This window comes from Hemiscyllium ocellatum, chromosome 44 (genome assembly GCF_020745735.1).
Source record: "Hemiscyllium ocellatum isolate sHemOce1 chromosome 44, sHemOce1.pat.X.cur, whole genome shotgun sequence".
In the NCBI taxonomy this organism is placed as follows: domain Eukaryota; kingdom Metazoa; phylum Chordata; class Chondrichthyes; order Orectolobiformes; family Hemiscylliidae; genus Hemiscyllium; species Hemiscyllium ocellatum.
The window spans coordinates 19,882,464-20,024,935 of record NC_083444.1 but is presented as its reverse complement, the minus strand read 5'-3'; the positions used below and the strand labels follow the sequence as shown (position 1 = coordinate 20,024,935).

Genomic DNA, 142,472 nt, shown 5'->3' with positions numbered 1-142,472 from the left:
GTGTGCTTGTGTGTGTGCATGTCTGTGCTTGTGTGTGGTGTGTGTGTGCATGTCTGTGCGTGTGTGTGGTGTGTGTGCATGTCTCTGTGTGTGTGGTGTGCGTGTGTCTGTGTCTGGTGTGTGTGTGTGGGGGGGTGTTTGTGTGTGCGTGTGTCTGTGTGTGGTGTGTGCGTGTGTCTATATGGGTGTGGTGTGTGTGTGCGTATGTCTGTGAGAGTGTGGTGTGTGTGTGGTGTGTGCGTGTGTCTGTGTGTGTTTGTGGTGTATGTGTGGTGTGTGTGTGCGTGTGTCTGTGTCTGTGTGCGTGTGCATGTGTGTGTGTGAGAGTGTGTGGTGTGTGTGGTATGTATGTGGTGTATGTGTGTCTGTGTGTCCATGCGCATGTGTGTGTGGTGTGTGTGTGTGTGTGCGTGTGTTTGTGTGTGTGTGTCTGTCTGTGTGTGGTGTGTGCGTGTACGTGTGTCTATATGTGTGTGGCGTGTGTGTGTAGTGTGTGTGCGTGTGTCTGTGCGAGTGTGGTGTGTGTGTGCGTGTATCTGTGTGTGTGCGTGTGTCTGTGCGAGTGTGGTCGTGTGTGTGCGTGTATCTGTGTGTGTGTGTCTGTGTGTGTGTGCGTGTGTCTATGTGTGTTCGTGGTGTATGTGGGGTGTGTGTGTCGGTGTGTACGTGTGTGTCTGTGTGTGTATGTGTGCGTGTGTCTGTGGAGTGTCTGGTGTGTGTGTGAGTGTGTGTTGTCTGTGTGTGGTGTGTGTGTGTCTGTGTGTGGTGTGTGTGTGTCTGTGTGTGTGTGCATGTGGTGTGTGTGTGTGTGTGCATGTGGTGTGTGTGGACGTGTGTGGTGTGTGTGTGTGAATGTGTCTGCGTGTGTGGTGTGTATGTGGTGTGTGTGTGTGGTGTATGTGTGCCTGTGTATCCGTGCGCATGTGTGTGTGGTGTGTGCGTGTCTGTGTGTGTGGTGTGTGTGCGTGCCTGTGTCTATGTCTGGTGTGTGCGTGTGCGTGTGTCTATCTGTGTGTGGTGTGTGTGTGGTGTTTGAGTGCGTGTGCCTGTGTGAGTGTGTGTGTGTCTGTGTGTGTTTGTGGTGTATGTATGGTGTGTGTGTCGGTGTGTGTGCGAGTGTGTGTCGGTGTCTGTCGGTGTGTCTGTGTGTGTGTGTGTTGTGTGTGTGTGTGTTGTGTGTGTGTGTGTGCGTGTGTGTGTGTGTGTGCGTGTGTGTGTGTGTGTCGGTGTGTGTATGCGTATGTGTGCGTGTGTGCGTGTGTGCATGCGTATGTGTGCGTGTGTGTGCGCGTGTGTTTGTGGCGTGTGTGGTGTGTGTGTGAGTGTTTGTGGCGTGTGTGGTGTGTGTGGTGTATGTGTGAGTGTGTGTTGTCTGTGTGTGTGGCGTGTGTGGTGTGTGTGTGAGTGTGTGTTGTCTGTGTGTGTGGTGTGTGTGCGTCTGTGTGTGTGGTGTGTGTGCGTCTGTGTGTGTGGTGTGTGTGCGTCTGTGTGTGTGTGTGCATGTGTTGCGTGTGTGGTGTGTGTGTGTGTGCATGTGGTGCGTGTGTGGTGTGTGTGTGTGTGAATGTGTATGTGGTGTGTGTGTGGTGTATGTGTGTCTGTGTGTCCGTGCGCATGTATGTGTGGTGTGTGTGTCTGTGTGTGGTGTGTGTGCGTGTCTGTGTGTCTGTGTGTGTGTGGTGTGTGGTGCGTGCTTGTGTCTGTGTCTGGTGTGTGTGCGGGTGTTTGTGTGTGTGTGTGTGTGTGTGTGGTGATTGCGTGTGTGTGGTGTTTGTGTGCGTGTGTCTGTGTGAGTATGGTGTGTGTGTGTGTGTGTGGTGTTTGTGTGCGTGTGTCTGTGTGAGTATGGTGTGTGTGCGGTGTGTGTGTGTGCTGTGTGTGTGTCTATGTGTGTGGTGTGTCTGTGTGTGTGGTGTGTGTGCGTGTGTCTGTGTGTGTTTGTGGTGTATATGTGGTGTGTGTGTTGGTGTGTGTGTGCGTGCATCTGTGTCGGCGTGTGCGTGTGTCTGTGGCGTGTGTGGTGTGTATGTGTGGTGAGTGTGTGTGGTGTGTGTGTGTGATGTGTGTGTCTGTGTGTGTGCATGTGTCTGTGTGTGGTGTGTGTATGTGTGAATGTGTCTGTGTGTGTGGTGTGTGTGCTTGTGTGTGGTGTGTGTGTGCATGTCTGTGCTTGTCTGTGCTTGTGTGTGGTGTGTGTGTGCATGTCTGTGCTTGTCTGTGCTTGTGTGTGGTGTGTGTGTGCATGTCTGTGCTTGTGTGTGGTGTGTGTGTGCATGTCTGTGCATGTGTGTGGTGTGTGTGTGTGTGCATGTCTGTGCGTGTCTGTGCTGTGTGTGCATGTCTGTGTGTGTGAGTGTGTGGTGTGCGTGCGTGTGTCTGTGTCTGGTGTGTGTGTGTGTGGGGGTGTTTGTGTGTGCGTGTGTCTGTGTGTGGTGTGTGCGTGTGTCTATATGTGTGTGGTGTGTGTGCATATGTCTGTGTGAGTATGGTGTGTGTGGTGTGTGCGTGTGTCTGTGTGTGTTTGTGGTGTATGTGTGGTGTGTGCGTGTGTCTGTGTCTGTGTCTGTATGTGTGTGTGTGAGTGTGTGGTGTGTGTGGTGTGTATGTGGTGTGTGTGTGTGTGTGTGTGAATGTGTCTGTGAGTGTGGTATGTATGTGGTGTGTGTGTGGTGTATGTGTGTCTGTGTGTCCATGCGCATGTGTGTGTGGTGTGTGTGCGTATCTGTGTCTGTGTGTGGTGTGTGTGCGTATCTGTGTCTGTGTGTGGTGTGTGTGCGTGTCTGTGTATGTGGTGTGTGTGTGCGTGCCTGTGTCTGGTGTGTGTGCGTGTGCGTGTGTTTGTGTGTGTGTGTGTGTGTGTCTGTGTGTGGAGGGTGCGTGTACGTGTGTCTATTTGTGTGTGGCGTGTGTGTGTAGTGTGTGTGTGCGTGTGCCTGTGTGAGTGCGTGCGTGTGTCTGTGCGAGTGTGGTGTGTGTGTGGCTGTGTGTGGTGTGTGCGCGTGTATCTGTGTGTGTGATGTGTGTGTGTGTCTATATGTGTGGTGTGTGTCTATGTGTGTGGTGTGTGTGTGGTGTGTGTGTCTGTATGTGTGTGCGTATGTCTATGTGTGTTTGTGGTGTATGTGTGGTGTGTGTGTCGGTGTGTGCGTGTGTGTCTGTGTGTGTGTATGTGTGCATGTGTCTATGTATCTGTGTGTGCGTGTGTCTGTGGCGTGTCTGGTGTGTATGTGTGGTGCGTGTGTGAGTGTGTGTTGTGTGTGTGTGCATGTGGTGTGTGTGTGTGTGTGTGTGCATGTGGTGTGTGTGTGTGAATGTGTCTGCGTGTGTGGTGTGTATGTGGTGTGTGTGTGGTGTATGTGTGCCTGTGTATCCGTGCGCATGTGTGTGTGGTGTGTGCGTGTCTGTGTGTGGTGTGTGTGCGTGCCTGTGTCTATGTCTGGTGTGTGCGTGTGCGTGTGTCTATATGTGTGTGGTGTGTGTGTGGTGTTTGAGTGCGTGTGCCTGTGTGAGTGTGTGTGTGTGTCTGTGTGTGTTTGTGGTGTATGTATGGTGTGTGTGTCGGTGTGTGTGCGCGTGTGTGTCGGTGTCTGTCGGTGTGTCTGTGTGTGTGCGTATGTGTGTGTGTGTGTGTGCGTGTGTGTATGCGTATGTTTGCGTGTGTGTGCGCGCGTGTGTTTGTGGCGTGTGTGATGTGTGTGTGTGTTTGGCTGTGTGTGTGATGTGTGTGGTGTGTGTGTGATGTGTGTGGTGTGTGTGTGTTGTCTGTGTGTGTGGTGTGTGTGTGTTGTCTGTGTGTGTGATGTGTGTGGTGTGTGTGTGTTGTCTGTGTGTGTGATGTGTGTGGTGTGTGTGCGTCTGTGTGTGTGATGTGTGTGGTGTGTGTGCGTCTGTGTGTGTGTGTGCATGTGGTGCGTGTGTGGTGTGTGTGTGTGCATGTGGTGCGTGTGTGGTGTGTGTGTGTGAATGTGTCTGTGTGTGGGGTGTATGTGTGTCTGTGTGTCCGTGCGCATGTATGTGTGATGTGTGTGTCTGTGTGTGGTGTGTGTGCGTGTCTGTGTGTCTGTGTGTGTGTGGTGTGTGTGCGTGTCTGTGTGTCTGTGTGTGTGTGGTGTGTGGTGCGTGCGTGTGTCTGTGTCTGGTGTGTGTGTGTGATGTTTGCGTGTGTGTGGTGTTTGTGTGCGTGTGTCTGTGTGAGTATGGTGTGTGTGCGGTGTGTGTGTGTGCTGTGTGTGTGTCTATGTGTGTGGTGTATCTGTGTGTGTGGTGTGTGTGCGTGTGTTTGTGTGTGTGTGTGTGTCTGTGTGTGGAGTGTGCGTGTACGTGTGTCTATATGTGGGTGGCGTGTGTGTGTAGTGTGTGTGTGCGTGTGCCTGTGTGAGTGCGTGCGTGTGTCTGTGTGTGTGGTGTGTGCGTGCGTATATCTGTGTGTGTTGTGTGTGTGTGTCTATATGTGTGGTGTGTGTCTATGTGTGTTTGTGGTGTATGTGTGGTGTGTGTGTCGGTGTGTGCGTGTGGTCTGTGTGTGTATGTGTGCGTGTGTCTGTGGTGTGTCTGGTGTGTGTGTGAGTGTGTGTTGTCTGTGTGTGGTGTGTGTGTGTCTGTGTGTGTGTGCATGTGGTGTGTGTGTGTGTGAATGTGTCTGTGTGTGTGGTGTGTATGTGGTGTGTGTGTGGTGTATGTGTGTCTGTGTCCGTGCGCATGTGTGTGTGGTGTGTGTCTGTGTGTCCGTGCGCATGTGTGTGTGGTGTGTGTGTGTGTATCTGTGTCTGTGTGTGGTGTGTGTGCGTGTCTGTGTATGTGGTGTGTGTGTGAGTGCCTGTGTCTGGTGTGTGTGTGTGTGTGTGCGTGTGTGTGTCTGTGTGTGGTGTGTGCGTGTGTGTGTCTGTGTGTGGTGTGTGCGTGTGTCTATATGTGTGTGGCGTGTGTGTGTAGTGTGTGTGTGCGTGTGCCTGTGTGAGTGCGTGCGTGTGTCTGTGTGAGTGTGGTGTGTGTGTGGTGTGTGTGCGTGTATCTGTGTGTGTTGTGTGTGTGTGTCTATATGTGTGGTGTGTGGTGTGTGTCTGTATGTGTGTGTGTGTGGTGTGTGTGTGGTGTGTGTGTCTGTATGTGTGCGCGTGTGTCTGTGTGTGTTTGTGGTGTATGTGTGGTGTGTGTGTCGGTGTGTGCGTCTGTGTGTGTGTATGTGTGCGTGTGTCTATGTATCTGTGTGTGCGTGTGTCTGTGGCGTGTCTGGTGTGTATGTGTGGTGCGTGTGTGAGTGTGTGTATTGTCTGTGTGTGTGTGTGTCTGTGTGTGCATGTGGTGTGTGTGTGTGTCTGTGTGTGTGTGTGTCTGTGTGTGGGCGTGTGTGGTGTGTGTGTGGTGTATGTGTGCCTGTGTATCCGTGCGCATGTGTGTGTGGTGTGTGTGTGTCTGTGTCCGTGCGCATGTGTGTGTGGTGTGTGTCTGTGTGTCCGTGCGCATGTGTGTGTGGTGTGTGTGTGTGTATCTGTGTCTGTGTGTGGTGTGTGTGCGTGTCTGTGTGTGTGGTGTGTGTGTGAGTGCCTGTGTCTGGTGTGTGTGTGTGTGTGTGCGTGTGTGTGTCTGTGTGTGGTGTGTGCGTGTGTGTGTCTGTGTGTGGTGTGTGCGTGTGTCTATATGTGTGTGGCGTGTGTGTGTGTGTGTCTGTGTGTGGTGTGTGCGTGTGTCTATATGTGTGTGGCGTGTGTGTGTAGTGTGTGTGTGTGTGTCTGTGTGTGGGCGTGTGTGGTGTGTGTGTGGTGTATGTGTGCCTGTGTATCCGTGCGCATGTGTGTGTGGTGTGTGTGTGTGTGTGTGGTGTGTGTGCGTGTCTGTGTGTGGTGTGTGTGCGTGTCTGTGTGTGTGGTGTGTGTGTGCGTGCCTGTGTCTGGTGTGTGTGTGTGTGTGTGTGTGTGTGTGTTTGTGTGTGTGTGTGTGTGTCTGTGTGTGTTGAGTGTGCGTGTACGTGTGTCTATATGTGTGTGGCGTGTGTGTGTGTAGTGTGTGTGTGTGCGTGTGCCTGTGAGAGTGTGGTGTGTGTGTCTGTGTGTGGTGTGTGTGTCTGTGTGTGTGGTGTGTGTGTCTGTGTGTGTGGTGTGTGTGCGTGTATCTGTGTGTCTATATGTGTGGTGTGTGTCTATGTGGTGTGTGTGCGTGCATCTGTGTCGGTGTGCGTGTGTCTGTGGCATGTGTGGTGTGTGTGTGAGTGTGTGTTCTGTGTGTGTGTGGTGTGTGTGTGTGATGTGTGTGTCTGTGTGTGTGCATGTCTCTGTGTGTGCATGTGTCTGTGTGTGGTGTGTGTGTGGTGTGTGTATGTGTGAATGTGTCTGTGTGTGTGGTGTGTGTGCTTGTGTGTGGTGTGTGTGTGCATGTCTGTGCTTGTGTGTGGTGTGTGTGTGCATGTCTGTGCATGTGTGTGGTGTGTGTGTGCATGTCTGTGCGTGCCTGTGCTGTGTGTGCATGTCTGTGTGTGTGTGGTGTGCGTGCGTGTGTCTGTGTCTGGTGTGTGTGTGTGTGGGGGTGTTTGTGTGTGCGTGTGTCTGTGTGTGGTGTGTGCGTGTGTCTATATGTGTGTGGTGTGTGTGCATATGTCTGTGTGAGTATGGTGTGTGTGTGGTGTGTGCGTGTGTCTGTGTGTTTGTGGTGTATGTGTGGTGTGTGTGTGCGTGTGTCTGTGTCTGTGTGCTTGTGCATGTGTGTGGTGTGTGTGGTGTGTGTGTGGTGTGTGTGGTGTGTATGTGGTGTGTGTGTGGTGTGTGTGGTGCGTATGTGGTGTGTGTGTGTGTGAATGTGTCTGTGTGTGTGGTATGTATGTGGTGTGTGTGTGGTGTATGTGTGTCTGTGTGTCCATGCGCGTGTGTGTGTGGTGTGTGTGTGTATCTGTGTCTGTGTGTGGTGTGTGTGCGTATCTGTGTCTGTGTGTGGTGTGTGTGCGTATCTGTGTCTGTGTGTGGTGTGTGTGCGTGTCTGTGTGTGTGGTGTGTGTGTGCGTGCCTGTGTCTGGTGTGTGTGTGTGTGTGTGCGTGTGTTTGTGTGTGTGTGTGTGTGTGGAGTGTGCGTGTACGTGTGTCTGTATGTGTGTGGCGTGTGTGTGTGTGTAGTGTGTGTGCGTGTGCCTGTGTGAGTGCGTGCGTGTGCCTGTGTGAGTGCGTGCGTGTGTCTGTGTGTGTGGTGTGTGCGTGCGTATATCTGTGTGTGTTGTGTGTGTGTGTGTCTATATGTGTGGTGTGTGTGTGTGGTGTGTGTCTGTGTGTGTGGTGTGTGTGTCTGTGTGTGTGCGTGTGTCTATGTGTGTTTGTGGTGTATGTGTGGTGTGTGTGTCGGTGTGTGCGTGTGTGTCTGTGTGTGTATGTGTGCGTGTGTCTGTGGTGTGTCTGTGTGTGTATGTGAGTGTGTGTTGTCTGTGTGTGGTGTGTGTCTGTGTGTGGTGTGTGTGTGTCTGTGTGTGTGTGCATGTGGTGTGTGTGTGTGTGAATGTGTCTGTGTGTGTGGTGTGTATGTGGTGTGTGTGTGGTGTATGTGTGTCTGTGTGTCCGTGCGCATGTGTGTGTGGTGTGTGTGTGTGTATCTGTGTCTGTGTGTGGTGTGTGTGTGAGTGCCTGTGTCTGGTGTGTGTGTGTGCGCGTGTGTGTGTCTGTGTGTGGTGTGTGCGTGTGCGTGTGTCTATATGTGTGTGGCGTGTGTGCGTGTGTCTGTGTGAGTGTGGTGTGTGTGCGTGTATCTGTGTGTGTTGTGTGTGTGTGTCTATATGTGTGGTGTGTGTCTGTATGTGTGTGCGTGTGTCTATGTGTGTTTGTGGTGTATGTGTGGTGTGTGTGTCGGTGTGTGTGTCTGTGTGTGTATGTGTGCGTGTGTCTATGTATCTGTGTGTGCGTGTGTCTGTGGCGTGTCTGGTGTGTATGTGTGGTGCGTGTGTGAGTGTGTGTTGTGTGTGTGCGTGTGGTGTGTGTGTGTGTCTGTGTGTATGCGTATGTGTGCGTGTGTGTGAGTGTGTGTTGTCTGTGTGTGTGATGTGTGTGGTGTGTGTGTGTGTGCATGTGGTGCGTGTGTGGTGTCTGTGTGTGAATGTGTCTGTGTGTGTGTGGTGTACGTGTGTCTGTGTGTCCGCGCGCATGTGTGTGTGGTGTGTGTGTGCGTGCCTGTGTCTGGTGTGTGTGTGTGCGTGTGTTTGTGTGTGTGTGTGTGTCTGTGTGTGGAGTGTGTGTGTCTGTGTGTGGAGTGTGCGTGTACGTGTGTCTATATGTGTGTGGTGTGTGTGTGGTGTGTGTGTGTGCGTGTGCCTGTGTGAGTGCGTGCGTGTGTCTGTGCGAGTGTGGTGTGTGTGTCTGTGTGTGTGGTGTGTGCGTGCGTATATCTGTGTGTGTGGTGTGTGTGTGTGTCTGTGTGTGTGGTGTGTGTGTCTGTGTGTGTGCGTGTGTCTATGTGTGTTTGTGGTGTATGTGTGGTGTGTGTGTCGGTGTGTGCATGTGTGTCTGTGTGTGTATGTGTGCGTGTGTCTGTGGTGTGTCTGGTGTGTATGTGAGTGTGTGTTGTCTGTGTTTGGTGTGTGTGTGTCTGTGTGTGTGTGCATGTGGTGTGTGTGTGTGTGAATGTGTCTGTGTGTGTGGTGTGTATGTGGTGTGTGTGGTGTATGTGTGTCTGTGTGTCCGTGCGCATGTGTGTGTGGTGTGTGTGTGTGTATCTGTGTCTGTGTGTGTGTGTGTATCTGTGTCTGTGTGTGGTGTGTGTGCGTGTCTGTGTGTGGTGTGTGTGCGTGTCTGTGTGTGTGGTGTGTGCGTGTCTGTGTGTGTGGTGTGTGTGTGAGTGCCTGTGTCTGGTGTGTGTGTGTGCGTGTTTTTGTGTGTGTGTGTGTCTGTGTGTGATGTGTGCGTGTGCGTGTGTCTATATGTGTGTGGCGTGTGTGTGTAGTGTGTGTGTGCGTGTGCCTGTGTGAGTGTGGTGTGTGTCTGTGTGTGTGGTGTGTGTGCGTGTATCTGTGTGTTGTGTGTATGTGTCTATATGTGTGGTGTGTGTGTCTGTATGTGTGTGCGTGTGTCTATGTGTGTTTGTGGTGTATGTGTGGTGTGTGTGTCGGTGTGTGCGTGTGTGTCTGTGTGTGTGTATGTGTACGTGTGTCTATGTATCTGTGTGTGCGTGTGTCTGTGGCGTGTCTGGTGTGTATGTGTGGTGCGTGTGTGAGTGTGTGTTGTCTGTGTGTGGTGTGTGTGTCTGTGTGTGTGCATGTGGTGTGTGTGGGCGTGTGTGTGTGTGTGCATGTGGTGTGTGTGGGCGTGTGTGTGTGTGTGGTGTGTGTGGGCATGTGTGGTGTGTGTGTGGTGTATGTGTGCCTGTGTATCCGTGCGCATGTGTGTGTGGTGTGTGTGTGTGTGTGTGTGTGTGTCTGTGGTGTGTGTGCGTATCCGTGTCTGTGTGTGGTGTGTGTGCGTGTCTGTGTGTGTGGTGTGTGTGCGTGCCTGTGTTTATGTCTGGTGTGTGCGTGTGCGTGTGTCTATATGTGTGTGGTGTGTGTGTGGTGTTTGAGTGCATGTGCCTGTGTGAGTGTGTGTGTGTCTGTGTGTGTTTGTGGTGTATGTATGGTGTGTGTGTCGGTGTCTGTGGGTGTGTATGTGTGCGTGTGTCTGTGTGTGCGTGTGTGTGGTGTGTATGTGTGGTGTGTGTGTGCGTGTGTGTCGGTGTGTTTATGCGTATGTGTGCGTGTGTCTGTGGCGTGTGCGTGTGTCTGTGGCGTGTGTGTGTGAGTGATGTGTGTGGTGTGTGTGTGTCTGTGTGTGTGTGTGCATGTGGTGCGTGTGGTGTGTGTGTGTGTGAATGTGTCTGTGTATGTGGTGTGTGTGTGGTGTATGTGTGTCTGTGTCCGTGCGCATGTGTGTGTCTGTGTGTGGTGTCTGTGCGTGTCTGTGTGTGTGTGGTGTGTGTGCGTGCGTGTGTCTGTGTCTGGTGTGTGTGCAGGTGTTTGTGTGTGTGTGGTGTGTGCGTGTGTCTATATGTGTCTGGCGTGTGTGTGTGGTGTTTGTGTGCGTGTGTCTGTGTGAGTATGGTGTGTGTGTGGTTTGTGTGCGTGTGTCTGTGTGAGTATGGTGTGTGTGTGGTTTGTGTGAGTATGGTGTGTGTGTGGTGTGTGAGTATGGTGTGTGTGTGGTGTGTGTGCGGTGTGTGTGTGTATCTGTGTGTGTGGTGTGTGTGTCTATGTGTGTGGTGTGTCTGTGTGTGGTGTGCGTGCGTGTGTGTTTGTGGTGTATATGTGGTGTGTGTGTGTGTGCGCGTATCTGTGTCAGTGTGTGGTGTGTGTGCGTGTCAGTGTCTGGTGTGTGTGTGTGCGTGTCTGTGTCTGGTGTGTGTGTGTGTCTGTGTCTATATGTTTGTGTGGTGTGTGTGCGTGTATCTGTGTGTGTGGTGTGTGAGTGTGTGCGTGTGTCTATGTGTGTTTGTGGTGTATGTGTGATGTGTGTGTCGGGGTGTGTGTGTGCGTGTGTCTATGTGTGTTTGTGGTGTATGTGTGACGTGTGTGTCGGGGTGTGTGTGTGTGTGTTTGTGTGTCTATGTGTCTGTGTGTGCGTGTGTCTGTGGCGTGTCTGGTGTGTGTGTGTGTGTTGCCTGTGTGTGTCTGTGTGTGTGTCTGCGTGTGTGGTGTGTATGTGGTGTGTGTGTGGTGTATGTGTGCCTGTGTAACCGTGCGCGTGTGTGTGTGTGTGTGTGTGTGTGTGTTTGTGTGTGCATGTCTGTGTGTGTGTGGTGTGTGTGCATGCGTGTGTCTGTGTGGGGTGTGTACGTGTGTCTATATGTGTATGGCGTGTGTGTGGTGTTTGTGTGCGTGTGTCTGTGTGAGTGTGGGGTGTGTGTGTGTGAGTGTGGGGTGTGTGTGTCTGTGTGTGTGGTGTGTGTGTCTGTGTGTGTGGTGTGTGTGTCTGTGTGTGTGCGTGTGTAGGTGTGTGTGGTGTTTGTGTGTCTGTGTGTGTGCGTGTGTCTGTGTGTATGTGTGGTGTGTGTGCGTCTGTGTCGGTGTGTGTGTGCGCGCGCGTGTGTGTGCGTGTGTCTGTGGCGTGTGTGGTGTGTGTGTGAGTGTGTGTTGTCTGTGTGTGTGAGATGTGTGTGGCGTGTGTGTGCAAGCGGTGTGTGTGTGCGTGTCTGTGTGTGCATGTGTCTGGCTGTCAGCGTGTGGTGTGTGTGGTGTATGTGTCTGTGTGTGTGGTGTGTGTGTGCATGTCTGTGTGTGTGTGTGGTGTGTGTGTGCGTGTGTGTATGGCGTGTGTGCGTGCGTGTGTCTGTGTCTGGTGTGTGTATGGGGGGTGTTTGTGTGTGCGTGTGTCTATATGTGTGTGGTGTGTGTGTGGTGTTTGTGTGCGTGTGTCTGTGTGGTGTGTGCATGTGTCTATCTGTGTGGTGTTTGTGTGCGCGTGCCTGTGTGAGTGTGTTTGTGTGTGTGTGTCTGTGTGCGCGCGCGTGTGTCTGTGTGTTTTTGGTGTATGTGTGGTGTGTGCGTGCGTGTGCATGTGTGCGTGTATCTGTGTGTGTGAGTGTGTGTGCGTACCTGTGTCTGTGTGTGGTGTGTGTGCGTGCCTGTGTCTGGTGTGTGTGTGTGTGTGTGCGTGTGTGTGTGGCGTGTGTGTGTGTGGTGTGTGTGTGCGTGTGCCTGTATGAGTGCGTGCGTGTGTCTGTGTGTGTGGTGTGTGTGCGGGTATCTGTGTGTGTGGTGTGTGTGTGTCTATATGTGTGGTGTGTGTGTGGTGTGTGTCTGTGTGTGTGGTGTGTGTCTGTGTGTGTGGTGTGTGTCTGTGTGTGCGTGTGTCTATGTGTGTTTGTGGTGTAAGTGTGGTGTGTGTGTCGGTGTGTGCATGTGTGTCTGTGTGTGTGTATGTGTGCGTGTGTCTATGCGTCTGTGTGTGCGTGTGTCTGTGGCGTGTCTGGTGTATATGTGTGGTGTGTTTGTGAGTGTGTGTTGTCTGTGTGTGGTGTGTGTGTGTCTGTGTGTGTGTGAATGTGGTGTGTGTGTGTGTGAATGTGTCTGTGTGTGTATTGTGTATGTGGTGTGTGTGTGGTGTATGTGTGTCTGTGTCCGTGCGCATGTGTGTGTGGTGTGTGTCTGTGTGTCCGTGCGCATGTGTGTGTGGTGTGTGTGTGTGTATCTGTGTCTGTGTGTGGTGTGTGTGCGTGTCTGTGTGTGGTGTGTGTGCGTGTCTGTGTGTGTGTCTGTGTGTGTGGTGTGTGTGTGAGTGCCTGTGTCTGGTGTGTGTGTGTGTGTGCGTGTGTGTGTGCGTGTGTGTGTCTGTGTGTGGTGTGTGCGTGTGTCTGTATGTGTGTGGCGTGTGTGTGTAGTGTGTGTGTGCGTGTGCCTGTGTGAGTGCGTGCGTGTGTCTGTGTGAGTGTGGTGTGTGTGTGGTGTGTGCGCGTGTATCTGTGTGTGTTGTGTGTGTGTCTATATGTGTGGTGTGTGGTGTATGTGTGGTGTGTGGTGTGTGTGTGGTGTGTGTCTGTATGTGTGTGTGTGTGTCTATATGTGTGGTGTGTGGTGTGTGTGTGGTGTGTGTGTCTGTATGTGTGCGCGTGTGTCTATGTGTGTTTGTGGTGTATGTGTGGTGTGTGTGTCGGTGTGTGCGTCTGTGTGTGTGTATGTGTGCGTGTGTCTATGTATCTGTGTGTGCGTGTGTCTGTGGCGTGTCTGGTGTGTATGTGTGGTGCGTGTGTGAGTGTGTGTTGTCTCTGTGTGTCCGTGCGCATGTGTGTGTGGTGTGTGTGTGTGTGTGTGTGTGGTGTGTGTGCGTATCTGTGTGTGTGTGTGGTGTGTGTGCGTATCTGTGTCTGTGTGTGGTGTGTGTGCGTGTCTGTGTGTGTGCGTGTCTGTGTGTGTGGTGTGTGTGTGCGTGCCTGTGTCTGGTGTGTGTGTGTGTGCGTGTGTTTGTGTGTGTGTGTGTGTGTGTGTGTGTCTGTGTGTGTTGAGTGTGCGTGTACGTGTGTCTATATGTGTGTGGCGTGTGTGTGTAGTGTGTGTGTGCGTGTGCCTGTGAGAGTGCGTGCGTGTGTCTGTGCGAGTGTGGTGTGTGTGTCTGTGTGTGTGGTGTGTGTGTCTGTGTGTGTGGTGTGTGTGCGTGTATCTGTGTGTCTATATGTGTGGTGTGTGTCTATGTGTGTGGTGTGTGTGTGGTGTGTGTGTCTGTATGTGTGTGCGTATGTCTATGTATGTTTGTGGTGTATGTGTGGTGTGTGTGTCGGTGTGTGCGTGTGTGTCTGTGTGTGTGTATGTGTGCATGTGTCTATGTATCTGTGTGTGCGTGTGTCTGTGGCGTGTCTGGTGTGTATGTGTGGTGCGTGTGTGAGTGTGTGTTGTGTGTGTGCGTGTGGTGTGTGTGTGTGTGTTGTGTGTGTGCGTGTGGTGTGTGTGTGTCTGTGTGTGTGTGCGTGTGGTGTGTGTGTGTGCGCGCGTGTGGTGTGTGTGTGTGTGTGTGCATGTGGTGTGTGTGGGCGTGTGTGGTGTGTGTGTGTGAATGTGTCTGCGTGTGTGGTGTGTATGTGGTGTGTGTGTGGTGTGTGCGTGTGTGTGTGTGGTGTGTGTGTGTCTGTGTGTGTGGTGTGTGCGTGTCTGTGTGTGTGGTGTGTGCGTGTCTGTGTGTGTGGTGTGTGTGCGTGCCTGTGTCTATGTCTGGTGTGTGCGTGTGCGTGTGTCTATATGTGTGTGGTGTGTGTGTGGTGTTTGAGTGCGTGTGCCTGTGTGAGTGTGTGTGTGTCTGTGTGTGTTTGTGGTGTATGTATGGTGTGTGTGTCGGTGTGTGTGCGCGTGTGTGTCGGTGTCTGTCGGTGTGTGTGTGTGTTTGTGTGTGTGTGTGTGTCGGTGTGTGTATGCGTATGTGTGTGTGTGTGTGCGCGTGTGTTTGTGGCGTGTGTGGTGTGTGTGTGAGTGTGTGTTGTCTGTGTGTGTGATGTGTGTGGTGTGTGTGCGTCTGTGTGTGTGATGTGTGTGGTGTGTGTGCGTCTGTGTGTGTGATGTGCATGTGGTGCGTGTGTGCTGTGTGTGTGTGCATGTGGTGCGTGTGTGGTGTGTGTGTGTGCATGTGGTGCGTGTGTGGTGTGTGTGTGTGTGAATGTGTCTGCGTGTGTGGTGTGTATGTGGTGTGTGTGTGGTGTATGTGTGTCTGTGTGTCCGTGCGCATGTATGTGTGGTGTGTGTGTCTGTGTGTGGTGTGTGTGCGTGTCTGTGTGTCTGTGTGTGTGTGGTGTGTGGTGCGTGCGTGTGTCTGTGTCTGGTGTGTGTGCGGGTGTTTGTGTGTGTGTGTGTGTGTGGTGTTTGCCTGTGTGTGGTGTTTGTGTGCGTGTGTGTGTGTGGTGTGTCTGTGTGTGTGGTGTGTGTGCGTGTGTCTGTGTGTGTTTGTGGTGTATATGTGGTGTGTGTGTCGGTGTGTGTGTGCGTGCATCTGTGTCGGTGTGCGTGTGTCTGTGGCGTGTGTGGTGTGTGTGTGTGTGTGTTCTGTGTGTGTGTGTGATGTGTGTGGTGTGTGTGTGTCTGTGTGTGTGCATGTCTCTGTGTGTGCATGTGTCTGTGTGTGGTGTGTGTGTGGTGTGTGTATGTGTGAATGTGTGTGTGTGTGTGGTGTGTGTGCTTGTGTGCGGTGTGTGTGTGCATGTCTGTGCTTGTGTGTGGTGTGTGTGTGCATGTCTGTGCATGTGTGTGGTGTGTGTGTGTGCATGTCTGTGCGTGCCTGTGCTGTGTGTGCATGTCTGTGTGTGTGTGGTGTGCGTGCGTGTGTCTGTGTCTGGTGTGTGTGTGTGTGGGGGTGTTTGTGTGTGCGTGTGTCTGTGTGTAGTGTGTGCGTGTGTCTATATGTGTGTGGTGTGTGTGCATATGTCTGTGTGAGTATGGTGGGTGTGTGCGTGTGTCTGTGTGTTTGTGGTGTATGTGTGGTGTGTGTGTGCGTGTGTCTGTGTCTGTGTGCTTGTGCATGTGTGTGGTGTGTGTGTGGTGTGTGTGGTGTGTGTGTGGTGTGTGTGTGATGTGTATGTGGTGTGTGTGTGTGTGTGAATGTGTCTGTGTGTGTGGTATGTATGTGGTGTGTGTGTGGTGTATGTGTGTCTGTGTGTCCATGCGCGTGTGTGTGTGGTGTGTGTGTGGTGTGTGTGCGTATCTGTGTCTGTGTGTGGTGTGTGTGCGTATCTGTGTCTGTGTGTGGTATGTGTGCGTGTCTGTGTGTGTGGTGTGTGTGTGCGTGCCTGTGTCTGGTGTGTGTGTGTGTGTGCGTGTGTTTGTGTGTGTGTGTGTGTGTGTGTGTGGAGTGTGCGTGTACGTGTGTCTATATGTGTGTGGCGTGTGTGTGGCGTGTGTGTGTAGTGTGTGTGCGTGTGCCTGTGTGAGTGTGTGCGTGTGCCTGTGTGAGTGCGTGCGTGTGTCTGTGTGTGTGGTGTGTGCGTGCGTATATCTGTGTGTGTTGTGTGTGTGTGTCTATATGTGTGGTGTGTGTGTGTGGTGTGTGTCTGTGTGTGTGGTGTGTGTGTCTGTGTGTGTGCGTGTGTCTATGTGTGTTTGTGGTGTATGTGTGGTGTGTGTGTCGGTGTGTGCGTGTGTGTCTGTGTGTGTATGTGTGCGTGTGTCTGTGGTGTGTCTGGTGTGTGTTGTCTGTGTGTGGTGTGTGTGTGTCTGTGTGTGTGTGCATGTGGTGTGTGGTGTGTGTGTGTCTGTGTGTGTGTGCATGTGGTGTGTGTGTGTGTGAATGTGTCTGTGTGTGTGGTGTGTATGTGGTGTGTGTGTGGTGTATGTGTGTCTGTGTGTCCGTGCGCATGTGTGTGTGGTGTGTGTGTGTATCTGTGTCTGTGTGTGGTGTGTGTGTGAGTGCCTGTGTCTGGTGTGTGTGTGTGCGCGTGTGTGTGTCTGTGTGTGTCTGTGTGTGGTGTGTGCGTGTGTCTATATGTGTGTGACGTGTGTGCGTGTGTCTGTGTGAGTGTGGTGTGTGTGTCTGTGTGTGTGGTGTGTGTGCGTGTATCTGTGTGTTGTGTGTGTGTGTCTATATGTGTGGTGTGTGTCTGTATGTGTGTGCGTGTGTCTATGTGTGTTTGTGGTGTATGTGTGGTGTGTGTGTCGGTGTGTGTGTCTGTGTGTGTGTATGTGTGCGTGTGTCTATGTATCTGTGTGTGCGTGTGTCTGTGGCGTGTCTGGTGTGTATGTGTGGTGCGTGTGTGAGTGTGTGTTGTCTGTGTGTGGTGTGTGTGTGTCTGTATGTGTGCGTGTGGTGTGTGTGTGTCTGTGTGTGAGCGTGTGGTGTGTGTGTGTCTGTGTGTGTGCATGTGGTGTGTGTGTGTCTGTGTGTGTGCATGTGGTGTGTGTGTGTGTCTGTGTGTGGTGTGTGTGAGCATGTGTGGTGTATGTGTGCCTGTGTATCCGTGCGCATGTGTGTGTGGTGTGTGTGTGTGTGTGGTGTGTGTGCGTATCCGTGTCTGTGTGTGGTGTGTGTGCGTGTCTGTGTGTGTGGTGTGTGTGCGTGCCTGTGTTTATGTCTGGTGTGTGCGTGTGTCTATGTGTGTGTGGTGTGTGTGTGGTGTTTGAGTGCATGTGCCTGTGTGAGTGTGTGTGTGTCTGTGTGTGTTTGTGGTGTATGTATGGTGTGTATGTCGGTGTCTGTGGGTGTGTGTGTGTGTGCATGTGTGCGTGTGTCTGTGTGTGCGTGTGTGTGGTGTGTATGTGTGGTGTGTGTGCGTGTGTGTCAGTGTGTGTATGCGTATGTCTGGTGTGTGCGTGTGTCTATATGTGTGTGGTGTGTGTGTGGTGTTTGAGTGCATGTGCCTGTGTGAGTGTATGTGTGTGTCTGTGTGTTTGTGATGTATGTATGGTGTGTGTGTCGGTGTGTGTGCGTGTCTGTGTGTGTCGGTGTCGGTGCGTGTGTCTGTGTGTGGTGTGTATGTGGGGTGTGTGTGCGTGTGTGTCGGTGTGTGTGTGCGTGTGTGTATGCGTATATGTGCGTGTGAGTGTGTGTTGTCTGTGTGTGTGATGTGTGTGGTGTGTGTGTGCATGTGGTGCGTGTGTGGTGTCTGTGTGTGAATGTGTCTGTGCGTGTGTGGTGTACGTGTGTCTGTGTGTCCGCGCGCATGTGTGTGTGGTGTGTGTGTGCGTGCCTGTGTCTGGTGTGTGTGTGTGTGCGTGTGTTTGTGTGTGTGTGTGTGTCTGTGTGTGGAGTGTGCGTGTACGTGTGTCTATATGTGTGTGGTGTGTGTGTGTGCATGTGCCTGTGTGAGTGCGTGCGTGTGTCTGTGCGAGTGTGGTGTGTGTGTCTGTGTGTGTGGTGTGTGCGTGCGTATATCTGTGTGTGTGGTGTGTGTGTGTGTCTATGTGTGTGGTGTGTGTGTCTGTGTGTGTGCGTGTGTCTATGTGTGTTTGTGGTGTATGTGTGGTGTGTGTGTCGGTGTGTGCATGTGTGTCTGTGTGTGTATGTGTGCGTGTGTCTGTGGTGTGTCTGGTGTGTGTGTGAGTGTGTGTTGTCTGTGTTTGGTGTGTGTGTGTCTGTGTGTGGTGTGTATGTGGTGTGTGTGTGGTGTATGTGTGTCTGTGTGTCCGTGCGCATGTGTGTGTGGTGTGTGTGTGTGTATCTGTGTCTGTGTGTGGTGTGTGTGCGTGTCTGTGTGTGGTGTGTGTGCGTGTCTGTGTGTGGTGTGTGTGCGTGTCTGTGTGTGTGGTGTGTGCGTGTCTGTGTGTGTGGTGTGTGTGTGTGTGTGTGTGGTGTGTGTGTGTGTGTGTGTGGTGTGTGTGTGAGTGCCTGTGTCTGGTGTGTGTGTGTGTGCGTGTGTTTGTGTGTGCGTGTGTCTGTATGTGTGTGGCGTGTGTGTGTAGTGTGTGTGTGCGTGTGCCTGTGTGAGTGTGGTGTGTGTGTCTGTGTGTGGTGTGTGTGCGTGTATCTGTGTGTGTTGTGTGTATGTGTCTATATGTGTGGTGTGTGTGTCTGTATGTGTGTGCGTGTGTCTATGTGTGTTTGTGGTGTATGTGTGGTGTGTGTGTCGGTGTGTGCGTGTGTGTCTGTGTGTGTGTATGTGTACGTGTGTCTATGTATCTGTGTGTGCGTGTGTCTGTGGCGTGTCTGGTGTGTATGTGTGGTGCGTGTGTGAGTGTGTGTTGTCTGTGTGTGGTGTGTGTGTGTCTGTGTGTGCATGTGGTGTGTGTGGGCGTGTGTGTGTGTGCATGTGGTGTGTGTGGGCGTGTGTGTGTGTGTGGTGTGTGTGGGCGTGTGTGGTGTGTGTGTGGTGTATGTGTGCCTGTGTATCCGTGCGCATGTGTGTGTGGTGTGTGTGTGTGTGTGTGTCTGTGGTGTGTGTGCGTATCCGTGTCTGTGTGTGGTGTGTGTGCGTGCCTGTGTTTATGTCTGGTGTGTGCGTGTGCGTGTGTCTATATGTGTGTGGTGTGTGTGTGGTGTTTGAGTGCATGTGCCTGTGTGAGTGTGTGTGTGTCTGTGTGTGTCTGTGGTGTATGTATGGTGTGTGTGTCGGTGTCTGTGGGTGTGTGTGTGTGCATGTGTGCGTGTGTCTGTGTGTGCGTGTGTGTGGTGTGTATGTGTGTTGTGTGTGTGCGTGTGTGTCGGTGTGTTTATGCGTATGTGTGCGTGTGTCTGTGGCGTGTGCGTGTGTCTGTGGCGTGTGTGTGTGAGTGATGTGTGTGGTGTGTGTGTGTCTGTGTGTGTGTGCATGTGGTGCGTGTGGTGTGTGTGTGTGTGAATGTGTCTGTGTGTGTGGTGTGTATGTGGTGTGTGTGTGGTGTATGTGTGTCTGTGTCCGTGCGCATGTGTGTGTCTGTGTGTGGTGTGTGTGCGTGTCTGTGTGTGTGTGGTGTGTGTGCGTGCGTGTGTCTGTGTCTGGTGTGTGTGCGGGTGTTTGTGTGTGTGTGGTGTGTGCGTGTGTCTATATGTGTCTGGCGTGTGTGTGGTGTTTGTGTGCGTGTGTCTGTGTGAGTATGGTGTGTGTGTGGTTTGTGTGAGTATGGTGTGTGTGTGGTGTGTGAGTATGGTGTGTGTGTGGTGTGTGTGCGGTGTGTGTGTGTATCTGTGTGTGTGGTGTGTGTGTCTATGTGTGTGGTGTGTCTGTGTGTGGTGTGCGTGCGTGTGTGTGTTTGTGGTGTATATGTGGTGTGTGTGTGTGTGCGCGTATCTGTGTCAGTGTGTGGTGTGTGTGCGTGTCTGTGTCTGGTGTGTGTGTGTGCGTGTCTGTGTCTGGTGTGTGTGTGTGTCTGTGTCTATATGTTTGTGTAGTGTGTGTGCGTGTGCCTGTGTGAGTGCGTGCGTGTGTCTGTGTGAGTGTGGTGTGTGTGTCTGTGTGTGTGGTGTGTGTGCGTGTATCTGTGTGTGTGGTGTGTGTGTGGTGTGTGAGTGTGTGCGTGTGTCTATGTGTGTTTGTGGTGTATGTGTGATGTGTGTGTCGGGGTGTGTGTGTGCGTGTGTCTATGTGTGTTTGTGGTGTATGTGTGATGTGTGTGTCGGGGTGTGTGTGTGTGTGTTTGTGTGTCTATGTGTCTGTGTGTGCGTGTGTCTGTGGCGTGTCTGGTGTATGTGTGGTGTGTGCGTGCATGTGCATGTGTGCGTGTATCTGTGTGTGTGTGAGTGTGTGTGCGTGTCTGTGTGTGGTGTGTGTGTGTGTGTGCGTGTGCGTGTCTGTGTGTGGTGTGTGTGTGCGTGCCTGTGTCTGGTGTGTGTGTGCGTGCCTGTGTCTGGTGTGTGTGTGTGTGCGTGTCTGTGTGTGGTGTGTGTGTGTGTGTGTGTCTTTGTGTGGTGGTAGCGTGTGCGTGTGTCTATATCTGTGTGTAGTGTGTGTGTGCGTGTGCCTGTGTGAGTGCGTGCGTGTGTCTGTGTGTGGTGTGTGTGTCTGTGTGTGGTGTGTGTGTCTATGCGTGTGCGTGTGTAGGTGTGTGTGGTGTTTGTGTGTCTGTGTGTGTGCGTGTGTCTGTGTGTATGTGTGGTGTGTGTGCGTCTGTGTCGGTGTGTGTGTGTGCGCGCGTGTGTGTGTGCGTGTGTCTGTGGCGTGTGTGCTGTGTGTGTGTGTGTGTTGTCTGTGTGTGTGAGATGTGTGTGGCGTGTGTGTGTCTGTGTGTGTGCAAGCGGTGTGTGTGTGCGTGTCTGTGTGTGTGCATGTGTCTGGCTGTCAGCGTGTGGTGTGTGTGGTGTATGTGTCTGTGTGTGTGGTGTGTGTGTGCATGTCTGTGTGTGTGTGGTGTGTGTGTGCGTGTGTGTATGGTGTGTGTGCGTGCGTGTGTCTGTGTCTGGTGTGTGTATGGGGGGTGTTTGTGTGTGCGTGTGTCTATGTGTGTGTGGTGTTTGTGTGCGTGTGTCTGTGTGGTGTGTGCATGTGTCTATCTGTGTGGTGTTTGTGTGCGCTTGCCTGTGTGAGTGTGTTTGTGTGTGTGTGTGTCTGTGTGCGCGCGCGTGTGTCTGTGTGTTTTTGGTGTATGTGTGGTGTGTGCGTGCGTGTGCATGTGTGCGTGTATCTGTGTGTGTGAGTGTGTGTGCGTATCTGTGTCTGTGTGTGGTGTGTGTGCGTGCCTGTGTCTGGTGTGCGTGTGTGTGTGGCGTGTGTGTGTGTAGTGTGTGTGTGCATGTGCCTGTATGAGTGCGTGCGTGTGTCTGTGTGTGTGGTGTGTGTGCGGGTATCTGTGTGTGTGGTGTGTGTGTGTCTATATGTGTGGTGTGTGTCTGTGTGTGTGGTGTGTGTGTGGTGTGTGTCTGTGTGTGTTTGTGGTGTAAGTGTGGTGTGTGTGTCGGTGTGTGCATGTGTGTCTGTGTGTGTGTATGTGTGCGTGTGTCTATGCGTCTGTGTGTGCGTGTGTCTGTGGCGTGTCTGGTGTATATGTGTGGTGTGTTTGTGAGTGTGTGTTGTCTGTGTGTGTGGTGTGTGTGTGTCTGTGTGTGTGTGGGCGTGTGTGGTGTGTGTGTGTGAATGTGTCTGCATGTGTGGTGTGTATGTGGTGTGTGTGGTGTATGTGTGCCTGTGTAACCGTGCGCATGTGTGTGTGGTGTGTGTTTGTGTGGTGTGTGTGCGTGTCTGTGTGTGTGTTGTGCGTGTGGTGTTTGAATGCGTGTGCCTGTGTGAGTGTGTGTGTGTCTGTGTGTGTTTGTGGTGTATGTATGGTGTGTGTGTCGTCGTGTGTGTCGGTGTCTGTGTGCGTGTGGCTGTGTGTGCGTGTGTATGTGTGGTGTGTGCGTGTGTGTCGGTGTGTGGATGCGTATGTGTGCGTGTGTCTGTGGCGTGTGTGGTGTGTGTTGTCTGTGTGTGTGATGTGTGTGGTGTGTGTTGTCTGTGTGTGTGGTGTGTGTGCGTCTGTGTGTGTGATGTGTGTGGTGTGTGTGCGTCTGTGTGTGTGATGTGTGTGTGCGTCTGTGTGTGTGATGTGTGTGGTGTGTGTTGTCTGTGTGTGTGATGTGTGTGGTGTGTGTTGTCTGTGTGTGTGATGTGTGTGCGTCTGTGTGTGTGATGTGTGTGGTGTGTGTGCTTCTGTGTGTGTGATGTGTGTGGTGTGTGTTGTCTGTGTGTGTGATGTGTGTGGTGTGTGTGCGTCTGTGTGTGTGATGTGTGTGGTGTGTGTGCGTCTGTGTGTGTGATGTGTGTGTGCGTCTGTGTGTGTGATGTGTGTGTGTGCGTCTGTGTGTGTGATGTGTGTGTGTGCGTCTGTGTGTGATGTGTGTGGTGTGTGTGCGTCTGTGTGTGTGATGTGCATGTGGTGCGTGTGTGCTGTGTGTGTGTGTCTATATGTGTGTGTGCGTGTGCCTGTGTGAGTGCGTGGGTGTGTGTGTTGTGTGTGCGTGTATCTGTGTGTGTTGTGTGTGTGTGTCTATGTGTGTGGTGTGTGTGTGGTGTGTGTGTCTGTATGTGTGTGCGTGTGTCTATGTGTGTGTGTGGTGTGTGTGTGGTGTGTGTGTCGGTGTGTGCGTGTGTGTCTGTGTGTGTATGTGGGCGTGTGTCTATGTATCTGTGTGTGCGTGTGTCTGTGGCGTGTCTGGTGTGTATGTGTGGCGCGTGTGTGAGTGTGTGTTGTCTGTGTGTGGTGTGTGTGTGTTTGTCTGTGTGTGTGGTGTGTGTGGGCGTGTGTGGTGTGTGTGTCTGTGTGTGGTGTGTGTGTCTGTGTGTGTGTGTGTGTGTTTGTGTGTGGTGTGTGCGTGTGTCTATATGTGTGTGTAGTGTGTGTGCGTGTGTCTGTGTGTGTGGTGTGTGTGGTGTGTGTCTGTGTGTGTTTGTGGTGTATGTGTGATGTGTGTGTCGGGGTGTGTGTGTGTGCGTGTGTCTATATGTGTGTGTAGTGTGTGTGTGCCTGTGTGAGTGTGGTGTGTGTGTCTGTGTGTGTGGTGTGTGTGTGTGCGTGTGTCTGTGTGTGTTTGTGGTGTATGTGTGATGTGTGTGTCGGGGTGTGTGTGTGTGTGCGTGTGTCTATGTGTCTGTGTGTGCGTGTGTCTGTGGCATGTCTGGTGTATGTGTGGTGTGTGCGTGCGTGTGCATGTGTGCGTGTATCTGTGTGTGTGTGTGTGTGCGTATCTGTGTCTGTGTGTGGTGTGTGTGCGTGTCTGTGTGTGGTGTGTGTGTGCGTGCCTGTGTCTGGTGTGTGTGTGTGTGTCTGTGTGTGGTGTGTGCATGTGCGTGTGTCTATATGTGTGTGTAATGTGTGTGTGCGTGTGCCTGTGTGAGTGTGTGCGTGTGTCTGTGTGAGTGTGGTGTGTGTGTCTGTGTGTGTGGTGTGTGTGCGTGTATCTGTGTGTGGTGTGTGTGTGTCTATATGTGTGGTGTGTGTGTGTGTGTGGTGTGTGTGTGGTGTGTGTCTATGTGTGTCTGTGGTGTATGTGTGGTGTGTGTGTCTGTGTGTGTGTATGTGTGCGTGTGTCTGTGTGTGCGTGTGTCTGTGGCGTGTCTGGTGTGAGTGTGTGTTGTCTGTGTGTGGTGTGTGTGTGTCTGTGTGTGTGTCTGCGTGTGTGGTGTGTATGTGGTGTGTGTGTGGTGTATGTGTGCCTGTGTAACCGTGCGCGTGTGTGTGTGTGTGTGTGTGTGTGTGGTGTGTGTGCGTATCTGTGTCTGTGTGTGGTGTGTGTGCGTGTCTGTGTGTGTGCGTGCCTGTGTCTATGTCTGGTGTGTGCGTGTGTCTATATGTGTGGGGTGTGTGTGTGGTGTTTGAGTGCATGTGCCTGTGTGAGTGTATGTGTGTGTCTGTGTGTGTTTGTGATGTATGTATGGTGTGTGTGTCGGTGTGTGTGCGCGTGTGTGTCGGTGTGTGTGTCTTTGTGTGCGTGTGTCTGTGTGTGGTGTGCGTGTGTGTCGGTGTGTGTGTGCGTGTGTCTGTGGTGTGTGTGAGTGTGTGTTGTCTGTGTGTGTGATGTGTGTGGTGTGTGTGTGTGCATGTGGTGCGTGTGTGGTGTCTGTGTGTGAATGTGTCTGTGTGTGGAGTGTGTATGTGGTGTGTGTGTGGTGTATGTGTGTCTGTGTGTCCGTGCGCATGTGTGTGTGGTGTGTGTGTCTGTGTGTGGTGTGTGTGCGTGTCTGTGTGTCTGTGTGTGTGTGGTGTGTGTGCGTGCGTGCATCTGTGTCTGGTGTGTGTGCGGGTGTTTGTGTGTGTGTGTGTGGTGTGTGCGTGTGTCTATATATGTATGGCGTGTGTGTGGTGTTTGTGTGCGTGTGCCTGTGTGAGTATAGTGTGTGTGCGGTGTGTGTGTATGTGTGTCTGTGTCTGGTGTGTGCGCGGGTGTTTGTGTGTGTGTGGTGTGTGCGTGTGTCTATATGTGTATGGCGTGTGTGTGGTGTTTGTGTGCGTGTGTCTGTGTGAGTATGGTGTGTGTGCGGTGTGTGTGTGTATCTGTGTGTATGTGGTGTGTGTGGTGTGTCTGTGTGTGTGGTGTGCGTGTGTGTGTTTGTGGTATATATGTGGTGTGTGTGTTGTGTGTGTGCATCTGTGTCGGTGTGTGTGTGTGCGTGTGTCTGTGAGTGCGTGTATCTGTGTCTGTGTGTGCGTGTGTCTGTGGCATGTGTGGTGTGTGTGTGAGTGTGTGTTCTCTGTGTGTGTGGTGCGTGTGTGAGTGTGTGTTGTCTGTGTGTGTGGTGCGTGTGTGAGTGTGTGTTGTCTGTGTGTGTGGTGTGTGTGTGAAGTGTGTGGTGTGTGTGTGTCTGTGTGTGCATGTGGTGTGTGTGTGCATGTCTGTGTGTGTGCATGTGTCTGTGTGTCTGTGTGTGTGTGTGGTGTGTGTATGTGTGAATGTGTCTGTGTGTGTGATGTGTATGTGCGTGTGTATGCATGTCTGTGTATGTGCGTGTGTATGCATGTCTGTGTGTGTGGTGTGTGCGCATGTCTGTGTGTATGTGTGGTGTGTGTGCGTGCGTGTGTCTGTGTGTGGGGTGTGTGTGTATGTGTGTATGTGTGTGGGGTGTGTGTGTATGTGTGTTTGTGTGTGGTGTGTGTATGTGTGTCTGTGTTTGATGGGTGTGTGGGTGTGGTGTGTGTCTGGGGTGTGTATGTGTGTCTGTGTGTGATGGGTGTGTGGGTGTGGTGTGTGTCTGGGTGTGTGGGTGTGGTGTGTGTCTGGCTGTGTGGGTGTGGTGTGTGGGGGTAGGTGTGTGTGTCTGTGTGTGCGCGTGTGTATGTGTGTGTCTGTGTGATGTGTCTGTGTGTGTGTTTGTGGTGTATGTGGTGTGTGTGTCGGTGTGTGTTGTGCGTGTGTGTCGGTGTGTGTGTGCGTGTGAATGTGTGTATGTGTGGTGTGTGTGTGTGAGTGTGTGTTGTCTGTGTGTGATGTGTGTGGGCGTGTCTGTGTGTGTGATGTGTGGGTGCATGTGTCTGTGTGTGGGCGTGTGTGGTGTGTGTGTGAATGTGTCCGTGTGTGTGGTGTGTATGTGGTGTGTGTGTGGTGTATGTGTGTCTGTGCGTCCGTGCGCATGTGTGTGTGTGTTTGTGTGTGCATGTCTGTGTGTGTGTGGTGTGTGTGCATGCGTGTGTCTGTGTGGGGTGTGTGCGTGTGTCTATATGTGTATGGCGTGTGTGTGGTGTTTGTGTGCGTGTGCCTGTGAGAGTGTGTGCGTGTGTCTGTGTGAGTGTGGGGTGTGTGTGTGTGTATCTGTGTGTGTGTGGTGTGTGTGTGTCTGTGTGTGTGGTGTGTGTGTGGTGTGTGTGCGTATCTGTGTCTGTGTGTGGTGTGTGTGCGTGTCTGTGTGTGGTGTGTGTGCATGTCTGTGTGTGGTGTGTGTGCGGTGTTTGAGTGTGTGTGAGTGTGTGTGTCTGTGTGTGTTTGTGGTGTATGTATGGTGTGTGTGTCGGTGTGTGTGCGCATGTGTGTCAGTGTCTGTGTGCGTGTGTGTCGGTGTGTGTGTGCATGTGTGCGTGTGGCTGTGTGTGCGTGTGTGTGTGGTGTGTATGTGTGGTGTGTGTGTGCGTGTGTGTCAGTGTATGTATGCGTATGTGTGCGTGTGTCTGTGGCGTGTGTGGTGTGTGTTGTCTGTGTGTGTGTGATGTGTGTGGTGTGTGTGCGCGTCTGTGTGTGTGTGTGCATGTGGTGTGTATGTGGTGTGTGTGTGGTGTATGTGTGTCTGTGTGTCCGTGCGCATGTATGTGTGGTGTGTGCGTGTCTGTGTGTGTGTGTGGTGTGTGTGCGTGCGTGCGTGTGTCTGTGTCAAGTGTGTGTGCAGGTGTTTGTGTGTGTGGTGTTTGCGTGTGTCTATATATGTATGGCATGTGTGTGGTGTTTGTGTGCGTGTGTCTGTGTGAGTATGGTGTGTGCGGTGTGTGTCTGTGTGTGTATCTGTGTGTGTGGTGTGTGTGTCTGTGTGTGTGGTGTGTCTGTGTGTGTTTGTGGTGTATATGTGGTGTGTGTGTTGGTGTGTGTGCATCTGTGTCGGTGTGTGTGTGTGCGTGTGTCTGTGGCGTGTGTGGTGTGTGTGTGAGTGTGTGTTCTCTGTGTGTGTGGTGTGTGTGTGAGTGTGTGTTCTCTGTGTGTGTGGTGTGTGTGTGAGTGTGTGTTGTCTGTGTGTGTGAGTGTGTTGTCTGTGTGTGTGGTGTGTGTGTGTGAGTGTGTGTTGTCTGTGTGTGTGGTGTGTGTGTGAGTGTGTGTTGTCTGTGTGTGTGGTGTGTGTGTGAGTGTGTGTTGTCTGTGTGTGTGATGTGTGTGGTGTGTGTGTCTGTGTGTGTGATGTGTGTGGTGTGTGTGTCTGTGTGTGTGAAGTGTGTGGTGTGTGTGTGTCTGTGTGTGATGTGTATGTGCATGTGTGTGTGCATGTCTGTGTGTGTGTGCATGTGTCTGTGTGTCTGTGTGTGGTGTGTGTATGTGTGAATGTGTCTGTGTGTGTGATGTGTATGTGCGTGTGTGTGTGCATGTGTATGTGCGTGTGTGTGTGCATGTCTGTGTGTGTGGTGTGTGTGCATGTCTGTGTGTGTGGTGTGTGTGCATGTCTGTGTGTGTGGGGGGGGTGTGTGTGTGGGGTGTGTGTGTGTATGTGTGTTTGTGTGTGGTGTGTGTGTGTGTGTGTCTGTGTGTTTGTGTGTGGTGTGTGTGTGTGTCTGTGTGTGATAGGTGTGTGGGTGTGGTGTGTGTCTGGGTGTGTGGGTGTGGTGTGTGTGGGTGGGTGTCTGTGTGTCTGTGTGTGCGCGTGTGTATGTGTGTGTCTGTGTGGTGTGTGTGTCGGTGTGTGCATGTTTCTGTGTGTGCGTGTGTCTGTGTGTTTGTGGTGTATGTGGTGTGTGTGTGCGTGTGAATGTGTGTATGTGTGGTGTGTGTGTGAGTGTGTGTTGTCTGTGTGTGGGCGTGTCTGTGTGTGTGCATGTGTCTGTGTGTGGTGTGTGTGGGCGTGTGTGGTGTGTGTGTGTGAATGTGTCGGTGTGTGTGGGCGTGTGTGGTGTGTGTGTGTGAATGTGTCGGTGTGTGTGGGCGTGTGTGGTGTGTGTGTGTGAATGTGTCCGTGTGTGTGGTGTGTATGTGGTGTGTGTGTGGTGTATGGGTGTCTGTGTGTCCGTGCGCGTGTGTGTGTGTGTTTGTGTGTGCGTGTCTGTGTGTGTGTGGTGTGTGTGCATGTGTGTGTCTGTGTCTGGTGTGTGTGCATGTGGCTGTGTGGGGTGTGTGCGTGTGTCCATATGTGTATGGCGTGTGTGTGGTGTTTGTGTGCGTGTGCCTGTGAGAGTGTGTGCGTGTGTCTGTGTGAGTGTGGGGTGTGTGTGTGGTGTGTGTGTCTATGTGTGTGCGTGTGTCTGTGTGTGTGGTGTGTGCGCGTATCTGTGTCTGTGTGTGGTGTGTGTGCGTGTCTGTGTGTGTGTGGTGTGTGTGTGGTGTTTGAGTGTGTGTGAGTGTGTGTGTCTGTGTGTGTTTGTGGTGTATGTATGGTGTGTGTGTCGGTGTGTGTGCGCATGTGTGTCAGTGTCTGTGTGCGTGTGTGTCGGTGTGTGTGTGTGCATGTGTGCGTGTGGCTGTGTGTGTGTGTGTGGTGTGCGTGTGTGTCGGTGTGTGTATGCGTATGTGTGCGTGTGTCTGCGGCGTGTGTGGTGTGTGTTGTCTGTGTGTGTGATGTGTGTGGTGTGTGTGCGTCTGTGTGTGTGCGCATGTGGTGTGTGTGTGGTGTATGTGTGTCTGTGTGTCCGTGCGCATGTATGTGTGGTGTGTGCGTGTCTGTGTGTGTGTGTAGTGTGTGTGCGTGCTTGTGTCTGTGTCAAGTGTGTGTGCGGGTGTTTGTGTGTGTGGTGTTTGCGTGTGTCTATATATGTATGGCGTGTGTGTGGTGTTTGTGTGCGTGTGTCTGTGTGAGTATGGTGTGTGTGCGATGTGTGTGTCTGTGTGTGTTTGTGGTGTATATGTGGTGTGTGTGTTGGTGTGTGTGTGCATCTGTGTCGGTGTGTGCGTGTCTGTGGCGTGTGTGGTGTGTGTGTGAGTGTGTGTTGTCTGTGTGTGTGATGTGTGTGGTGTGTGTGTCTGTGTGTGCATGTGGTGTGTGTGTGCATGTCTGTGTGTGTGTGCATGTGTCTGTGTGTCTGTGTGTGGTGTGTGTATGTGTGAATGTGTCTGTGTGTGTGATGTGTATGTGCGTGTGTGTGTGCATGTATGTGCGTGTGTGTGTGCATGTATGTGCGTGTGTGTGTGCATGTCTGTGTATGTGCGTGTGTGTGTGCATGTCTGTGTGTGTGGTGTGTGTGCATGTCTGTGTGTGTGTGTGGGGTGTGTGTGTATGTGTGTTTGTGTGTGGTGTGTGTGTGTGTCTGTGTGTGATAGGTGTGTGGGTGTGGTGTGTGTCTGGGTGTGTGGGTGTGGTGTGTGTGGGTGGGTGTCTGTGTGTCTGTGTGTGCGCGTGTGTATGTGTGTGTCTGTGTGGTGTGTGTGTCGGTGTGTGCATGTTTCTGTGTGTGCGTGTGTCTGTGTGTTTGTGGTGTATGTGGTGTGTGTGTGCGTGTGAATGTGTGTATGTGTGGTGTGTGTGTGAGTGTGTGTTGTCTGTGTGGTGTCTGTGTGTGTGATGTGTGTGTGCATGTGTCTGTGTGTGGTGTGTGTGGGCGTGTGTGGTGTGTGTGTGTGAATGTGTCGGTGTGTGTGGGCGTGTGTGGTGTGTGTGTGTGAATGTGTCCGTGTGTGTGGTGTGTATGTGGTGTGTGTGTGGTGTATGGGTGTCTGTGTGTCCGTGCCCGTGTGTGTTTGTGTGTGCGTGTCTGTGTGTGTGTGGTGTGTGTGCATGCGTGTGTCTGTGTCTGGTGTGTGTGCATGTGTCTGTGTGGGGTGTGTGCGTGTGTCTATATGTGTATGGCGTGTGTGTGGTGTTTCTGTGCGTGTGCCTGTGAGAGTGTGTGCGTGTGTCTGTGAGTGTGTGGTGTGTGTGTGTGGTGTGTGTGTCTATGTGTGTGCGTGTGTCTGTGTGTGTGGTGTTTGTGTGTCTGTGTGTATGTGTGGTGTGTGTGTGCGTGTGTCTGTGTGTATGTGTGGTGTGTGTGTCGGTGTGTGTGTGCGTCTGTGTCGGTGTGTGTGCGTCTGTCTGTGTGTGTGTGCATGTGTCTGTGGCGTGTGTGGTGTGTATGTGTGGTGTGTGTGTGTGTTGTCTGTGTGTGTGAGATGTGTGTGGTGTGTGTGTGTCTGTGTGTGTGCAAGCGGTGTGTGTGTGTGTGCATGTGTCTGGGTGTCAGTGTGTGGTGTGTGTGTGAATGTGCCTGTGTGTGTGGTGTATGTGTGTGTGTGGTGTGTGTGTGCATGTGTGTGTGTGTGTGTGTGGTGTGCGTGTGTGTGTGTGTGGTGTGTGTGTGGGTGTGTGTGTGTGTGTGTTGTGTGTGTGCATGTGTGTGTGTGTGTGTGGTGTGTGTGTGCATGTGTGTGTGCGTGCGTGTGTCTGTGTGTGGGGGGGTGTTTGTGTGTGCGTGTTTCTGTGTGTGCTGCATGCGTGTGTCTATATGTGTGTGGTGTGTGTGTGGTGTTTGTGTGCGTGTGTCTGTGTGTGGTGTGTGCATGTGTCTATCTGGGTGGTGTTTGTGTGCGCGTGCCTGTGTGAGTGTGTCTGTGTGTGTGTCTGTGGGTGTGCGCGTGTGTCTGTGTGTGTTTTTGGTGTATGTGTGGTGTGTGCGTGCGTGTGCATGTGTGCGTGTATCTGTGTGTGTGTGCGTATCTGTGTCTGTGTGGTGTGTTCGTGTCTGTGTGTGTGGTATGTGTGTGCGTGCCTGTGTCTGGTGTGTGTGTGTGTGTGTCTGTGTGTGGTGTGTGCGTGTGCGTGTGTCTATATGTGTGTGTAGTGTGTGCGTGCGTGTGTCTGTGTGAGTGTGGTGTGTGTGTCTGTGTGAGTGTGGTGTGTATGTGTGGTGTGTGTGTGTCTATATGTGTGGTGTGTGTGGTGTGTGTCTGTGTGTGTGTGTCTATGTGTGTTTGTGGTGTATGTGTGGTGTGTGTGTCGGTGTGTGCGTGTGTGTCTGTGCGTGTGTGTGTGGTGTGTGTGTGTGAATGTGTCTGTGTGTGGTGTATGTGTGTGTGTCGTGCATGTATGTGTGTGTGGTGTGTGTGTGCATGTCTTTGTGTGTGTGTGGTGTGTGCATGTCTGAGAGTGTGGTGTGTGTGTGTGTGGGGGGGTGTTTGTGTGTGGTGTGTGCGTGTGTCTATATATGTGTGGTGTGTGTGTTGTTTGTGTGTTTGTGGTGTATGTGTGGTGTGTGTGTCTGTATGTGTGCGTGTGTGTGTGTGTGTGTGCGTGTGTGTGAGTGTGTGTTGTCTGTGCATGTGGTGTGTGTGTGCGTGTCTGTGCATGTGGTATGTGTCTGTGTGTGGTGTGTGTGTGGTGAGTGTGGGCGTGTGTGGTGTGTGTGTGTGAATATGTCTGTGTGGGGTGTATGTTTGTGTGTGTGGTGTATGTATGTGTGTGTGGTGTGTGTGTGCATGTCTGTGTGGTGTGTGCGTGTCTGTGAGTGTGGTGTGTGTGTGTGGGGGGTGTTTGTGTGTGCGTGTGTCTGTGTGTGGTGTGAATGTGTGCGTGTGTCTCTGTGTGTGTTTGTGGTGTGTGAGTGTGTGCGTGTGTCTGTGTGTGTGTGTGCGTGTGTCTGTGTGCGTGTGTGTGTGCGTGTGTCTGTGCGTATGTGTCTGTGTGTGTGGTGTTTGTGTCTGTCCATGTGTGGTGTGTATATGTGTGTCTGTGTCTGTGTCTGTGTGTGTGTGTGTCTGTGTCTGTGCATGTGCATGTGTGTGGTGCGTGTGTATGTGTGCGCGTGTGTCTGTGTGTGTTTGTGGTGTCTGTGTGTGCGTGTGTCTGTGCGTGTGCGTGTATGTGTTTGGTGAGTGGGTGTGTGTGTATGTGGTGTATGTGTGTCTGTGAGTGTGTGCGTCTGTATGTGTGCATGTGTGTGTGCGTGCGTGTGTCTGCGTGTCAGTATGTGTATGGTGTGTGTGTGGTGTGTGTGTGCATGTGTCACTGCATGTGTCTATGTGTGGTGTGTGTGTATGTGTGTGTCTGTGTGTGTGTGCGTGTGTCTGTGTGTGTTTGTGGTGTGTGTCTATGTGTGTGGTGTGTGTGTGGGTGCGGGAGTGTCTGTGTGTGGGGGTTGTGTGTTTGTGGTTCGTATGTCTGTCCGTGTGTCTGTGCGTGGTGTGTGTGTGTGTGTGTGTGTCTGTGTGTGGTATGTGTGTGTGTTTGTGGTGTGAGAGTGTGTGTGTGTATGTGTGGTGCATGTGTCTGTGTGTGTGTGTGCGTGTGTCTGTGCGTATGTGTCTGTGTGTGTGGTGTTTGTGTCTATCCATGTGTGGTGTGTATATGTGTGTCTGTGTGTGTGTGTGTGTCTGTGTCTGTGCATGTGCATGTGTGTGGTGCGTGTGTATGTGTGCGCGTGTGTCTGTGTGTGTGCATGTGTCTGTGTGTGCGTGTGTCTGTGCGTGTGCGTGTATGTGTTTGGTGAGTGGGTGTGTGTGTATGTGGTGTATGTGTGTCTGTGAGTGTGTGCGTCTGTATGTGTGCATGTGTGTGTGCGTGCGTGTGTCTGCGTGTCAGTATGTGTATGGTGTGTGTGTGGTGTGTGTCGGTGTGTGTGGTGTGTGTGCATGTGTCACTGCGTGTGTCTATGTGTGGTGTGTGTGTATATGTGTGTCTGTGTGTGTGTGCGTGTGTCTGTGTGTGTTTGTGGTGTGTGTCTATGTGTGTGGTGTGTGTGTGTCTGTGTGTGTGGGTGCGGGAGTGTCTGTGTGTGGGGGTTGTGTGTTTGTGGTTCGTATGTCTGTCCGTGTGTCTGTGCGTGGTGTGTGTGTGTATGTGTGTGGTATGTGTGTGTGTTTGTGGTGTGAGAGTGTGTGTGTGTATGTGTGGTGCATGTGTCTGTGTGTGTGTGAATGTGTCTGTGTGTGAGTATGTCTGTTTGTGTGTGTGTGTACATGTGTCTGTGTGTGGTGTTTGTGTATGTGTGGTGTGTCTGTGTGCGTGTGGTGTGTGCATGAGTCTATGGTGTGTGTGAGAGTGTGGTGTGTGTGTGCCTGTGTATGTATGGTGTGAGCGTGTGCATGTGTATGTGTGGTGTGTGTGCGTGTGTCTGTGTGTGTGTGTCTATGGTGTCTCTGTGCTATGTGTGTGTCTGTGTGTGTGTCTGTGGTGTGTGTGTGAGCATGTCTGTGCATGTGTGTGTGTGTCTGTGTGTGTGAGTGTGTCTGTGCATGTGTGTGTCTGTGTGTATGTGTCTGTGCGTGATGTGTGTGTGTCTGTGTGTGTGAGTGTGTGCGCGTGTCTGTGTGTATGTTTCTGTGTGTGGTGTGTGAGTCTGCGTGTATGTGTGATGTGTGTGTGTGCACGTGTCTGAGTGTGAGTGTGTGTGTGTGTCTGTGTATGTGGTTGTGTGTCTGTGTGTGCGTGCGTGTGTCTGTGTGTATGTGAATGTATGCGCGTGTCTCTGGGTGTATGTGTGATGTGTATGTGCACGGGTCTGTGAGTGTGAGTGTGTGTGTGTCTATGTATGTGGAGTGTGTCTGTGTGTGTGTATGTGCATGTGTCTGTGTGTATGTGAATGTGTGTGTGTGTCTCTGTGTTTGGTGTGTGTGGTGTGTGTGTGTGGGCGTGTGTGGTGTGGGTGTGTGTGTGCGTGGTGTGTGTGTGCATGTGTCTGTGTGTGGTGTGTGTGGTGTGTGTGGTGTGTGTGGGCGTGTGTGGTGTGTGTGTGTGTGAATGTGTCTGTGTGGGGTGTATGTTTGTGTGTGTGGTGTATGTATGTGTGTGTGGTGTGTGTGTGCATGTCTGTGTGTGTGTGTGTATGTGTGTGTGGTGTGTGCGTGTCTGTGAGTGTGGTGTGTGTGTGTGGGGGGTGTTTGTGTGTGCGTGTGTCTGTGTGTGGTGTGAATGTGTGCGTGTGTCTCTGTGTGTGTTTGTGGTGTGTGAGTGTGTGCGTGTGTCTGTGTGTGTGTGTCTGTGCGTATGTGTCTGTGTGTGTGGTGTTTGTGTCTGTCCATGTGTGGTGTGTATATGTGTGTCTGTCTGTGTGTGTGTGTCTGTGTCTGTGCATGTGCATGTGTGTGGTGCGTGTGTGTGTGTGTGCGTGTGTCTGTGTGTGTTTGTGGTGTATGTGTGGTGTGTGTGTCGGTGTGTGCGTGTGTGTCTGTGTGTGTGTGGTGTGTGTGTGTGAATGTGTCTGTGTGTGGTGTATGTGTGTGTGTGGTGCATGTATGTGTGTGTGGTGTGTGTGTGCATGTCTGTGTGTGTGTGGTGTGTGCATGTCTGTGAGTGTGGTGTGTGTGTGTGGGGGGTGTTTGTGTGTGGTGTGTGCGTGTGTCTATCTATGTGTGGTGTGTGTGTTGTTTGTGTGAGTGTGGTGTGTGTGTGTTTGTGGTGTATGTGTGGTGCGTGTGTCTGTATGTGTGCGTGTGTCTGTGTGTCTGTGTGTGTGTGTGTGTGAGTGTGTGTTGTCTGTGCATGTGGTGTGTGTGTGCGTGTCTGTGCATGTGGTGTGTGTGTGCGTGTCTGTGCAGGTGGTATGTGTGGTGCGTGTGTGTGTGTGCATGTATCTGTGTGTGCGTGTGTCTGTGCGTGTGCGTGTATGTGTTTGGTGAGTGGGTGTGTGTGTGTATGTGGTGTATGTGGTGTATGTGTGCCTGTGAGTGTGTGCGTCTGTATGTGTGCATGTGTGTGTGCGCGTGTGTCTGTGTGTCGGTATGTGTGTGGTGTGTGTCGGTGTGTGTGTGCATGTGTCTCTGCGTGTGTCTATGTGTGGTGTGTGTGTATATGTGTGTCTGTGTGTGGGGAGTGCGTATGTGTGTCTGTGTGTGATGGGTGTGCGTGTGTGGTGTGTGTCTGGGTGGGTGGGTGTGTGTGTGATGGGTGTGTGTGTGTGTGGGTGGGTGTGTATGTGTGTGTGTGTGAGTGTGTCTGTGTGTGTGGTGTGTGTGCGTCTGTGTGTGCGTGGTGTGTGTGTGCGTGTCTGTGTGCGTGGTGTGTGTGTGCGTGTCTGTGTGTGTGGTGTGTGTGCATGTCTGTGAGTGTGGTGTGTGTGTGGGGGGGTTGTTTGTGTGTGCGTGTGTCTGTGTGTGGTGTGTGCGTGTGTCTATATATGTGTGGTGTGTGTGTGGTGTTCGTGTGCGCGTGCCTGTGTGAGTGTGTTTGTGGTGTATGTGTGGTGTGTGTGTCAGTGTGTGTGTGCGTGTATGTGTGCGTGTGTCTGTGTGTGTGTGCATGTGTGTGAGTGTGTGTTGTCTGTGTGTGTGGTGTGTGTGTGCATGTGGTGTGTGTGGGCGTGTGTGGTGTGTGTTTGTGGTGTGTATGTGGTGTGTGTGTGTGGTGTATGTGTGTTTGGGTGTCCGTGCGCATGTGTGTGTGGTGTGTGTGTCTGTGTGTGCGTGTGGTGTGTGTGTGTGTGTGTGTGTGTCTGTGTCTGGTGTGTGTGTGTGTGTTTGTGTGTGTGTGCCTGTATGAGTGTGCGCATGTGTCTGTGTGAGTGTGGTGTGTCTGTGTGAGCAGTGTGTGTGTGTGTGTGTGTGGTGTGTGTGTCTGTGTGTGCGGTGTGTGTGTGCGCGTGTCTGTGTGTGTGTTTGTGGTGTGTGTCTATGTATGGTGTGAGTGTGTGTGTGTGTGTGTCTGTGTGTGTATGTGCGTGCGTGCGTGTGTCTGTGTCTGTGTGTGTGTGTCTGTGTGTGGTGTGTGTGTGAGTATGTCTGTGCCTGTGTGTGTGTATGTGCACCTGTGTGTGTTTCTGTGTGTGGTGTGTGTGTGAGTGTGTCTGTGTGTGTGGTGTGTCTGTGCATGTGTGTGCGCGTGTGTGTGGTGTGTGGTGTATGTGTGGTGTGTGTGTGGTGTGTGTGTGTGGTGTGTGTGAGTGTGTCTGTGTGTGGTGTGTGTGTGTCTGTGTGTGTGAGTGAGTCTGTGTGTGTGTATGTGTATGAGTGTATCTGTGTATGGTGTGTGTGGTGTGTGTGGCTGTGTGTGTGTATGTGTATGTGTGTGTGAGTGTATCTGTGTGTGGTGTGTGTTTGTGTCTGTGTGTGTCGGTGTGTGTGTGTATGTGTGTGTGAGTGTGTCTGTGTGTTTCGGTGTGTCTGTGTGTGAGTGTGTCTGTGTGTGTATGTGTGTGCGTCTGTGTCTGTGTATGGTGTGTGTTGTGTGTGTGTCTGTGTGTGCATGTGTATGTGTGTGTGAGTGTGTCTGTGTATGTCGGTGTGTCTGTGTGTGTGTCTGTGTGTTGGTGTGCGAGTGTGTCTGTGTATGGTGTGTGTTGGTGTGTCTGTGTGTATGTGAATGTGTGCGTGTGTCTCTGTGTGTGTTTGTGGTGTGTGAGTGTGTGCGTGTATCTGTGTGTGTGTGTCTGTGCGTATGTGTCTGTGTGTGTGGTGTTTGTGTCTGTCCATGTGTGGTGTGTATATGTGTGTCTGTCTGTGTGTGTGTGTCTGTGTCTGTGCATGTGCATGTGTGTGGTGCGTGTGTATGTGTGTGCGTGTGTCTGTGTGTGTTTGTGGTGTATGTGTGGTGTGTGTGTCTGTGTGTGTGTGTGTGGTGTGTGTGTGAATGTGTCTGTGTGTGGTGTATGTGTATGTGTGTGGTGCATGTATGTGTGTGTGGTGTGTGTGTGCATGTCTGTGTGTGTGTGGTGTGTGCATGTCTGTGAGTGTGGTGTGTGTGTGTGGGGGGTGTTGGTGTGTGCGTGTGTCTATCTATGTGTGGTGTGTGTGTTGTTTGTGTGAGTGTGGTGTGTGTGTGTGTTTGTGGTGTATGTGTGGTGTGTGTGTCTGTATGTGTGCGTGTGTCTGTGTGTCAGTGTGTGTGTGTGTGCGTGTGTGTGAGTGTGTGTTGTCTGTGCATGTGGTGTGAGTGTGCGTGTCTGTGCATGTGTTGTGTGTGTGCGTGTCTGTGCAGGTGGTATGTGTGGTGCGTGTGTGTGTGTGCATGTGTCTGTGTGTGCGTGTGTCTGTGCGTGTGCGTGTATGTGTTTGGTGAGTGGGTGTGTGTGTGTATGTGGTGTATGTGTGCCTGTGAGTGTGTGCGTCTGTATGTGTGCATGTGTGTGTGCGCGTGTGTCTGCGTGTCGGTATGTGTGTGGTGTGTGTCGGTGTGTGTGTGGTGTGTGTGTGCATGTGTCTCTGCGTGTGTCTATGTGTGGTGTGTGTGTATATGTGTGTCTGTGTGTGGGGAGTGCGTATGTGTGTCTGTGTGTGATGGGTGTGCGTGTGTGGTGTGTGTCTGGGTGGGTGGGTGTGTGTGTGATGGGTGTGTGTGTGTGGTGTGTGTGGGTGTGTGTGAGTGTGTCTGTGTGTGTGGTGTGTGTGTGTCTGTGTGTGGTATGTGTGCGTCTGTGTGTGTGCGCGTGGTGTGTGTGTGCGTGTCTGTGTGCGTGGTGTGTGTGTGCGTGTCTGTGTGTGTGGTGTGTGTGCATGTCTGTGAGTGTGGTGTGTGTGTGTGGGGGGTGTTTGTGTGTGCGTGTGTCTGTGTGTGGTGTGTGCGTGTGTCTATATATGTGTGGTGTGTGTGTGGTGTTCGTGTGCGCGTGCCTGTGTGAGTGTGTTTGTGGTGTATGTGTGGTGTGTGTGTCAGTGTGTGTGTGTGCGTGTATGTGTGCGTGTGTCTGTGTGTGTGTGCATGTGTGTGAGTGTGTGTTTGTGTGTGTGGTGTGTGTGTGCATGTGGTGTGTGTGGGCGTGTGTGGTGTGTGTGTGTGGTGTGTATGTGGTGTGTGTGTGTGGTGTATGTGTGTTTGGGTGTCCGTGCGCATGTGTGTGTGGTGTGTGTGTCTGTGTGTGCGTGTGGTGTGTGTGTGTGTGTGTCTGTGTGTCTGTGTCTGGTGTGTGTGTGTGTGTCTGTGTGTGGTGTGTGTGTGTTTGAGTGTGCGTGTGTCTGTGTGTGGTGTGTGCGTGTGCGTGTGTCTATCTGTATGTGGTGTGTGTGTGGTGTTTGTGTGTGTGTGCCTGTGTGAGTGTGCGCATGTGTCTGTGTGAGTGTGGTGTGTCTGTGTGTGGTGTGTGTGTGTGTGTGTGTGTGTGTCTGTGTGTGCGGTGTGTGTGTGCGCGTGTCTGTGTGTGTGTTTGTGGTGTGTGTCTATGTATGGTGTGAGTGTGTGTGTGTGTCTGTGTGTGTATGTGCGTGCGTGTGTCTGTGTCTGTGTGTGTGAGTATGTCTGTGCCTGTGTGTGTGTATGTGCACCTGTGTGTGTGTCTGTGTGTGTTTCTGTGTGTGGTGTGTGTGTGTCTGTGCGTGTGTGAGTGTGTCTGTGTGTGTGGTGTGTCTGTGCATGTGTGTGCGCGTGTGTATGGTGTGTGGTGTATGTGTGTGCATGTGTGTCTGTGTGTGGTGTGTGTGTGTCTGTGTGTGTGAGTGAGTCTGTGTGTGTGTATGTGTATGTGTATGAGTGTATCTGTGTATGGTGTGTGTGGTGTGTGTGGCTGTGTGTGTATGTGTATGTGTGTGTGAGTGTATCTGTGTATGGTGTGTGTGGTGTGTGTTTGTGTCTGTGTGTGTCGGTGTGTGTGTGTATGTGTGTGTGAGTGTGTCTGTGTGTTTCGGTGTGTCTGTGTGTGAGTGTGTCTGTGTGTGTATGTGTATGTGTGTGCGTCTGTGTCTGTGTATGGTGTGTGTTGTGTGTGTCTGTGTGTGCATGTGTATGTGTGTGTGAGTGTGTCTGTGTATAGTGTGTGTGTGTCTGTGTATGTCGGTGTGTCTGTGTGTTGGTGTGCGAGTGTGTCTGTGTATGGTGTGTGTCGGTGTGTCTGTGTGTATGTGAATGTGTGCGTGTGTCTCTGTGTTTGGTGTGTGTGTGGGGGCGTGTGTGGTGTGTGTGGGTGTGTGTGTGCATGTCTGTGTGTGTGGTGTGTGTGTGCATGTGTCTGTGTGTGGTGTGTGTGTGAGTGTGTCTGTGTGTGTGTACAGTTTTCCAAATTCTGTGTACTGTGACCAGTGACTAACTCGTCGGTAAATGAAGTGGCAGACCCATCAATGGTTAGCTGTGGTCAAGAGCAGGAAGTGCGTCCATCTGTTATTTCCTTTAACTGTGCCTTAAGTTGAATTATTCCTTCCATGTGCCACATGTTATGATTAGATTAGATTCCCTACCGTGTAGAAACAGGCCCTTCGGCCCAACCAGTCCACACCAACCCTCTGAAGAACAACCCACCCAGACCCATTTCCCTCTGACTAGTGCACCTAACACTCTGGGCAATTTACCATGGCCAAGTCACCCTGACCCGCACATCTTTGGATCGTGGGAGGAAACCGGAGCACCCGGAGGAAACCCACACAGACACAGGGAGAATGTGCAAACTCCACACAGACAGTCGCCCGAGGCTGGAATCGAACCTGGTACCCTGGTGCTGTGAGGCAGCAGTGCCAACCACTGAGCCACCCCATGTTAAACGGGCTTGCATTGGATTTGCTCCACATCTCTGACACTGGATTGTTGAACACCTACATGAGGACAGGATAGTCGAGTCATTTCCCTGTCGCGAGGATACATCACTGTTTTGCCTCCTTTAACAGTAGCAAGCCCCTATGTGCTATCCCACACCTGGTCAATACCAGCTTCTCAGTTCCTCTGTCGTTGCTTTCTGGAACTTCGATAGGTCACTCAGAGGCTGTAACCACAAACAGAAGCAGAGCCAAATTCGTAGAAACTGCAATCGAATAAAAGCAACGGTCTGTTTATCTTGCTGTGCCAAAGGATCTTTCCGTGAACCCGAGGGAGGGGAATCAGTGCAGTTACACTCTGCAAAGCCCCTCCATTTTCCAGCAGGTTTTCCTAACTTGCTGGGCCCAGCTCACTGATGGAGCAGTACCGCTCCCAAAGCTAGTGCTTTCCAATAAACTAGCTGGGCTGGGACCTGGTGTGGTGTCAATTTTAACTTTATCTGCTCTAATGAACATAGCCTTCCCAATACTATCCCCCTCCCCACCCAATAGTACCATCTCAGACTGGTGCGCTGAGGATTTGCTGATGCTTAATCCATTTTTCCAAGTCCAATTATTCCCAGGTTTGTTCAAGGCCGGATACACAATTCCTGCTTCTTGCATGTGAAGGGGCCAATGAGGAGACCATTCGGCCCTCCTCTCACTGTAAACTCAAACCCTCGTTCTCACTTACCCCTGGTTTACCTCCCCCCACCCCCCCATTCCTCACGCCCCACCCCCCCCACCCCACTTGTTCAATAGAACAATACACCGGCCCTCAATGTCGCGCCGACCTGTGAACTAATCTCATCTCAAACCCCCTACACTATCCCATCATCATCCATGTGCCTATCTAAGGATTGTTTAAATCTCCCTGATGTGGCTGAGTTGACTACATTAGCAGGCAGGGCATTCCACACCCTTACCACTCTCTGGGTAAAGAACCTGCCTCTGACATCTGTCTTAAATCTATCACCCCTCAATTTGTAGTTGTGCCCTCTCGTACACGCTAACGTCATCATCCTAGGAGTGAAAAGTGAGGTCTGCAGATGCTGGAGATCAGAGCTGAAAATGTGTTGCTGGTTAAAGCACAGCAGGTCAGGCAGCATCCAAGGAGCAGGAGAGTCGATGTTTTGGGAGGGCTCTGGCCTGAATCTCCTGTTCCTTGGATGCTGCCTGACCTGCTGTGCTTTAACCAGCAACACATTTTCAGCAGCATCATCATCCTAGGAAAAAAGACTCTCACTGTCTACCCTATCTAATCCTCTGATCATCTTGTATGTCTCTATCAAATCCCCTCTTAGCCTTCTTCTCTCCAGTGAGAACAGCCCCAAGTCCCTCAGCCTTTCCTCATAAGACCTTCCCTCCAGACCAGGCAACATCCTGGAAAATCTCCCCGACACCTTTTTCCAATGCTTCCACATCCTTCCTGTAATACGGGGACCAGAACTAGTGTGGCCGCACCAGCGTTTTGTATAGTTACAGCATGATATTGCGGTTCCAGGACTCAATCCCTCTCCCAATGAAACCTGACACACCGAATGCCTTCTTCACAGCACTATCCACCTGGGATCAATGAGAATTGACCAATCAGTCCATAACAGTCAAAACTCTCTAACTCTGTTAAAAATCACGCAACACCAGGTTATAGTCCAACAGGTTGAATTGGAAGCACACTAGCTTTCGGAGCGACGCTCCTTCATCAGGTGATTGTGGAGGGCTCAATCGTAACACAGAATTTATAGCAAACATTTAGTGTGATGTAACTGAAATTATACATTGAAAAATCGATTGTCTGTTAAGCCTTTCATCTGTTAGAATACAGTGATAGTTTCACTTCTTTCATGTGTAAATCACAAAACCCTTTCTTTTAAATTTGCCATCTCGGGTTAGCTGCTAACAATGGTGATAGTTATGAAAGGCTTTACAGACAATCAATTTTTCAATGTATAATTTCAGTTACATCACACTAAATGTTTGCTATAAATTCGGTGTTACGATCGAGCCCTCTATAATCGCCTGATGAAGGAGCGTCGCTCCGAAAGCTAGTGTGCTTCCAATTAAACCTGTTGGACTATAACCTGGTGTGGTGTGAATTTTTAACTGTGTACACCCCAGTCCAACACCAGCATCTCCAAATCCATAACTCTAACTCTGTATTCCTCTCTACAGACACTGCCAAACCTGCTGGCTTTCTCCAACACCCTGCTTTTGTTTCGGAATCTATTGACCTCCGCCTCCAAACCGTTTTAAGAGCCCTGCTCCTACCACCTTTACAGGAAGGACCCACAAACTCTCTGTGAAGTTATATTTTTGCCTCGTTTTACAAGTGGCTGCTGAAAAACTGGCACCTAATTTTAGGGTCTCCTACAACCTCGCTTCCACATGCACCCTGTCAGATCCCCTCAGGGTCACCGCTAACTCTGACCTCCAGCGGGTTCAAGCCAAACCTGTCCAAATCTTCTCACTTATCCCAGGTATTAAGCTGGTAAACCTTGTCTGAATGGTTTCCCATATATTGGTGTGACCGATACTGTATGCTATACCCCAGCTGTGACCTCAGCTGATAGCCTGAAACATAACCTCCCTGATTTTGCATTGAATTCCCTTCCTCCTTTGTTGCCATCAACTCTTGTAAAATTCCTCGGCATTCCTCCGGAATTCCAGCGAAACGATCGCTCAGAAAGGAGGTGCGTGTGGGAGCAGGGATGTAGTGAGTGGACAGCAGGGGTTTAACGGCAGGCACGGGATGGGCTGAAGAGCCTTCCTCTGGTGCTGCAGGTTCATAACCAAGTGCAGACTCACCTCAAAACCCAGAAGGACTGTGGGGCGCTGTAAATCCGAAACACAAAACAGAAGTTGCTGGAAACTGCAGAGAGAAGTCAGAGTGAATGCTACGGGTGCAATGAACCTTCCTCATAACTGGGAGTTCGGAGGGAAGGTCAGTTCACCCAAAAGTGTGATCTTATCTAACTTATAGAAAAGCAAATTAGATTCCCTACAGTGTGGAAACAGGCCCTTCGGCCCAACAAGTCCACACCGACCCTCCAAAGAGTAACCCACCCAGACCCATTCCCCTACCCTATTACTCTACATTTACCCTGACTAATGCACCTGGCCTACACATCCATGAACACTCTGGGCAGTCTAGCATGGCCAATTCACCCTAACCTGCACATCTCTGGACTGTGAGAGGAAACCAGAGCACTCAGAGGAAACCCACACAGACACGGGGGAGAATGTGCAAACTCCACACACACAGTCACCCCGAGGCTGGAATCGAACCAGGGTCGCTGGCGCTGGGAGGCAGCAGTGTTAACCACTGATTCTCCCAGCCGTGTAAGACCCACAGCTTTCTCAGCCCTGAAAGATGTGCGACAGTTGCTCCAGCGCTTTCAATGTATGTCCCGTTCTTAAAGAGAAAGGAGCAGTTGGAGGCCATTCGTGCCTGCCTGGCCATGCTAGCGGGCGGACTGCCCCAGTCTTCCATTTGCCGTTCAAGACAGCTCCTATCAGTCCTTCAGCTCCCGGATATTTCAAACATCAATCTACCAGCTCTCAATTACTTCACTGATGTAGCCTCCGTAACCCACTAAGGTACGGAATCACAATCATTCACTCCCCTCTCTCTCTCTCTCTCTCTCTCTCTCTAGAAGAAATCTCTCCGCAGCTCAGTTTCAAAGCTTAGACAATGCCCACAGGCCATTCAGCCCATCAAGTACCGCACCCCCCCCCACCCTTTTGCTTCCCATGGCTAATCCAGCCAGCGTCCTCATCCCTGAAAACTCCGGGGCAATTTAGTATCCACCCTAACCCGCACATCTTTGGATGTGTGGGAGGAAACCGGAGCACCTGGAGCAAAACCCCACACAGACACGGGGAGAATGTCCACACAGAGAGCTGCCCGAGGCGGGAATCGAACCCGGGTCTGCGGCGCTGTGAGGCAGCAGTGCTAACCACTGAGCCACCCCAAGTTGAGAGATGAACTTAATAGATGTTTATACAAAGAATGAGGGGCATAGATAGAGTTCATGGTCACTGTTTTCTGTCCCTGAGGATGGGGGATTTCAAGACAAAGGGAGCACGTTTTTGTAAAAAGATATGGAGAACAATTATTTAACGCAGAATATGGTTTTTGTGTGGTCTGCACTTCCTGAGGAAGTGGTGGGTGCGGGTACAGTTACAGCATTCAAAAGCCCTTTGGGTGTGTACTTGACTGAGAAATGCCTGGAGGATGAAGGGCCTGGAGCAACGAGATGGGACCAGGCCAGTTTGGGATAATGGTCATCATGTGGAAAGCACAGCCCGCCAATCAGACATCATCCAGGGAGTAGGAGAGTCAATGTATCCGGCACAAGCTACTCAACAGGAATCTTACGCCCAGAACGCCGACTCTCCTGCTCCTCAGATGCTGCCAGACCTGCTGTGCTTTTCCAGCAGCACACACTTGACGCTGACCTCCAGCAGCAGTAGTCCTCACTTTCTCTCTATGATGGTCGGTAGGAATGGGATGGGCCGAACGTTCTGTTTCTGCGCTGTCCGAATCTTTAAAAGAGAGTCATAGAGATGGGGTCAGCACGGACAGGATGGGCCGAAGGGTCTGCTTCCGTCCTGTGTGACTCTATAAGGTAGAGTCATAGAGATGGGGTCAGCATGGACGTGTTTGGTCCGAAGGGTCTGTTTCCGTGCTGTGTCACTCTATTCGATAAAGTCATAGAGATGGGGTCAGTATGGACGCAGAGGGCCGAACGGTCTGTTTCTGTCCTGTACCACTGTATAAGGTAGAGTTATAGAGATGGGGTCAGTTTGGACGGGATGGACTGAAGGGTCTGTTTCTGTGCTGAACAACTCTATATGATGAAGTCATAGAGGTAGGGTCAGCATGGACAGGATGGACCGAAGGGTCTGTTTCCGACTGAACAAGATAGAGTCATAGATATGGGGTCAGCATGGACGGGATGGACCGAAGGGTCTGTTCCTGTGCTGTGTGACGCTCTCAGATAGAGTAATAGAGATGGGGTCAGCACGGACGGTATGGGACGAAGGGTCTGTTTCCGTGCTGTGCAACTCTATAAGATAGAGTCATACAGATGGGGTCAATTTGGACGGGATGGGCCGAAGGGTCTGTTTCCGTGCTATACAACTCTATAAGGTAGAGTCATAGAGATGGGGTCAGCGTGGACGTTATGGGCCGAAGGGTCTGGTTCTGTGCTGTATGAATGAATAAGACAAGGTAGTAGAGATGGGGTCAGTTTGGACGGATGGACCGAAGGGTCAGTTTCCGTGCAGTGTGACTCTATAAGATGGAGTCATAGAGATAGGGTCAGCATGGACGGCATGGACTGAAGGGTCCGTTCCTGTGCTGTGTGACACTCTCAGATAGAGTTATAAAGATGGGGTCAGCACGGACGGATGGGCCGAAGGGTCTGTCTCCGTGCTGTACGACTGTATAAGATAGTCATACAGATGGGGTCAGCATGGAGGGATGGGCCGAAGGGTCTTTTTCCGTGCTGTACAACTCTATAAGATGGAATCATAGAGATGGGGTCAGCATGGACGAGATGGACCGAAGGGTCTGTTTCCGTGCTGTGTGACTCTATTCGATAAAGTCATAGAGATGGGGTCAGTATGAAAGTGGTGGACCGAAGGGTCTGTTTCTGCCCTGTACCACTGTATAAGATAGAGTCATAGAGATGGTGTCAGCATGGACGGGACGGGCCGAAGGGTCTGTTTCCGTGCAGTGAAGCTGAATAAGACAGAGTCATAGAAATGGGGTCAGATTGGACGGGGTGGACTGAAGGGTCTGTTCCCGTGCTGTACAACTATATAAGATAGAGTCATAGAGATGGGGTCAGCACACACAGGATGGGCCTAAGGGTCTGTTTCCGACCTGTGTGAATCTATAAGATAGAGTCATGGAGATGATGTCAGCATGGACGGGATGGGCTGAAAGGTCTGTTTCCGTGCTGTACAACTCGATAAGATAGAGTCATAGAGATGGGGACAGCATGGACGGGATGGGCCGAAGGGTCTGTTTCCGTGCTGTGTCACTCTATTTTATAAAGTCATAGAGATGGGGTCAGTATGGACACGGTGGGCCGAAGCGTCGGTTTCTGTCCAGTACGAATGTATAAGATAGAGTCATAGAGATGGGGTCAGTTTGGACGGATGGACCGAAGGGTCAGTTTCCGTGCAGTGTGACTGAATAAGATGGAGTCATAGAGGTTGGGTCAGCATGGACCGGATGGGCCGAATGGACTGTTTCCGTGCTGTGTGATTCTATAAGACAGAGTCTTGGAATTGGGGTCAGCACGCACAGGATGGGCCTAAGGGTCTGTTTCTGTGCTGTGTGAATCTATAAGGCAGAGTCATGGAGATGATGTCAGCATGGACGGGATGGGCCGAAGGGTCTGTTTCCGTGCTGTACAACTCGATAAGATAGAGTCATAGAGATGGGCACAGCATGGACGGGATGGGCCGAAGGGTCTGTTTCCGTGCTGTGTCACTCTATTTTATAACGTCATAGAGATGGGCACAGCATGGACGCGGTGGGCCAAGGGTCTGTTTCTGTCCCGTACGAATGTATAAGATAGAATCATAGAGATGGGGTCAGTTTGGACGGATGGGCCGAAGGGTCCATTTACGTGCTGTACGACTTTATAAGATAGAGACATAGATATGGGGTTAGCATGGACGGGATGGGCTGAAGGGTCTGTTTCCGTGCTGTGTGACTCTATAAGGTAGAGTCATAGAGATGGGATCAGTATGGACGGGATGGGCTGAAGGGACTGTTTCCGTGATGTATGAAACTATAAGATAGTCATAGTGATGGGGTCAGCATGGACAGGATAGGCCGAAGGGTCTGTTTCCGTGCTGTGTGACTCAAGAAGGTAGAGTTATTGAGTTGGGGTCAGCATGGACGGGATTGGCCGAAGGGTCTGTTTCCGTGCTGTGTGATTCTGTCAGGAAGAGTCATAGAGATAAGGTCAACATGGAAAGGATGGACCGAAGGGACTGTTTCCATGCAGTGTCACTCTATTCAATAAAGTCATAGAAATGGGGTCAGCATGGACGGGATGGGCCGAAGGGTCTGCTACCGTGCTGTACAAGGCTGTCAGATAATCATAGAAATGGGGTCAGCATGGTCGGGATGGGCCGAAGGGTCAGTTTCAGTGCTCTGTGACTCTCTCAGGAAGAGTCATAAAGATGGGGTCAGCATGGACAGGATGGACCGAAGGGTCTGTTTCCGTCTTGTGTGACTCAAGAACGTAGAGTCATATAGATGGGGTCAGCATGGACGGAATGGGCTGAAGAGTCTGTTTCCGTGCTGTGTGATTCTGTCAGGGAGAGTCATAGAGATAGAGTCAACATGGAAAGGATGGACCGAAGGCACTGTTTCCATTCTGTACGACTCTACAAGATGGAGTCATAGAGATGTGGTCAGCATGGACGGGATGGGCCGAAGGGTCTCTTTCTTTGCTGTATGAATGAAAAAGACAGAGTCGTAGAGATAGGGTCAGTTTGGACGGGATTGGCTGAAGGGACTGTTTCCGTGCTGTGTGACTTTCTCAGGGAAAGTCATAGAGATGGGGTCAGCCTGGAAAGGATGGACCGAAGGGTCTGTTTCTGTGTTGTGTGACTCTGTCAGGGTGAGTCATAGAGATGAGGTCAGCATGGACGGGATGGGCTGAAGGGTCTGTTTCCGTGCTGTGTGACACTTTAGGATAGTGTCATAGAGATGGGGTCCGCATTATCGGGATGGATCTAAGGGACTGTTTCTGTGCTGTGTGACTCTCTCAGATAGAGGCTTAGAAATGGGGTCAGCATGGATGGGATGGGCCGAAGTGTCTGTTTCCGACTGAACAAGATAGAGTCATAGAGGTTGGGTCAGCATGGACCGGACGGGCCGAAGGGACTGTTTCCGTGTTGTGTGACTCTGCCAGGGAACGTCATAGAAATGGGGTCAGCATGGACGGGATGGGCCGAAGGGTCTGTTTCTGTGCTGTGTGACTCTCTCAGGGAGAGTCATAGAGATAGGGTCAACATGGAAAGGATGGACCGAAGGGTCTGTTTCCATGCGGTGTCACTCTATTCAATAAAGTCACAGAGATGGGGTCAGCATGGACGGGATGGACCGAAGGGTCTGTTTCCGTGCAGTGTCACTCTATTCAATAAAGTCATAAAGTCAGCCTGGACGGGATGGGCCGAAGGGTCTGTTTTTGTCAGATAGAGTCATAAAGATGGGGTCAGCATGGACGGGATGGGCTGAAGGGTCTGTCTCCGTGCTGTGTGACACTTTAGGATAGGGTCATATAGATGGGGTCAGCATGGTCTGGATGGATCGAAGGATCAGTTTCCGTGGTGTATGACTCTATAAGATAGAGTCATAAAGATGGGGTCAGCACGGACAGGATGGACTGAAGGATCTGTTTCCATTCTGTACAATTCTATAAGATGGAGTCACAGAGGTGAGGTCAGCATGGACGGGATGGGCCGAAGGGTCTGTTTCCGTGCTGTGTGACTCTCTCAGGGAGAGTCATAGAGATGGGGTCAGCATGGACGGGATGGGCCGAAGGGTCTGTTTCCATGCTGTGTGACTCTGTCAGGGTGCGTCATACAGATGGGGTCAGCCTGGACGGGATGGGCCGAAGGGTCTGTTTCCGTGCTGTGTGACTCTCTCAGGGAGAGTCATAGAGATGGGGTCAGCCTGGACGAGATGGGCTGAAGGGTCTGTTTCCATTCTGTACGACTCTATAAGATGGAGTCATAGAGATGGGGTCAGCATGGACGGGATGGATCGAAGGGTGTGTTTCCGTGCTGTACAACGCTATAAGATAGTCATAGAGATCGGGTTAGCACGGGGGTGAGCGGCCAAAAGGTCTGTTTCCGTGCTGTGTGACTCAATATGAGAGAGACATAGAGAAGACAGCAGCGTTGACGGGATGGGCTGAACGGTCTGTTTCCGTGCGGTACGACTGTATAAGATAGAGTCATAGAGATGGGGTCAGTATGGATAGGATGGGCTGAAGGGTCTGTTTCTGCGCTGAACAACTCTATAAGATAGAGTCGTAAAGATGAGGTCATCATGGACGGGATGGGCCGAAGGGTCTGTTTCCATGCTGAACGACTGCATATGATAGCGTCATAAAGATGGGGTCATCATGGACAGGATGGACCGAAGGGTCTGTTTCAGTGTTGTGTGACTCTATAAGATAGAGTCAGAGAGAGGGGTCAGCATGGACGGGTTGGGCCGAAGGGTCTGTTTCCGTGCTGTACGACTGAATAAGAGAGAGTCATAAAGATGGGGTCAGGATGGACGGGATGGGCCGAAGGGTCTGTTTCCGTGTTGTGTGACTCTGTCAGGGTGAGTCAGAGAGAGAGGTCAGCATGGACGGGATGGGCCGAAGGGTCTGTTTCCGTGCTGTGTGACTCTATAAGATAGAGTCATAGAAATGGGGTCAGCATGGACGGGATGGACTGAAGGGTCCTATCCCGTGCTGTGTGACTCTATAAGATAGAGTCATAGAGATAGGGAGAGCATGGATGGGATGGGCCGAAGGGTCTGTTTCCATTTTGTGCGACTCTATAAGATAGAGTCACAAAGATGGGGTCAGCACGGACGGGATGGGCCGAAGCGTCTGCTTCCGTGCTGTGCGACTCTATAAGATAGAGTCATAAAGATGGGGTCAGCATGGACGGGATGGGCCGAAGGGTCTGTTTCCATGCTGTGTGACTCTCTCAGGTTAAGTCATCGAGATGGGGTCAGCACGGATGGGATGGGCCGAAGGGTCTGTTTCCGCGCTGTGTGACTCTATAAGATATAGTCATAAAGATGGGGACAGCCTGGACGGGATGGGCCGAAGGGTCTGTTTCCATTCTGTACGACTCTATAAGATGGAGTCACAGAGATGAGGTCAGCATGGACGGCATGGGCCGAAGGGTCTGTTTCCATGCTTTACGACTGTATAAGATAGGGTCAGAGAGATGGGGTCAGCATGGACGGGATGGGCCGAACGGTCTGTTTCGGTGCTGAATGACTGCATAAGATATAGTCATAAAGATGGGGGCAGCCTGGACAGGATGGACCAAAAGGTCTGTTTCCATTCTGTACAACTCTATAAGATAGAGTCATAGAGATGGGGTCAGCATGGACGGGATGGGCAGAAGGGTCCGTTTCTGCGCTGTGTGACTCTGTCAAAGATAGTCTTAGAAATGGGGTCAGCATGGACAGATAGACCGAAGGGTCTGTTTCCATGCTGTACGACTCTATAAAATAGAGTCACAGAGATGGGGTCAGCAGGGACGCAGTGGGCCCAAGGGACTGCTTCCTTTCTATATAAGTGTATTAGGTAGAGTCATAGAGATCGGGTCAGTTTGGACGGGATGGGCCGAAGGGTCTGTTTCTGTGCTGTGTGACTCTGTCAAAGATAGTCTTAGAAATGGGGTCAGCATGGTCGGGATGGCCGAAGGGTCTGTTTCCGTGCAGTGTAACTCTATTAGGGTGAGTCATAGAGATGGGGTCAGCATGGACGGGATGGACCGAAGGGTCTGTTTCCATTCTGCATGACTCTATAAGATAGAATCATAGAGATAGGATCAGCATGGACGAGATGGACCGAAGGGTCTGTTTTTGTGCTGTGTGACTCTCTCAGATAGAGGCATAGAAATGGGGTCAGCATGGACGGTATGGGCCGAAGGGTCTGTTTCCGTGCTGTGTGACTCAATAAGATAGAGTCATAGAGATGGGGTCAGCATGGACGGGATGGGCTGAAGGGTCTGTTTCTGTGGTGTGTGACTCTGTCAAGGAGAGTCATAGAGATGGGGTCAGCATGGACAGGATGGACCAAAGGGTCTGTTTCCGTTCTGTACAACTCCATAATATAGAGTCATAAAGATGGGGTCAGCACAGACGGGATGGGCCGAAGGGTCTGTTTCCGTGCTGTACAACTGTATAAGATAGAGTCATAGAGATGTGGTCAGCATGGACGGTATGGGCCGAAGGGTCTATTTCTGTGCTGTGTGACTCTATAAGATAGCGTAATAGAGATGGGGTCAGTATGGTAAGGATCGGCCGAAGTCTCTGTTTCCGTGCTATGTGACTCTGTCAAGGAGAGTCATAGAGATGGGGTCAGCATGAATGGGATGGGCCGAAGGGTCTGTTTCCGTGCTGTGTGACTCTATTCGATAAAGTTATAGAGATGGGGTCAGCATGGACGTGATGGGCTGAAGGGTCTGTTTCCGTGCTGTGTGACTCTGTCAGGAAGCATCATAGAGATGGGGTCAGCCTGGATGGGATGGGCAGAAGGGTCTGTTTCCGTGCTATACAACACTATAAGATCGAGTCGTAGAGATTGGGTCAGCATGGACGGGATGGACCAAAGGGTCTGTTTCCCTGTTGGATGACTCTATAAGACAGAGTCATAGAGATGGGGTCAGCAAGGACAGGATGGGCCGAAGGGTCTGTTTCCCTGCTGTGTGGCTCTCTCAGATAGAGTCATTGAGATGTGGTCAGCATGGACGGGATGGGCAGGAGGGTCTGTTTCCGTGCTCTGCGACCCTACAAAATAGAGTCAGAGAGATGGGATCAGCATGGACCGGATGGACCGAAGGGTCTGTTTCCGTTCTGTATGACTCTATAAGATAGACTCATAAAGATGGGGTCAGGACGGACGTGATGGGCCGAAGGGTCTGTTTCCGTACTGTGTGACTCTGTCAAGGAGAGTCATAGAAATGGGGTCAGCATGGACGGAATGGGCTGAAGGGTCTGTTTCCGTGCTGTACGACTGAATAATATAGAGTCATAAAGATGGGGTCAGCACTGACGGGATGGGCTGAAGGGTCTGTTTCCGTTCTGTATGACTGAATAAGATAGTCATAAAGATGGGGTCAGCATGGACGAATGGGCCGAACGGTCTGTTTCTGTGCTGTGTGACTCTCTCAGATAGGGACATAGAAATATGGGTCAGCATGGACATGATGGGCCGAAGGGTCTGTTTCCATGCTATACAACACTATAAGATAGAGCCGTAGAGATAGGGTCAGCATGGATGGGATGGGCCGAAGGGTCTATTTCCGTGCTGTACGACTCTATAAGATAGCATCATAGAGATGGGGAGAGCATGGGCGGGACGGGCCGAAGGGTCTATTTCCGTGCTGTACGAATGTGTAAGATAGTGTCATAGAGATGGGGTCAGCATGGATGTGATGGGCCGAAGGGTCTGTTTCCGTGATGTACAACTCTATAAGATAGAGTCATACAGATGGGGAGAGCATGGACGGGACGGGCCGAAGGGTCTGTTTCCGTGCTGTACAACTGTATAAGATAGCGTCATGGAGATGGGGACAGTATGGCTGGGATGGGCCGAAGGGTCTGGTTCCGTGCTGTACGACTGTATAAGATAGAGTCATAGAGATGGGGTCAGCATGGATGGGATGGGCCGAAGGGTCTGTTTCCGTGCTGTGTGATTCTGTAAGCGTGAGTCATAGAGATGGGGCCAGCACGGACGGGATGGGCCGAAGGGTCTGTTTCCATGCTGTGTGACTCTCTCAGATCGAGACAAAGAATTGTGGTCAGCATGGATGTAATGGGCCGAAGGGTTTGTTTCCGTGCTATACGACACGAGAAGTGAAAGGCAGAGCGATGGGGAGAGCATGGACGGGGATGGTCCGAAGGGTCAGTTTCCGTGCTGTACGACTCTATAAGATAGAGTCATAGAGATGGGGTCAGCATAAGCGGGATGGGCCGAAGGGTCTGTTTCCGTGCTGTACGACGCTGTAAGATAGTCATACAAATGGGGTCAGCATGGAGAGGATGGGCCGAAGGGTTGTTTCCGTGCTGTGTGACTCTATAAGATAGAGTCATAGAGATGGGGTCAGCATGGGCGTGATGGGCCGAAGGGTCTGTTTCCGTGCTGTGTGACTCTATAAGATAGAGTCATAGAGATGGGGTCAGCATGGACGTGATGGGCCGAAGGGTCTGTTTCCGTGCTGTGTGACTCTATAAGATAGAGTCATAGAGATGGGGTCAGCATGGACGGGATGGGCCGAAGGATCTCGTTCCGTGCTGTACGAATCTATAAGATAGAGTCATAGAGATGGGGTCAGCATGGACGGGATGGGCCGAAGGATCTCGTTCCGTGCTGTACGAATCTATAAGATAGAGTCATAGAGATGGGGTACAGCATGGACGGGATGGACCGAAGGGTCTGTTTCCGTGCTGTGTATCTCTATAAGAGCAAGTCAAACAGATGGGGACAGCATGGACTGGATGGGCCGAAGCGTCTGTTTCCGTGCTGTACAACTCTATAAGATAGAGTCATAGAGATAGGATCAGCATGGATGGGATGGGCCGAAGCGTCTGTTTCCGTGCTGTATGACTGTATAAGATAGCGTCATGGAGATGGGGACATTATGGCTGGGATGGGCCGAAGGGTCTGTTTCCGTGCTGTGTGACTCAGTCAGGGAGCGTCATAGAGATGGGGTCAGCATGGACTTGATGGGCCGAAGGTTCTGTTTCCGCGCTGTACGACTGTATAAGATCGAGTCAAAGAGATGGGGCTCACTATGGACGGGATGGGCCGAAGGGTCTGTTGCCGTTCTGTACAACACGAGCAGAGAGAGTCAGAGCGATGGGGAAGCATGGACGGGATGGGCCAAAGGGTCTGTTTCCGTGCTGTGTGACGCTGTAAGATAGTCATAGAGATAGGGACAGCATGGAAGGGATGGGCCGAAGGGTCTGTTTCCGTGCTGTGTGACGCTGTAAGATAGTCATAGAGATAGGGACAGCATGGATGGGATGGGCCAAAGGGTCTGTTTCCGTGCTGTGTGACGCTGTAACATAGTCATAGAGATAGGGACAGCATAGACGGGATGGGCCGATGGGTCTGTTTCCGTGCTGTGTGACTCAGTCAGGGAGCGTCATAGAGATGGGGTCAGCATGGACTTGATGGGCCGAAGGTTCTGTTTCCGCGCTGTACGACTGTATAAGATCGAGTCAAAGAGATGGGGCTCACTATGGACGGGATGGGCCGAAGGGTCTGTTGCCGTTCTGTACAACACGAGCAGAGAGAGGCAGAGCGATGGGGAAGCATGGACGGGATGGGCCGAAGGGTCAGTTTCCGTGCTGTGTGACTCTATAAGATAGAGTCGTAGAGATGGGGTCAGCATGGATGGGATGGGCCGAAGGGTCAGTTTCCGTGATGTACAACTCTATAAGATAGAGTCATAGAGATGGGGAGAGCATGGACGGGATGGGCCGAAGGATCTGTTTCTGTGCTCTGTGACTTTATTAGATTAGATTAGATTACTTACAGTGTGGAAACAGGCCCTTCGGCCCAACAAGTCCACACCGACCCGCCGAAGCGAAACCCACCCCTACCCCTACATTTACCCCTTACCTAACACTATGGGCAATTTAGCTTGGCCAATTCACCTGACCCGCACATCTTTGGACTGTGGGAGGAAACCGGAGCACCCGGAGGAAACCCACGCAGACACAGGGAGAACGTGCAAACTCCACACAGTCAGTCGCCTGAGTCGGGAATTGAACCCAGGTCTCAGGCGCTGTGAGGCAGCAGTGCTAACCACTGTGCCACCGCGCCGCCCACTCAGGGTGAGTCAGAGAGAATGGGTCGGCATGGACGAGATGGACCGAAGGGTCTATTTCCGAGCTGTGTGACTCTATAAGATAGAGTCATAGAGATGGGGTCAGCATGGGTGGGATGGGCCGAAGGGTCAGTTTCCGTGCTGTATGACTCTATAAGATAGAGTCATAGAGATGGGGTCAGCATGGACGGGATGGGCCAAACGGTCAGTTTCCGTGCTGTACGACTCTATAAGATAGAGTCATAGAGATGGGGTCAGCATGGATGGGATGGGCCGAAGGGTCAGTTTCCGTGATGTACAACTCTATAAGATAGAGTCATAGAGATGGGGTCAGCATGGACGGGATGGGCCGAAGCCTCTGTTTCCGTGCTGTGAAACTGTATAACACAGAGTCATAGAGATGGGATCAGCATGGACGGGTTGGACCGAAGGGTCTGTTTCCGTGCTTGTGTCTCTACAGGATAGAGTCAAAGAGATGGGGTCAGCATGGACGGGATGGGCCGAAGGATCTCGTTCCGTGCTGTACGAATCTATAAGATAGAGTCATAGAGATGGAGTACAGCATGGACGGGATGGGCCGAAGGGTCTGTTTCCGTGCTGTGTGACTCGATATGATAGAGTCATAGAGATGGGGACAGTATGGACGTATTGGGCTGAAGCGTCTGTTTCCGTGCTGTACGAATCTATAAGATCGAGTCATAAAGATGGGGTCAGGATGGATGGGATGTGCTGAAGGGTCTGTATTGGTGCTGTACGACTGTATAAGATAGAGTCATGGAGTTGGGGTCAGGATGGATGGGATGTGCTGAAGGGTCTGTTTCCATGCTATATGACTCTGTAAGATCGAGTCATAGAGATGTGGTCAGCATGGACGGGATGGACCGAAGGGTCTGTTTCCGTGCTGTGTCACTCTATTCAATAAAGTCATAGGGATGGGGTCAGCATGGACGGGATGGACCAAAGGGTCTGTTTCTGTGCTGCATGACTCTACTAGAGCGAGTCATAGAGATGATGTCAGCCTGGACGGGATGGGCCGAAGGGTCTGTTTCCGTGTAGTACGACTCTATAAGATAGAGTCTAGAGATGGGGACAGCATGGATGGGATGGTCCAAAGGGTCTATTTCCTTGCTCTGTTACTCAATAAGATAGTGTCAAAGAGATGGAGTCAACATGGACTGGATGGGCCGAAGGGTCTGTTTCCGTGCTGTGTCACTCTCTCAGATAGAGACATAGAAATGGGATGAGCACGGACGGGATGGGCCAAAGGGTGTGTTTCTTGCTGTGTGACTCGATAAGATAGAGTCATAGAGATTGGGTCAGCATGGACAGGATTGGCCGAAGCGTCTGTTTCCTTGCTGTGTGACTGTATAAGAGAGAGTCATAGAGATCGGGTCAGCATGGAAGACATAGGCCGAAGGGTCAGTTTCCGAGCTGTATGACTCTACAAGATAGAGTCATAGAGATGGGGTCAGCACGGACGGGATGGACCGAAGGGTCTGTTCCTGTGCTGTACGACTCTATAGGATAGAGTCATGGAGATGCGGTCAGCATGGACGGGATGGATCGAAGGGTCTGTTTCCGTGCTGTGTCACTCTATTCAATAAAGTCATAGAGATGGAGTCAGCATGGACGGGATGGGCCGAAGGGTCTGGTTCCGTGCTGTACGAATCCATAAGATAGAGTCATAGAGATGGGGTACAGCATGGACTGGATGGGCCAAAGGGTCCGGTTCCGTGCTGTACAACTGTATAAGACAGAGTCATAAAGATGGGGTCAGCATGGACGGGATGGACCGAAGAGTCTGTTTCCGTGCTGTGTGACTCTATTCGGTAAAGTCATAAAGATGGGGTCAGCATGGACGGGATGGGCCAAAGGGTTTGTTTCTGTGCTGTACGACTCTTTAAGGGACAGTCATAGAGATAGGGTCAGCATGGACAGGATGGACCGAAGGGTCAGTTTCTGAGCTGTGTGTCTCTATAAGATCGAGTCAAACAGATGGGGTCAGCATGAATGAGATGGGCCGAAGGGTCTGTTTCCGTGCTGTGTGACTCGATGTGGTCGAGTCATAGAGATGGGGTCAGCAATGGACAGGATGGACCGAAGGGTCTGTTTCCGTGCTGTGCGTCTCTATAAGATCGAGTCAAAGAGATGGGGTCAGCATAGATGGGTTGGACCAAAGGGTCTGTTTCTGTTCTGTGTAACTCGATAAGATAGAGTCATAGAGATGGGGTCAGCATGAACCGTATGGGCTGAAGGGTCTGTTTCCGTGCTGTGTGACTCTATAAGATAGAGACATAAAGATGGGGTCGGCATGGAAGAGATGGGCCGAAGGGTCAGTTTCCGAGCTGTATGACTCTACAAGATAGAGTCATAGAGATGGAGTCAGCATGGACGGGTTGGACTGAAGGGTCTGTTTCCGTGCTGTGTGACTCGATATGATCGAGTCATAGCGATGGGGTCAGCATGAACGGGATGGGCCGAAGGGTCTGTTTCCGAGCTGTGTGACTCGATATGATCGAGTCATAGAGATGGGGTCAGCATGAACGGGATGGGCCGAAGGGTCTGTTTCCGTGCTGTGTCACTCTATTCAATAAAGTCATAGAGATGGGGTCAGCATGGACGGGTTGGACTGAAGGGTCTGTTTCTGTGCTATGTGACTCCATAAGATAGAGTCATAGAGATGGGGTACAGCATGGACGGGATGGGCCGAAGGGTCTGTTTCCGTGCTGTGTGACTCGATATGATCGAGTTATAGAGATGGGGACAGTATGAAGGGGATGGGCGGAAGGGTCTGTGTTGGTGAAGGAGTGTTGTGTTTTTGTTGTATTGAGGTGGATTGTTGTGTGCTCCCAGCCCAGACGGGTTTTCATTCTTTCCCTGTTTGTGTCTCTCAGATGCTGCCCATCTGAATGAATTTGGAGCACCGGAGTAGGAGGAGGCCATTCGGCCCTTTGGGCCTGTTCCGCCATTTATCACCATCATCCGAATCAAGAGCCTCATGCTGCTCTCTCCCCATGACCTTTGACCCCATCCACCCCAAGTGCTATATCCAGTCGTCTCTTGAACACATTCCAGGTTTTGGGCACCAACTGCTTCCTGTGGTAATGAATCCCACAGGCTTCCCACACTTTGGGTGAAGAACTGTCTCCTCATCTCTGTCTGAAACACTCCACCCTGAATCCTCAGAGGGTGACCCCTGGTCCTGGACACACCCACCATCGGGAACATCCTCCCTGTTAGTATTTTATACGTCTCTATGAGATCCCTCCCTCACTCATCTGAACTCCGGTGAAAACAATCCTAACTGAGTCCATCTCTCCTCATCCACCATTCCTGCCATCCCCCGGGAATCAGCCTGGGACACCTTCACTGCCCTCCCTCGAGAGAGAGCATCCTTCCTCAGAAAAGGAGACCAAACCTGCACACCCACTATTCTCGGGGTGGTCTCACCAAGGCCCTGTATGACTACAGCAACACACCCCTCTGCTCCTGTACCCTCCCGCAGTGAGGGCCAACATCCCATTTGCCTTCCTGCTGCCCCTGTTTCTCCAACACTTTCGTGAGGAAAGGCTGAGGGACTTGAGGCTGTTTTCATTAGAGAGAAGGTTGAGAGGTGACGTATTAGACAATCAGAGGGTTAGAGCAGGTGGACGACGCGAGATGGTGATGGCTAGCATGAGGGGACAGTGTTAAACCGAGAGGTGATAGATATAGGATGGATGTAAGAGGTAGTTTCTTTACTCAGAGAGTCGTAACAGTAGGAGACCCGCCAACTTTCAGGGCATTTAAATGTTTATAGGATAAACATATGGATGAGAATGGAATAGTGTAGGATAGATGGGCTTCAGATTGGTTTCACAGGTCGGGGCAACATCGAGGGCCGAAGGGCCTGCACTGCGCTGTAATGTTCTCTGTTCTAGCCCCTTCTGATTTTGTTTTATTACATGAAAGCAATTTCTCAGTCTGTATCGGGCAAATATCTGGGCGCTTTTGGTCCTGGGAGAGCACGGCCGCACTGGGACTCTGCCTCAGTGCGTGCCGGGGGTGACACTCTGTAACCATCACAAGGCAGAGATAAAGGCTGCCTTGGAGAGCCACTTCCCCCTCCCAATGCAACACCCACAACAAAAGCTGAGTCTCACATTACTGTACACATAATTACCGCGCTTTCATCATGCCTCGAAGCCGTTAGAGGTGCCAACTGTGGTTTCTTGCCAGTTCCCACAGGCAGCTGCAGCTCACACTGACGTGACTGAGATTCCCAGGCTCCATCCTCAAGCTGCCTTTGACTAACTCCTGACCCTCCAAGTCTCCCACCCCCATCATGCAGCGATCTGTACGAAACGGGCCATGCAGCGATTTGCAAATTGCAAAAGGGTCTGCTTTCACCTTTTGTTTTGGGGTCAGCCCCACGCACTGGCAAATCAACAATCCTGCACTTTTGTCCGTCAAGCAGTCACTCATAGAATGCATAGTGCACAAGGGGGCCACTTGACCCATCGTGTCTGGGCTAGATATCCTGAAAGAGCTCGTTTTTCAAGATAATGCATGGCTTGGGCAGGGTGGACGCTGGGAAGTTGCTTCTGTCAGGCAGAGAGACTAGGACCCATGGGCACAGCCTTAGAATTAGAGGGGGTCAGTTTAGAACGGAAATGAGGAGCCATTTCTTCAGCCAGAGAGTGGTGGGCCTGTGGAATTCACTGCCACGGAGCACAGTGGAGGCCGGGACGTTAAATGTCTTCAAGGCAGAGATTGATAAGTTCTTGACCTTGTAAGGAATTATGGGACACAGGGAGTGTGCGGGTAAGTGGAGTTGAAATGTCCATCAGCCGTGATTGAATGGCGGAGTGGACTCGATGGGCCGAATGGCCTTACTTCCACTCCCTTGTCTTGCGGTCCAATTCTCCAGCCTTATCTCTGTAACCCTCTAAACCCATCGCTTTCAAATATGTCACCAGCTCCCTTGTACCTGCCTCCAATAGGCATTCTCGGCAGCACTTCCCAAATCCTAATGAGTGAAGAAGTTTCTCATCATCTCACTCCTCACCCTCTGGCTGACAATCTGGAGATTGTGACCCTTAGTTACTGACATGCTGACCAGTGGAAACAGAAGATTGTTCTTTACCCTGTCATACATTTTGAACATCTCAATCAGGTCACCCCTTAGAGAATAAGGATCAATCACTCTTCTCCTGCCCCTCGGATGCTATGCTTTTCCCCTCTGATCTCCAGTGTCTGCAGCCCTTACTTTCTCTGAGGAGAAATAGGTCAATCTCCTCTCTAATTATTCCTTGTTCTGTAAAATCCGTCATTCCTGTTTTGGAGATGCTGGTGTTGGACTGGGATGTACAAAGTTACATGGCATGGTACATTGGGGAAACCGAGCAAAGGCTACGGCAATGGATGGGCACCACACAACAATCAACAGACAGGAGGGTTCCCTCCCAGTTGGGGAACACTTCAGCGGTCTGGGACATTCGACCTCGGACCTTCGGGTGACCATCCTCCAAGGTGGACTTTGGGACAGGCAGCAGCGAAAAGTGGCTGAACAGAGGCTGATAGCTAAGTTCGGTACCCATAGGGAGGGCCTCAACCGGGACCTTGGGTTCATGTCACATTACAGATGACCACCATTGCACTATATACACACACAGATACTCTCACACACACACACTCTCACATACACACACACTCTCATATACACACAGGCACGCACACACACAGACACACATATAGACAGACACGCACACAGACACACTCTCGCATACACAGGCACACACACACACACACACACACAGGCACGCACACACACAGACGCACATAAACACAGACACACACAGACACACACACACACTCACACATGCATCCTCTCAGAGACTTAGACCACTCTACACTCACGCACACACACATATTCTCTCTCTCACCCTCACAACCCACACCCCAGACAGACACACACACACACCCAAAGACCCACATACACACATATACATATATTTTGTGGGGTGAATTTGTACTTGCAGGATTACATTGTACTTTGTTCAGAAACTGCATGAATTTATGTAAAACTCTTGTTATCTCACTTTTTAGATAAGAATCAATCTAAACATAATGGCATAGGCAGAGAATACAGGGGGCTAACACCTTCAACATATTCCTGAAGAAGGGCTTATGCCCAAAATGTCGATTCTCCTGCTTTTTGGATGCTGCCTGACCTGCTGCGCATTTCCAGCAACACATTTTCAGCTCTGATCTCCAGCATCTGCAGTCCTCACTTTCTCCTACCTTCAACATATTATCTAGCTCACACCAATTGTTACAGCTAACCCAAGAATGCAACTTTTAAACAAAGGTTTGTGATTTACACATGAAAGAGGTGAAACTATTATGGTATTCCGACAGATTAAAGACTCAACAAACAATCAGGGTATTATTCAATGTATAATTTCAGTTACATCACACTGTAAACTTTTGCTGTAAATTCTGTGCCTTACAATTGAGCCCTCCACAACCACCTGATGAAGGAGCGACGCTCCGAAAGCTAGTGCTTCCAATTAAACCGGTTGGACTATAACCTGGTGTTGTGTGATTTTTAACCTCATTCCTGTTGTCATTCCAGTAAATCTCCTTTGGGCACTTTGACCACGTTAGCGAGAGAGCCGATTCCAGTCTGGAATGAGCACATGAGAAAGCAGGTCTTAAACACTGCGTTACAGACTTGTATTGGAGACCATCCAACACGCAAGTATAACGAAATGTCCCTCTGGAGTGACAGAGGTTGAGAGGAGACTTGATAGAAGTTCATATAATTAGGAGATACACAGCTGCTGGTCAGAATCGTTTCCCGCAGAGTTGAAAATGTCTAAAACAAGGGGCATGCATTTGAGGTGTGAGGGTAGAGGTCAAAGGAGATGTGAGGGTCACGTTTTTGACACAGAGTGGTAGGAATCTGTATTGCACTACCAAGGGTGGTGGTAAATATGATACGGGCATTTAAGATGCATTTGGAGGATTTGAGATACATGGAGAGGTTGAACAGGCTGGGGCTGTTTTCCCTGGAGCATCAGAGGCTGAGGGGTGACCTTATAGAGGTTTACAAAATCATGAGGGGCATGGATAGGATAAATAGACAAAGTCTTTTCCCTGGGGTAGGGGAGTCCAGAACTAGAGGGCATAGGTTTAGGGTGAGAGGGGAAAGGTTTAAAAGGGAACTCAGGGGCAACTTTTTCACACAGAGGGTGGTACGGGTATGGAATGAGCTGCCAGAGGATGTGGTGGAGGCTGGTACAATTGCAACATTTAAGAGGGATCAGGATGGGTATATGAATAGGAAGGGTTTGGAGGGATATGGGCCGGGTGCTGGCATGGACGGGAAATCTTTTAAAAAACCCGATCAATCAGGAGGAGAACATTTCGGCGTGGGTCTCTGACCACACGGCTGTTTGTATGAGTTTGCTGCTTCCTGTGATAAATAATGCAGGGACGCCAACCAGCCTCCGCTGCCTCTGAGAAACACATCCTCGGTCTCGTTGTGCTTGTGAAACGTGCTGATCGAATGCAGGTTGTGGGATGATCCCGTGTGCAGATTGCATTGCCACTCTGAGCAAAGGCTGCAGAACTGCTTGCACATCACAAGTGCAAAATGATCAGCGCAGGTCTCTCTCTGACCTCAGCTTCGAGCAACGAGAGAGGCGACAAATAAGCAGCACATTTGGGGGTTTTAGGTCTTCGGTTTTGCGTCTGCAGTTCAATGCCGAGAAACTGCAGCCCACGCCCACGGTTTTGGTGCCGATACCGTTCAGACCTTCGCCTCCCATCGGCGGGCGCTTTCCCGTGTTAGAAACAGGGCTTCCCAGCTGACCCACCGTATGGGACGATGGCATTCCTCGCAGGGCTGTTCGCCCATCCCCCACCCTGGGGGGAGGGCAGTCGCTGCACCCTTCCTCCCTCCCTCCCTCTGGGCCGCCCATCGCCCAGCAATCCCAAGCCACTCCCTGGCAATGACCTGACTAGGGTTTAAAGCGTGTGGGGCAGGAGGGTACTGTGAGGGGATGGCCAGCCATGTTGTAGCGAGTGGCGGAACACGCTGGAAGGGCTGAACGGCCAATTTCTGTTCCTATTTTGGATGTCCCTCCATTTGTCTGAATGGAGGAGCGAAGCTCAAAGGGCCGAATGGCATACTTCTAGATGGAGGAGACCTGAAGACCCAGTTGGCTTTGACCTGTCCCTATTTTATATGTACCTACGTTCCATGAATGGCTGGTTTGGGGCCGAATGGCCTACATTTGCTCTCATTTTCTATGTTTCTAATGAATGACCGAACAAGATCCAAAGGGACGAATGGCCTATGTTTGCCGTCATTGTCTATGTTTCTAATGAATGGCCAAACAACATCCAAAGGGCTGAATGGCCTACTCTACCTCCTATAGTCTATGTTTCTAATGTTAGAAATCACGCCACAGGGAAGGTTAGTTGCTCCTGAAGGGGATGCAATGCGGGTTCGTTAAAAAGCTCTCACAGAACGGGAACCCGAGGGCAAACTGGGTGAAGTCAATGTGGAGGTCGCTAAGATATTTTAAGAATGGTTAAAGGAGCCGAGGGAATTGGAGGATTTGCAGAAAGAATAACCAATAAATCCCAGGAAGCCAGCAAATGGGACGAGATGAATTTCGCAAATCTGGTCAGAGTTGGACCGAAGGGTCTGTTGGTGTGCTGTACATCTCTGTGTCTTGAAGCCACTCAGCCCTGATTTCAGTTCCGAGGAGCTAAGGGCAGTAAGAGTATACCCAAGAGCACAAAGAGGGGACATGCTTTGGCAAATCAGGTTAAGGAGAACCCCTTGCGACTCTACAAATACATCAACGACAAAGAGCGTAACAAGGGAGAGAATAGGGCCCCGTAAAAGTCAATATGTGTGCAACCAGAGGAGATGGGTGAGACACTAAATTAGTATTTTGCGTCAGTACTGACTGTGGCGAAGGACATGGTAACTAGAGAACATGGGGAAGTAGGCAGGGATTCTTGAAAAGTGTCCGTATTACAGATCAGAGAGTGTCTCAAAATGGATGAAGGTGGATAAATCCGCGGGACTTGGTCAGAATTCTGTGGGAAGCTAAGGAAGAGATTGTTGGGCTATTTGCTGAGATATTTGTATCATCAACAGCCACCACTGAGGGACTGAAAGGGTGGCATTATTTAAGGAAGGTGGAAAGGAAAAGCCAGGGAATTATAGACTGACATTGGTAGTGGGCAAGTTAGATTAGATTATATTACAGTGTGGAAACAGGCCCTTCGGCCCAACAAGTCCGCACCGACCCGCCGAAGCATAACCCATCCATACCCCTACATTTACCTCTTACCTAACACTAGGGGCAATTTAGCATGGCCAATTCACCTGACCCGCACATCTTTGGACTGTGGGAGGAAACCGGAATACCCGGAGGAAACCCACGCAGACACGGGGAGAACGTGCAAACTCCACACAGTCAGTCGCCTGAGGCAGGAATTGAACCCGGGTCTCTGGCACTATGCGGCAGCAATGCTAACCACTGTGCCACCGTGCCGCCCACAAGTTGTCAGAGGGGATTCTGATGGACAGGGTTTACATGTATTTGGAAAGGCAAGGACTGATGAGAGATAGTCAACATGGATGGGAAATTATATCTCACAAACTTGATTTAGTTTTTTTGAAAGAGTGACCAACAGGATTGATGAACTCAGAGCAGTAGAGGTGATCTACCCAGTAAGGGGTACAACAAGGGTCTACATTTGTAGCCTGGTTAGCAAGGTTAGCTCACAGAGAATCCAGGCAGAGCTAGCCAATTGGATCTAAAACTGACTCGAAGCTATGTGACAGAGAATGGTGGTGGAGGGTTGTTTTTCAGACTGGAGGCCTGTGACTCGTGAAGTGCCACAAGGATCGGTGCTGGGTCCTCTGCTTTTCATCATTTATATAAATGGTTTGGATGTGAACCTAGCAGGTACGTTTGCATATGACACCAAAATTGGAGATGCAGTGGACAATGAGGAAGGTTACCTCAGAGTATAACAGGGCTGAAAGTGTGTTGCTGGAAAAGCGCAGCAGGTCAGGAGCATCTAAGGAACAGGAAATTCGACGTTTCGGGCATAAGCCCTTCATCAGGGCTTAAGCCCGAAACGTCGAATTTCCTGTTCCTTGGATGCTGCCTGACCTGCTGCGCTTTTCCAGCAACACATTTTCAGCTCTGATCTCCAGCATCTGCAGATCTCACTTTCTCCTCAGAGTATAACAGGGCCTTGATCAGATGGGCCAATGAGTGACAGATGGAGTTTAATTTTAATTTAGATAAATGTGAGGTGCTGCATTTTTGGAAAGACAAATTGGGGCAGGACTTATCCACATAATGGGAAGATCCTGGGGAGTGTTGGCTAACAAAGTGACTTTGGGTTCAGACTTCCTTGAAAGTGGAGTCACAGGTAGATAGGACAGTGAAGAAGGCGTTTGGTATGCTTTCCTTTATCGGTCAGAGTATTGAGTACAGGAGTTGGGAGGTCATGTTGCAGCTGCACAGGACATTGGTTGGGCAACTGTTAGAATGCAACATTCATTTCTGGTCTCTCTGCTATAGGAAGGATGTTTTGAAACTTTGAAAAGTTTACAGTATTGTGGCCAGAGGTAGAGGTTTTCAGCTATGGCGAGGGGCTGAACAGGCTGGGGCTGTTTTCCCTGGAGCGTCGGAGGCTGAGGTGTGACCTTATAGAGGTTTACAAAATTATGAGGGGCATGGATAGGATAAATAGATAAGGACTTTTTTCCTGGAGTTGGGGAGCCTAGAACTAGAGGGCATAGGGTTAGGGTGAGAGGGGAAAGTTATAAAAGAGACTTAAGGGACAACTTTTTCACGCAGAGGGTGGTACGTGTATGGAATGAGCTGCCAGAGGATGTGGTGGAGGCTGGTACAGTTGCAACATTTAAAAGGCGTTTGGATGGGTATATGAATAGGAAGGGTTTGGAGGGATATGGGCCGGGTGCTGGCAGGTGGGACTAGATTGGGTTAGGATATCTGGTCGGCATGGACGGGTTGGACTGAAGGGTCTGTTTCCGTGCCGTACATCTCTATGACTCTACAACTAGAAAAGTTCAAGTGTCGGCTATCTTTTCGAAATGTTTGAGGCAGTCTGGCCTGATCCATAACAACATCCACCCAGCTTTGCATTGCCTGTAAACTTCACAACATTACATTTAATTCCCTCATTGCTACTTCTAGTTGATGTTCCAGCACGGATCCCTGCAGTACCCACTCATCACTGGTTGCCACTCAGAAAAGGACCCCTTCATTCCAATTCCGACCTTGGCAAAATTGTGAAATTTGTATTCAATTTTGTTTTTAAAAATGCGTGGATTAAAAGCTGATCTAGTGGCCAGCATGTAACCACCCTCATGAAGGTCAACATTTGGAATACTGCGGGTGAAGGTGAGGACTGCAGATGCTGGAGACCCGAGTCTGGATTAGAGCGGTGCTGGAAAAGCACAGCAGGTCAGGCAGCATCTGAGGAGCAGGAGAATCGACGTTTCGGGCAAAAGCCCTTCATCAGGATTACTGCATTAATTTCTAGTCTCTGTACTATTGTTAAACTCAAAAGGGCTCAGAAAATATTTACAAGGACATTGCCCAGGTTTGAGTTATCAGGAGGGGCTGCTTAGGCTGGGGTTTCTCATCTGGTTCATCAATGTCCTTTAGGAAAGGAAACCTTCCCAGCAAAGGTCATCAACTCCCTTCCCTCGAAAGCTCCAAGCCTACAGCAATCTGTTTGACGACCCTCTGCATCCATTAGAGATCAGCGATAAATCCAACCTTAGTGATGCCCACATCCCATGAACTCCTGAAGCAAGGAACATTTGGGAGGCAAGAAATAATCCAGTCGGTCAAATCAACTCAGTCCCATTTGAATGTTGCTGGAACAGGTTGCAAATCCCTTGAAGGGTGTGGAATGAGAAGGAACTAACAGTGACATCACAGTTCTATCAGTGATAAGTGCAGCAAGTGTTGTTCGAAATGGCACATTGTGAACCTGATAAGCCAATATGGCAACGTTGTTATGTCCCAGTTATAATTTATTTGTTAACGTACTGGTTATTCAATTGAACAGCCACACAAAATATCAAAGGTTTCCAGCCGGTTTCTCCTGAGGTACGATTGGTTATCCTGACGTCCGAGTAGTCAGCTGAGGGTGTGACTGAGAAGGCTCTGTGCTGTTAGGGTTAATTCAAGGCAAAGTTGTAATGTGATTGAAGTGGTTTATGTTGTGTTAACCTTCCTTGTCACTCAGTATGTGTTTTCGCTTTGGTTATGTGAACCTCTTGCTGAACTGGAATACCCTGACCAGCCAGCGCATTTCTGGTCCCATCAATGAGAGTTAGTTTGCTGCAGAAACGGCTAACATTTGGGGTGGCCCGGTGGCTCAGTGGTTGGCACTGATGCTTCACAGCACCAGGGTCCCAGGTTCGATTCCAGCCTCGGGCAACTGAGTGTGTGGAGTTTGCACCTTCTGCGTGGGTATCCTCCCACAGTCCAAAGATATGCAGGTCAGGGTGAATTGGCTGTGCTAAATTGCCCAGCGTATTAGATGCATTAGTCAGAGGGGGGTGGGTTATTCTTCAGAGGGTCACTGTTGGGAATTAAAACTCATCAAAATGATTGCAGTTGCAATTATGTATAGTGCAATCATTTCACACTTTGCAAAATTCAAGTACGTTGAATTCAAAAAATAAAAATGGAAGCCTTTTACATCCGATTTATGGGGCTTTGTGTTGTAAGGTGGAGATCTTATCTGCTTCTGAATTCAATATTTTTTTTTGTGGGGATGTTGCAACAAATGGTGGCGATTGGAGGTGGGAATTTAAATGTTTTGGGGCAAGCTGTATCCCTTTAAAGTCCTCCGTGCTGATACCAAGATGCTTGGGTAGAAGGCCTGGGAATATGGCTCAGAACTGGGACTACACATAAATGGCACCACAAAGCCCATCAAATGCTGCTTAAGATGGATCCTCCCCATCAGTTGGGAGGAGAGGCATGTGACTGTCAGTGTTCTTAAAGCAGCCAATGCCACCAGCACTGAGACCTTGATTATCGGACACCACCACCGTCGGGCAGGCTACATCGTTAGGATGACTGAGTTCCAACAGCCAAAGGAAGTCATCTTCTCTCAGCTCAAGGAATGCACCGTGGGTGTCCAAGTGTGCGTTCAGCTTTGGAGGAACCTCCTGTTACACAGACCATAAGATAAGATATAGGAGTGGAAGTAAGGCCATTCGTCCCATCGAGTCCACTCTGCCATTCAATCATGGCTGATGGGCATTTCAACTCCACTTACCCGCATTCTCTCCGTAGCCCTTAATTCCTCATGGCTGAGGAAATAGCGGGGGCATTAGTTGAGATCTTTCAAAAGTCACTGGAGTCAGGGAAAGTCCCGCATGATTGGAAGATTGAATGTATCAATCTCTGCCTTGAAGACATTTAGCGTCCCAGCCTCCACTGTACTCTGTGGCAATGAATTCCACAGGCCCACCACTCTCTGGCTGAAGAAATGTCTCCGCATTTCTGTTCTGAATTGACCCCCTCTCATTCTAATGCTGTGTCCACAGGTCCTAGTCTCCTCGCCTAACGGAAACAATTTCCTAGCGTCCACCCTTTCCAAGCCATGTACTATCTTGTAGAGGGACCCAATTCTTTGTGAACACCCCGTTGGTAAGAGGAAGGCCCAGCGAAGGAGATGCTGACGGTCTCAAGGACCGATCCCACCACCTGGAAACAGTGGTTGGTCAGAGATGTGGCTGTGGAATCAATCTCATCAGTTGCACAAAGATCCACAGAACCTATTGACATGGAGTTTAAGGAGGGGTGGGGGTGCCGGGGGTGGGGGGGGGGGGAGGGGTGGTGTTCACATTTACTCGCTGAGTGATTGTCAAGGATGGGCGATGATGAGCAGATAAGGGAGGTTGGAATTTAAGCGTTTTCCGGCAGCTTTTTCCTGCCTCTCATCGCACACGCTTGATCCTGTCGGAGTTGTTTTGACTGGGATCTTTACAGAGATCCCAGTTTACACAGTAAGTATTCCGGACCGACTCTGCAAACCCAAGAGTGGGTCTCAGCTTTCAGGGGACTGGATGGTTTAGGGAGCGTGTTATTACACTGGAAAGAGGGCAGAAGAAACTTACAAAGATATTGCCTGGACTTGGGGGTCTGAGTTACAGTCAAGCTTTTAGCTTTAGAGCGTTGGAGACTGAGGGGTGACCTGAGGACTGAGAGGTGTATAAGATCATAAGAGGCATGGATCGGGTGAACGCACTCAGCCTTTCCCCCAGGGTTGGGGAATCGAGGACTAGAGGGCATCTGTTTAAGGTGACAGGGGAAAGAATAAAAGGGAACCCGAGGGGCAACATTTTTACCCAGAGGGTGGTACGCAGATGGAATGAGCTGCCAGGGGAAGTGGTTGGGGTGGGTACATCAACAGCATTTAAAAGGCATTTGGACAAATACATGGAGAGGGAAGCAGTAGAAGGGTATGGGCCAAGTGCAGGGAAGTGGGATGCAGCATGGATGGACATTTTGTTCAGCATGGACCAGTTGGGCCGAAGGGCCTGTCTCTATGCTGTAGGCCTCTGTGACTCAATGAGGAACAGGCCACTCAACCCTTCATGTCAATGCTGGCTCCCAATAAGATCAGCTCAGCTGTAGATACCCTAGTTTTTCCTCTCCTACACGTTTTCCGTTTCTCATTCAATAATGACCATAAGACATAGGAGTGGAAGCAAGGCCATTCGGCCCATCGAGTCCTCTCCACTGTTTAATCACGGCTGATGGACAATTCAACGCCACTTACCCGCACTCTCCCCTTGGCCCTTAATTCTTTGTGAGGTCAAGAATTTATCAATCTCTGCCTTGAAGACATTTAATGTCCCGGCCTCCACTGCACTCTGCGGCAATGAATTCCACAGGCCCACCACTCTCTGGCTGAAGAAATGGCTCCTCATTTCTGTTCTAAACTGACCCCCTCTAATTCCAAGGCTGTACCCATGGGTCCTAGTCTCTCCACCTAACGGAAACAATTTCCCAGCGTCCACCCTTTCTAATCCTTGTATTTCCTTTCAGAAACCATGATCAAATCCGCCCCTCATCTCAAACTCTCACCAGGATGTGCTTTTCCAATGCTAACCACGCTCTGAGTAAATAAGGGACGCTCTATTGACTTTGGTCCCTTAGCCAATCAGGTAGCAGCAGTGATTCCAGCCAACCTTAGACCTGTGCCCAGTCGTTCATAGTCCATGCTACAACTGGGAATGGTTTCTCTCTGGCCGGACGTCCTCAGGATTAGGAACTCGCCTCCCAGCCTCAACTCTCTCCTCCCAGGAAACCAGCCCTCAGCTTTTTGCAAAACGCCTGCGGAGGACAGAAACCCGAGGCAAACATGGAGATCGCTGGAAAAGCGCAGCAGGTCTGTGGTGGGGGTGTGTGGGATTGGTGGGGAGACAGAGTCAGCGTCCCAACAGTGGCTGGACTGAAACGCTGTGGGGAAGAGTCGGCGCAATTTCTCTCTTTCTGCACACGCGGAGTTTCTCCAGCACTCTGCCTCAGCGTCTCCCAATCTATCCGAGAGCTGGGCGTGTGCATCTTGTCGCTAGGGGAGGCCATCCTCCCAACCCAGAAACCAAAGAGACAGCTCCTGGGATTGATGTCCAACTGGCCGCTTGTGGGCCAATGGGTTACCTTCTCAGCGAATCAGGAGCCTCGATACTGAGGCCTGGCATCATCCGGTGCTGCCAGCCAATCAGAGGCCCAGAAGCCTCTAGGTGCTGGAGGCCCAGGTTTCAGAGGTAAGGGGGTAAACGGTTTTATTAAAGTCCTGGTGAGGTGGGAGATGGGCACCAACAGCCCTTTCGCCTGTGGACTGAGGCCAGCAGAGCCTCAGGTAATTCGGTTGGTGGTTAATTCTAGGCCCGTCAAAGGGGGACTTGGCTTGACCCCTTGAAGGATGTTAATTGATGTGGGGTTGATGTGGTCAGCCTGGACTTTCTCGCCCAGCGCTCGAGGTGGCCAGTCAGACCCCCTCCCGTGTCTGAGGACGCTACCGTCCCTTTTGATCTGTGAACCTCCATATTGCCGATGCGCCATGCCATCGAAACCCCTTGAGAAAGTCAGTCACCTTGTCGCCTTCATCGATCCTTTCCGAAGACGGAGCGATAAACTGAGAAGTTAACCACCGTGTGAATTTCCCTCGACAAATCCTTGACAGATTTCCCCAATTTGTAATCCCCCGCTCCCCACCATAAACCAGGTTACTTTTCCCACATTTTTGCAGAGTGGATTGTTAGCTTATCCTGATTATTATTTCCGAGATTCTCAAAGGCGACCTGCACCGGACTCAAAGTGCGAGCTCAGTCCTTCTCTCTCAACAGCTGTGACTGGACTTGTTGAATTTTTCCAGCAGTCACAGAGATGTACAGCATGGAAGCAGTCCCTTCGGTCCAACCCGTCCATGCCGATCAGATATCCCAACCCAATCTAGGGTCTCACCTGCCAGCACCCGGCCCATATCCCTCCAAACCCTTCATATTCATATACCCATCCAGATGCCTTTTAAATGTTGCAATTGTACCAGCCTCCACCACTTCCTCTGGCAGCTCATTCCATACACGTACCACCCTCTGTGTGAAAAAGTTGCCCTTTAGGTCCCTTTATATCTTTCCCCTCTCACCCTAAACTCATGCCCTCTAGTTCTGGACTCCCCCACCCCAGGGAAGAGATTTTATCCATTTACCCTATCCATGCCCCTCATGAATTTATAAAAGGTCACCCCTCAGCTTCTAACACTCCAGGGAAAACAGCCCCAGCCTGTTCAGCCTCTCCCTATAGTTCAAATCCTCCAACCTTGGTAACATCCGTGTAAATCTTTTCTGTTTCACAACATCCTTCCTATCAGAAGGAGACCAGAATTACACACAATATTCCAACAGTGGCCTAACCAATGTCCTGTACAGCCGCAACATGACCTCCCCTACCTGTACTCAATACTCTGACCCATAAAGGAAAGCATACCAAACGCCTTCTTCACTATCCTATCTATCTGTGATTCCACTTTCAAGGAGCTATGAACCTGCACTCCAAGGTCTCTTTGTTCACCAACACTCCCCAGGACCTTATCATTATACCAAGGATTTATACACTTAATGTACGGTATACTTATGCACTTAATGTAAACAGAATAGAAAAGAAGTGTTTGGTATGCTTTCCTTTAGTCAGAGTATTGAGTACAGGAGTTGGGAGGTCATGTTGCGGCTGTACAGGACATTGGTTAGGCCACTGTTGGAATATTGCGTGCAATTCTGGTCTCCTTCCTATCGCAAAGATGTTGTGTGCGCCGGAGGCTGAGGGGTGACCTTATAGAGGTTTATATAATCATGAGGGGCATGGATAGGGTAACTAGGCAAAGTCTTTTCCCTGGGGTGGGGGAATCCAGAACTAGAGGACATAGGTTTTGGGTGAGAGGGGAAAGATATAAAAGAGACCTAAGGGGCAACTTTTTCACACAGAGGATGGTACGGGTATGGAATGAGTTGCCAGAGGAAGTGGTAGAGGCTAGTACAATTGCAACATTTAAGAGGCATTTGGATGGGTATATGAATAGGAAGGGTTTGGAGGGATATGGGCCGGGTGCTGGCAGGTGGGACTAGATTGGGTTGGGGTATCTGGTCGGCATGGACGGGTTGGACCGAAGAGTGTACAGCTCTATGAACTGTATCAGTCCTGCTGTGAATTGCCGTTCCAAAATGCAGCGGCTGGCGTTTATCTAATTCAAACTCCAACTGCCACTCCTCGGGCCTAGTTTGTATTTCATTTGGGACGCTGGTGTTGGGCAAGGTCAGAAGTCACGTGACACCACATCATAGTGGGAAATGTTTATTTACAATCACGCGGGTCAGAGTTGAGGCAGTCACACATCCCTAGTGCCTCCTCCAACCTTCGCCCCAGAAGTTGGGTACCTCAACGCCTGCCTTGCTTTCGCTTGTCGGTGACCTTTGCTGAACCCCAGGCCACCCTGCCCAACTGCCCTTCCTTTTGGCAGGTTTAGCATTGGAAATGAAAGTGCTTCAGGAGGAGTATCACAAGCAAGGGAATTTCACAGCTCCCTGCCAAACCCATTTCTGGCAGTTCATGAGACATTGATGTCCACAGCCCAGTCAAAACCATAATGCCCTTCAAGACAGCGAATACCACGTTAAATAAAAGGCTTGAATCTTTCCAACAGCTCGACTTAAGATGTTTGGATGCTTGGCTACTTCAGAAATGTTCTCAACTCATCCAGGGTAGGGCTGGGGTTTGGGGTGGGGTGGGCGGGGGGGGGAGCATGATGGTTAAAATCAACTCGGCGAAAGTGAGGGCTGCAGATCAGAGGCGGGAGTGTGGTGCTGGAAAAGCACAGCAGGTCAGGCAGCATCCGAGGAGCAGGAGCATCGACGTTTCAGGGGAACGAGCCCTTCATCAGGAATGAGGGCCGAGCGGTGATGCCGCCGGCCGTTAATGCAGAGACGTTCTGGGGACCGGGGTTCAAATCTGACCACGGCAGGTGGTGGAGTTTGAATCTATTACAAATTAAGAGTCCAGGGACCGTAAATCCATTGCCAACTGTTGGGGGAAATCCCGATGTGGTGCACTAATAAGGAACGAGTGAAAAATCACACAATGCCAGGTTATAGTCCAACAGGAGAAAGTGAGGACTGCAGATGCTGGTTCATTAATAGTCCTTATAACCTGGATTTGGGTGATTTTTAACATGGTCCACCTCAGTTCAACATTGGCTCTACCACATCATGTCCGAAGGAAAGGAAGCAGCCATCCGTACCTGGTCTGGGCCTACAGGTGACTCCAGACCCACAGCCATGTGGTTGACTCTTAACTGCCCTCTGGGATGGGCAGTAAACACTGGCTCAGCCAGCGATACCCACAGTGGACAGAAAAATGTATCTCAGGGAAGGGGTTTCTCTGTTAGTATGACACACCAAGCAGGGACAATGAGGCCACTCGTTTCCCTGCGCTGAAAACGCGCCGGGGGTGGGGGGGGGGGGGGGTGCGGTTTGTTCACCGGACCCTCCGTCCTCACAATCAATGCCGAGTCCCTCACCGGCAACCCCTCCTTAATCGACGCCAGAGTTACCTTGTCCTGATGTAACCGTAAACCGTCCCTCCCTCCCCTTCCCTTTGGGAGGCACGCCAGGCTCGGTCCCCAGCCGTTCCCCTCCCCCACCCATACCTCCCCCCCATCCCCCCCCCCACCGCGTCCCCCGCCCTTTCCCAGGTTATCTCCTGTCTCTCAAGTCCTTCCTTTCCGGGTGCCAGCGACCGGCTTCGCCCGCGGGGGCGACAGTGAGCGGTTGTTGCAGTCGGCGCTGTCCGTGTTGGACGTCAGCGCGTTCCTCAAGGCCTTCATGCCCACGCTCTTCTGGAAGGTTTCCGTGGCGAAGTAATAGGCCAGGGGGTCGAAGATGGCGTTGAGGCAGGCCACGGAAATGGTGGCGCGGTAGGAGGCCCCCAGTGCCCTCTCCTGGCCGGGCGCGGCCACGTAGAGCAGGAGCACCGTGTGGTACGGCAGGAAGCAGATCACAAAGATGATAACGTTGGCTGCCACCATGTTGCGGATCTTGCGCCAGTCCACGTACTCCATGCGGGCGGCAGAGCTGCGGCGGACCCCTCTCAGGAGGGCCAGAGAGCAGACCAAGATGGTGGACAGCGGGATGCCGTAGCCGACCAGGAGGGTGGGCACCACTGTGGCTGGGTTGGTGACGTAGCTGGGCTTCTGGTGGAAGCAGAGCTGGCACTCGTCAGTGGCGTTGCTGGGCTTTCGGATCAGCAGGTAGGGTGGGATGCTGGCACCCACCACCAAGAGCCAGACCCCGGCGCTGATCCACTTGGCCTGGCCGCGCAACGAGTTCACCCGTGACTTCATGGGGAAGCAGATGGCCACGCAGCGGTCCAGGCTGATGCAGGTGAGGAAGAAGATGCTGCCGTACATGTTCACCAGAAAGACCAGCCCGGTCAGCTCACACAGGAGTGGGGGCAGGGTCCGCCGGTCCACGTAGTACAGGATGCGCACGGGCAGCGACGCCACCAGCAGCAGGTCAGCGCACGCCAGGTTCTTCATGTAGACGGTGGTCTGCGAGCGGATCTTCGTGAAATGGAAGAAGAAGACCAGAGCCAGGCTGTTGAACAGCAGGCCGAGCAGGAAGATGAAGCTGAACACGGCCACATAGAGATGGTCCGTCCACTGCTTGGGATTCGGGCAGCTCCCGTTCACGTCCCCCATTACCGCTGCTCGTCTTTAGGCTTGGGAAGCACCTGCAGGGAGGGAACAGATACAGGCATGGAGTCAGACCACACAGAGACAGGCCCTCTGACTCAAACTGGTCCATGCTGAGTAAAATGTCCAAGCACGCTAACCCCATTAAGACATAGGAGTGGAAGTAAGGCCATTCAGCCCATTGGCTCCACTCCATCACACAATGATGGGCCCTGCAATGCCACTTCCCTGTGTCCCCGAATTCCTTGCGAGATTGAGAACTTGATTTCCCTGCACTTGGTCCGTATCTTTCTAATCCTTTCCTATCCATGTATCTAAGTAATATTAGATTAGATTAGATTACTTACAGTGTGGAAACAGGCCCTTCGGCCCAACAAGTCCACACCGACCCGCCGAAGCGCAACCCTCCCATACCCCTACATTTACCCCATACCTAACACTACGGACAATTTAGCTTGGCCAATTCACCTGACCCGCACATCTTTGGACTGTGGGAAGGAAACCGGAGCACCCGGAGGAAACCCACGCAGACACGGGCAGAACGTGCAAACTCCACACAGTCAGTCGCCTGAGTCAGGAATTGAACCCAGGTCTCAGGCGCTGTGAGGCAGCAGTGCTAACCACTGTGCCACCGTGCCGCCCACTAAAAAACAATCTGTCCAACTGCCTTTTAAATGTAATTAATGTACCCGTGCCAACCACTTCTCCTGGCAGCTAATTCCATATCAGCCACGGCCCCTGCAATTTCTTCTCTCGCCTCTTAGATATATCTGGTCAGGACCAGGAGATTTATCCACTTTCATACATTCTAATACATCCAACACGTGCTCTACTGAGATATGGACCTTCCCCAAGGCATCACCACTAACTCCCCCAAATTCCCAAGTCTTCAGGTCTTTCTCCATGGTCAACACAGAGGAGAAATCTTCATTGAGGAGCTCACCCACCTCCTGCAGTTCTACACAGACATGAACGCTTTGATACTTGAGGGGCCCTATTCTCTCTGGAGTTAGTCTTTCCCCTTTAAACATTGAAGTACCTCTTTCAATTCATCCTAATCATCACAGCCCAGGCTATCTCGTGCTCTTTTTCGGCCCTCCTGATTTCCCTCTCCAGTAAACTCCTGTATCCCGCTTGTACCTCCAGGGGTTCTCGAGATCCCAGCTGCCTGTATCTGAGCCATGCCAACATTTTTCCAGGTCAAAGCCTCAATATCTCTTATCATCCAGGGTTACCTATTCCTGCCCACCCAATCCTTTCACCCTCCCAGGAACATACACACATTGTACTCCAGCAATCTCTCTTTTAAAAGCCTCCCACTTGCCGGAGTTTCCTGAACCTGCAAACAAACTGCTCCAATCAGCCCCTGTCAGCTCTTGTCTAATTCCATCAAACTTCACCTTTCCCTCAATTTCCCTCTTGAAGTTGTGGACCAGTTTAAAGTTGAAGTTTGCGAAACTGCCTGAGGGGAAAAAGTATGGATTGTGGGTGAAAAGACTTTGGAAAATGTTCCGTAGCTCTCTTTCATAGCACCCAGCTGTGCAACCTTTTCCAGTTTTGTGTTCTCCACACCCAGCTTTATTCACAACATTATTGATCAATCTGATATTTAACAGTAATTGCTGTCTCAGTCCCAGGGGAACTGGTCTTTCCTCACAGAGTGACACTACAGGAACAGGTTGCATGGGCTGGGGTTGTTTTCCCTGGAGTGTTGGGGTGACCTTATAGAGGTTTATAAAATTGTGAAAAGCATGGATAGGATAAACAGACAAAGTCTTTTCCCTGGCGTGCGGGAGTCCAGAACTAGAGGGCATAGGTTTAGGGTGAGAGGGGAAAGATATAAAAGAGACCTAAGGGGCAACTTGTTCACACAGAGGGTGGTACGTGTATGGAATGAGCTGCCAGAGAATGTGGTAGGGGCTGGTACAATTGCAACATTTAAAAGGCATTTGGATGGGTATGTGAATAGGAAGGGTTTGCAGGGATATGGGTCGGGTGCTGCCAGGTGGGACTAGATTGGATTGGGATATCTGGTCAGCATGGATTGGTTGGGCCAAAAGGTCTGTTTCCGTGATGTATATCTCTAGGACTCGATGACTGGACATGAAGATGGTTTTCGTACGGAAGGGCAAAATGTGTCAGCACAGGCTTGGACGGGCCGAAGGGCCTGTTGCTGCGTTGCGATGTTCTGTGTCCCCTTTCCCATGGTGCTTTAAGCTGAGACTCTCACCTGAGGGGAAGGGATAGGTTGAGGGAGGGAATCCTTCCCTCTGCGGGAATTGAACCCGACCCAAACTGGCCAATCAGCCGACCGAGCAAACCCCAACTCCCCCCTAACCCGGCCGTGATGGGCTGAAGGCCCTCATTGCGCGCTGTTAAAAAACCCTCCTGACTCTTCCCCATGACTTAACAATTGAATCTCCCAACCTTTCACCTCCCAGAGATTTCTAACTTCAGAAACACAGCTCTCTGCTTTGTAGAAAACTGCCTGGGCACAGCCAGTTCCCCTTTGCCGGCCACCAGCAGCTCACTCATTTTTTTACCCGAATTCTTCTTTCAGATCCTGATTGGAACCTCGCACAAATAGGCGGTCGTCCGTTGGAGTGGATTCACACCTGATCTTGCCATGTCTTGTTCGATCACTGTGCTACTGACTGAAGTGCTGCAGTGGAGATTGTGTACCGAGAAATGATCTCCTCCCACTCCCCTCCCACTTGATGTCTACCCTGTGTGTCCAATCTCATCTTCAGAACCAGGCACGGCGCTATTTCCTTCCTCAATGTGCTGCAAACATAGACAGCTCTTGCACACATTTCAGGAGCCACTTATCCTCTAAGCCCTTGTTCCCATCCTCCCCCGCTCCAGTCGGTGATGAACCCCCTCCTGTACAATCCAAGAAAACACAAGTGGAGGCCATTTGACCCATAATGTCTATGCTGACCCCTCCAGAAAGGCATAGAGTCCCTACAGTGTGGGAACAGGCTGTTTAGCCCAATACCAGCTTTCCGAAGAGCACCCCCTACCCCATCCCTGCATTTCCCATGGCTCACCCACCGAGCCTGCACAGTTTAGCACGGCCAATCCACCCTGACCAGCACATCGTTTGGACTGCGGGAGGAAACCGGAAGCACCCGGAGGAAACCCACGCAGATGCGGCAGGGGGAGCGTGCAAACTCCGCTTAGAGAGTCGCCCAAGGCTGGGATTGAACCTGGGTCCCTGGCGCTGGGAGGCAGCCGTGCTAACCACTGAGCCATCAGCGTCTTCCCACCAGTGCTCCCCCCACCCCCCCCCCAACCCCCAGAGCATTGCTTTTTGAAAGGCCCGATTGCCCATCATTGCATCTTTCACCAACCATCCAAGATTGGTGTTCCCCTGGCTCGTGATGCTTTTTGTTAACTCCGTCATGGAGGAGTGAAGTAGGCCATTCAGCCCATCAAGTCTGCTGTGCCAGTCAATGGCCGGTCTGATAACCCTCAATTCTGCTTTCCTGCCTTTTCCCCATGACCCTTGCTTTCCCTTCCTGATTAAGGATCGATCTCAGCCTTGAACGCACCGATTGACCCAGCCTCGAGAGCCCTCTGCGGTGAAGAATTCCACAGATCCGTTCCTCTCTGAGAGGAGAAATTGTTCCTCATCTCTGACCTAAATGCGTGACCCCTTATTCTGAGCTATACTGATGCTGGACTCTGCACCCAAGGAGAAACAGCCTTTCCAATTCACCCCGCCTGGGCCTCTAAGGATCTTGTCGAATCCCCACAGTGTGGAAGCCATTTGGCCCATCGGTCTATACCCACCATTCGAAGAGCACCCCATTTCCCCTACCCTGCCTTTCCCGTGGCCACCCGACATCATCCACCTAGCCTGTGCATCCCTGGACACCGTGGGCGATTTAGCACGCCCAATCTCCCCGAGCCTGCACATCTTTAGACAGTGGGAGGAAACCCGTGCACACAGAGAGGGGAGAACGTGCCAAAACCCACACAGACAGTTGTCCGTGAGCGGTGGTGGGGTGGGGGGAATCGAACCCGGCTCCCTGGCACTGTGACTTTCCCTGGATCATCAAAGGGCGAGGAGAGTTTTATAAAATCGCGAGGGTCGTGGACAGGGTAAATAGCCAAGTCCTTTTCCTTGGGGAGTGGGCGAATCCAAAACCTGAGAGCCCCCTGAGGAGTAACGTTTTCACTCAGAGGGTGGTGCTCGTGTGGAACGAGCTGCCAGAAGAAGTGGTGGAGGCTGGTACAATGACAGCATCAAAAATGCATCTGGATGGGTACATGTTTAGGAAGGGTTTAGAGGGATAGGTGCTGACAAATGGGAACTAGATGAGTTTCGGATATCTGGTCAGCATGGGCTAGTTGGACCGAAGGGTCTGTTTCCATGCCATACAGCTCTATGACTCTATGCTAACCACTGTGCCGTAGTGTATAAGGTCACCCCTGATTCTCCTCAAATCCCATGAGTGCAGGCTCAGTCGACTCAACCTTTCCTCATCCATCCATAACCAAAAGCAACATTCCCTCGAACCTACCGAATTAGCCGTACAGTCTTTCCGAGGTTTATTCGAGGTCATTTAGGGTATTTAAACTGTCAACGGATAGACATATGGATGGGAATGGAATAGTGTAGGTGAGATGGGCTTCAGGTTGGCTCCACAGGTCGGCACAACATCGAGGGCCGAAGGGCCTGTACTGTGCCGAAATGTTTCATGGTGTTTGTACTGAAAAAAATAAAACCAGAGGGAGGATTGCGTGGGCCTGGCCTGATGAACGGTAGGTTCCCTGGAATGGTAGGTCTAACATACGAGGAACGGCTGAGGATCTTGGGATTGTATTCATTGGAGTTTAGAAGATTAAGGGGAGACTTAATAGAGACGTACAAGATAATACATGGCTTGGAAAGGGTGGACGCTAGGAAATTGTTTCCATTAGGCGAGGAGACGCGGACCCGTGGACACAGCCTTAGAATTAGAGGGGGTCAATTCAGAACAGAAATGCGGAGACATTTCTTCAGCCAGAGGGTGGTGGGCCTGTGGAATTCATTGCCACGGAGTTCAGTGGAGGCCGGGACGCTAAATGTCTTCAAGGCAGAGATTGATAGATTCTTGTTGTCTCGAGGAATTAAGGGCTACAGGGAGAACGCTGGTAAGTGGAGTTAAAATGCCCATCAGCCATGATTGAATGGCGGAGTGGACTCGATGGGCCGAATGGCCTTACTTCCACTCCTATGTCTTATGGTCTTATGAACCTTCTCTGTATTGGCTCCAATATATCTCCGAAGATAGCAGGCTGAAGCCTGTTCACAGTATTCTTGTTGTGCTAAACTTCTACCGTTTATAGGTTCAGCAAAACCTCCCTATTTTAATATTCCATTCCATTTGAAATAAAGGCCAACATTTGCCTTCCCTATGGTCGTTATTCATGCAGTAAGACCCCCGAATTCCTTTGTTCTGCGGCTTTCCAGAATTTCGCTCTCCAGTTAAGGAACACTCCGCTCCTCTATCCTTCCTGCCAAAGCGCGCAGCCTCCCACTTCCCCCTCTGTCTGGTGCTTGCCCACCTGGCGATATCGCTCTTCCTTCCCGCTTATTTTAGTCGTGATGTGGAGGTCTGGGTCTTGGGCTGGGGTGGACAAAGGCAGAAGTCACATGACACTGGGGTGGACTTGGACAGGTTTTCGGAAGCGATGGTCTCTTGTCAGCTGGAGTGCGGTGTCACATGCCTGCTGACTTATTGTTGTGAAATTCATAGACTCGACATCAGCTTACTCACTTCCCTCACCATGTCAATAGATACTAATCAGGAGAAAATGAGGACTGAAGATGCTGGAGAAGTAAATAGGGTTGCAGGTAGATAGGAAAGTGAAGAAGGTGTTTGGTATGCTTTCCTTTATTGGTCAGAGTATTGAGTACAGGAGTTGGGAGGTCATTTTGCGGCTGTACAGGACATTGGTTAGGCCACATTGGAATATTGCGTACGATTCTTGCCTCCTTCCTGTCGGAAAGATGTTGTGAAACTTGAAAGGGTTCAGAGAAGGTTCACAATGATGTTGCCAGGGTTGGAGGATCAGAGCTACAGGGAGAGGCTGAACAGGCTGGGGCTGTTTTCCCTGGAGCATCAGAGGCTGAGGGGTGACCTTATAGAGATTTATAAAATTATGAGGGGCATGGATAGGGTAAATAGACAAAGTCTTTTCCCTGGGGTGGGGGAGTCCAGAACTAGAGGGCATAGGTTTAGGGTGAGAGGGGAAAGATATAAAAGGGAGTAAGGGGCAACTTTTTCATGCAGACGGTGGTGTGTGTATGGAATGAGCTGCCAGAGGAAGTGGTGGAGGCTGGTACAATTACAACATTTAAGAGGCATTTGGATGGGTATATGAATAGGAATGGTTTGGAGGGATATGGGCCGTGTGCTGGCAGGTGGGACTAGAATCTGGTCGGCATGGACGGGTTGGACTGAAGGGTCTGTTTCCGTGCTGTACATCTCTATGATTCTAAGTCAATGTTGAGAAAGTGTGGTGCTGGAAAAGCACAGCTGGTCAGGCAGCATCCGGAGAGCAGGAGAATCAACGTTTCGGGGCATGCGCCCTTCGTCAGGAATGTAGGAGGTGGATGAGAAATAAATAGCGAGGTGGGGTGGGGGGCTGGGGGGAAGGTAGCTGGGGATGTGATGGAGGTAGCTGGGGATGCGATGGAGGTAGCTGGGGATGTGATGGAGGTTGGAGATGATGGTCTTAGGTCGGAAGGGAGGGTGGAGGACAGGTCAAGGGGGCGGTGCTGAGTCAGAGGGTTGGATCTGGGATTGGATGCAGCCCTAACCACCCCACCCCCACTATTTAGCATTCGCTATTTTCCAAATCCCCCTCCCCCTCAGATACAACCCTCCAACTCTTTTTCATACGTTAAGATTGAGTATTGCTCTTTGGGACAATGTGTCCGGGAATTAATAACTGGGAATTTGTAACAGGAAGTAAGGGGGTGGCTGAAGAATTGGACAAACATTTCCCATTCACTGCAGAGGATCCTTGTCGCTGCCAAGAAATATCTATCTAATGGAAAGGAGTGAGAAACGAGCGAAATTCACAATCTTTAGGAGATTGGAGACTGAGTAACGTGTTGGAGATGAGGACTGACGAATCCCTGAATCCTATTGGTTTCCGACCTCAAAGAGGAACCTGGTGCTGGAGGTGATTTGAAATTCGGTAACACTCCTGGCAGATTGTATGAGGTGGAAAATTAGCCAATCACCTTTACGTTAAAAAAAAAGGGAGAGAGAGAGAGACAAACTGTAGGCCATTTAGGCTGAACTTCTGTCAGAGGGAAATGTTCGAAGCTTTTCTTAAAAACATCACAACAGGGGCACTAAGGGAAAAAAACACTTTGAGGTAGAGTTGACATGATTTTGTGAAAGGGTAGTTGTCCTGAAGTTGGATTGGGAGTTCTCTCGCGAAGTAAAACACTACCTCAAAAGTTAATGTCGAAAGCAAATACTCACGGGCTCGACGTGAAATATTGGCATCCATAAGACAATGAGTATAGGAGCAGAATTAGGCCATTCGGTCCATCAGGTCTGCTGTGCCATTCGATTATGGCTGATCGGTTTCTCAACCCCATTCTCCCCGTAATCCTTGATCCCTTTACCAGTTAAGGGCCTACCTTTCTCTCTCTTAAAGACACTCAAAGACTTGACCTCCCCAGCCGTCTGCAGCAATGAGTTCCACAGAGTCACCACCCTCTGGCTGATGGACTCCCTCTTCATCCCAGATCTAAAGGGTCATCCCTTCGCTGTGAGGGTGTGCCCTCGGGTCCTAGTTTCTTCTACTTTTGGAAATATCTTCTCTGTGCCCTCTCTATCATGTCCAGTCAGATCCCTGCCTCCATCCTTTAATACTCTATCACAGACCCAGAGTCCTCATAGGACAAGCCCTTCACCCCTGGAATCAGTCTTGGAACCCTCCTTTGGACCCCCTCCAATGCCAGAACATCTCTTCTTAGATGCAGAGTCCTAAAATGCTCATTCTATTCGAAATCCAGTCTGCTCAGAGCCTCATACAGCCTCAGCAGTATGTCTCTGCTCTTGTATTCTAACCCTCTTGTAATGAATGCTAGCATTGCCTTCCCAGCTACAACTGAACCTGCATGCTAACCCGAAAAGAATCCTGACAAGAACTCCCAAATTGCTTTCTGCTTCAGATTTTTCCCACTTAGAAAGTAGTCTTCACCTCTACTCTTCCGATCAAAGTGCATAACCTCACAACTTCCTCCGTTGTGTTCCATCTGTCATTTCTTTGCCCACTCTCCCAGTCTGTCCAAGTCCTTCTGCAGCCTCCCTGCTCCCTCAATGCTATCTGTCCCTTCACATATCGCTGCGTCATCTGCAAAATGAGTAACAATGTCTTCAGTCCCTTCGTCCACAGTGTTAATGTAGAGTGTGAGTAGTGGTCCCAGCAATGACCCCTGAGGAACTCTACTAATCACCGGCTGCCATCTTGAAAAACACTTCCTTGTCCTCAGTGGTCAGCACTGCTGCCTCACAGCGCCAGAAACCCGAGTTCAATTCCCGCCTCAGGCAACTGTCTGTGTGGAGTTTGCCAATTCTCCCTGTGTCTGCGTGGGTTTCCTCTGGGTGCTCTGGTTTCCTCCCACAGTCCAAAGATGTGCAGGTTAAGGTGAATTGGCCATGCTAAATTACCCATAGTGTTAGGTGAAGGGGTAAATGTAAGGGAATGGATGTGGGTGGGTTGCTCTTCGGAGGGTCGGTGTGGACTTGTTGGGCCGAAGGGCCTGTTTCCACACTGAAAGTAATCTAATCTAATTTAATCTAATCTAGTCCCCATTCTCTGCCTTCCTCCAGTCAGCCAATCCTCTATCCATGTCAGGCCCTTGCCCTTAACACCATGGGGCTCTGACCTTATGTAGCAGCTTCCTATGCAACCCCTTGTTGTAGGCCTTCTGGATATCCACATACATCATGTCCAATGGGTCTCCTTTGTCCAACTTGCTCGTTAGCTCCTCAAAGAATTCTAACAGATCTATCAGGCATGACCTCCCCTTGACAAAGCCATGCTGACTCAAATCTTCTTTACTATACACTTCCAAAATTAAATATTGGACTCAAACATTGCACTAGCAGCTAAGAGAGGCTAACCAGCCTCTAGTTTCCTGTCTTCTGCCTCCCGCCCTTCTTAATCAGGGGTACTACATTAGCCATATTCCTGTCCTCTGGGATCCTCCCCAACTCCTGTGATTCCTGAACAATGCTCCACAATCTCTCTGTCAGAACTCTGGAGTGTAGGCATGGGAGAAAGTGAGGACTGCAGATGCTGGAGATCAGGAGTGTGTGTGCCTGAAACCTCGACTCTCCTGCTCCTCAGATGCTGCCTGACCTGCTGTGCTTTTCCAGCGCCGCGCTCTCGACCCTGGGATGTAGTCCGTCTGGTCCTGGTGATTTATCCACCTTCAGACCTTTTAGCTGCCCCAGCACCTTATCCTTACACTGTACTCATCTCTTCCCCTGACATTGCTTGAAGTTGCTGGTGCCCTCTACTTGTGTAAGTGATGCCAAGTACCGTTCCAGTTTCTCCATCGTTCCTTTGTTCCCCATTACCCCCTCTGCGGCCTCAGATTCCAGCAGTCCAATGCCCACTCTTACCTTTTAGCTATCTAAAAGAATCTCATGCAATCTTCTTCTACGTTACTAGCTAAGTGTAGACTTATATTTCATCATCACACACCTCCTCTCATTGCTTTTTTTAGATGCCCTCTGCCACTTTTGTGTGTAGTTTTAGGCCTCATATCTCAGACGTGTTGCACTGACCCTGTTCAGCGGAGGTTCACGAGAATGCTCTCAGGAATGAAAAGCTGAACGTATGAGGAATGTTTGAGGACTCTGGGTCTATACTGGAAGGATCAGGGAGGATCTAATTGAAACATCCAGAATAGTGAATGGCCTGGACAGAGAGGATGTTGGGAAGATGTTTCCCATTGGGAGGTGGGACTAGGACCTGAGGGCACAGCCTTAGAGTAAAGGGAAGAGCTTTTAGAACAGAAATGAGGAGAAACGCCTTCAGCCAGAGAGTGAGGAATTGATGGGATTGACTGCCACAGAAGGCTGTGGGGGCCAGGTCGTTGACTATATTTAAGACGGAGATGGATAGGGTCTTGAATATCAAGGGGATCCAGGGTTACGGGGAGAAAGCGGGAGAATGGGGTTGAGAAACCTATCAGCCATGATTGACTGACGGAGCAGAATCGATGGGCTGAATGGCCTAGTTTCTGCTCCTATGGCCTTATGATTTGTTTTTAAGTCTTCCCTATCCCACAATAACTAACGAATGGAAAATGGAGCTTGGACCAACATTGGCTTTTCCAAGTTGGCAAGGTGGAATGAGTGAACTCAGTTGGCTGAAAGGCTGCTTTGCAACGCAGGGTGATGCCAACTGAGTGGGCTCATTGCTGCACGGGGTGGGTTTACCATGAGGACCCTGCCTCCTCAGGCTTACCACGGGCCTGAGGACCGGCGACCCTCAGGTTCGGTTCACCAACAGCTGGTTCTCTCAAACAAGAGCACGAGACAGCGGTTTGGGAGTGACCCCACCACCCACAGGGGTGGGGTGCAGTGAAAATGGAGGGTGGTATTCATGCTCTGACTCTGTTCAACTCAATATTGAGTCTTCCCGACTGGGCAGAAATGGAGATGTTGTTCCTCCAGCTTATGTCAAGACTTCATTGGAACCTTGCTACAGTCCCTGGACAAGGCATCCTGCTCTATTGGTATTGTTTAGCAACTGTCCAGTTACCCAATCCCCTGTTGCCTGTTTGGTAGGCAGGGGCTGGTCTATTTTCTACGACTTGCATTCTTAACCTATTTTACACTTCTGTCACTCCTCTCTCACCTTTTGCACTCTCCCACTCGCTCGGGGCGTTCTCACCATCTGTTGTACGTGCCCCTCCTCCCCTTCAGTCCGTACCATAAAGAGCATCGTCTCCCCAGTCCTTTTCCCAGTCTGGCAGGAGCAAGGAGGTAATGTTGGAGCTGTATCAGAGCGTTGGTCAGGCCACAGCTGGAGTGCACTGTGCAGTTCTGGTCACCTCACTACAGGAAGGACATGACAGCACGGGAGGGCGTACAGGGGAGTTTCACCAGGGTGTTGCCTGGGATGGAGAAATTGAGCTACAAGGAGAGACGAGACGGACTTGGATGGTTTTCTTTCAAGCTGAGGAGACCGAGAGGGGACATGCTTGAGGTGTGTCAACTTGAGGGGATGGGACAGGCTGAATAGACTTGGTTGAGGGGCCAATCACCATAGGGTAAGGGGCAGGAGATTCAGAGGGGATTTGGCGGGGGAGAAAAAGACACTTTCACTCAGCAGGAAGCGGGAATGCGCTGCCTGGAGGCTTCCAAACTTTCAAAAGATATTTGGATGAGCACTTCAAATATCCGAACACTCCAGGATATGGGACAAGTGCAAGAAATTGGGGATTGGCGCGCCTTTAGCTGGAGTTCTGTTGGAACTGATGGGCCGAAGGGACTTTTCAGCTCCAAAGAAGAGGTGCAGAACATTAAACCCCTCTCTTTCTCTCTCCGTAAATACTGAGTCATTCCTGATTACTTTATCTGCTGCTTCGTGCTGCGATTCCACACGGACTGCAGCTCAACAAATCCTTTCGGCAGGGGGGCAGTTATAGGGTTAGGCGATACAGCAGGAGAAAGCAAGATGTTGACTTTGGTGCCCCCTACACTCCGAGGAACTGCAGATGACCCGAAGCGGGCTGGAGGGAAAGCTTAGGACTCAATGAATGAAGAGGCTGGAATTGGTGGAGTGCCAGTGTCAGTGAGGGTTGTGGGAGCTGGAGGAGACCGTAGAGTCAGGGAGCAGGAGCCTCGATGATACATCAGCGAGAACATCAACACTCAAATCTGTTCTTAAGGAACAATATACTTGGAAAAGCATTCAAGCAGAAAGTGAGGACTGCAGATGCTGGAGATCAGAGCTGAAAATGTGCTGCTGGAAAAGCACAGCAGGTCAGGCAGCATCTAAGGGGCAGGAAAATCGGGCAAAAGCACTTCATCAGGAACCATTTTCCTGCTCCTCGGGTGTTGCCTGACCTGCTGCGCTTTTCCAGCATCACTCTCTAATCTAGACTCAATTGCCCATAGTGTTCAGGGATGTACAAACTAGGTGGATTAGCCTTAGGAAATGCAGAGTTGTGGCAGTTGGGTCGGTGAATGGGACGCCCTTTGGAGGGTTGTAGTGGACTCAATGGGCTGGCTCCACTGTGTGGCCTCTATGAAGGTTTAGTCTTGAAACTGAGAATCCCGTGTTCCTAACCTGCAACCTCAATTTAGCATGGCCTGGGTACTAGGGAATGGCGGTTATCCCCAGTGAACGGTGAAAGACCACTGTTTACCATCCATTGGATGGCAACAGTCTTCTGTCCCTGTGCTGACAAAGGTTTTGTTGCTGTGAGAGATTGTGAGTTGGGTTTCATTGGGAATCGAATGTCGATCAAAATTAAATCCGTTGTGACAAAACCTAAACCAATGTCAAACTTCAGAGGAAAGAATGTGTCCGCCAGCCCTTTCAAGCACTGGGATCGCTCAGTTCTTTTAAATGTGCGTGCGCGCATACAAATTAGGGACAGTTGAAGGCCATTCTGCCTATCGAGCCTGAACCAGCCCACCCCAGGATCCCCAGAGACAATGATATTTTCTGCCTCATTTCTGTTTTAAATGGGTGAGCTTAGAATTTTAAAGTGTTACCAGATTCTAGATGCTTCCAAACGCCCTCCCCATCAACATCACTCCAGGTCATACATGTTTCTATAAGTAGTCTCTTACGCCTTCCCAACTCCAGCAGATACTAGCCCAGCCTGCCCAATCTACCCTCATAAAGCAACATCCCCATTACAGTTATTAGTTTATGAAACTTTGTCTGAATTGTCCTCCAATGTGTTTTTGTCCTTTTTTTTATCTGATTAGATTCCCTACAGTGTGGAAACAGGCCCTTCGGCCCAACCAGTCCACACCGACCCAGCCAGACCCATCTCCCTCTGACCTAACACTATGGGCAGTTTAGCATGGCCAATTCACATCTTTGGATTGTGGGAGGAAACCAGAGCACCGGGAAATAACCCACGCAGACACGGGGAGAATATCCAAACTCCACACTGACATGTCGCCCAAGCCTGGAATTGAACCCGGGTCCCTGGCGCTGTAAGACAACAATGCTAACCACTGAGCCTATGGAATGGAAGATTGGATTTTGATCAAAGGATTGATTGATTCCTCCTTAAGTACGATCCATCGAATCTCTACAGTGTGGAAGCCAGGCCCATACTGACCCTCCGAAGAGCATCACACCTCATCCCTGTAAACCCTGTCTTTCCCATGGCGAGTCCTAGCCCGTGTACCCCTGGAGCAACTTCGCATAGCCAATCTGTCTAGTGTGCACATCTTTGGGAGGACTGTGGGAGGGAAACACACACAGAAGGTGTGAACGGCGCACAGGCAGTCAGCCAAGGCTGGGATTGAACCTGGGGCCCGTGCTAACCACTGAGCCACCATTACTGATACTGGGCATGGTGCTCCAAACATGTTCTATCAATGCCCTGTCTAACTGAGTATAATTTCCATACTTTTGCATTCAATGAACAATAAGATTCTATGATTCGGTGATTTTTCCTGACTGTCTGACTGAGCTGCGTGCTCACCTTCTGTGATTCACACGCTGGAACACCCTTTGAATCTTCGAGTTGTGCAAACAATCAGATAATAGGCTTCGCTTTCATGCTTCCCGCCAAAAATGGCAATCTCTCCCCACGTTTTCCACACTCAAGAAGTTCCCAATCAGTTGTGCACATCTGATTGACAGAAACGCACAAATTGTCAGAGTGTGGAGGGAGGACATTCATCCCACTGTGTCTGTACTAGCCCTGGGAGCCTCTTCATTCCCTTTGTAGCTCTCTTATGTCCTCTTCACAACTCACTTCCTACCTATGGGCCTTTTGTCTGAGTCATATCTAAAGGTTGGTGAACAGTTGCAGTCTTAGAATTGACCCTCCCCGTGCATGCACCACTTGTTACAGCTCACCAGGGAGATAGGAGACTCTTATACACACCGTCTGATTCCAGTTAACCAGCCAATCTTTTATCTCTGCTGAAATACTATTCCCTGCTCCGTGAGCTTTGATATTCGGCATTAGCCTTTGATATGCCACTTTGCCAGAAAGGAAATCAGAGACGCTCAAGCGCCGTCGGAATTTATAATTGGATTGTCGAGTTTGGAGAAGGGAATCCACTCAGGTTTCACACAGAAGGGGAGATACTTCAAGACATTATTAAGCTGCAGAGAATTCAGGAGAGATCTGTCGGGATGTTGCCAACTGCGGAAGGCTTGGGTTATAAGGAAAGGCAGGATAAGCTGCGACTTTTCTCATAGGAGGTCAGGGGCATGGATCGGATAAATCAACAAGGTCTTTTCCCTGGGGTGGGGGAGTCCAGAACTAGAGGGCATGGGTTTAGGGTGAGAGGGGAAAGGCACCTCAGGGGTGACCTTTTTCACACAGAGGGTGGTATGGAATGATCTGCCAGAGGATCTGGTGGGGGCTGGTACAATTGCAACATTTAAAAGGCATTTGGATGGGTATATGAATAGGAAGGGTTTGGAGGGATATGGGCTGGGCGCTGGCAGGTGGGACTAGATTGGGTTGGGATATCTGGTCAGCATGGAAGGGTTGGACCGAAGGGTCTGTTTCCGTGATGTACATCCCTATGACTCTATGACTCTATGAGGGACGATCTTAAGGAAGTTTATAAAATCAAGAGGGGTATAGATAGGGTTAATGGAGGTGACTTTTCCCTAGGATGGGGGGATTGCAAGACTAGGGGTCACATTTTTAAGATGACAGGTGAAGGATTTAAAAAAGACACGAGGGGTAAATGTTTTATGCAGAAGTCTGGAATGAACTTCCTGAGGCAACGATGGGTGACACTATGGTTACAACATTTAAAAGACATTGGATGGATATATAAACAGGAAAGGTTTGGAGCGCTATGGGTCAGGAGCAAGCAGGGTAGGAGCAGTTTAGTTTGGGATTATGTTAGGCACGGACTGGTTGGACCGAAGGGTCTATTTCCGTGCTGGGTGACTCTGCAAGAGAAGGTGGTGGAGGCTAGCATGGCTTAAAGTGTGTGAAACAATGCAATAAACAGGTCAGGAGACAATTCTGAAAGAAAATTACTGACCTAGGTCGGGGTTTTGTTTTTTGGATTGCCTGCACTTTGCCCTGATGCTGTGTCGCAATGACTCATCTTGCAACCAAAACAGTTCTGCGGCTTGATCGAGCTAGAGAATACAATACAGCAGCCCTCAAAATTATTTAACTTGTGAAGAACCACAGTGATAATTCACCCACGAGCTGTGCTCTCTCTGAAGCAACAGCCGCAGAATGTTTATATTAAGCCAGTGGGAAATGGTCCAAAACATCCCTCAATCATTGGAAAGGACAATGTGTGTTTGTGTGTGTGTGTGTGTGTGTGTGTGTGTGTGTGTGTGTGTGTATATGTGTCTGTTTGTCTGTGTGTGTCTGTGTGTCCGTGTCTGTGTGTGGGTGTCTGCATCTGTATGTGTGTAAGTGTGTGAGTGTGGTCTGTGTGTGTATGTCTGTGTGTGTTTGTGTGTGTGTCTCTGTGTGTCTGTGTATAAGTATGTTTGTTTGTCTGTGTGTGTGTGTAAGTGTGTGTGTGTCTCTGTGTGTGTGTTTGTGTGTGTGTGTGTCTGTGTGTATTTGTGTGTGTCTCTGTGTGTCTGTGTATGTGTGTCTGTGTGTGTAAGTGTGTGTGTGTGTCTGTGTGTGTGTTTGTGTGTGTGTCTCTGTGTGTGCGTTTGTGTGTGTCTGTGTGTGTTTGTGGGTGTCTGTGTGTGTCTGTGTAAGTGTGTGTGTGTGTGTGTCTGTGTCTGTGTCTGTGCCTGTGTGTGATGATAAAGGTATCAAATGCTCTGCGATTGTCCCAACTTTCTAGTGGCGTCTCTAACTGATGGTGAAACCCCTGAGAGCTAGAAACAGGGAAGGACATTGTGCTGACTCCACCGTTTGGCATTCACCTTATCCATTCATCGTATTCACCTCATTCTCCAAGATGTCCCAGTTACCACCTGAGCTTATCCAGTCTCTCTGCATCGCCGCCATGCTCCACTCCTGGCCCCATCCCGGTGAATCCCCTCTGCACCTTCTCCAGTGCCATCACATCCTTCTATTAGTGAGAGGACCAGAAGACCATTCAGCACTAACCAACATTTCACACTCTGGATCGTAGCTATGCTGGTTGTACACATCAGATTGACAGAAACACACAAGTTGTCAGTGTGCGGAGGGAGGCCATTCATCCCACTGTTTCTGTACTGGCTCTGGGAGCCTCTTCATTCCCTGCCAACACCACGTCTTTCACCCTGTGACCCTGCACGCTCTTTCTGTGTGAGAAACCATCGAGGGGCCCCGAGTGAATGCCTCAGCTGAACCTGCCTTCACCACATTTCCAGGCAACACGTTCCAGACCCCGGTGTCAGAGACTTGAAATTTGACATTAAAAAACAAAACTGCAGAAAGTTGGAGATGTGAAACAAGCGGAAACTGAAATCTACTTGGAGAAACTCAGCAACTCTGATAGTGTGGGTGGAGAGACAAACAGTGTTAATGTTTCGAGTCCTGAGACTCTCCTCAATCTGGATGTGTTTCTGTGTTTTGGGTGTGTGTAAACTCAGTGGGAACTGTTTTGTCACAAAGTGACCCGCTGAAGGTGTATATAAAACAGTTACAGTGAATTTGATGTGATAAAGCGAATTATTTATCAGTTAACAGAGCTGAACAGGATTTGTGCTGTGTAACTATCTGGTGGTTGATTAAACGATATTAAAGGGATAAGAGCAGATGAGAAGCCTGACAATCTGACCTGAAGATAACATTTATTGAAGACCAAGAGATAACACATTTTACGAGTGGGAACAGTTTCGCCCGAACCACTCCTTTCAGGTCCCTCTAGACTTTGATAAACACCGATCAAATCTCCCTTCTCCTTTTCGAAACACACAGTTCTTACATCTCCCAACATCTTCATGGCTGACGGTTTTTATCGCTGGAACCACTCTCCTGCACCCTCTCCAATGTGACACCCACAATACTTCAGCTGAGACCTAACCAGGTTCATCTCAACCCCCCCCCATTGTTGTGTCCAATATCCTTGTTAATAAAGCCATTGCTTGCCTTATTAGCATCTCTTTCGGTCCTGGAATCTTGAACAAATGAAGTACATGTGCATTCAGGTCTCTCACCCTATACATCTTTTAATACAGTGCATATTATCCTTATACCATGTTCTTTTTCATCAAAATGTATTCTTTCATACTTCTGTGTAAGAGTGTGTCTGTGTGTGTGTATGTGTGGTGTTTGTGTGTCTCTCTGTGTGTGCATGTGCTGTTTGTGTGTCTATGTAAGTGTGTGTGTGTTTGTGTGTGTGTGTGTGTGAGTGTGTCTGTGTGTGTGTCGATATGTGTGTGTGTGTGTGTCTGTATGGTTGTGTGTGCGGTCTGTGTGTGTGAGTATGTGTCTGTCTGTGTGTGTCTGTGTAAGTGTGTGTGTGAGTATGTGTGTGTGTGTGTGTGTGTGGTCTGTGTGTGTGTGTCTGTGTAAGTGTGTGTGTGTCTGTGTAAGTGTGTGTGTGTGTGTGGTTGTGTGTGTCTGTGTGTATTTGTATGTGTGTCTGTGTATATCTATGTGTGTGTATCTGTGTGTATCTATGTGTCTGTGTGTATGCGTGTGCCTGTGTGTATCTGTGTGTCTATGTGTATCTGTGTGTATGTGTGTGTCTATGTGTGTGTATTTGTGTGTGCCTGTGTGTGATGATAAAGGTATCAAATGCTCTGCGATTGTCCCAACTTTCTAGTGGCGTCTCTAACTGATGGTGAAACCCCTGAGAGCTAGAAGCAGGGAAGGACATTGTGCTGACTCCACCGTTTGGCATTCACCTTATCCATTCATCGTATTCACCTCATTCTCCAAGATGTCCCAGTTACCACCTGAGCTTATCCAGTCTCTCTGCATCGCCGCCATGCTCCACTCCTGGCCCCATCCCGGTGAATCCCCTCTGCACCTTCTCCAGTGCCATCACATCCTTCTATTAGTGAGAGGACCAGAAGACCATTCAGCACTAACCAACATTTCACACTCTGGATCGTAGCTATGCTGGTTGTACACATCAGATTGACAGAAACACACAAGTTGTCAGTGTGCGGAGGGAGGCCATTCATCCCACTGTTTCTGTACTGGCTCTGGGAGCCTCTTCATTCCCTGCCAACACCACGTCTTTCACCCTGTGACCCTGCACGCTCTTTCTGTGTGAGAAACCATCGAGGGGCCCCGAGTGAATGCCTCAGCTGAACCTGCCTTCACCACATTTCCAGGCAACACGTTCCAGACCCCGGTGTCAGAGACTTGAAATTTGACATTAAAAAACAAAACTGCAGAAAGTTGGAGATGTGAAACAAGCGGAAACTGAAATCTACTTGGAGAAACTCAGCAACTCTGATAGTGTGGGTGGAGAGACAAACAGTGTTAATGTTTCGAGTCCTGAGACTCTCCTCAATCTGGATGTGTTTCTGTGTTTTGGGTGTGTGTAAACTCAGTGGGAACTGTTTTGTCACAAAGTGACCCGCTGAAGGTGTATATAAAACAGTTACAGTGAATTTGATGTGATAAAGCGAATTATTTATCAGTTAACAGAGCTGAACAGGATTTGTGCTGTGTAACTATCTGGTGGTTGATTAAACGATATTAAAGGGATAAGAGCAGATGAGAAGCCTGACAATCTGACCTGAAGATAACATTTATTGAAGACCAAGAGATAACACATTTTACGAGTGGGAACAGTTTCGCCCGAACCACTCCTTTCAGGTCCCTCTAGACTTTGATAAACACCGATCAAATCTCCCTTCTCCTTTTCGAAACACACAGTTCTTACATCTCCCAACATCTTCATGGCTGACAGTTTTTATCGCTGGAACCACTCTCCTGCACCCTCTCCAATGTGACACCCACAATACTTCAGCTGAGACCTAACCAGGTTCATCTCAACCCCCCCCCATTGTTGTGTCCAATATCCTTGTTAATAAAGCCATTGCTTGCCTTATTAGCATCTCTTTCGGTCCTGGAATCTTGAACAAATGAAGTACATGTGCATTCAGGTCTCTCACCCTATACATCTTTTAATACAGTGCATATTATCCTTATACCATGTTCTTTTTCATCAAAATGTATTCTTTCATACTTCTGTGTAAGAGTGTGTCTGTGTGTGTGTATGTGTGGTGTTTGTGTGTCTCTCTGTGTGTGCATGTGCTGTTTGTGTGTCTATGTAAGTGTGTGTGTGTTTGTGTGTGTGTGTGTGTGAGTGTGTCTGTGTGTGTGTCGATATGTGTGTGTGTGTGTGTGTGTCTGTATGGTTGTGTGTGCGGTCTGTGTGTGTATGTGTCTGTCTGTGTGTGTCTGTGTAAGTGTGTGTGTGAGTATGTGTGTGTGTGTGTGTGTGTCGTCTGTGTGTGTGTGTCTGTGTAAGTGTGTGTGTGTCTGTGTGTGTGTGTGTGTGGTTGTGTGTGTCTGTGTGTATTTGTATGTGTGTCTGTGTATATCTATGTGTGTGTATCTGTGTGTATCTATGTGTCTGTGTGTATGCGTGTGCCTGTGTGTATCTGTGTGTCTATGTGTATCTGTGTGTATGTGTGTGTCTATGTGTGTGTATCTGTGTGTGCCTGTGTGTGATGATAAAGGTATCAAATGCTCTGCGATTGTCCCAACTTTCTAGTGGCGTCTCTAACTGATGGTGAAACCCCTGAGAGCTAGAAACAGGGAAGGACATTGTGCTGACTCCACCGTTTGGCATTCACCTTATCCATTCATCGTATTCACCTCATTCTCCAAGATGTCCCAGTTACCACCTGAGCTTATCCAGTCTCTCTGCATCGCCGCCATGCTCCACTCCTGGCCCCATCCCGGTGAATCCCCTCTGCACCTTCTCCAGTGCCATCACATCCTTCTATTAGTGAGAGGACCAGAAGACCATTCAGCACTAACCAACATTTCACACTCTGGATCGTAGCTATGCTGGTTGTACACATCAGATTGACAGAAACACGCAAGTTGTCAGTGTGCGGAGGGAGGCTATTCATCCCACTGTTTCTGTACTGGCTCTGGGAGCCTCTTCATTCCCTGCCAACACCACGTCTTTCACCCTGTGACCCTGCACGCTCTTTCTGTGTGAGAAACCATCGAGGGGCCCCGAGTGAATGCCTCAGCTGAACCTGCCTTCACCACATTTCCAGGCAACACGTTCCAGACCCCGGTGTCAGAGACTTGAAATTTGACATTAAAAAACAAAACTGCAGAAAGTTGGAGATGTGAAACAAGCGGAAACTGAAATCTGCTCGGAGAAACTGAGCAGCTGTGTGTCTGTGTGTGTGTGTCTGTGTGGGTGTGCGTGTCTGTATAAGTGTGTCTGGTCTGTGTGTGTCTGTGTGTGTCTGTGTGTGTCTGTATAAGTGTGTGTGGTCTGTGTGTGTCTGTGTGTGTGTGTCTGTGTGTGTCTGTATAAGTGTGTGTGGTCTGTGTGTGTCTGTGTGTGTGGTCTGTGTGTGTGTGTGTGTGTCTGTGTAAGCGTGTGTGGTCTGTGTGTGTGTGGTTGTGTGTGTGTGTCTGCGTATGTGTCTGTGTAAATGTGTGTGTGTGTCTGTCTGTGTGTCTGTGTAAGCGTGTGTGTCTGTGTTTGAGTGTCTGTGAAAGTGTGTGTGTGTGTGTGTGTGTGTGTGTGTGTGTGTGTGTCTATGTGCGTGTCTTCATCGACTACCTTTCAGCTCAGTTTGCCAACCTGTCAATGTTTGGGAGATCCACACAGCCTGAATTTTCAGTTTCTAATTCTCCCAAGTTTTGTATCATCTGAAAACTTTGTCTTGACCCTTGCTCACCAAGATAACAAAGGTCCCAGCATCTCCAGCTACAAATCTTACTCCAACCTGAAACATATCTAGCAGCCACGAGGGATATAGGTCAATTGCAGCTATGGGCGCAGATGGAGTTTAATCCAATGTTGCACTTTGGGAGATCACATGTGAAGGAAAGCTGTACTGTTTGTGGTGAAGCATCATTGATGTACAGAGGGGTCTTGGGGGCTCAAGTCCTGAAGAAGGGCTTATGCCCGAAACATCGAATCTCCTGCTCCTTGGATGCTGCCTGACCTGCTGGGCTTTTCCAGCAACACATTTTCGGCTCAAGTCCATAGCTCTGTGAAAGTGGCCGCACAACTGAATAGAATAGTAAAGAAGGGTTCTTGCCTCTATTGGTCAGGGAACTGAGTAAAACGGTCAGGATGTCATGTTGCAAGAATTTGATTAGGCCACACTTGTGTACAATTCTAGTCACCACATTACAGGAAGGATGTGGAAGCTTCGAAGAGGGTGCAGAACAGGTTTACCAGGACGCTGCCTGGATTAGAGGGGATGAGCTGTAAGAAGAGGCTCGGAAAACTGGGATTGTTTTCTCTGGAGCAGTGAGGAGGGGCTGAGAAGGAGACTTGATAGAGGTCTACAAAATTATGAGAAGCGTGGATAAGGCTCCCTTTTGCGCAGAGATGAAATATCTAAGACAAGGGGGTTTGCATTTAAGGGGGGGGGGAAGTTCAAAGGAGATGTGAGGGTCAGGTTTATTGACACAGAGAGTCTTGAACAAACTGCCAAGGGGTAGTAATGGAGACAGATACATTCGTGACTTTTAGAATATGCAACGGACAGAGGGATATGGAGCAAGGCCAGGCAGGAGGGATTACTTTAATTTGGCTTGTAGACTGAAGGGCCTGTTCCTGTGCTGTACAGTTCCACGCTCTGTGTACTCTCTGTTTCCAATCCCTTGGTCCATTTTGAATCCATGTTGCTGATTTTATTCCATATCTCTGCAGAAGTCTATTGCGTGGCACTGTATCAAACCTGTTCTGGAGGTCCACGTGCATCACATCAGCAACCTTACCCTCATCCACCCTCCCTCCATTAACCCCACCCAACCCCCACCAACAAAAGTCTCTGGCAATTTAGTTGGACGTAATTTTCCCTGAACAAATCCATGCCCAACTCTTCTGAATTAATCTGCATTTTTCTAACTGGTTATGAATTCGATCCTGAATGGACATTTCTTGTCAGGAAGACGAGGGTGAGGAAGTCCAATTGAGATTCAATTGTTACCTCTGGATGATCCAGTGAACACCATTTCCAGACCTACCTGCTCTGCTGGAAAACCAGTGGAGAGATTGTGTTTCCGAAAGGGATCAGCAGATTAAATTCCCTACTGTGTGGAAACAGGCCCTCAGGCCCAACTGGTCCACACCGACCCGCCGAAGAATAACCCACCCAGTCCCATTTCCCTCTGGGTAATGCACCTAACACGGTGGGCAATTTGGCATGGCCAATTCACCTTGACCTGCACGTCCTTGGACTGTGGGAGGAAACCAGAGCAAACCCACACAGACACGGGGAGAATGTGCAAACTCCAAACAGTCGCCCGAAGCTGGAATCGAACCTGGGACCATGGTGCTGTGAGGCAACATGAGGAAAGGGTGGACACTAGGAAGTTGTTTCCATTAGGCGAGGAGACTAGGACCTGTGGACACAGCCTTAGAATGAGAGGGGGTCAATTCAGAACAGAAATGCGGAGACATTTCTTCAGCCAGAGAGTGGTGGGCCTGAGGAATTCATTGCCGCAGAGTGCAGTGGAGGCTGGGATGCTAAATGTCTTCAAGGCAGATATTGATAAATTCTTGATGTCACAAGGAATAAAAGGCGACGGGGAGATTGCTGGTAAGTGGAGTTGAAATGCCCATCAGCCATGATTGAATGGCGGAGTGGACTCAATGGGCCGAATGGCCTTACTTCCACTCCTATGTCTTATGGTCTAACCACTGAGCCACCGTGCCGTCCATAAGCTCTCGAGAGGACGGGTCCTACATGATGTGGTCCACTGTTAATGCCAGACAGTGGTCCCTCAGTTGTACATAATCTACATTGGAAGCAGTCCCACAGCTATGTTATTAGGGCTGCTGGCAATGTGGACTTGTTTTTTAAAATATCAACGTTAGCAAGTTCCACAGCACCTGGTAAGGCAAGACCACAAAAGCAGAATCGAGTGGTTACTGGAAACTGGAACGGAAATGCTTCAAAGACAAGCAATATTGACATTATCCAGGGTGATGCCCACCAGTTTCCATCAGCTCTACGTGTTCCTTCTCAATTAAAACTAACAATGTCTCGTGTTGTGCCTATACCAGACACACCACGTGAGGTTTGGTTCGAAGTCCAACCCCTCAAAAAAATCAAACTCCCGAGAAGTTGAAACATCGCCGTTGAAGGAATACTGAAGGGGAGGGTGAGCATGGAATCACAGGAATATACAAGCAGGAGTAAGCCGTTCAGCCCTTCGAGCCTGTTCTGCTATCCATCACGGCTAACCATCCAACTCCTGTATCCACTTTCTCCCTGCACCCTTCGGTACCTCTTGCCCAAGTGCTATATCTAACACCTCCAATGTTTTGATCTTGGCTGCTCCCTGTAGCCCACAGATCCACCACTCTCAGGGTGGAAAAAATCTCGACTGATCTCACTGAAAAATGGCCCACCCCACATCTTTAGACTGCATCCCCTGGTTCCTAACTCAACTGGTCACCAGGAACGGCCTTCTGACTGAATTCCGTAGCTTTCTGTGGGATGTCCCCCTCATTCTTATGAACTCCAGTGAATATAGACCTAATCGATTCAATCTCTCCTCATACATCAGTCCTGAAATCCCAGGAGTCGGGCTGGAAAACTTTCATTCCCGTCTCTGAACAGCCAGAGCATCCTTCCTTAGATACGGAGAATGCAACTGCACACAATACCCCAGGAGTGACCTCAGCAAGACCCTGGTACAACTGCAGCAAGGCATTCCTGCCTCTGTCCTCGAATCCTCTCGTTATGAAGGCCAAAGTACCGCCCACCTTCCTCACTGCCTGTTAGGGTCACCCGTGACTGAGCAACATAAAATGGCCGACGACATTCCCTGACAAGCTTCGCAGAACATGGCTGATGGAAGTTAGCGAGTGTGGAAAAACCCTGCTGAATGTCATCTCAGCAAGTAAAACAACAGCGTCTCTGTCCTAAATACATTCAGTTCTGCTGGAAGACGCAAATTGGCTGAAACACAAATGAAGAATTTAGACTGCTATTTGTGAACTCTCCTTACCTGTATTGGCTAGAATGCGGTTCTCACCCTATTAGTTTAAATGGGGCGGTTATTGTGCAATTTACTTATAATGCAAGATCACACGACAACAGAATTATCACGTTATATCAGAACTGACTGAATTATTGAATCATAGAACCCTGACAGTGTGGATACAGGCCATTTGGCCCAACAGGTTCTCACTGACCATCTGAAGGGTATCCCAGCCAGACCCATTCCCCTATCCATTGCTCTATATTTACCCCTGACTAATGCACAACTCTACAGGAGAATGAACAGGGGGCAGTTGCCAACTTAGGTCCAAACATTTTACTCTGATTAATTGTTTCTATTCGGCCTTTTAGACAATCTGTTATCATATTACCAGGAGTTTTGAGGTAAGTTTAAAAGTCCGTGTCTCTCTTACATCCTGGTATGAGATCACAGATGAAGTGAATGCCAGCCACCATGACTAGAATGTAAGAGTTGCTTGGTATAGAGTCATAGAGATGTCCAGCACAGAAACAGACCCTTCGGTCCAACCATGCTGAGCAGATATCCTAACTTAATCTCCCTATGAAGACCAATGCACCAGCACCTGGTACATATCCCTCTAAACCCTCCCTATTCATATACCCATCCAGATACCTTTTTCATGTTGTCCATCATTTCCTCTGGCAGCTCATTCCATACATGCACCACCGTCTGTGTGAAAAAGTTGTCCTGTTCATATCTTTCCCCTCTCACCATAAACCTATGCCCTCTAGTTCTGGACTCACCCACCCCTTGTCTATTTACCCTATCCACGCTCCTCATCGATCAGGTCACCCCTACCACACTCCAGGGAAAACAGTCCCAGCCCACTCAGCCTCTCCCTATAGCTCAAATCCTCCAACCCTGGCAACATCCTTGCGAATCTCTGGGAGGAGCAGAATATCCACTTAAAGTAAAACCTCTGAGGTACCCAAACAGCCCAATCAGAGCAGAGCAGCAAACAACGAGTTAATACAGAGTGATGGATCAAGGACCCAATCACAGTTGGACAACCCAGCATTATTGACCAATGGTATACACTTGGAGCTGGGGAGTGGGGGAATGGGGACTGGGGGAGAAGGACAGGCTGTCCTAGAGGTGATCACAAGGTGTGTCAGGGTAGATGGAGAGCCAGCAGGGGCAGGGGGACGGGCAGCCTTAGAGTGAGCAGAAGGTGGGATAGATGGGGGGCTAGCTGGGAGGGTCTGTGTTCCTTTATGTAAAAGGACTGTCCTCTATGTACTGACTGGTTTGTAACAATGGAAACTGGGATCTGAGGTTCCTGATTTCCCTGAAAACTGGTTGAATGGTCAGGCTTGGGGCCTGGCTTTGCTGCTCCTCACCCTCGTAAAATTGCTGTTTCTCTGTGTCCAGCAGTTACTGTAAATTGTTTAATCAAATGTAAAAAGAAAGAGAATCTGTTTACATTGAGTTGGAGTGCAATCTGCCAACTTTAAGGGCATTTAACTGGTCATTAGATAGACACATGGATGAGAATGGAATAGGGTAGGATAGATGGGCTTCCCATTGCTCCCACAGGTCGGGGAAACATCATGGACCGAAGGGGCTGCACTGTGCTGGAATGTTCTCTGTTCTAGAATACAGCCCTGAATGGATTGTCTTGAATCAGATAACAAGGTTAAGGTGAACACTTGGATAAACTACCACGTTCCTGACCTCTGCTCCCTCCGGATAAACTACCACGTTCCAGACCTCTGCTCCCTCCGGATAAACTACCACGTTCCAGACCTCTGCTCTCTCTCGAGATAAACTACCACGTTCCTGACCTCTGCTCCCTCTAGATAAACTACCACGTTCCTGACATCTGCTCTCTCCGGATAAACTTCCACGTTCCTGAACTCTGCTCCCTCTGGAAAAACTACCACATTCCTGACCTCGGCTCTTTCTGGATAAACTACAACATTCCTGACCTCTGCTCCCTCCGGATACACTACGACGTTCCTACCCTCTGCTCCCTCCGGCTAAATTACCACATTCCTGACCTCTGCTCGCTCCGGATGAACGACCACATTCCTGACCTCTGCTCACTCCAGATAAACTACAATTTTCTTGACCTCTGCTCCCTCTGGATAAACTTCCACGTTCTTGATCTCTGCTCCCTCTGGCTAAATTACCACGTTCCTGACCTCTGCTCCCTCTGGATTAACTACCACGTTCCTGACCTCTGCTCTCTCTAGACAAACTACCACGTTCTTGACCTCTGCTCACTTCGGATAAACTACCACATTCCTGACCTCTGCTCTCTCCGGATAAACTACCACGTTCCTGACCTCTGCTCATTCCGGATAAACTACCATGTTCCTGACATCTGCTCCCCCCAGATAAACTACCACGTTCCTGACCTCTGCTCTCTCCGGATAAACTATCACATTCCAGAACTCTGCTTCCTCAGGATAAACTACCACGTTCCTGACATCTGCTCCCTCTGGATATACTACCTCGTGCCTGAACTCTGCTCCCTCAGGATAAACTACCACGTTCCAGAACTCTGCTCCCTCAGGATAAACTACCACGTTCCTGACCTCTGTTTGGTCCGGATAAACTAACACGTTCCTGAACCATGCTCTCTTCGGATAAACTACCACATTCCTGACCTCTGCTCTCTCCGGATAAACTACCACGTTCCAGAACTCTGCTCCCTCAGGATAAACTACCACGTTCCTGACCTCTATTTCCTCCGGATAAACTACCACGTTCCTGAACCCTGCTCCCTTCGGATAAACTATCACGTTCCAGACCTCTGCTCCCTCCGGATAAGCTAACACGTTCCTGCACCCTGCTCCCTTCAGATAAACTATCACGTTCCTGACCTCTGCTCCCTCTGGATAAACTACCATATTCCTGACATCTGCTCCCTCAGGATAAACTACCACATTCCTGTCCACTGCTCCCTCCGGATAAACTATCACGTTCCTGACCACTGCTCTCTCCAGATAATATACCACATTCCTAACCTCTGCTCTCTTCGGATAAACTACCAGATTCCTGACTTCTGCTCCCCCCGGATAAACTCCCACATTCTTGACCTCTGATCACTCCGGAGTAACTACCACGTTCCTGATCTCTGATCTTTTCGGACAAACTACCACATTCCTAACCTCTGCTCACTCCAGATAAACTACCGTGTTCATGATCTCTGCTTCCTCCAGATAAACTACCCCATTCCTGACCTCTGCTCACTGCGAATAAACTACCACGTTCCCGACCACTGCTCTCTCCGGATAAACTACCACGTTCCTGACCTCTGCTCTCTCCGGATAAACTACCGTGTTCATGATCTCTGCTTCCTCCAGATAAACTACCCCATTCCTGACCTCTGCTCACTGCGAATAAACTACCACGTTCCCGACCACTGCTCTCTCCGGATAAACTACCACGTTCCTGACCTCTGCTCTCTCCGGATAAACTACCATGTTCCTGACCTCTGCTCCTTTTGGATATACTACCAGGTTCCAGACTTCTGCTCAGTTCGGATCAAGTACCACGTTCCTGACCTCTGCTCCCTCCAGATAAACTACCACGTTCCTGACCTCTGTTCCCTCAGGATAAACTACCATGTTCCTGACATCTGCTCCCCCCCAGACAAACTACCTCGTGCCTGAACTCTGCTCCCTCTGGATAAACTACCACGTTCCAGAACCCTGCTCCCTCCGGATAAACTACCATATTCCTGACATCTGCTCCCTCTGGATAAACTACCACATTCCTGTCCACTGCTCCCTCCGGATAAACTATCACGTTCCTGACCACTGCTCTCTCCAGATAATATACCACATTCCTAACCTCTGCTCTCTTCGGATAAACTACCAGATTCCTGACTTCTGCTCCCCCCGGATAAACTCCCACATTCTTGACCTCTGATCACTCCGGAGTAACTACCACGTTCCTGATCTCTGATCTTTTCGGACAAACTACCACATTCCTAACCTCTGCTCACTCCAGATAAACTACCGTGTTCATGATCTCTGCTTCCTCCAGATAAACTACCCCATTCCTGACCTCTGCTCACTGCGAATAAACTACCACGTTCCCGACCACTGCTCTCTCCGGATAAACTACCACGTTCCTGACCTCTGCTCTCTCCGGATAAACTACCATGTTCCTGACCTCTGCTCCTTTTGGATATACTACCAGGTTCCAGACTTCTGCTCAGTTCGGATCAAGTACCACGTTCCTGACCTCTGCTCCCTCCAGATAAACTACCACGTTCCTGACCTCTGTTCCCTCAGGATAAACTACCATGTTCCTGACATCTGCTCCCCCCCAGACAAACTACCTCGTGCCTGAACTCTGCTCCCTCTGGATAAACTACCACGTTCCAGAACCCTGCTCCCTCCGGATAAACTACCATGTTCCTCACCTCTGCTCCCTCTGGATAAACTACTGCGTTCCTGACCTGTGCTCTCTCCGGATAAACTACTACTTTCCTGACCACTGCTCACTTCGGATAAACTACCACGTTCCTGACCTCTGATCCCTCTGGATAAACTACCACATTCCTGAACTCCGCTCCCTCTGGATAAACTACCACATTCCTGACCTCGGCCCTCTCTGGATAATGTACTATTTTCCTGACCTCTGCTCTCTCCGGATAAACTACCACGTTCCTGCCCTCTGTTCCCTCTGGATAAACTACCACGTTCCTGCCCTCTGATCCCTCCGGATAAACTACCACATTCCTGACCTCGGCTCACTCGAGATAAACTACCTCATTCCTGACTTCTGCTCTCAGGATAAACTACCACATTCCTGACCTCTGCTCTCTCCAGATAAACTACCACGTTACAGACCTCTGCTCCCTTCGGATAAACTACCTCGTTCCTGAACTCTGCTCCCTCTGGATAAACTACCATGTTCCTCACCTCTGCTCCCTCTGGATAAACTACTGCGTTCCTGACCTGTGCTCTCTCCGGATAAACTACTACTTTCCTGACCACTGCTCTCTTCGGATAAACTACCACATTCCTGAACTCCGCTCCCTCTGGATAAACTACCACATTCCTGACCTCAGCCCTCTCTGGATAATGTACTATTTTCCTGACCTCTGCTCTCTCCGGATAAACTACCACGTTATTCACCTCTGCTCCCTCTGGATATACTACCACGTGCCTGAACTCTGCTCCCTCATGATAAACTACCACCTTCCTGACAACTGCTCCCTCCAGATAAACTACCACGTTCTTGACCTCTGCTCTCTCCGGATAAACTACCACGTTCCAGAACTCGGCTCCCTCAGGATAAACTACCACGTTCCTGACCTCTGTTCCCTCCAGATAAACTACCATGTTCCTGAACCCTGCTCCCTTCGGATAAACTATCACGTTCCTGACCTCTGTTCCCTCCAGATAAACTAACACGTTCCTGAACCCTGCTCCCTCCGGATAAACTACCATGTTCCTCACCTCTGCTCTCTCCGGATAAACTACTGCGTTCCTGACCTCTGCTCCCTCCGGATAAACTATCACATTCCTGACCTCTGATCCCTCCAGATAAACTTCCACGTTCCTGACCTCTGCTCTCTCCGGATAAACTACTACTTTCCTGACCACTACTCTCTTCGGATAAACTACCACGTTCCTGACCTCTGATCCCTCCGGATAAACTACCACATTCCTGACCTCTGCTCCCTCTGGTGTAAACTACCACATTCCTGACCTCTGCTCTCTCCAGATAAACTACCACGTTCCTGACCTCTGCTCCCTTCGGATAAACTACCATGTTCCAGATCTCTGCTCCCTTCTGTTAAACTACCACGTTCTTGACCTCTGCTACCTCCAGATAAACTACCTCGTTCCTGACATCTGCTCCTTTCGGATAAATTACCACGTTCTTGACCTCTGCTCTCTCTGGATAAACTACCACGTTCCTGAACTCTGCTCTCTTTGGATAAACTACTACTTTCCTGACCTCTGCTCTCTCCGGATAATCTACCACATTCCTGCCCACTGTGCCTCCGGATAAACTAACACTTTCCAGACCTCAGATCTCTCTGGATAAACGACCACTCTCCTGCCCTCTGTTCCCTCCGGATAAACTACCACGTTCCAGAACTCTGCTCTCTCAGGATAAACTACCACGTTCCAGAACTCTGTTCCCTCCAGATAAACTACCACGTTCCTGAACCCTGCTCCCTTCGGATAAACTATCACATTCCTGACCTCTGCTCCGTCCGGAGAAACTACCACGTTCCTAACCTCTGCTCCCTCCGGATAAACTATCACATTCCTGACCTCTGCTCCCTCCGGATAAACTACCACGTTCCTGGCATCTGCTCCCTTCGGATAAACTACCACGTTCCTGACCTCTGCTCTCTCCGGATAAACTACCACGTTCCTGCCCTCTGTTCCCTCCGGATAAACTACCACATTCCTGACCTCTGCTCTCTCCAGATAAACTACCACGTTCCTGCCCTCTGTGCCCTCTGGATAAACTACCACGTTCCTGACCTCTGCTCTCTCCGGATAAACTACCACGTTCCTGCCCTCTGTTCCCTCCGGATAAATGACCACGTTCCTGACATCTGCTCCTTCTGGATAAACTATCGTGTTCCTGATCACTGATCTCTCCAGATAAACTACCGCGTTCCTGACCTCTGCCCCCTCCGTATAAACTACCACATTCCTGACCTCTCTCCCTCTGGATAAACTAACATGTTCCTAACCTCTGCTCTCTCTGGATAAACTACCTCGTTCCTGACCTCTGCTCTCAGGATAAATTACCACGTTCCTGACCTCTGCTCCCTCCAGATAAACCACCTCGCTCCTGACCTCTGCTCCCTCCTGATAAACTACCACGTTCCTGACCTCTGCTGTCTCCGGATAAACTACCACGTTCTTGCCCTCTGCTCACTCCGGATAAACTAACACATTCTTGATCTCTGCTCCCTCCGTATAAATGACCACGTTCCTGACCTCTGCTCCTTCTGGATAAACTATCGTGTTCCTGATCACTGATCTCTCCAGATAAACTATCACGTTCCTAACCTCTGCCCCCTCCGTATAAACTACCAAGGTCCTGTCCTCTGCTCTCTCCGGATACATTACCATGTTCCTGCTCTCTGCTCCCTTTGGAATAAACTACCACTTTCCTGAGCTCTGCTCTCTCCGGATAAACTACCACGTTCCTGCCCTCTGTTCCTCTGGATAAACTACCACGTTCTTGATCTCTGCTCCCTCCAGATAAACGACCACGTTCCTGACCTCTGCTCCTTCTGGATAAACTACCACCTTCCTGATCACTGCTCTCTCCGGATAAACTGCCACGTTCCTGACCTCTGCCCCCTCCGTATAAACTACCACGTTCCTGACCTCTGCTCTCTTTGGATAAACTACTACTTTCCTGACCTCTGCTCTCTCCGGATAATCTACCACATTCCTGCCCACTGTGCCTCCGGATAAACTAACACTTTCCAGACCTCAGATCTCTCTGGATAAACGACCACTCTCCTGCCCTCTGTTCCCTCCAGATAAACTACCACGTTCCTGACCTCTGCTCTCTCCGGATAAACTACCACATTCCAGAACTCTGCTCCCTCATGATAAATTACCACGTTCCTGACCTCTGCTCTCTCCGGATAAACTACCACGTTCCAGAAATCTGCTCTCTCAGGATAAACTACCACGTTCCAGAACTCTGTTCCCTCCAGATAAACTACCACGTTCCTGAACCCTGCTCCCTTCGGATAAACTATCACGTTCCTGACCTCTGTTCCCTCCGGATAAACTAACACGTTCCTGAACCCTGCTCCCTTCAGATAAACTACCACGTTCCTCACCTCTGCTCTCACCGGAGAAACTACCACGTTCCTAACCTCTGCTCCCTCCGGATAAACTATCACATTCCTGACCTCTGCTCCCTCTGGATATACTACCACGTGCCTGACCTCTGCTCTCTCCGGATAAACTACCACGTTCCAGAACTCGGCTCCCTCAGGATAAACTACCACATTCCAGACCTCTGTTCCCTCCAGATAAACCACCATGTTCCTGAACCCTGCTCCCTTTGGATAAACTATCACGTTCCTGACCTCTGTTCCCTCCAGATAAACTAACACGTTCCTGAACCCTGCTCCCTCCAGATAAACTACCACGTTCCTGACCTCTGCTCTCTCCGGATAAACTACCACGTTCCTGACCTCTGCTCTCTCCGGATAAACTACTACTTTCCTGACCACTGCTCTCTCCGGATAAACTACCACGTTCCTGACCTCTGATCCCTCCAGATAAACTGCCACATTCCTGAACTTCCCTCCCTCTGGATATCCTACCACATTCATGACCTCTGATCCCTCCAGATAAACTACCACATTCTTGACCTCCGCTCCCTCTGGATAAACTACCACGTTCCTGACCTCTGCCCTCTCCGGCTAAAGTACTATTTTCCTGACCTCTGCTCTCTTCGGATAAACTACCACGTTCCTGACCTCTGCTCCTTTTGGATAAGCTACCACGTTCCTGCCCTCTGATCCCTCCGGATAAACTATCACGTTCCTAACCTCTGCTCCCTCAGGATAAACTACCATGTTCCTGATATCTGCTCCCCCCAGATAAACTACCACGTTCCTGACCTCTGTTCTCTCCGGATAAACTATCACATTCCAGAACTCTGCTCCCTCAGGATAAACTACCACGTTCCTCACATCTGCTCCCTCTGGATATACTACCACGTGCCTGAACCCTGCTCCCTCCAGATAAACTACCACGTTCCTGACCTCTGCTCTCTCCGGATAAACTACCACGTTCCTGACCTCTGCTCCGTCCGGAGAAACTACCACGTTCCTAACCTCTGCTCCCTCCGGATAAACTATCACATTCCTGACCTCTGCTCCCTCTGGATAAACTACCACGTTCCTGGCATCTGCTCCCTTCGGATAAACTACCACGTTCCTGACCACTGCTCTCTTTGGATAAAGTACTATTTTCCTGACCTCTGCTCTCTCCGGATAAACTACCACGTTCCTGCCCTCTGTTCCCTCCGGATAAACTACCACATTCCTGACCTCTGCTCTCTCCAGATAAACTACCACGTTCCTGCCCTCTGTGCCCTCTGGATAAACTACCACGTTCCTGACCTCTGCTCTCTCCGGATAAACTACCACGTTCCTGCCCTCTGTTCCCTCCGGATAAATGACCACGTTCCTGACCTCTGCTCCTTCTGGATAAACTATCGTGTTCCTGATCACTGATCTCTCCAGATAAACTATCACGTTCCTAACCTCTGCCCCCTCCGTATAAACTACCACGTTCCTGACCTCTCTCTCTCTGGATAAACTACCAAGGTCCTGTCCTCTGCTCTCTCCGGATACATTACCATGTTCCTGCTCTCTGCTCCCTTCGGATAAACTACCACTTTCCTGAGCTCTGTTCCTCTGGATAAACTACTACGTTCCTGATCTCTGCTCCCTCCAGATAAACGACCATGTTCCTGACCTCTGCTCCTTCTGGATAAACTACCACCTTCCTGATCACTGCTCTCTCCGGATAAACTACCACGTTCCTGACCTCTGCTCCTTCTGGATAAACTATCGTGTTCCTGATCACTGATCTCTCCAGATAAACTATCACGTTCCTAACCTCTGCTCTCTCTGGATAAACTACCTCGTTCCTGACCTCTGCTCCCTCTGGATAAACTACCACATTCCTGACCACTGCTTTCTCTGGATAAACTACCACGTTCCTGACCTCTGCTCCCTCTGGATAAACTACCACGTTCCTGACCTCTGCTCCCTCCAGATAAACCACCTCGCTCCTGACCTCTGCTCCCTCCTGATAAACTACCACGTTCCTGACCTCTGCTGTCTCCGGATAAACTACCACGTTCTTGCCCTCTGCTCACTCCGGATAAACTAAAACATTCTTGATCTCTGCTCCCTCTGTATAAATGACCACGTTCCTGACCTCTGCTCCTTCTGGATAAACTATCGTGTTCCTGATCACTGATCTCTCCAGATAAACTATCACGTTCCTAACCTCTGCCCCCTCCGTATAAACTACCACGTTCCTGACCTCTCTCTCTCTGGATAAACTACCAAGGTCCTGTCCTCTGCTCTCTCCAGATACATTACCATGTTCCTGCTCTCTGCTCCCTTCGGATAAACTACCACTTTCCTGCCCTCTGTTCCTCTGGATAAACTACCACGTTCTTGATCTCTGCTCCCTCCAGATAAACGACCACGTTCCTGACCTCTGCTCCTTCTGGATAAACTACCACCTTCCTGATCACTGCTCTCTCCGGATAAACTACCACGTTCCTGACCTCTGCCCCCTCCGTATAAACTACCACGTTCCTGACCTCTCTCTCTCTGGATAAACTAACATGTTCCTAACCTCTGCTCTCTCCGGATAAACTACCTCGTTCCTGACCTCTGCTCTCAGGATAAATTACCACATTCCTGACCTCTGCTCCCTCTGGATAAACTACCACATTCCTGACCACTGCTTTCTCTGGATAAACTACCACGTTCCTGACCTCTGCTCCCTCTGGATAAACTACCACGTTCTTGACCTCTGCTCCCTCCGGATAAACCACCTCGCTCCTGACCTCTGCTCCCTCCTGATAAACTACCACGTTCCTGACCTCTGCTGTCTCCGGATATACTACCACGTTCCTGACCTCTGCTCACCACGGATAAACGACCATGTTCCTGACTTGTGCTCTCTCTGGATAAACTACCGTGTTCCTGATCACTGCTCTCTCCGGATAAACTACCACGTTCCTCACCTCTTTTCCCTCCGGATGAACGACCACGTTCCTGACCTCTGCTCCCTCTGGCTAAACTACCACGTTCCTGACCTCTCCTCCCTCCGAATAAACTACCATGTTCCTGACCTCTGCTCCATCTGGATAAACTACCACGTTCTTGACCTCTCCTCCCTCTGAATAAACTACCACGTTCCTGACTTCTGCACTGTCTGGAAAAACTACCATGTTGCTGGTCTCTGCTCCCTCCGGATAAACTAGCACGTTCCTGACCTCTGCTCTGTCCAAATAAACTACCACATTCTTGATCTCTGCTCCCTCCGGATAAACGACCACGTTCCTGACGTCTGCTCCTTCTGGATAAACCACCGTGTTCCTGATCACTGCTAGCCTGATAAACTACCACGTTCCTCACCTCTGCTCTCTTCTGATAATCTACCACGTTCTTGACCTCTGCCCCCTCCGTATAAACTACCATGTTCCTGACCTCTGCTCTCTCCGGATAAAGTACCTTGTTCCTGACCTCTGCTCTCAGGATAAATTACCACGTTCCTGACCTCTCTCTCTCTGGATAAATTACCACGTTCCTGACCTCTGCTCCCTCTGGATAAACTACCAAGTTCCTGACCACTGCTCTCTCAGGATAAACTACCTCGTTCCTGACCTCTGCTCCCTCTGGATAGACTAACACGGTCCTGACCTCTGCTCCATCCGGAGAAACTACAACATTCCTGACCTCTGCTCTCTTCTGATAAACTGCCACGTTCCTGACCTCTGCTCTCTCCAGATAAACTACCAAGTTCCTGACCTCTGTTCCCTCCGGTTAAACTAACACGTTCCTGACATCTGCTCCCTATGGATAGACTACCACGTTCCTGCCCTCTGTTCCTCTGGATAAACTAACACGTTCCTGACCTCTGCTCTCTCCGATAACGTATCTCGTTCCTGAACTCTGCTCCCTCTGGATAAACTACCACATTCCTGACCTCTGCTCTCTCCAGATAAACTACCACTTTCTTGATCTCTACTCCCACCGGATAAATGACCACTTTCCTGACCTCTGTTCCCTCCGGATGAACTACCACGTCCGGACCTCTGCTCTCTTCTGATAATCTACCACGTTCCTAACCTCTGCTCACTCCAGATAAACTGCCACGTTCCTGAACTCTGCCCCCTCCGTATAAACTACCATGTTCCTGACCTCTCTCTCTCCGGATAAACTACCACGTTCCTGACCTCTGCTCCCTCCGGATAAACTACCACGTTCCTGACCTCTGCCCTCTCCGGATAAAGTACTAATTTCCTGACCTCTGCTCTCTCCGGATAAACTACCACGTTCCTGACCTCTGTCCTCTCTGGTTAAAGTACTATTTTCCTGACCTCTGCTCTCTCCGGATAAACTACCACGTTCCTGAACTCTCCTCTCTCTGGATAAACTACCACGTTCCTCACTTTTGTTCACTCCGGACAAACTACCACGTTCCTGCCCTCAGTTCCCTCCAGATAATCTAACATGTTCCTGCCCTCTGCTCTCTCCGGACAAACTACCACGTTCCTGCCCTCTGTTCCCTCCGGATAAACTACCACATTCCTGACCTGTGCTCTCTCCGGATAGACTAACACTTTCCTGACCTCTGCTCTCACTGGATAAACTGCTACGTTACTGACCTCTGCTCCCTCCGGATAAAACACCAAATTCCTGACCTCTGCTCTCTCCGGATAAACTACCATGTTCCTGACCTCTGCTCCCCCCGGATAAACTACCACTTTCCTGACCTCTGCTCCCTTCGGATAAACGACCATGTTCCTGACCTCTGCTCTCTCCGGATAAACTACCATGTTCCTGACCTCTGCTCCCTCCGGATAAACTACCACTTTCCTGACCTCTGCTCCCTTCGGATAAACGACCATGTTCCTGACCTCTGCTGTCTCCGGATATACTAACACATTCCTGATGTCTGCATCTTCTGGATAAACTACCACGTTCCAGATCTCTGCTCCCTTCTGTTAAACTACCACGGTCCTGACCTCTGCCCCCTCCGGATAAACTACCACCTTCCTGGCCTCTGCTCTCTCCGGATAAACCATAACGTTCCTGACTTCTGTTCCCTCCGGATAAACTACCACATTCCTGACCTCTGCTCTCTCCGGATAAACTACCACATTCCTGACCTCCGCTCCTTCGGGGTTTACTGCCACGTTCCTGATCAATGCTCACTCTGGAGAAACTACCACGTTCCTGTCCTCTGCTCTCTCTGGACAAATTACAACGTTCCTGCCCTCTGTTCCCTCCGGATAAACTACCACGTTCCTGACCTCTGCTCTCTCCGGACAAACTACCACGTTCCTGTCCTCTGCTCTCTCTGGACAAACTACAACGTTCCTGCCCTCTGTTCCCTCCGGATAAACTACCACGTTCCTGACCTCTGCTCTCTCCGGACAAACTACCACGTTCCTGACCTCTGCTCTCTCCGGATAAACTACCATGTTCCTGACCTCTGCTGTCTCCGGATATACTAACACGTTCCTGATGTCTGCTCACTCCGGACAAACTACCACGTTCCTGACCACTGCTCTCTCCGGATAAACTACCACGTTCCTGATCTCTGCTCCCTTTGGATAAACTACCACTTTCCTGAGTTCTGCTCTTTCCAGATAAACTACCACGTTCCTGACCTCTGCTCCCTCCGGACAGACTAACGCGTTCATGACCTCTGCTCCCTGCGGATAAACTACCACGTTCCTGACCTCTGCTCTCCCCGGATAAACTACCATGTTCTTGCTCTCTGCTCCCATCGGATAAACTACCATGTTCCTGACCACTGCTCTCTCTGGATAAACAACAACGTTCCTGACTTCTGCTCCCTTCGGATAAATGACCACGTTCCTGACCTCTGCTCCCTCCGGATAGACTAACCCGTTCCTGACCTCTGCTCCATCCGGATAAGCCACCACATTCCTGATCTCTGATCTCTCCGGATAAACTACCAGGTTCCTGACCTCTGCTCTCTCCGTATAAACTACCATGTTCCTGACCTCTGCTCCCTACGGATAATCTACCACATTCATGACCTCTGCTCTCTCCAGATAAACTACCACTTTCCTGACCTCTGCTCCATCCGGATAAACCACCACATTCCTGATCTCTGCTCTCTCCGGATAAACTACCACTTTCCTGACCTATGCTCCATCCGGATAAACTACCACATTCCTGATCTCTGCTCTCTCCGGATAAACTACAACATTCCTGTCCTCTGCTCTCTCCAGATAAACAACTACGTTCCAGATCTCTGCTCCCTTCGGTTAAACTACCATGTTCCTGACCACTGCTCCTTCCGGATAAACTAACATGTTCCTGACCTCTGCTCCCTCCGGATAAACTACCACATTTCTGACCTCTGCTCCCTTCGGATAAACTACCATGTTCCTGACCACTGCTCCTTCCGGATAAACTAACACGTTCCTGACCTCTGCTCTCTCCGGATAAACTACCATATTTCTGACCTCTGCTCCCTTCGGATAAACTACCACGTTACAGACCTCTGCTCCCTCCGGATAAACTGCCACGTTACAGACCTCTGCTCACTCCGGATAAACTACCACTTTCCTGACCTAAACTTCCTCCGGATAAGCTGCAACATTCCTAACCTCTGCTTCCTCCGGATAAACTGCCACGTTCCTGACCTCTGCTCACTCCGGATAAACTACCACTTTCCTGACCTCTGCTCCCTACGGATAAACTACCACGTTCCTGACCTCTGCTCTCTCCGGATAAACTGCCACGTTCCTGACCTCTGCTCCCTCCGGATAAACTAACACATTCCTGACCTTTGCATTCTCCGGATAAACTACCACGTTCCTGACATCTGCTCTCTCCGGTTAAACTACCACGTTCCTGACCTCTGCCCTCTCCGGATAAACGACCACATTCCTGACCTCTGCTCTCTCTGGATAAACTACTATTTTCCTGACCTCTAAGCTCTCAGGATAAACTACCTCGTATCTGACCTCTGCTCCCTCCGGATAACCTAACACGTTCCTGACCTTTGCATCCTCCGGATAAACAACCACGTTCCTGACCTCTGCTGTCTCCGGGTAAACTACCATGTTCCTGATCACTGCTCCCTCCGGATAAACTAACACTTTCCTGACCTTTGCATCTTCCGGATAAAATACCACGTTCCTGATCTCTGCTCTCTTCGGATAAACTACCTCGTTCCAGACCTCTGCTCCCTCTAGATAAACTACCACGTTCCTGACCTCTGCTCCCTCTGGATAAACTACCACGTTCCTGACCTCTGCTCCCTCTAGATAAACTATCACGTTCCTGACCTCTGCTCCCTCCGGATAAACTACCACGTTCCTGATCTCTGCTCTCTTCGGATAAACTACCACGTTCCTGACCTCTGCTTCCTCTAGAAAAACTACCACGTTCCTGACCTTTGCATCCTCCGGATAAACTACCACGTTCCTGACCTCTGCTCCCTACAGATAAACTACCACGTTCTTGATCTCTCTCCCTCCGGATAAACAACCACGTTCCTGACCTCTGCTCTCTCCGGATAAACTACCACGTTCCTGATGTCTGCTCCCTCTGGATAAACTAACACGTTCCTGACAACTGCTCCTTCCGGATAAACTACCACATTCCTGACCTCTGCACCCTCTGGATAGACTAACACGGTCCTGACCTCTGCTCCATCCGGAGAAACTACAACATTCCTGACCTCTGCTCTCTCCAGATAAACTACCACGTTCCTGACCTCTGCTCCCTCCGGATAAACTACCACATTCCTGACCTCTGCTCACTTCGGATAAACTACTATGTTCCAGATCTCTGCTCCCTACGGTTAACCTACCATGTTCCTTACCACTGCTCCTTCCGGATAAACTAACACGTTCCTGACCTCTGCTCTCTCGGGATAAACTACCACGTTCCTGACCTCTGCTCTCTCCGGATAAACTACTATTTTCCTGACCTCTGCTCCCTCCGGATAAACTAACACGTTCCTGACCTTTGCATCCTCCGGATAAACTACCACGTTCCTGACCTCTGCTCTCTCCGGATAAACAACCACATTCCTGACCACTGCTCCCTCCGGATAAACTAACACTCTCCTGACGTTTGTATCTTCCGGATTAACTACCACGTTCCTGACCTCTGCTCCCTTCGGTTAAACTACCACATTCCTGACCACTGCTCCTTTCGGATAAACTAACACGTTCCTGACCTCTGCTCTCTCCGGATAAACTACCACGTTCCTGATGTCTGCTCCCTCCGGATAAACTACCACTTTCCTGACCTATGCTTCCTCCGGATAAACTACAACATTCCTGTCCTCTGCTCTCTCCGGCTAAAGTACCACTTTCCTGTCCTTTGCTCCCTTCGGATAAACTACCATGTTCCTGACCTCTGCTCCCTCCGGATAAAGTACCATATTCCTGACCTCTGCTCCCTCTGGATAAACCACCACATTCCTGATCTCTGCTCTCTCCGGATAAACTACCACTTTCCTGATCTCTGCTCTCTAGGGATTAACTACTATGTTCCTGATCTCTGCTCCCTCCGGATGAACTACCACATTCCTGACCTCTGCACTCTCCGAATAAACTACCATGTTCCTGACCTCTGCTCACTCCGGCTAAATTACCACCTTCCTGACCTCTGTCCCTCCGGATAAACTACGATGTTCTTGACCTCTGCTCCCTCCGGATAAAGTACCATGTTCCTGACCTCTGCTCCCTCTGGATAAACTACCACGTTCCTGACCTCTGCTCCATCCGGATAAACCACCACATTCCTGATCTCTGCTCTCTCTGGATAAACTACCACTTTCCTGACCTATGCGTCCTCCGGATAACCTACAACATTCCTGACCTCTGCTCTCTCTGGATAAACCACCACATTCCTGATCTCTGCTCTCTCGGGATTAACTACTATGTTCCTGACCTCTGCTCCTTCCGGATGAACAACCACGTTCCTGACCTCTGCACTCTCCGGATAAACTACCATGTTCCTGACCTCTGCTCACTCCGGCTAAATTACCACCTTCCTGACCTCTGACCCTCCGGATAAACTTCCACAGTCCTGAATTCTGCTCTCTCCAGATAAACAACTACGTTCCAGATCTCTGCTCCCTTCGGTTAAACTACCACGTTCCTGACCACTGCTCCTTCCGGATAAACTAACACGTTCCTGACCTCTGCTCTCAGGATAATCTACCACGTTCATGACCTTCCTCCGGATAGACTAACAAGTTCCTGACCTCTGCTCCATCCGGATAAACCACCACATTCCTCACCTCTGCCCTCTCCGGATAAACGAAAACATTCCTGACCTCTGCTCTCTCTGGATAAACTACTATTTTCCTGACCTCTAAGCTCTCCGGATAAACTACCTCGTATCTGACCTCTGCTCCCTCCGGATAACCTAACACGTTCCTGACCATTGCATCCTCCGGATAAACTACCACGTTCCTGACCTCTGCTCTCTCCGGATAAACTACCACGTTCCTGATCACTGCTCCCTCCGGATAAACTACCTCGTATCTGACCTCTGCTCCCTTCGGATAACCTAACACGTTCCTGACCTTTGCATCTTCCGGATAAACTACCACGTTCCTGACCTCTGCTCTCTTCGGATAAACTACCTCGTTCCTGACCTCTGCTCCCTCTAGATAAACTACCACGTTCCTGACCTCTGCTCCCTCCGGATAAACTACCATGTTCTTGATCTCTCTCCCTCCGGATAAACTACCACATTCCTGATCTCTGCTCTCTCCGGAAAAACTACCACGTTCCTTATGTCTGCTCCCTCTGGATAAACTAACACGTTCCTGACAACTGCTCCTTCCAGATAAACTAACGCGTTCCTGACCTCTGGTCTCTCCGGATAAACTACCACATTCTGACCTCTGCTCCATCCGGAGAAACTACAACATTCCTGACCTCTGCTCTCACCGGATAAACTACCACCTTCCTGACCTCTGCTCACTCCGGATAAAGTACCGCGTTCCTGACCACTGCTCCCTCCGGACAAACTAACACTTTCCTGACGTTTGTATCTTCCGGATTAACTACCACGTTCCTGACCTTTGCTCCCTCCGGTTAAACTACCACGTTCCTGACCTCTGCACTCTCCAGATAAACTACAACATTCCTGTCCTCTGCTCTCTCTGGCTAAATTACCACCTTCCTGACCTCTGCTCACTCCGGCTAAATTACCACCTTCCTGATCTCTGCCCTCTCCGGATAAAGTACCGCATTCCTGACCTCTGCTCCCTCCGGATAAACTAACACGTTCCTGACCTTTGCATCCTCCGGATAAACTACCACGTTCCTGACCTCTGCTCTCTCTGGATAAACTACCACGTTCCTGACCTCTGCTCCTTCCGGATAAACTAACACGTTCCTGACCTCTGCCCTCTCCGGATAAACTACCATGTTCCTAACCTCTGCTCCCTCCGGATAAACTACCACGTTCCTGACCTCTGCTCTCTCTTGGTAAACAACAACGTTCCTGACTTCTGCTCCCTTCGGATAAACTATCACGTTAATGACCTCTGCTCTCCCTGGATAAACTACCATGTTCCTGTTCTCTGCTCCCTTCGGATAAACTACCACTTTCCTGACCTCTGCTCCCTTCAGATAAACTACCATGTTCCAGATCTCTGCTCCCTCCGGATAGACTAACCCGTACCTGACCTCTGCTCCATCCGGATAAACTACAACATTCCTGACCTCTGCTCCCTCCCGATAAACTACCGCGTTTCTGACCTTTGCTGTCTCCAGATAAACTACCATGTTCCTGACCTCTGCTACATCTCTATAAACTACCACGTTCCTGACCTCTGCTCCCTCCGGATAAACGACTACGTTCCTGACCTCTGCTCTCTCCAGATAACCTACCACGTTCCTGACCTCTTCTCCCTCCTGATAAACTTCCATGTGTCTGACCTCTGCTCACTCCGGATAAACTACCACGTTCCTGGCCTCTGCTCTCTCTGGATAAACTACCATGTGTCTGACCTGTGCTATCTCCAGCTAAATTACCATGTTCCTGACCTCTGCTCTCCCCTGAAACCTGTTTCTCTCTGGCTTACCCCAGCTCTGCCGGTTCCACCTGGACCTGCTCTGTTGCCCGTTGGACTGTAACCTTTAATGTGTGCTTACACGCAAAATTCATCCCCGCTATTCTGAAGGTATGGCCCTCATCCAAGTCATTAACCGAATGCAAGGCCTGTGTGCTCCCAGCTACTTCTAATAGGGTAAAGTTCCCCTCCTGCACAATGTTCAGCACTATTCACAACTCCTCAGGTATTGACACAGTCCATGTTCAAATGCAACAAGATCGGGATAATATCCTGGTTTTGGGTGGTAAGTGGCAAGTAACATGCACGCCACACAAATACCAGGCTAAAACCATCACCAATAAGAGACAATCTAACTTCAACCCCGTGTCATTCAAGGGCATTAACATCACTGAATCTCACACGATCAACATCCTGGGGGTTACCACTGACCAGAAACTAAACTTGATGTGCCACATAAATGCAGTTGCTTCAAGAGAAGGTCAGAGGCTGCGTATACCTTGGTGAGTAAATCACCTCCTGACTCCTCAAAACCCAGTACACCATCTAAGGGAGCATGTGGCACGGTGGCTCAGTGGTTAGCACTGCTGCCTCCCAGCACCAGGGACACGGGTTCGGTTCCAGCCTCGGGCGACTGTCTGTGGTAGAGTTTGCACATCCTCCCCGTGTCTGCGTGGGTTCCCTCCGGGTGCTCTGGTTTCCTCCCACACTCCGAAGATCTGCAGGTCAGGGTGGATTGGCCATGCTAAATTGCCCACAATGTTCAGGGATGTGTTAGTTAGGGGTATTGGTCACAGGAAAACTATAAGAGGGGAATGGGTCTGGGTGGGTTACTCTTCGGAGGGTCGGTGTGAATTTGTTGGGCCGCGGGGCCTGTTTCCACACTGTAGGGATTTAAAAAACAATATCAGGAGTGCGATCAGCTTGTCAGGATGAGTAAAGCTCCAACAGCAGTTGAGAAACTTGACATTATCCAGGACAAAGCAGCCCACTTGATTGGCATCACATCCACAAACACTCTCTCTCTCCATCAGGAGCAGCAGTGTGTACCACCTACACAGTACACTGCAGAAACGCACCAAAGATCCTCAGAAGCACCTTCCAAACCCATGAGCACTCCCATCCAGAAGGACAATGGCAGCAGATACATAGGAACACCACCCTCTGCAAGTTCCCCTCCGGGCCCCTCGCCATCCTGACTTGGAAATATATCGCCGTTCCTTCACTGTCGCCTGGCCGGAATTCTGTCCATGAAGGCCACCGAGGGGGCTGACCTACAGCAGGTGGGCTGCAGCGTTTCAATAAGGCAGCTCATTCCCTCTGTCTCAAGGTCGGGGGGGGGGGGGGTCTCTGGAGATGGGTGCAAAACGCCAGGCCAGCTTTGATGCCAGCGTCACACGAGAGAATTTTGAAAAGCCGTTGCCGATTTAGTTAGATCCAATTTAGTGCAAATTCGTTCTGTCCGTTGTCTAGGCCGGGATTCAGGACACGTTCCCTAACTGCCACGTGGTGGAGAGTTGTCTGCTTGAAAGTAGCCCTCAGCCTGGTTGTTTCCGAGGGTCATCTGGAGCTTCACCTGGCCATTGGCATTGCCAACTCCAGTTCGCCGCATTTCCAGGAGGCAGTGCCACACGAGGACCACAGCACACATCTGCCATTGGCCCGTTGACCTGGCCATCATCATGGGTGACCCACAAGCCCTTGCACCCAATTGGACAGGAACCCGCCATTAAACGGGTGACTGGCGAACGGCTCTCATGACAAGGTTAGTCACTCTTAAACTTATACCTGTCAGGGTTCATACAAAGCATGGGAAGGTAGGAAGAAATGGAGGCGGTTCAGCCCCTCCAGCCCGTTCCGTGAGAATATGGTGGATCTGTGGCCTAACTCTGTGACCTGCCTTTGGCTAATATTCCTTAATATCTTTGCTTAACCAAAAAAAAAGTCTCTCTCTGGGGAGAGAGAGCTGGTCCATCATCCACTGTGTTTAGAGGTTCTTCAAATCATCTCTCCTAAATGCTCTGACTCTGAGACTCTGCTCCTGGTTCTAGGATTCCCAGCCAATGGAAATAGCTTTGTTTCATCTATCTGGTTTCTTCCTGCTATTATCTCGAAGACTTGAATTCGAGATCAGCCTGAAGCCTTCTAAATTCTGAAAAAAAGCGGGCCTAATTTAGAGATAGCCGTCCTCATAATTTAACCTTGGAAGTCTGCGTATCGATGGAAACCTGCAGTGTACTCCCTGCATACCTCCTTCCGAAGGTGCAGTGCCCAGGTGTGTCACAGTACTCCAAGTGCGGTCGAACCAGGATTTTGTATAACTGCAGATTTACTTCTGTCCATGCAGTCTAGTCCTCTCAATTTAAAAAAAAGGCCAACATTTTATAGTTAAAAATCCCACAACACCCAGGTTATAGTCCAACTGGTTTAATTGGAAGCACACTAGCTTTCGGAGCGCTGCTCCAACATCAGGTGGTTGTGGACTATAAGATCTTAGGACACCAACGACTCCACAATTACCTGATGAAGGAGCGTTGCTCCGAAAGCTAGTGCTTCCAATTAAACCAGTTGGACTGCAACCTGGTGTGGGGGGATTTTTAACTTTGTCCACCCCCGTCCAATACCGGCATCTCCAAATCAGAAGATTTCATTAGCTTTCTTGATTACTTTCTGCACCTGTTATTGGCGTCTACGCATCTGAACTCCCCCAAGTCTTGTTGAACATCCACTGTATTTAACTTCATGCCATCTAGAAATTACCCTGATCTATCCTTCCTTGATCCAAATGCAATCATCTCACACTTGCTTGTTTTGAACTCCATCTGCCACAGTTAGGCCCATACACTGTCAGTATCCCTCTGTAATTTTATCCCACCATCTACACTGCCTGACCGAACATTGCGTCACCAGCAGATTTGGATGCAGGTGTCTTTCTGTGCTATTATCCAAGACCATGTCAATATTTCCCCCTCAATTTCTTCCTTAGGAGTTGAACATAGAACATGGAACAGTACAGCACAGGAACAGGCCCTTCGGCCCACAATGTGATGTCAAACGTGACGTCAAATTAAACCAATCCCTTCTGCCTGCCCTTGCTCTGTATCCCTCCATCCCTTGCATACCCATGTATTTAGCAAAACGCCCCTTAAATACGCCTATTATACCTGACTCCACCACCTTCCCTGGTAGTGTGTTCCAGACTCTTACCACGCTCTTTGTAAACAACTTACCACTCACCTCTCCTTTGAACTTGCCCCCCATCACCTTAAATATACGACCCCTAGTTTTAGACATTTCAACTCTGGGGAAAATGCTCTGATGGTCAATGCATCTCATAACTTTATAGATTTCTAACAAGTTTCCCCTCAGCCTCCGACACTCCAGTGAAAACAATTTGAGTTTTCGCCTCTCTACATACAGTTCATTCCCTCTAATCGCAGACAGCATCCCAGTAAACCTTCGACAAAGCCTCCACATCCTTCCTGTAAGTTGGCGACCAGAATTGAACGCACCACTGCCTAACCAAAATTTTGTAAATCTGAAACATGTCATCCTGACTCTTGTACTCAATTAGATTAGATTAGATTCCCTACAGTGTAGAAACAGGCCCTTCGGCCCAACAAGTCCACACTGACACTCTGAAGAGTAACCCACCCAGACCCATTTCCCTCTGACTGATGCAACTAACACTTTGGGCAATTGAGCATGGTCAATTCACCCTAACCTGCACATCTTTGGACTGTGGGAGGAAACTGGAGCACCCGGAGGAAACCCACGCAGACACAGGGAGAATGAGCAAACTCCACACAGACAGTCACCCGAGGCGGGAATTGAACCTGGGACCCTGGTGCTGTGAGGCAGCCGTGCTAACCACTGAGCCACCGTGCAGGTAAGCATGGTAAACATGCCATATGCCTTCTTTACCACCCTCTCTACCTGTGTGGCCACTTTCAGGAAGCTGTAGATTTGAACGCCAAGATCCCTCTCTGCATCAGTGCTGTCCAGGATCCTACCATTAACTGCACAGCTTGTTCTGCTATCACACAACAGAGAAACGGCACCCTCATACTATAGAAAATCATGATTCCCGTGCAGTAGAAAGTTTGCGATATCCAAGCAACATCCACAATTCTTCAATTGCATCTTAGCCAATTTGTGCTGATGAAACGCATACTGCAGCAGAACGGCCTGTAAACTTTTGCCTTATATTTACTGTACCAAAGTGCAGCACCCTGGACTGAAGCCCAGCTTAGTTGACAGTTTCTAATGTGTGACTGTATCAAAATGCTTTCCACAAGTCAGCAACAGCAATAACCATTGCCCTGACCACCATATTGTGCATCACTTCCCTAACTTCCATGAGTTTTGTCGAGCACCATTTGGCGTCAATGCTGGCTCTTCCCCAGTTAGCTGAAAACTAACTACTTCACACTTCATTGCAGACTCCAGCAGTTACTAGTGGGCTCATTGGTCTGTCATCCCCTGTGTTTCTCTCTCACCCTGCTCAAAGGGAGCAGTTTTCCAGCCTGGAGTGATGGCCGTTGTAGCGGAGATATTCTCTAAGATTATAATTAGGATGTCAGCAAATTGCTTCCTTTAACGCCCTCATCTCCTGGGCATTCCAGTCCCTTCCTTGTTTGCGTTATGTTAATTGTATCCAGTCCCTGTCACCACTCCACTCACTGCTCATTTTCTTCAGCAAATTACCGACCTTTTCAACTGTAACTACTGAGGCGGTGGGATTATTCCGTATGTCTGCCCCTGCCCCGTTGGTACTGACAATATCTCCACGTTCACAACCTAGTGGGACACCACTACTCCTTCCAATGGAATACAGTGTGACAAAGATTGAATCAAATAAAGCAGATTTCAAACCAGGAACCAGTCTAACCTGCTCAGTCATGGCGACACTGGTTATTCTGAATAGTTATACTGCTTATTTAGTGATGGGTTATACTGGTTACAATCTGGCTGGTTGTACTGGTTACTCAATGACAGGCTTCACTGGTTACTCAGTAACGGGATTGTACTGGTTTCTCAGTGACGGACTGTACTGGTTACTCAGTAACGGGGTTGTATTGTTTCTCAGCGACTGATTGTACTGGTTACTCAGTATCTGGTTGTAATGCTTTCTCTGTGATTGGTTGTGCTAGTTACTCAGTAAGGAGTTGTGCTGAGTAACACATTGCAATAGTTTCTCAGTGATGTTTTGTACTAGTTACTCAATTGCACATTGTTCTTGTTACTCAGTGGCTGGATATACCTGTACCTCAGTGAGTGGTTGTACTGATTACTCACTGAGTGGTTGTACTGGATTCTCAGTGACAAGATATACTGATTCCTCAGTGGCTGGATATACTGGTTCCGCAGTGGCTGGATATACTGGTTACTCAGTGAGTGGTTGTACTGGTTTCTCAGTGTCTGGTTGTGCTGGTTACTTAGTGACAAGTTATACTGGTTACTCAGTGGCTGGATATACTGGTACATCAGACACTGGATGTACTGGTTACTCAGTGAGTGGTTGTGCTAAACACTGAGTGACTGACCATGTTGGTTATTGTCTCATGTTCCCAGGTAAGATTGAAGTGGGCAGTTTAATCATCTCACAATACCTCTCAATCAGTGGCTATAGACTAATGTCTCACTTGGAAATGAATGTGGGTTCATTGTGAAGTGCTTGGTTTTAAGTGTACATGGATGTTGTGTCAATGCTGTGGGGTCAGTGGCAGTTGCTGAAGGTTATTGATCCATTTTTCTTTCTTCAATGCACCTTTGGAAACCTGGGCTACGTTTCGGTGTGTGCATCGCTTATCCAGTATTGCCTCCAGCCCTGTGTGCTGTTCAAACTGCACACATATTCAGGCCCCCCAGACTGTTGTCAGGCCGGTGTCACAACAGTTATGGGGGACTGAGGGAGTGCCGTTCACAGCTGAAGGGAGAGTTCCTGCTCTGATGATGGGCCATATATTGGAAGGTGTCGATGGTTGAGACAGGAGCCATGAACACATATGAAAAGGAACCTGAACTGGCCCTTGGAGCACTGGAGGGCCCTGCAGGGCCCTGCAGGGTTCGTGCTCATGTGCTGGAGACTGGGATGAGATTTGAGGGCTAGGCTGGTCTTGCCTCCCCACTACCCTTGACCCACTCCAAATTGCCTATCGGACCAACAGTCAGATGCCATATCACTTGCCCCTTCACTCCTCCCTAGAACATCTTGAGACCAAGAACAGCTACGTAATAATTCTACTCATTGACTGCAGTTCAGCCTTCAACACTATTATCCCCTTGAGACTGATTACTAAACTTAGTGATCTTGGACTAAGCCCCACTCCTAACTGGACTCTCAGTTTCCTGACCCATAGGCCACCATCAGTGAGGATTGGGGACAATATTTCATCCTCACTCACACTCAACACTGGAGCCCCCCAGGGGTGTGTACTCAGCCCCCCTACCCATGACTGCGTCGGCAAATACCAGACCAACGCCATTTACAAGTTCGCTGATGACACCACCATAGTCGGTCCAATCTCAGATGGCGATGAAACAGACTACAGACGGGAGGTGGAAGACCTGGACAAATGGTGCACTGAGAACAACCTAGCTCTCAATGCCGGCAAAACCAAGGAACTCATTATTGACTTTCGGTGGGATGTTACACATGCTCCTCCTTCACATTAACAGCAGAGAGATAGGACAAATGGAGAGTATCAAGCTCCTGGGAATGGTCATCCTCAACAAGCTTTCTTGGACTCTTCATGTGGACGCACTGGTTACATGGCCCAACAATGTCTCTTCTTCCTCAGGCAGCTGAGGACATTTGGCATGATGGTGAATACCCTCGCCAACTTTTATAGGTGCGCCATTGAGAGCATTCTGTCTGGATGTATCACTACCTGGGATAGCAACTGTACCATTCAAGATCGGAGACAGTTACAGAGAGTGGTGAACTCGGCCCAGACAATCACAAAGGCCAACCTCCCGTCTATAGAATCCATCTACCAGGCCCACTGTCAAGGAAAGGCCGCCAGCATTCTCAAAGATCCATCCCACCCTGGCAATGTTTTTCTACAACCTCTACCATCGGGGAGAAGGTACAGAAGCCTGAACACACGCACCAGCCAGTTTCACAACAGTTTCTAGCCTACTGTTGTTAGAATACTGAATGGACTCACAAACTCTTACCATTTGCCAGTACCTGTGTTTTTGTTTTTGCCGCTGTTTACCTATTATTTACTTATCTATGCTACTTAACTCTGTGATGGGCCTGTATTGCTCACAAGACAAAGCTTTTCACTGTGTACACGTGACAATAAACTCAATTCAATTCAATTCAGTAGTTTATTCAGATATGAGGGGCTGAATGGTCCCTTTCTGTGCAGCAAAACCTTTCTGCAAAAGTTGAAAATGTCCCCAAATGAGGTCAGGCACGTCGAGCTGCAGAACCAGGGGCAATCAGACTGCTAAGGCAATGAGAGTGTTACAGACTCCCAAGCGGTCCGCGAGAGTGAGGGGAGGAAACCACTGAGCAGTTCATTTACGCAGGGGAGGTCATACAAAAACAGCACCCGGGAGTGCTCGGATACTAGAGCAGTCCATGTCCAAATGAATCATATTAGATGAAGACTGGCAAGTAACATTTGCACAACGCAAGTGCCAGGCAATAACGAGAGAGGGAGTGTGCTGCTGGTAAAGCAGGCAGCATCCAAGGAACAGGAGGATCGACATTTCGAGCAAAATCCCTTCATCCGGAAACGCGTCGATTCTCCTGCTCCTCGGATGCTGCCTGGCCTGCTGTGCTTTTCCAGCAGATAGCGGTGGGAGCTGGGCGGAAGTGAGGTCAGAGCAGAGAGGCTGTTGGGATTGCTATTTAAGTAGGCCTCAGGCCCTACACAGTTGGGCCTTCCACCCACTCTGCTCCTCTAACCTCAATAAGAGTCCACAGACTCACAGCGGGAAGAGTGGGAGCATTGATCAGGGGCCTACAGGGAAGACGAATCACCTCTTCAAGGTTTCAAAATAATTTACCTCGACCAGTGGAGCCCTCCACTCCTGTTCCAGCAGCAGGAAGAGTGAGTGGGAGCTCTAACCAAGAAGGACTCTTGTGTGTTGTTAAGGTGAGGCTTTTCAATTTATATTTCTTGTGTACCTTGTGATTGATTAAAAGTTTAATTGGTTAATTGAATAAGAGCGTAGCAGGGAAGCACGAGAAATTATTTAATACATAAATTGCAAAAGTTAACTAACTAGGCAGAGCTGGCTGGACAAGGTGATGTGCTGTAGTTGTATGATGTGGGAGCTGACTGATCCCATTGTGAACGGCAGTGACCACATCTGCAGCAAGTGTTGGTTGCTGGAAGAACTCCGGATCAGAGTTGATGATCTGGAATCTGAGCTTCAAACACTGTAACACATCCGGGAGGGGGAGAGTTACCTGGACGCTTTGTTTCAGGAGGCAGTCACACCCGGCAGATTAAGTAATTCACATTCAGTGAGTGATGAGGGACATCAGAGTGTGACTGTAAGTGAGGGAGGTGGCGGGATTCTGAGTTCAGGAGTGGAGGAGCCCCAGCCCTTGACCTTGTCCAACAGGTATGAGATTCTTGCTCCCTGTTCAGATGAGGAAAAGGGCTTTGGGCAGGATGAGCCAATTGACCAAGGCACCATGGTGCAGAAGGCCATTCAGGAGGGGGGAGCTAATAGACAAGTAGTGGTTATAGGGGATTCTATAATTAGGGGGACAGATAGTATCCTTTGCGAGCCAGAACAGGAGTCTCGCATGGTGTGTTGCCTGCCCGGTGCCAGGGTGCCAGGACATCTCCGACCGGCTTGAAAGGATATTGGAGCAGGAGGGGGAGGGTCCAGTTGTTGTGGTCCACGTTGGCACTAAAAACATAACCAAGGCTAGGGTGGAGGACCTGTTTGGGGATTATCGAGCACTAGGAAGGAAATTGAAGCACAGGTCCTCAAGGGTCATAACATCTGGATTACTGCCTGAGCCACGGGCTAATTGGTACAGGGATAAGAAAGTTAAGGAAGTAAACGTGTGGCTTAGGGATTGGTGTGGGAAAAAGGGATTCCATTTCATGGGGCATTGGCATCAGTTTTGGAACCGGAGGGATCCGTACCGTTGGGACGGTCTCCAGCTGAACCAATCTGGAACCAGTGTTCCAGAGAACAGGATAAACAGGGTGGGCAGTAGGACTTGAAACTTCTGAGTCAGGGGGAAGGGAAAGTGAAAGCAACAGGGAGCTGGAGTTAACTGGAAAGATAACCAGCAGGCTAGCACGTGTGCAGGTGAGTTTAAACTCAAGGCAGACTAGGAATACAGCAGAAAAGGAAGGATAACTCAGGACATCTTATGATTTCCAATATCTCTAATACTGATAAGAAAGTTAGCATGAAGGCACTTTAACTGAAAGTTCATAGTATTCGTAACAAAGTAGATGAATTAATGGCATTGCTGGCATCGTGGTTAGCATTGCTGCCTCACAGCACCAGGGTACCAGGTTCGATTCCCACCTCGAGCGACTGTCTGTGTGGTGTGTGCACATTCTCCCTGTGTCTGTGTGGGTTTCCTCCCACAGTCCAAAAATGTACAGGTAGGTGAATTGGCCAGGCTAAATTGCACATCGTGTTAGGTGTATTAGTCAGAGGGGAGGCGGGTCTGGGTTACTCTTCGGAGGGTCAGTGTGGACTTGATGGGCTGAAGGGCCTGTTTCCGCACTGTGAGGGAGTCTAATCTAAATCATTGTAAATGATGATGATGTGGTGGTCATCACAGAGACGTGATTGCAGGCGGTTCAGGACTGGCAGTTAAACATCCAAGGATTATCGAAAAGACAGGGAGGTGGGCAGAGGGGGAGGGGTTACCTTGTTACTTAAGAATGCAATTACATCTAAGGCACTGAATGACATAGGGCCAGATGGAGTAGAATCTATGTGGGTGGAGTTGAGGAACCACAAAGGAAGAATAGCCATAATGGGAGTTACACCCCGACCTCCGAACAATGGTCAGGACCAGGAGTGCAGGATGTACCCGGAAATAAGGCATTTCAGAAAGGTAAGGTCATGTGATCAGGGGGGCTTCAATGTGCTGGTGGACTGGGTGAATAATGTTGCCGGTGGATCCAAAGAAAGGGAATTCATGGAATGCTTACATGGTGGTTTTTTGGAGCAGCCTGCGATGGAGCCCACAAGGGAGCATGCTATTCTGGACTTAGTGCTATGTAATGAGCCAGACTTTATAAAAGATCTTAAAGTAAGGGAACACTTAGGAGGCCGCGAACATAATATGGTAGAGTTCAGTCTGCAGTTTGAAAGAGAGAAGGCAAAATCAGATGTAATGGTGTTATAGTTAAATAAAGATAATTACAGAGGCATGATTGAGGAACTGATGAAAGAGCCTAGTGGGGAAGACAGTAGAGCAACAATGGCAGGGGTTTCTGGGTGTAAATGAGGACACAGTACAGAGGTTCATCCCAAGGAAAAGAAAGATTATCCAGGGAGGGATTAGACAGCCATGGCTAACTAAGGAAGTCAGGAAATGTATCTAAGAAAAAAAGAGAGAGTCGATACAGTGGCCCAGAGCACTGGGAAATCAGAAGATTGGGAAGACTACAAAGACAAAGAGAGAAATAAGGAAGGAGAATCAGATATGAAGGTAGGTGAGCCAGTAGTATTAGAAATGATAGTAAATGTTTCTTTCAATACATAAGAAACAAACGAGAGGCAAAAGTAGACATTGATTAGATTAGATTACTTACAGTGTGGAAACAGGCCCTTTGGCCCCACAAGTCCACACTGACCCACCGAAGCACAACCCACCCATACCCCTACATTTACCCCTTACCTAACACTACAGGCAATTTAGCATGGCCAATTCACCTGACCCGCACATCTTTGGACTGTGGGAGGAAACCAGAGCACCCGGAGGAAACCCACGCAGACACAGGGAGAACGTGCAAACTCCACAGTCAGTCGCCTGAGTCGGGAATTGAACCCACGTCTCAGGCGCTGTGAGGCAGCAGTGCTAACCACTGTGCCACCATGCCGCCCACTACATTGGGCCACTTCAAGTTGATGCTGGAAGGCTAATGATGGGAGATAAGGAAATAACTGAAGAACTTAAGTACTTTGTGTCAGTCTTCACAGTGGAAGACATGAGTAATATCCCAACAATTAAGGAGAGCTGGGGGGAAAGTTAAGTGTAGTAACCATTACAAAAGAGAAAGTATTAGAAAAGCTAAAAGGTCTAAAGATTGATAGATCTCCTGGCCTCGATGGGCTACATCCTAGACTCCTGAGGGAGTGGCTGAGGAAATAGTGGAGGTGTTGGTTGTGAACTTTCAGAAATCACAGGAGTCAGGGAAAGTCCCAGATGATTGGAAAATCACTGTTGTAACCCCCTTGTTCAAGAAAGGATCAAGACAAGAGATGATTAGCCTAACCTCGGCTGTAGGTATAAATTCTAGAATCCATCGTTAAGGATGAGATTTCTAAATTCTTGAAAGTGCAGGGTCAGATTAGAACAAGTCAGCATGGATTTAGTCAGGGCAGGTCGTGCCTGACAAACCTGTTAGAATTCTTTGAAGAGGTAACAAGTAGGTTAGACCAGGGAAACCCAGTGGATGTTATCTATCTAGACTTCCAAATGGCCCATGGTGTTCGAGGTGAGCTACTGACATGGATTGAGGATTGGCTGTCTGACAGAAGGCAGAGAGTTGGGATAAAAGGCTCTTTTTTGGAATGGCAGCCAGTGACAAGCGGTGTCCCGCAGGGTTCAGTGTTGGGGCTGCAGCTGTTCACTTTATATATTAATGATCTGGATGAAGGGACTGGGGGCATTCTGATGAAGTTCACCGATGATACAAAGTTGGTGGACAGGCAGGTAGTGCTGAGGAGGTGGGGAGGCTGCAGAAAGATTGAGACAGTTTAGGAGGATGGTCCAGGAAACGGCTGATGAAATTCAACGTGAGCAAATGTGAGGTCTTGCACTTGGAAAAATAGAATACAGACATGGACTATTTTGTAAACGGTGAGAAAATTCATAAAGCCAAAGTACAAAGGGATCTGGGAGTGGTGGTCTAGGATTCCAGGAATCTCTAAAGGTTAACTTGCAGGTTGAGTCCATGGTTAAGAAAGCAAATGTAATGTTGTCATTTATCTCAAGAGGGTTGGAATGTAAAAGCAGCGATGTGCTATTGAGACTTTGTAAAGCTCTAGTTCGGCCCCATTTGGAATACTGTGTTCAGTTTTGGGCCCCACACCTCAGGAAGGACATACTGGCACTGGACCGTGTCCAGGGGAGATTCACACGGATGATCCCTGGAATCGTCGGCTCAACATACAATGCCTGGCCTAGAAAGGGTGGATGCTGGGAAATTATTTCCGTTAGGCAGAGAGACCGTGGGCACAGCCTTAGAATTAGAGGGGGTCCATTTAGAATGGAAATGAGGAGACATTTCTTCAGCCAGAGAGTGGTGAGCCTGTGGAATTCACTGCCACAGAGCTCAGTGGAGGCCGGGATGTTAAATGTCTTCAAGGCAGAGATTGATCAATTCGTGATCTTGCAAGGAAATAATGGCTTAGATTAGATTCCATACCATGTGGAAATAGGCCCTTCGGCCCATCAAGTCTACACCAACCCTTTGAAGAGTAACCCACCTAGACCCATTTCCCTCTGACGAACACAGCTAACATTTTGGGCAATTTAGCCTAACACTTTTGGACTGTGGAAGGAAACTGGAGTACCTGGAGGAAACCCACGCAGACATGGGGAAAATGTGCAAACTCCATACAGACAGTTGCCCGAGGCTGGAATCGAACCTGGGACCTTGCTGCTGTGAGGCAGCAGTGCTAACCACTGAGCCACCATGGCTACAGAGAGGCTATGAGGAAGTGGAGTTGAAATGCCCATCAGCCATGTTTAAATGGCAGAGTGAATCCAATGGGCTGAATGGCCTTACTTCCTCTCCTGTGTCTTATGTCTTATGGACTCTCATCTCCAGCATCTGTGGTCCTCACTTTTTCCTAACAACAAGAGAGAATCTATCTCTTGATATTCAACGGCATTAGCCGTCCCTCACTCTCCCACTATTAACATCCTTGGGGTTACTATTGATCAGAAGCTGATCTGGACTTGCCATATAAACAGTGTGGCTGCACGAACAGGTCAGAGGCTGGGAATACTGCAGCAAGAAACTCACCTCCTGACTTCCCAAAGCCTGATCATCCTCGACAAGGCACAAGTCAGGAGTGCGATGGAATACAGCCCCAACAGCACTCAGGAATCTCGACACCGCCTGGGACAAAGCAGCCCGCTTCATTGGCACGTCGCCCACAATCACTCATCCTTTTCCCACTGGTGCTGAGTAGCAGCAGAGTGTACTGTCTCCAAGATGCACTGTGGAAATTCATCAAGGGCTCCAGGGTCAACACCTTGCAAACCCACACCCACTTCCACCCAGAAAGGAAAAGCAGTGGATATATGGGAACACCATCTCCTGAACGTACACCATCCTGCCCTGGACTTATAGCGTTTTTCCTTCGCTGTCACCTGGTCAATATCCCTAAAGGATATTGTGGGTCAGCATGGTTCGGGAAAACAGCTAGCCACCACTTTCTCGAGGGGCAGTTCGGGACGTGCAATAAAGCAATAGCAGATGTTTCAATGTGTAGAGTGGAAGCAGGCCATTTGGCCCCTCGAGTCCACATGCCCAACCTCGGAGGGGCATCCCATCCCAGACTCACACCACACCTCCCCTCCCGCTCTGCCCTATCCCGGTATCCCTGCTTTTCCCATGGCAAATCCACCCCAGCCTGCACGTCATTGGATACCATGGGATAATTCAGCATGGCCAATCCACCTTAACCTGCATGTCTTTGGATTGTGGGAGGGAAACCCCACGCAGACACGGGGAGAATATGCAAACTCCACACAGATACTCGCCCCCAAGGCTGGAATCGAACCCGGGTCCCTGGCACTGTGAGGTAGCCGTGATTGCAATGTTTCAAAATAAATCCATTTTAAAAATTTACGCCTGGAGGATAAAGAAAGAAAGAGGCCAGAGACCCAGATTTGTGGAGCGGAAATCCATGGGCTCAGAGTTTAACAAGTTGAGTGCACTTAGATTTTCTGAAAAGGTATGGACTGATGTGGACATTGTACTCACGAGGGTCAACGTAGGAAATACGTTGGGGTTTAAAACTGGATAAATCGCCAGCTTCAGCTGTACCCTTCAGAACAGCAGAAGGCCATTCAGCCCCTCGATGCTGTTCCACCATTCAGTGCGATCCTAGCTGATCTGTTTCCTCAATCGATTCCACTTGTTTTTGATGTTGTGCTCCCTCCTCGGCCAATGTTGAAATGCCCGTCAGCCATGATTGAATGGCGGAGTGGACTCGATGGGCCGAATGGCCTTACTTCCACTCCTATGTCTTATGGTCTTTTGGACCCAAATCCCTGAATAACTTTGCTGAACAGAACGTGATCTATCTGAGATTCAAAGTGGGCAACTCATCCAGCACCCGCTGGGAGGAGAGTTCCAAACCTCGAGCAACCTTTGAGTGTGTCAAAGTGCTTCCTAACATCTCTCCTGAGAGGTCTAGCCCTAATTCTCAGACTATGTGCCCTGGTACTAGCATCCCCAGCAGTGCAAACAGTTTATCTTTTATTTACCTTGTTTTTTTCCTGTTGAAGATTTCGATCAAATTACCTTTAATCTTCTAAATGCGGGAGAAAATAGGCCAGACTTGGAGATAGTTTCCCCTATAGCTCCTTTCTGGGGCAGCCCGGTGGCTCAGTGGTTAGCACGGCTGCCTCACACCTCCAAGGACCCGGGTCCGGTTGCAGCCTCGGGCAACTGTCTGTGCGGAGTTTCTCCCCGTGTCTGCGTGGGTTCCCTCTGGGGGCTCCGGTTTCCTCCCACACTCCAAAGATGTGCAGGTCAGAGTGGATTGGCCGTGCTAAATTGCCCAGAGTGTTCGATTCAGTCGTCAGAGGGAAATGGGTCCGAGTGGCTGAGGCTTTGGAGGGTCAGTGTGGATTGGTTGGGTCAAAATGGCCTGTTTTCCACACTGTGAAGAATCATAACATTGCACCCAAAGTCCAGTTATCATTCTAGTCGATCTACGTTGTGCTCCCTCCTCGGCCAATATGTCCTTCCTAAGATGATGTCACAAGCCTATTATAAGATGGCCTTACAGAACAGAGAAGGGATCTGATTTGAGGTAGTGAGGGGCAGGTGGGGAGAAACTATTCCCGTCAGTAGACGGGTCGATAACCAGGGGGCACAGATTTAAGGGAGCTTTAGATGGGATTTGATTAAAGAAAGCCAAGCATCCAGAGGTGGTATCTGTCATGCACTCCCTCAAGACATTTAAGAACTAGTTAGATGGTAGGACAGAAGACGAGGCCAAGTGCCGGGAAATGGGATGAGAATGGTTCGGTTTTTGACTAGCACAGACACAATGGGCCGAAGGGTCATTTAAAGCGATGCTAAGGTTCTGAGTGGGTTTATTGAGGGAGATGCTGAGAGTTTCTGGCAAGGGGCAGATGTAGAACATAGGCACGTTTCCCATTTAAGGCTGAGATAGAAATGATTTCTGCTCTTCAAATGTCACCCGTCTACAAAATTCTGTTCCCGTCATATAATCGGCGCAAAGTTAGACCACGTTATGGTTGACGAGCGAACAGAGTTCAGACTGCAATCAGAGGAAATTATTGGAGGGGCTGAATGGCCCACTCTTGCTGCTGTTTCACGTGTTCTTCTATTCAGTTTGTTGGAGCCAAGGTTGAAGGATATTTGCTAATCCTCTGAGAAAGTTAGATTAGATTAGATTCCCTGCAGTGTGGAAACAGGCCCTTCGGCCCAACAAGTCCACACTGACCCTCGGAAGAGTAACCCACCCAGACCTACTTTTCCTCTGACTAATGCACCTAACACTAGGGCATCCCATGGAATCCAGAGGCAAGAGCAAATGCTAGATTTGTTCAGATGTAGGTTAATACAGGGTTACAACCAATGTCGAACTGGACATGACTTTCAATGGGTTCAGTTAAGGTGCAGTTGCTTCCTCTGTTGTAGATACCAATGCTTTGAGCTTATATGAAGGGGCAAGATTAAGATCATTACAGTAGATACAGTGGTGGCTGGGTAGTTCATATTGAGGAAGGTAGCTGGGAATAGTAGGAAGGTATTGATGAACTGAGCTGAAAAATGGAATTCAATTTCAAGAAGTGAGGGGTAATGATTTGGAGACAGCAAACATGGTAAAGGAAATACACTGACATACTCACACACACACACATACTCGGACACACAAACAGACTCACATGTTTGCACACACACAAACACATACTCACACACACACTCACACACACAAACACACACGCACACATATTCTCGCACACACACACACTTATGTATATAACGCACACAGGTACACCCACTCACATGGTCTCGCACACAGACACACTCTTATCTCCATAGGTACACACACACATGCAGATTCTTACACACACACACTCGCACACACACATGCTCTCTCACAGGCACATTCATACACGCACATTCTCACACACACACATGCTCTCTCACACACATTCTTTCACACACACATGCTCTCTCACACACACATTGTCACACACACATGCTCTCTCACACACACATTCTCACACACACACATGCTCTCTCACACACACGTTCTCACACACACATACTCGCACAGACACATGCTCTCTCACACACAGATTCTCTCACACACAGACTCTTGCACACACATACATTCTCACACACACATGCTCTCCCACACACATGGATTCTCACACACACACTCTCACACGCACACACACACACACACACACACATTCTCACACACACACACTCTCGCACACACACACGCACATTCTCTCACACATACACATTCTCACACACACATACTTTCACACACACACACACACACGCACACACATTGTCTAACACACCCATGCTCTCGCACACAGATTCTCACACACACATTCTCTCCCCCCCCACACACAGACTCTCACGCACACAGATTCCCACACACATATTCTCACACACACACATTCTCACATACACATGCTGTCTCAAACACACACAAACACACATTCTCACACACACATATTCTCCCACAAACACACAGACTCTCACACTCACAGATTCCCACACACAGATTCTCGCACACATACTCTCTCACACACACAGACTCTCACACACACAGATTCCCACACACAGATTCTCACACACATTCTCTCCCCCCCCACACACAGACTCTCACACACACATTCTCTCCCTCACACACACAGACTCTCACACACACGCAGATTCTCACACAAGCATATTCTCCCCCCCCACACACATACAGACTCTAACACACACTCTTTCACGCACACAGATTTTCACACACACATACCCTCTCACACACACATACTCTAACACACCCATGCTCTCGCACACACAGATTCTCACACGCACATTCTCTCCCCCACACACAGACTCTCACACACAGATTCCCACACAAGATTCTCATACACAGATTCTCACACACACATTCTCTCCCCCCCCCAACAGAGACTCACACACACACAGATTCCTACATAGATTCTCACACACACATACTCTCTCACACACGCAGTCACAACATATATGCTCTCACATACACACAAACTCACACGCACATATACTCTCCCACACACATACTCTCCCACACACACAGACTCTCACACTCTCACAGATTCTCACACACACAGATTCTCGCACACCCATACTCTCTCTCACATACATACTCTATCTCTCACACACACATTGTCACACACACCCATACTCTCACACACATCGATTCTCACATACACATACTCTCCCACACACACATACTCACACATATATACTCTCTCTCTCACACACACACACACACAACTCACAAACACACATACACTCTCTCACAGACACACTCTCACACACACATACTTTCTCACCCACCACCCACACTCAGATTCACATGCAGACAAACTCTCACACAGATTCACACACACTCATTTTCATACACACACATATTCACAAACAGATTTTCACACACACATACATAGGCTCACGCACTAACACAGACTCACATACCAATACACACAGCCTCAAATAGGCTGCCTTTACCCAGTCACCCTGTAACCTCCAGTGTTCAAATGCATCATTAACTAGTCAATGTGTGGAAAATAAATGACTAAGCAAACAAAGAATGCATTTAACTTGCTTTCTGAGTGACTGGTTGAGGCAGATTTGGATATAACAAACGATCTGATCACCATCATCTAATGCCCATGAAAGTACAGTGCTTGTGGACTGGAGAATTGCAAATGGTTCCACCCTGCCCGAGCAGGAGACGAACTGAGGAACAACTTGTCCCTCAGGAATGAGCTGCCAGAGGAAGTGGTGGAGGCTGGTACAATTGCAACATTTAAGAGGCATCTAGATGGGGATATGAATGGGACAGGTTTGGAGGGATGTGGGCCGGGTGCTGGCTGGTGGGACGAGATTGGGTTGGGATGTCTGGTTGGCATGGATGGGTTGGACCGAAGGGTCTGATTCTATGCTGTACATCTCTGTGTCTGTCAATGATGGGGAAATGTTTTGAGGCAGTATTTCAGGTTATTAATGGACTCGAGGCAGTTGGCGAGTGACCAGTAGGTCCGACGGTGACATTATGCCAAGTTTGGTAAGAATGTCATTGACGTTTGAGGGACGCAAGTTGAAATCGTACTGAAGCAGCTCATAGAATTTCAATTTGATGATTGAAGTCGAGAAATGAAAGCTAGGAGCAGTGATGGAGAGCATCTTCAATTGTCGTGACAAAACATACCCGTCTGGTTCACTAATAGGGCAAGAAATCTGCAGTCTTTAACCCGGCTGGATTTGCACGTGACTCCAGTCCCACAAGAATACGGCTGATACCTGACCTTTCTCTGAGCAGTCTGACCAAGACACTCAGTTCAAAGGGGCAGTTAGGGATGAGCAACAAGACGTGATGGCTGTTTTACATGAAAGATTAGATTAGATTACTTACAGTGTGGAAACAGGCCCTTCGGCCCAACAAGTCCACACCGAAGCGCAACCCACCCATACCCCTACATTTACCCCTTACCTAACACTACGGGCAATTTAGCATGGCCAATTCACCTGACCCGCACATCTTTGGACTGTGGGAGGAAACCGGAGCACCCGGAGGAAACCCACGCAGACACGGGGAGAATGTGCAAACTCCACACAGTCGCCCGAGGCGGGAATTGAACCTGGGTCTCTGGCGCTGTGAGGCAGCTGTGCTAACCACTGTGCCACCGTGCCGCCCGCGGCAAGGGGGTTTATTTTTGTTGTTTCTGGGTGTCACATTCAAATCTCTGACCCAGACACGGTCGGTCGAATGAGTCAGAGAATCCCTACAAGGCACCAAGAGGCCATTCAGCCCATCCCACACCAACCCTCGATCCCAGCATTTTTACCATGGCGAATCCACCCAGCCTGACCATTCCAGGGCAATCGAGCCCAGTCAATCCCCCAACCTGCGCTTCTTTAGACTGTGGGAGCAAACCCACGCAGACACAGAGAGGGACGTGCAAGCTCCCCACAGACAGTCACTCGAGGGGGGATCTGAACCTCAGGTTCACAGCACTGGGAGGCAGCGGTGCTAACCACTGAATCACCTCTCCTCCCCGTTGGTGCTGCTGATGGGAGCAATGTTTGCTGAGGCTCCCTGCCCCTTTGCAGTTTCCCCGTCTTTCTCTGTCACCATCTCCCTACCGCCCTTCCGCCCAGGACGCCAAGGGCAAATCCGCAGGCCTTATTTAACATCCAGGAGAAAGTGAGGACTGCAGATGCTGGAGATCAGAGCTTAAAAATGTGTTGCTGGAAAAGCGTAGCAGGTCAGGCAGCATCAAAGGAGCAGGAGAATCGACGTTTCGGGCATTCCTGAAGGGCTTATGCCCAAAATGTCGATTCTCCTGTTCCTTTGATGCTGCCTGACCTGCTGCGCTTTTCCAGCAACATATTTTTAAGCTCTGATTTAACATCCAACCTTGCTGGACTGTCTGTGATTCTCTTAACTTTTCTTTTAATCTTTATTCGTGTCTGTTTCGTCTGAAGTTCCAACCTCTTTTTTTTTAATCGGGTCTCACTGGCAGCACTCCCTAACTCTGCCTTTTCCGATCTCTCTCAGCTCCCTGAATCCGAGGTAACGGCCACTGTTTTTGACCAAGGTGTGCTATCTCACACTTGTTGCTGTACTTGTCATGTTAATGCTCCCATCGTATCAGCACACTCATTTGTCTTCCTGTGATTTCCCCAGCATTCATTTCTCATATCGATTGGAGTGAAATCTGCCCTTCACTCTGGCCCTATCTGTAAATGAACTGTAAAGCTAGAATCTTCCAGACAGGAGCCAACCAGTCACCACCCAGCTAAATCTGTTCAAACATCCTTGCATTATGTATCCAATGTACTGTTAATAGAACCCAAGCCAACTATGAGGGAGAAATTAAGGCATTCATCTTTTCTTGCAGAAAGAGTTTGTTGACTCCCTCAGTCTCACAACCTCACCTTATCAACAGAGTTATAATTGCTCCCTATCTATGGATTATTTCGATCAATCTGTGCAGATATCGGCCACTTTTGGAATACTGTGTACAAGTCCGATCTCCCAGATATAGAAACGATGTTGTGAAACTTGAAAGGGTTCAGAGAAGATTTACAAGGATGTTGCTGGGGTTGGAGGGTTTGAGCTACAGGGAGAGGCTGAACAGGCTGGGGCTGTTTTTTCCCTGGAAATGTGGAAGGATCCTTTGGGGCCTTTGGGTGTGGTGCTGGAAAAACACAGCAGGCATCTGAGGAGCAGGAGAATCGACGTTTCCGGCTTAAGTGCTTCATCAGGAATGAGGCTTATGGGCCGTGGGGTGGGGGGGGTGGTTGCTGAGAGATAAATGGGAAGGAGGTGGGGCTGGGGATAAGGTAGCTGGGAATGTGATAGGTGGATGAAGGTGAGGGTGAAGGTGAAAGTTTGAAGAGGAGGGTAGACCAGATAGGTGGGAAGGAAGATGCACAGGTCAAGAGGGCGGTGCCGTGTAGGAACTTGGGACTGGGTTAAGGTGGGAGGAAGGGAAATGAGGAAACTGGTGAAATCCATATTGATCCAGTGTGGTTGGAGGGTCCCGAGACGTAATATGAGACGTTCTTCCACCTGGTGTTGGGTGGTGAGAGAGCGGCGATGGAGGAGGCCCAGGACCTACATGTCCTTGACAGAGTGGAAGGGGGAGTTGAAGTGTTCAGCCGCAGGGCGCTGGAGTTGGTGGGTGCAGGTAATGTTCTCTGAAACAATCTGCGAGTTGGCGTCCTGTCTGCCTACTGTAGAGGAGATCACATTGGGTGCATTGGATACAGTAGATGAGATGTGTGGAGGTACAGGTAGGTTTCTGTCAAATGTGGAAGAATCCTTTGGGGCCTTGAGAGAGGTGAGGGAGGAAGTGTGGGCGCAGGTTTTGCACTTCCTGCAGGAAAGGTGCCAGGACTGGGTTGTGGGCTGGTGGGGTGGGAGGGGGGCAGTGGGAGTTGCGGAGGGAATTGTCTCTCCGGAATGCTGATAGGGTGGGGAGGGAACTTTATCTCTGGTGGTGAGGTCCTATTATAGGTCGTGGAAGTGGCGGAGGATGATGCAATGTATACAAAGATTGACCTCTTGACCTGTCCATCGTTTTTCCCACCTATCTGCTCTACCCTCCTCTCCGACCTATCACCTTTCCCCATACCTTCATCTACCAATCGCATTCTCAGCTACGTTTCCCCCCCCAGCACTACTCCCCTCCCATTTATCTCCCAATCCCCCGGCACATTCCTGATGAAGCGCTTATACCCGAAACATCGATTATCCTGCCCCTCTGATGCTGCCTGACCTGCTGTACTTTTCCAGCACCACACTCTCGACTCTGATCTCCAGCATCCGCAGTCCTCACTTTCTCCTAGCTGTTTTTCTGGGAATGTCAGAGGCTGAGGGGTGTGGATAGGGTAAATAAGCAAAGTCTTTTCCCTAGGGTTGGGGAGTCCAGAACTAGAGGGGCATAGGTTTAGGGTGAGAGGGGAAAAATATAAAAGAGACCTAAGGGGCAACTTTTTCACACAGAGGGTGGTACGTGTATGGAATGAGCTGCCAGAGGAAGTGGTGGAGGCTGGTACAATTGTAACATTTAAGAGGCATTTGGATGGGTATAGGAATAGGAAGGGTCTGGAGGGATATGGGTTGGGTGCTGGCAGGTGGGACTAGATTAGTTTGGGATATCTGGTCAGCATGGACGAGTTGGACCGAAGGGTCTGTTTCCATGCTGTACATCTCTATGACTCTAAATAGACAAGGTCTTTTCGCTGGGGTGGGGGAGTCCAGAACTAGAGGGTATAGGTTGAAGGTGAGAGGGGAAAGATATAAAAAGGACCTGAGGGGCAACTCTTTCACACAGAGGGTGGTGTGTGTATGGAACGAGCTGCCAGAGGAAGTGGTGGGGGTTGTTGTAATTTAAAACGCATCTGGATGGGTATATGAATAGAAAGGATTTGGAGGGATATGGGCCAAGTGCTGGCAAATGGGACTAACTTGATTTCAGATATCTGGTTGGCATGGACAAGCTAGGTCTGCTTTCGTGCTCAACATCTCTATGACTTGAGCCCAGGCTTGCTGGCTCAGAGGTCAGGACGCTACCACTGTTCCTCAAGAGCTGATTTCCTCTGCTTTATGTTCTAAGGCAGCTTTTATCCACCCCACCACCACTGCCTGTTTCTTTTTCACCTGAAGGATATGACTGATCCGTCTTATCTAAGACCTCCTGTAAGATGCCCACCAGCTGGCTTCCTGTTTGGCCAACTGTTTTTCTGCGGTTTACTCCTGTTGCGCGTAGCCGAGAGATGACAGGATATTTCCCAAGACAGTGGGTTTGAGATGTTCCCTGCCAACCAAGATACAATGTGTGGGGAAATGAGAATGGTTTGGCCTGCCAACACATTTCCATTCAAACGTTGTCTGGTTTTAGTGAATTCTGTGATTCCTTGCAGAGCTAACGGAGGTTTCAGAATCTCATTGGAAATCAGCCGACTCAGAATTTGCTTGCACACAAATGACATTTACTTCAGAAGCCTCAGAGATGTGAAGCTTTCTTAAGTATGACCCTTTGGAGGACGGTCAATGAAAATTCCTCCATCCCTCCTGGGTGGGTATTGGAAAATATTTGTGTTCCAACCTGGGCAGGCAAGTGTCTCTATCTTCAGCACCCCAGTCTTTAAGCGCAGTGTTGCTCTGATGAACAGCATTGGTTTTAAGGAGGTTTCGTTCCTTACCTCTCTCATCCTCAGATGCCCAGAATCCTCGGCCTTTCCTGCCCTCCTAAGGCATTCGGGACGTGTCGCTGTTAGCCTGGAGCATCAGGCTGTCAACTGCTACGAGTCAGCTGAAAACTATACTGCGTCTACAACAGGAAGTATCAAATTTAGAACAGCCTCCAAGTCAGATCTAGTATCAGAAAGAAAACACTGTTCAAATTAGCAAAACGATATGAAGTGAGGCAGATTGCTTTTCCAAAAGTAATTCAGACATTCCCAATTAGCCGCTTCGCCTCGGCAACACTCAAAGTTTATTTGCTTCGAGTGCCCCTCAAGATTTCATTTTAAATCATCTTCTGTCTCAGCTTCCACCTGCTTCGTGAATATTGGTTGTTAAGTGACTTGTCACTCACTGCATCAACTTGCTCTGCCTCAACCTACATCATCTTGTCTGTACATTTTAATCTGACTCAAAACGTTAGCTCTGCTTCTCTCTTCACCGACATCCTGGAATCTGCTGAGTTTCTCCAGCACTTTCCATTTTTATTCCAGAGTCTGCTTTTAACTCACCCTTAGATCTGTCTCTCCCTCATCCCTGGGATTAATAGCGCAAGCTGCTTTGCTTCCATTGTCAATAAGGGACACAAGGGATCAACGAGATTTTCCAAGATACTTTTCTTTTACAATCATAGAATCCCTACAATGTGGAAACAGGCCCTTCGGCCCGACAAGTCCACACTGACCCTCCATAGTGTCTCCCACCCCAACTCTTTCCCCCACCCAATTACTCTACATTTACTCCTAGCCTACACATCCCTGGACAGTACGGGCAATTTAGCATGGCGAATTCATCCTGACCTGCACATCTTTGGATTGTGGGAGGAAACCGGAGCACCTGGAGGAAACCCACGCAGACATGGGGAGAAGGTGAAAACTCCACATATGTGGACCAATCCACAACCTCTCAAAACACTTAGAGAAGGCAGCTGAGACCCTAAAGTTATCTTATTTTAAAGAGAGATGTAATGTGCATGTTGCAACTGGTCAAACTAATTGATAATAAGCAAAGCGCAATTTATTTAAACACTGCAGTTAAAATGCAAACAAAAAGAAGAGGAATTTAATATAACTTAAGTCTTGGAAAACGTAACTGTATAATAGATACAGTACCTATAAGGAACTAACAGGTACAGTGTAATAACTTCCCATAACACACCCTTTGGTAGAAAGGCAAATTCCCATTCTGATTCTTACATGCAGTTCTCCAATGTGGGAGGAAGAAACATTGGGAGAAGATTCAGAGGGTAACAGAGACCCTGACTAAAGCTTCCAAGTCTTTCAAGAGCCAAACAGTTTCTGATGCTACTGAGCAAAAAAAAAACAATACCCAGAAATCTGGGTCTGTGAGAGCTGACCACACCCATCCCGGCAGCTTCTATTGTTCGACCTTTGAAAACAACCCCAAGACCTTGCAAGTTGTTTACTCTTCAAGTAACCAGTTCGGCACTTCCACCTCGCTTCAAAAACAAAACAAACAGGGTGAAATAACATCTGAAAGTGATAGCATCATCGCAACATGTAAACTCGGAATGGAGAAGGGTTACATTTAGGGTGTCACAGTGGCTCAGTGGTTAGCAGTGCTGCCTAACAGCACCAGGGTCCCAGGTTTAGTTCCAACCTCGGGTGACTGTGTGGAGTTTGCACATTCTCCCCCGTGTCTGCATGGGTTTTCTCCGGTGCTCTGGTTCCCTCCCACAGTCCAAAGATGTGCAGATCAGGGTGAATTGGCCACACTAAGCTGCGGATAGTGTTAGGTCCGAGGGAAATGAGTTGGGGTGGGGTGCTCTTCGGAGCGTCGGTGTGGAGTTGTTGGACCGAACACGTAGGGAATCTAATCATCTAATCTAATCAGCTCATTAGGCCTTAGAAGAACAAGAGGCAATCTCACTGAGACTTAAAGGGCTTGACAGGCTCAATGCTGAGAGGTCGTTTCACCCTCATGGGAGAGCTCAGACTAGAGGACACAGTCTCAATAAAAAAAAGGGCGCCAATCTAAGACAGAGCAGAGAAATGTCTTCCCTCATGGAGGTCCTTGTCACAGAGAGCTGTGAGCCCTGGAGTGGATTGAAGGCCGAGATAGATACATTCGGGGAATTGAGAGTTAGAGGGAAAGGGCAGGAAACTGGATGTCAGGAATGTTGGATGATCCTATTGAAAATCGGAGCAGGCTCGAGGGGCCGAATGGCCTACTCCTGTTCCGCTTTCAGATGGACTCTATCAACTAGACAGCAGAGTGAGAGGATAACCAGAACGCAACTCAAAGGGTAGGGTGCATCGAGAGGGAGTGCCAGGGACCCGGGTTCGATTCCAGCCTCGGGCAACTGTCTGTGTGGACATTCTCCTCGTGTCTGTGTGGGCTTGCTCCAGGTGCTCCGGTTTCCTCCCACAGTCCAAAGATGTGCAGGTTAGGGTGGATTGGCCATGCTAAATTACACCGGAGTTTTCAGGGATGAGGAGGTCTGGGTAGATTAGCCATGGGAAGCAAAGGGTTAAAGGGATGGGGCGGTGCGGTACTTGATGGGCTGAATGGCCTGTTGGGATTGTCAGGAGGATGCATTCATTTTGAAACTGAGCTGCGGAGAGATTTCTTCGAGAGAGAGAGAGAGAGGGGAGTGAATAATTGTCATTCCGTACCCGAGTGCGTTACGGAGGCTACGTCAGTGAAGTAATTGAGAGCTGGTAGATTGATGTTTGAAATATCCGGGAGCTGAAGGACTGACAGGAGCTGGCTTGAAAGGCAAATGGAAGACTGGGGCAGTCCGCC

At 49.9% G+C, this 142,472-nt stretch overlaps 1 protein-coding gene across 3 annotated transcripts; it reads right to left on the bottom strand.

Moving 5' to 3' along the window:
• Window positions 1-72,160: 72,160 nt before the first annotated feature.
• On the bottom strand, window positions 72,161-139,759 carry LOC132835284 (lysophosphatidic acid receptor 6). Of its 3 annotated transcripts, none has more exons than XM_060854699.1 (2): window positions 139,667-139,759; window positions 72,161-73,210 (listed from the first exon to the last, which is right to left on the bottom strand). In XM_060854699.1, the coding sequence occupies exon 2, from the start codon at window positions 73,176-73,178 to the stop codon at window positions 72,189-72,191; it is 990 nt and encodes a 329-aa protein (XP_060710682.1). In that variant the 5' UTR covers window positions 73,179-73,210; window positions 139,667-139,759; the 3' UTR covers window positions 72,161-72,188. The 3 variants fall into 3 exon arrangements, with proteins under 3 accessions (XP_060710682.1, XP_060710684.1, XP_060710683.1); XM_060854701.1 differs by lacking the exon at window positions 139,667-139,759 and adding an exon at window positions 78,729-78,786; XM_060854700.1 differs by lacking the exon at window positions 139,667-139,759 and adding an exon at window positions 75,716-75,811.
• Between the last annotated feature and the right edge of the window lie 2,713 nt (window positions 139,760-142,472).

What these genes read in the sequence shown, in the direction of transcription:
- LOC132835284 (XM_060854699.1), bottom strand. Translation starts at nt 73,178, where the DNA reads ATGGGGGACGTGAACGGGAGCTGCCCGAATCCCAAGCAGTGGACGGAC.